This window comes from Dipteris shenzhenensis, chromosome 18 (genome assembly GCF_047967505.1).
Source record: "Dipteris shenzhenensis isolate YYH24624 ecotype China chromosome 18, Dip_SZ_1.0, whole genome shotgun sequence".
NCBI lineage: Eukaryota > Viridiplantae > Streptophyta > Polypodiopsida > Gleicheniales > Dipteridaceae > Dipteris > Dipteris shenzhenensis.
In genome coordinates this window covers 4,812,871-4,957,049 of record NC_141613.1, presented here as the reverse complement: position 1 = coordinate 4,957,049, position 144,179 = coordinate 4,812,871, and the positions used below count along the sequence as shown (strand labels likewise).

Here is a 144,179-nt window from a genome sequence, read left to right as displayed (position 1 = left end):
AAATTACCAAGTCCTAATTACCTAATCCAAATCCTTCTTACCATTGGCAAAAGTGATTTCCCTAGAGAGGTTGAGGAGAGGTCAAAATGGCTATGACAAATTACCAAGTCCTCATTACCCAATCCAAAGCCTTCTTACCATTGGCAAAAGCGATTGGCCTAGAGAGGTGGAGGAGAGGTCAAAATGGCAAATTATGACAATGGATAGTGTGGATACATGATGATGGTCAAACTGAAAAATTATTCCAATGGCCTCGTGGGCACATGGCATGATAGAGCATAAGATGCCAAGTACCTTAATCTTGTTCATCTTCTCTAACTGGGCCTTTTGACAATGTGGAATTTTATGCATCAAATGTTGCACCATACCCTCTTAACTAAACCTTAATATTCTATAAGTTTGTGATCTTATGGAGTGTATCAAGCTTAGTGTAGAGCTTTGTGAGCCTTCAAATGAACTTGTAATGCAAAAATTGAGCTAAATAAATCCATAGGCATGGATTCAATTCCATACTAACTAGGTTTTCCTTAACTAGATGTGCCACATGTATAACATTCTCACACTTCCCAAGCTTTTAATGTGTGCACAAATGCACTTTCCAAAGTAATGATACTTGTACAACTTGTTCACATAGTTGAAATCCAAATACATGGGAGACAATAACCTCTAACACTCCATTGACCCAATGTGTCCTATGCTCAGAAAATCCCACGAGATGCTTGTTTTGTCCTCAAGATAAAGCCTTGGTGAAAATCATGGTAAAATTTTCCTTCAATGGGAAATAGATCAACACGATTAGCCTATCCTTCATCATCTCCCTAATGAATATATAATGGAACTTGATGTGTTTTGTCCTCATATGGAATTATGGATTCTTTGGGATCACCATTCAACTTTGATTGTAGCAATATTCCTTTGACTTTACAAGTCCTTCAGATTATAGGTGAGGTATTAAGAGGATATGAAAACTCACAAGACACCATAAATAGTTATTAGTGCTCCACTTTCATCAATGATAGGGCCTTTTTGCATTGCTTCTTGCCAATCCATGAGATACATCTAGTTTCTATGTGACGTAGTACCAAAAATGGATCATAATGTCAAACCAATCCAAATCCCAATACCCATGGAAGTTTATTTTGCTTTGGTAGGTTACTGCATACCCTATGGTACCCTTCAGATACCAAAGCACACAAAGTCATGCCTTCTAGTCACCCTCGATCTAGGTGTAAATTGATAGAGGACTCTAGTAGTGAATGCAATATTGAGGGAAGCACAAGTATTTGCAAGATATAGTAGAGTCCAAAACATTTATCATAATAATGGGTTGACTCTATCAATTGACATAACGAGTTGAGTCAACTTGTTGTCATAACGTGTCGACTCTATCGATTGATCAACCTCTTTTAGTGCTTAGATTCACCTTGACCTTTAGTGAGCCTTTAGTGAGGGAGTATTACCAAAAAGCGAGCGAGGAAAAGTGAGCGAACCAAAAAAAGCGAGCAAGAAAAAGTGAGCAAGCCAAAAAAAACAATCCAAATAACATAATAATACATTGACAAATCCTTATTTTAGCAATTGTCCAAGTTCTTCAAAAGTCCATGAGAGAGTTGGACCTATGTCATTGCCAAGGCATCACTAGTAAAGGTGCACCCTATCTTTTCTCACTTTTACTCATTCAATTTTTTATAATCCTCCACAATCAAGTTCTCTCTCTCCACCACCAAGATAAGTGAGATCACGAATGACATCTTTCACACAAGTCAAAAGATTTGTAGAACTTCTTGAATGGAATAGTCCACATTACATGCATGTGCAAATTCTTGGTTTTTGAAACTCTATTCACTCTTGGAACAAAACACATGTTTTTCTGTTTGCAAAAAAAACCTCCCTAATGAATCACTCTTACATTCCACCAATCCAACAAAATCTAAAGTGAGTATATCCATTTCTTTAAAATAAATTAAATTTTAAAACAAATCTATCTTTGCTTATAGAAATCAATGGTAGAAGCCAAAATAGACAACATATTGACATGGTCCTTATTAGGTAAACTTTCCTCTAGATCCAATGTAAGAAAATGGCTAGTTGTTTATTGAATTCACATTTTGATGCATGAAGTTTTACTAAATGGTGCAAAAGGTCATGATAATCATCTAAATCATGCCTTGCCATTCGTTTTGATAAGTAACATGACCCCATTTGGATTTGTAAATCAAAAGATACAGCCAAAAGAGGGAGTGCGTTAATGCGCTCCCTGTTTTGGCCCAAAAGAGGAGAATTTAGGACGCTAAATTCTCCTCTTTTGGCTCAAAAGAGGAGAATTTCGACGTCCTGTATCTTTTGATTTACAAATCCAAATGGGGTCATGTTACATATCAAAACGAATGGCAAGGCATGATTTAGATGATTATCATGACCTTTTGCACCATTTAGTAAAACTTCATGCATCAAAATGTGAATTTAATAGAATTTTTGCCAGTTTCTTGCACTAGATTTAGAGCAAGGCCGCTTGTAATAACATGTTATGATCATGTTCGATGTTGAAGTTTTTATTGAATGATGCACTTAAAATATACACTACTTGTTGGTAGCCAAAGAATTTCTATGCAAGCTCATCTCATGAGAATAAATAACACTATCACTAATGTAGACTTACAAGCTTATGTTATATTCATCTTTAAAATTATGGTGATACTATAAAGCTTTATTACCATTTAATACATACATATAGTAAGGTTATGTTTTTCTCAAGTGATGCACTTCAACTATATAGTACCTGTTGTTGATAGCCAAAGTATTTCTATTTAAGCTCATCTCATAGAATATAGAACACTTTTACTAATATGCACTTGCAATATTATGTTATAACCATGTTCAATGTTGAGGAAGCACTATAAATCTTTATTAATGATGATGAGCACATAGATACAATGAGATTATGTGTTGGTAGCCTAACCATTTCTGCTTTGCTTGCTTTTTCTCACTCACTTATTTGGTCCTGCTCACTCAACATCGCTTGCTTGATCGACTGCCTCTTGAGGGAGGTCACTGTGGGCCCCATACAATCCTCCATTCAAAATCAATTTAGTATCTCTAGGAATTGTGTCTACTATGCGATAATCATGTTTTTCTCCTACGAGATCCTTACATGATGAGGAAGAAAAGAAGATTGTTCAGCTCATCTTAAAATCAGGCTACAACAGCAAACTCTTAACTTTTATAATCTTCAATTTGTGATCTCTCATTGAGCTCTCATTATGATTAGATTTAAATGTATAGGATCAATGTTTGAGGGATACTTAACCCCTCAAATAAGAAGAGATCAAGAGAAAGACATTCATTCAGCAAGAGGTACATAAGAGGTTGATCCAAATTGTATAATGGTGTATTTGTTTATTCTTTCTTCCTACCAAGATATGTGCAATATAAGAACCCTCTAAGATGGAAGATCAATGGGTACCTTTGGGAATTTAGAACAAAGAAGGCCCACACTCCTACACATCCCCAATGGTATAAATGTACCCTTATTATGAATACTCTCTAACCTTAGTAAAGGTTCCTATTTGAACTTTAACACATAGTATACCCGAAGGGTAGATTCAAAGAATTTGAATCTGAACCTACACAAGCTTTCAAAGTGCCAACATTATTACAGTGCAAGTACACAACTAAACTATAGTGGATAACATGATTGTGCTCAAGTACATTGTAATTGCATCTATGAATACAATACCACCATTTTATAGCAACATGCTAAGGCAAAAACCCATAAAAACCGTCATCCACACATGATCGCAGAGGATGAGAACATAGAACGATGAAATGAATAAGTATGTCAACTCCACACTCCAATGGCATGGAGTGGACACTACATAGGCATAGCTTTGCCTGTACAAGTTGAAAGATGCAAATAAAGCTCCAGTATCTGCTAAAACATGTATGAAATATGGCACATCACTAATAAAATATGCAAGGATTTAAAAGTACGTTTTTTAATATAAAAATATGTACTTTTCAACTAAAGATCGCGTCCTAACACCCTAAACACGAAAAAATGTGATTCTTTACATCGGTTGTCGACCGGAAGACCACCGCATGGTATACGATCTTACCACACGATACCATTACGCAAACACCGCATGATATCAAGCCATACCAAATGATATTAGTTGCCCCACACGGTCCGTGATCTATATCGGCGGTAATTATTAGGGCATCGGTAAACACCACCGGTAACCTTCCTGTACCACATGGTATCTGTCCAATCAACACGTGTGACAGCCTCGATCATCCGATTGGGAAGGATATGAAATCCTGTACGTTGAGATACCGTGCGGTACAGGAAGGGTACGAGTGGTGTCTATGATAAATCCTGCCAAACCTGTCGCTTTCCTGCTACAACTCCTGCTTTCTGCTTTTGGTGAGCTCCTAGAGCTTTTAGAGTCAGTCAATCGGGCTAGGTGATGACCCACGTCGTTCGGTCAGATTCACCTCCCCTAGTTGACTATCAGTAGGCTGTTTGAGAGAGGGATTGAAAAAGAGAGAGATGAAAGAGAGGGAGGGAGAGCAAAAGAGAGAGAGGAAAGAGAGGGAGGGAGAGTAAAAGAGAGAGAGGAAAGAGAGTAAAAGGGAGAGAGGAAAATAGAGAGAAGGAGAGTAAAAGAGAGAGAGGGAGAGTAAAAGAGAGAGAGGGAGAGATGTTTGTTTACGTCTTAGTTAGGCCAAGAGATGATCCCCTTCAGTCGATCGTACTCTCCTCACCTCGACTAATGTGTATAATAATAGTAAAGATCGAAGCCAGGTGATGATGCTATTGCTAGTGGTTTGAAAGCAGTTGACGAACAAAGATATGCGCACACTGATCTGCAAGCAACCAACTACATGTTGGACTTCACAACAGATGACAGGTCTGTCTGAGTGGGGATTATTGATTGGGGAAGAAGCCTCCACTGGACCAAAAGTCGATATCCACAAGACCCAAGTTTTGCTCCTCCTAGGGCATTTCCATGGTTAGCACTTGAATTATATGCCAGTACTACTACCCGGACAAATTCAAAGGGTGCATGGGCATCGGAGTTAGATTGCTTTGCCATTGGATGGCTATTTCGGCAAATTGCCAACTTTCTCATAGATGCTGTAGATGCTCTCAGTGACAGCTCCATGAAGGGTGACGTTGCAATGAAGCTCTTGGTTGATTGTGGGAACACACTTTGCAATATTGATCCAAAGGAGTGACCTTCCATGCGAGCAATTTTAACAAAACTGCATAGTTTCAATGTAAACGTGGATGTGGCAATGCGACCCATTGAGGAAATGAAGACATGTTGTTGAATAAAAGCACTATGATTGCCAAAGTTTAATGTCTTTATAAAATGTTTATATGGGTTAAAAAATGTGACAATTTATCAGAGTTTGACATTTTTATTCGGACAATTTAATCGATCGTGGTCAATCCTTAATTTTGTTAGATAAATTCTTATATGGTATGGTTGGCATAAGCATGTTATAATTAAATGTTTCAATAACAAGTCTCTCACTCAATCTCACATGGTGCTTAGATCTTCTCTTGCTCCCTCCCTCACGAGTCACCATGGCATCCGCATTGCAACGTGGAATGCAAGCTACATACGCATCTTAAGATCCAAGCATGAGGGGAAAGCAAGCCATGAAGCACATGATGGACATGGCTGATGCTACCCTCTTACTGACATGAAGAGATGAGGCACGTGCAATTACCAATGCAAGTGTATTTCACGATTTGAACGGTTGGAAATTCAGCCGCATCAACATAGTGGTGACCAACGATGACATTGCAGTGGTATGGGATTGCGACAATGCCTCACATGGATGGTGGCCCATCAAGAATTGCCGCCACCCCACTATGATGGATAATGCATACTATATATACTGCATGATCAAGTTTGACAAGCCCTATAGTAGGGCTGTGCCACTTTACTTTGCAAAGATGTTATATGCAAAGTTTGTGTTGGACGTGCCTGTAGATTTTGGTGACAAACCCAAGACATGGGGCAAAAGGCCAATGCAAACACAAGCCACTACTATTCCTATCATTGCAACACTGCCTGTGCTAAAGACTTGGTTGCAAAAGTTACACTTCCACTTTTGCCACCCTAGCATTGTAACAAAATCTTGTGGTTTTGAAACACTTTGGCCTTTTCCTTGAGATTGGTTTGGAGGTTGACGTTGGCCTACTCTAACTTCTGTGTCCGCCATGGTTGCTGTACATGTAAAAGAGAAAAAACATCTCAATTATTAATATGTTTTCTGCAACTCAAGACAATGTCACTAACATGTCATTGATAACAAATGTATGTTTGCTAGACCTCAGGAGAGAGCAACCATCCAATCGTCTTGCCCCCTCCTGATATAAATGGATGGTTATAGATGTGGTAATCTGCCTGTAGAAATAGGCATGGGATAACAAGTTGCCTTTTCCCATGTCCCGCTCTTTCTCAAGTAAGCATCTATCTGCACTATGATCCAAATTATCTTATTTTACATGTCAACCACCGTTAAGAACGTGTTTCGAAGGAGGCCAGTTGTGACGAATCAGTGCTGGCTGCATGACTCTGCTTCGAATGCTTGAGAAAGAGCTTCCTATAGGCTTGGTCGATTAGAAGTGATGAATCAAAATTTTCGACAAGCATCCCTAGGGCAAATTCTCATGACCCAAGGTCACCTTGTAGTGCATCTTTTCTCAATTAGGGAATGTGAGTATGCTCATTGCTTCATAATGGGCGTGAAGCGACAAAAGGATTGAGGCCTTGAGCCCTAAATCCCTCTCTTGTTGGCTTCATTCTCACGGAAACGCCTTTCACTTGCATTTCCATCACCTTCACCTGATCCATCATCAGCTCCCTCACCACCCCTTCTTCTCCGACCTCCCTCACCACCTCCCTCGCCACCCCTTCCTCTCTTATCTCCCTCAGTACGCAGCCATGCAGGCCGACGATCGCAGTAGCTCCCCCTTCTTCCCTTTCCCTCTTGAGCCACCTGCAGCCACCCTATTTGATCCCTTTCCCCTTCCAGCCGCCGCTGCCGCAGCCATGCAGCCGGACTACGTCGATGAGACCTTGTTCTCCTGCATCCTCGACACCCAAGTCCTCCCTGTCTCATCCGTCTCCTTGTTGCCTCCCCCACTCCTTGAGGCCCTCAAACGCTACTACCGTAGCCTCCATCCCTGCCCTGTCTGCCCCAGATGCCACGCAGGTCCCACCCGGTTTCACTATTTCAACAACGCCAATATCAGGCGCAAATCCTCCTCGCGCCTGCCCCCCCTCCAGCCCATGTTCGACTGCAAATCTTGCCGTAAGACGTTTCCTCTGCACGGCCACCTTCGACCTCCACGACATCCAAAGGCAACTGATCGACGACGTAGGCGTCCTTCTCTTGCTCTTGATCGGCATGGGCATGTCGCCAACTGCAGCACCAGCACCTCTACGACAAGCGGGGTTCAAGAAAACGATGGTCAATGGCTGGAGTTCTTGAGCGTTTTCTGCGATGACTCGGATCATGGAGACGTTTCCACTGCAGGACAGGATCAGGTAAATGCAGTGCCCCGAATCTCCGCTCAATTTGATGTGGAAGGAGCCCTAGTTGATCGGATGGACGATCAGATTCAGGCACGCCCCTTGGATTGGCTCCCACAGATACCACTCGACGAATGGACTCCGTGCTCCCCAGCTGATCAGGAGGAGGAGTTGCTAATTCCCTCACAAGGCCTACCGCAGCCTGTATGCATCCGCGATACCGCCCTCTCAGAGCAAGCTAGCTCCATGATCACGTCCGCACCTGCGCTGGACGCTAGAGCCTGGAATCATGCAGATACGCCATGCCCTGCACAGCCTGGATACGTTTCCAGTGCGGGACAAGATCAGGAAAATGCTGCGCCCCAAATTTCTGCTCCTTTTGATGTGGAAGGTGCCTTACGTGATCTGCACCATCTGCTGAACCACGGGATCGACGAAAAAATTCAGGCAAGCCCCATGGATTGGCTCCCACAGATACCACTCGACGAATCTACTCAGTGCTTCCCAGCTGACGACCAGGACGACGAGTTGTTTCCCTCACAAGGCCTACCGCACCCTGTATGCGTCCACGACACTGGCCTCTTAGACCAAGCTGGCTCCATAATCACGTGCCATCAAGCCGCACATCCACTGGACGCTGCTGAAAGAAGAGGCTGGCATGAACCTCGATGCAGCTTCCAAAACAATGGTCACGACCTACAAACAGCGTTCAGCCCAAGCGCACTCTGGTGCTTTTGATCGACAGAGCGCTGTCAATACAGCTTCATGCCCTCAGGATTGTTCTTTTGGGTGCTTTACATCAACATGCGGTGCTTTCGTGATCAACAGGATGTGATCCATGCCAAAATTGACATCCTCACATCCATTAAAAAAATTTATGATTATGATATCATTTAAAATTGAGCTTCATTCTGTTTCGCATCATCACTTAATGCTTTCTTTCAAATTTAGGTGGCCAAGCTCGAGGTACCCGAGACTTGAGGAGAGAAGAAGATTTTAGAAGGTCACTTTGTTTTGTAAAAGCTTCTTGATTCTATGAAAATTGCTCTTCAATCTAGACCAAGAATGTTTATAGCTAAGAGACCTTGAGTGCAGAGTGTTAGGAACGCTTATATAGCTAGAGGTCTTTAGAGTTAATTTAAAGGCGCCCTTAGGCATGGATTTTGCTAAGTTGTATGCCCTCCATTATGCCTACCCCCAATTGTTAGCATGATTTCCCAAGGATGACTCCTCTTGTGATACCCACATTGATTAATGTAGAATAGAGCTTTTTGATACCTAGATATATGGGATGTAAGCCTTGAAAGGATGTGTTCACCTCATCATACATGCCAACAAATTGTTTATTTGCCATGAATTCATGGTTGGTTGTGCTCAGTCCCACTTCCACTCTTCTATACTGCAAAGTCAAGAATAGGTAAATTTTTTGTGATTTATTGACTTGTCACTATTCTTTATTGCATTATACTTCAAACGAGATTTGCAATTTGGCAATGAATAGGCTAGCATGAATGAGAAACGTATAATAGGTGAGATATAGAATGAAATTTTGGGACGAGCTATTGTTGATAATCTTGACCAAGAAGGCTTATAGCTAAGAGACCTTGAGTAGGGAGAAAGAGATTGTGCAAGGAATGCTTATATAGCTAGAGGTCTTTACAGTTTTATAGGCCTTAGGGATAGATTTTGGTAAGTTATATGCCCTCGATTATGCCTACCCCTAATTATTAGCATGCTTCCCCAAGGATGACTCCTTGTGTGATACTCACATTGATTGATATATGAGAGCTTTTTGATACCCAGATGTATGGGGTGTAAGCCTTTGTAAGGATGTGTTCACCTCATCACACATGCTAAGAAATTAATTATTTGGCATGAATTAATGATTGGTATACTTCAAAGTAGATTAGTATTTTGTATGTAATTCCATTTTGTGGCCAGCATGTGGGATCGAAGCATAGACATTCCAATGTCAATCCATGTGCGTGATGAATGGTGCTTGCTGAGTCTACCCTCACACATTGCTGTCAGTTCTTTTGTGTTGGTGACACCCTTGTATGTCACAACCTACCGGATTACATCGCCATAGCTACATCGACTAGCTTCACATCCAGATGCCTCTTCTACATAGTAGCTGCACAGTCCATGGTGACTCATGACATGTTCAACTTTGACATGTTTAGCACGCAACCATACATACAGACCTTCATGCAGTCATCTTTTGATCAATCTTTGATCCAAGTGGACCTGAATTTCTGCACATTTCCTTCCTCTTCCTTTTGGCCTATGTTCTGGGTTTCATTCCCAAAGGCGAATGATGACCCAGAACTTAGGAGGGGGAAATCCACATTATGTACAGGATCGTAAGTTGTACTCATTGTACATGCTTCTACTACGTAGTCACTGTGCTCACATACACACATACTACTCTGATTTCTTTTCATTTTTCTTTTTAGTCTTGGATGCTATCATATGCACCAAACGAAATCCAGAAACAGGTCTTGTACATGCACCCTCTACTTACCCAGTGCAATTTAAGAGGGGGTGTTAAAGATAGTGTAAATTGCACTATCCACATATGGAATAGGGGCAAACCCTAACTCTAACCCTAAGGGGTTCACATGTATATCTTCATGTTCATTGTCAATACACTTAGTGTACATGTACTCTCTCTCTCCCTCTCTCACTTCCGCTATCACTTCCACCCTCTATGGCAATTAAGAAAGGACATGTTATGTTATCCCTTCTAATTCCAGGGAAACATAAAGTCAAAAATATTGATGTTTATTTGGAGCCTTTGATTGATGAGCTAGAGATACTTTGGAGAGGTATCGATGTAAGTGGGTCTCCCTCGCCACGAGACTTCAGCTTCAAAGCAGTCTTGATGTGGATGATGCATGACTTCCCAGGCTACGGCGAGTGTTCAGATATGCATTAAACTTTTAATTATGAGTAGGCAATACATGTGGCACCCTGAATAAACCTTGAACTCTTAATTGCATCTATTGTTTAGGTCTCACTACATCGGGTTACCATGCATGTCATGTTTGTGGTCCTTTGCTAGTTGCCTCACAGGTAGACACATTGAATAAGGTCATCTATGAGAATCACCATCGATTTCTCCCACCTCATCATCCTAGATATTTCACCCCTTCGAATGAAGTCCCCCCATAGTCACTCACTGTAGGAGATTGGATGAGAATTAGGGACGGTTCCATGACTCCTCCACCACTTGGCATAAAGATTGCATGCTAACACCAGCTTTTGTTTAGATACTCCATCTTTTATCGACTACCATATTGTTCCCACCTCAAGGTCAATCACCTGCTTGATCCCATGCATATCTCCAAGAATGTGGCGTCCACGATTTGGGAACATTTGAATGGGACATGAGATTCCGTAGGCATAAGGGAGGATCTATGCATCACAGGGGGGATGCATGAAGTTTGGCCACAAGAGAGGCCAAATGGGCCTGTCTTTTTACCTCATGCACTATGGAGGTTATCAAAGCTAGATATGGTGGCGGTGAAGCGAGCTATCACTACAATTCGTACTCCCACTAGATGCATGAGATGTTTGAAGGGGGCCTTCACAAAGAGCAAGAAAAGAGGTGTAGAGCAGTTATATGGCTTGAAATCTCATGATTGGCACAAGATGCTCCAAGTAAGTATTCTATGTGCATAATATATTTTTCCTTTTAAATTTGTGAGTGAATTAGAAGCAACTAATCAACCATTCCTCATGTGTTCAGTTTATACTACTTACTAGCATTTCTCGTAGTGCATCAAAGGACGTGAAGGATTGTATTTACAAGATGGGCCAGCTTGTGAGGTACTTTATAGGATACAAAATGTGAAGTGTATCAATGCTCCATGCAAGGTTTTCATATTGCTAACATGGTGTGCTTTTCCTTTCTAGGTATGTGAGCTGAAAGGAAATAGATCCCACCACACTTGAGAATGCTCAAGTTATGTCAGTGGAGGTGGTTTGTTTAGTGGAGGAGACCTTTCCACGTTCTATTCTCACAAGCCAACTACATCTCATAGTGCATTTGGTGGATGAGATTGCTATATGTGGCACTGTACATGCACGATGGTTGTTCTTCCTTAAGCGCTTCATGAAGACCTTGAAGGGTTTTGTGAGACAAAATGCAAGGCTCGAAGGTACCGCATGGCCGAGGGTTTGGTTGGTACAAGAGTCACTTATATATATTTTTGAGTTTCTTGTTGATATGGATAGCTCTCTCCCATGACTATGGAGAGATGATGGAGACCTAAGGATGACCTCTATTGTGCCTCAAGGGAAAGGACGGAGCAAAGTAATAGACACGGAGTTGCTTAATAATATCAACCTTTATTGCATGCTTAATAGTGATGTGATGAAAAGATGGGTGACAAGATACGAGGATGCAAAAGCAAGAAGACAAGGAGAAAGGGCCCTCTTTCATACACACCACGGATCTCGTGTGCCATACCCTCAGCATCTAAGAGCACTTCCAAAGGATATTCATGTGGATTGGCTACTTGATGAAATGGAGAGAGTAGAGAGAGACGAGGGGATGCATATCACAATGGAAGAATGGGAGTATGCTAGGGGATGCATGAGCAAGGTCGGTATATAGAATGTTATCCATAAGTTAGGAGCTTTCAATAATTTAGATTGCTTATTTAATTGATTTTATCTTGGTGTAGTGTACTATGTTCAATGCTATATGGTGTGAGGGTAAGCATTTTCAGACACGACGGATTGATGATAAGAGAAACACATAAGATTGCAGTGTCATTGCTAGCTTTGAGGGAGCCAATGGAGCCATGGATGATTATTGTGACATAATCTAAGATATTATTAAGCTTGACTTTCGATGCTTCTTTGTGTATATTTTGGATGTCAAGTGGTTTAAGGACATGGTGGAAAGAGGACCTAATGCAACAATCAAACTCCATGCAAGTGGCTTTGTAACTATTGACTCCACAAAGTTTTGGCAAAGTAAGAAGGACACACTCATACTACTGCAACAACGTGAACAGGTATTGTACACACATATAAAAATACTCACTTTTAAATATTTGATACCTTCAATGCAAGGAAAATAACACGATTGTATTTGTGTTTGAATTAGGTTGTCTACCAACCAATGGTGGATAATAATAGGTGGTGGCATGTCATACCTATTACGCCACGTTCCAAAGTGATGTATAGTACATTTACTAATATGGAGTGTATGGAAGATAATCATGGCAGCCATGGAGGTGATAATGATCATGATACGAGAGAGGAGGATGATCAAGAGATAGGAGATACAAATATTGAGGCCATTACCCATGAGGATGAGCCTACCATTGGTGATGCTGATTTCAATGAGCATAGCACAAGTAGTAGTGGGCTAAATGTATTTGTAGATTTGAACATTGGTTTGGATTTTGAAGTAGATAGTTTGGCAAGGGTTGATCTCATTGAGGATGAGATCGAATCGTAGCCCATCATTGGTATTGGCAAAACTATTTTACGTATTGTCTCATTCTCCTCACCTCACTTAATTTTTGTATATGTGGGTTTGCCAAAAAGCATTGATATTTTTATTAAAATTATGTGCTTTGGTAATATTACATGGGAATTGTTTGGAAAGTAGTGATGCACATTTATCAACCTACACCAAAATATCACTTTCTATATTCTCTATTTTGTGTTTATAAAGGGGTATAAATCCGTGTCTAATTCATAGTGCAGACACGCAAATAGACGTGCTTATAGATGCACTTATAGATGCACTCGTATTTTCACTATTCTAGTTGTGCCTATAAATGCATTCACTATTTTGCGCATCTATCAAGCGTGTCTATAGTTGCTTTGTCTTGTTGTGCAAGGTGTAGCTCGTACAAGTATCCAATTGTGATTACATTTAGGCCACCAAAAGGGAGGTTATGAACATGCTTGATGGCATACAAGAGTTCGTCACTAACAAACTAGAAAATCCTTTTTCCAATTAAAGAGACTTTGTCTAATATAATTATTTAATGAACATGCTTGATGGCATGCAAGAGTTGGTCAACAAACTAGAAAATCCTTTTTCCAATTAACGAGACTTTGTCTAATATAATTGTTTGTAGTTTCATATATTGTTTAATTAGGTTGTCTATCTGTCATGTAAAGTTTGGGCATATCCTTGCAATTTATTAGTGTGGCTAACATGGAATGGAGAGTTGTGCCATTAATGTTATTGTCTCTATAGATCTTAGCTAGCATTACTATGCTTTGGGGAAATTATGTGCCTAGAGGTTCTAATATACTTTGTTCTCTCCATTGGTGGTAATGGAAAGTGAAACCTACATATAGGCTTCTTTTTCTTTTGGCATGTGCATATTTGCTTATGGCACTAAGCAAGTTGTACTATATCATGAAGTAGTCTAGCATCAAGAGAGCTGTTGGCCAACAAAGTTTGCAATCCTTTTGGTTTGTTTACGCCCCAAAACTAGGAGCATCATTTACCCACAACAAACCATGGTCAAGTTCACTTCCATAGTTTGGGAATTCAATAGCAAAATAGAAATCGTGGAGATGTCCAAAGATAGCCTCATTAGATCTCAAGATTTGTCTCAAAGCTCTAATGCAGTGGTCATAGTAACATGCACATGTGACAAGATTGTCGTTTACTAGTTGGTGTGTTGGGATGTTGTCATTATTCTATTGAATGCTAGGTGAGTAAAACTCCTTTAATGCTAGCTAAGCATTTTGTCATTGTGTTGGGATGTTTTGTCATTTTTTTGTTGAATGCTAGGTAAGCATAACTCGTTTAATGCACTCAACAATCGTGTCCAACTGTTGTTTCCAATTGTAAATGTTACAAAGAATTTTGGGGGGCCTAGTTGGTCAATCATTGTGAATAAGTTTCTTTCCTTTGGCATTGCAAATAATGTGGAGATGTTCTAATCGATTCAAGTTCTTGTGAACCAATGTTTGAGTGTAGAAGTAACTCTAAGTTGGGCCTATTCTTGACATATCTTGCCATTATAACTCTATTACTTAGTTTTGCCTTGCATATATGTATCCATGCTACACTAGCAATGAAGTGTATCAATACCTTGATTGCTTTGAAGAAAATATTCTGAATATGTCTTGCAAAAAATTGATTCTTATGCAGGATCTCCCATTGGGCAACCTTCTGGGAGCTAAGTGTTTCAGGCATGTGTGGATACCATAGCTTGTCAAAACAAAGTATTGGATAATTTAGTTCTTCGACCATGAGCATTGCACCACTTACTTCCAAGAGGGTACCTATTGGTTGTCACAAGGATATACCATCAAGAAATCTTTGATCCCTAGGTTTGTATCCTAGAGTATTATGCCCATTTGATATGCTTTGCATGGTCTTAAACACCGTTTTTGCCTCAGTGTGATGCACATTTGTCAAAAAACACGCTCCTACATGTGTTATCCAAACAAATACTTGTCGTATGGGTATGCCACTTTGCACCCAAGTTAATAGAATCTAGGTTGAGATGTGGGCAAATTATTATGTCCATCGAATATGATTTTCATGGTCGATCATGCATTATACATCGTTTTCCTCCTAATGTTATGCAACACCGTCAAAAAACGCGCTCCCAAGTGTGTTATCCGAACAAATACTTATGGGATAGGCGTGCCACTTTGCGTGAAGGTCAATACCACCTAAATATAGGCCTATGAAAAGTTTTGTGCCCATCAGATATGATTTGCATGGTCGACCAAGCATTAAACACTGTTTTTGCCTTAGTGTGATTCACATCCGTAAAAAAATATGCTTCTAGGTGTGTTAATCCAACAAGTACTTATCGGATTGATGCCCCATATTGCAAGCAACTCAATAACTAGTTTGAGGTGTGTACAAAGTATTGTGTTCATCTGATATGCTTTGCATGGTCGATCACACATTATATATACTGTTTTCCCCCTAGTGTTATGCACAATCGTCAAAAAACACGTGCACAGGTGTGTTATCTAAACAAGTACTTATGGGATGGGTGTGCCACTTTGTATGAAAGTAAATACCACCTAGTTTGAGGCACGTGAAAATTATTGTGCCTATTTAATATGCTTTGCATGGTCGATTCTCAAATTAAACCCTGTTTTTGCCTCATTGTGATGCACATCCATCAAAAAATAAAAAAAGGAGCTCCTAGGTGTGTTATCCAAACAAGTACTTATGGGATGGGTATGAAACTTTTCATGCATGTCAATACCATCTGAATAGAGGCACGTGAAAAGTATTGTGCCCATCAGATATGATTTGCCTGGTCGACCAAGCATTAAACACCGTTTTTGCCTCACTCTGATTTGCATCCGTAAAAACACACGCTTCTAGATGTGTTATTCCAACAAGTACTTATTGGATTGATGCCCCAAATTGCATGCAACTCAATAACACCTAAGTTGAGGTGTGTTCAAAGTATTGTGCCTATCGAATATGCTTTGCATGCTCGATTACGCAATATGCTCCGTTTTTCCCCTAGTGTTATGCACAACCCTAAAAAAAACCGCTCCCAGGTGTGTTATGCAAACAAGAACTTATGAGATGGGCATGTCACTTTGCATGCAAGTAATTACTACATGTGAGTTCTACATGCAAGTTCTACATGTGGAGAGAGTGTGTGTTACACTTCCTATATGCAAAAAGAGAAGCTCTCCAACTTGTATATATACCCCATAATGGAATGAAGCCCACACTCTTTGGGGATTTGTGTTGAGTTCTACTTTGGTATTCCAAGCAATTGTCTCAAGTATCCATGCTTCCTTGCATTCCATGTCCAAAAGCATGTCCTAACCTTGCAACTCCTCCTCCCCTCTCCTCCAAACCTTGCGACCCATCCTCTCCCTCTCCTCTTCCCTCCTCCTCCCTCTTCCTCCTCCTCCTCCCTCCTCCTCCTCCTCCTCCTCCTCCTCTCTCCTCCTCCCATCTCCTCCTCCTCCTCTCTCCTCCTCCCTCCTCCTCCTCCTCCTCCCTCCTCTCTCTTCTTCCCCCATGCTCTTACACCTTCTTCCTCTCCCACTCCTATGCTTCCCCTAAACCCTTTGTTCCTCAACCGTTAGACTCCATGATCTATGAGGGAGATGAGTTCTCCACCATGTACTCTACCCTGAACCTTGGATCCTCCTTCTAACCTTGGAACCTCTTCTAAACTCCGAAATGTCCTTCTAAACCTTGGAACTCCTTCTAACCTTGGAACCTCTTCTAAACCCTGGAACCTCCTTCTAACCTTGGAACTTCTTCTAAAATCTGGAACCTCTTTCTAAACCTTAAAACTAGTTCTAATGCTGGAACCTCCTTCTAAACCTTGGAACTCCTCCTAAACCCTGCAACCCCCAATGAAGGGGAAAGCCTTCATTGCCTCAATCATGATGATACATATTCCTTTTACACATGCATGCACTTTGTTTGCTTACCACACTTAAGCCTACGTCTCTCATCGAAACACGACTCGAGGTCCTAAGCTACACATATACTACAAACGACAACCTCAATATATATGTAGGTGACAAAAAGCCTTGGAACCCTACATACACAGAATACCCAGCTCTTCCTATGAAAGCAGTAGGAAAGAGCCAACATTTGGTACCATTGTCGGGGAGACTAGCATCTCAAGTAATGAGTAAAACATACGCAGGTATGTGTAAAAAAAACAAACTACTTCAAACTTTCACGAACATAACACTCAAGGGCAAGAAGAGTGAATTTTTTTTCCATTTCTAGCCAAACATATCTACCCCAAGTGTCAACCTTGGGTTACTACCTTAAGACATTGTCTTTATTTCTTAAATAGAAGCCACTTGATAAGCTAGGTAGTGGACACGAATGCATAGAGCTTGCAATGTCCATCATTTCACCTTTTTGCAAAAGAGCAAACTGGCTATCCATAACAAGTTACGGCTTGAGAAGAGTTTAGGGTTAAACCCTAAACCTAAACTCATTTCCTGTAAAAACCCACTTCACCGGGCCTCATTCTTCATCTTTCATATTTTGCCTCCATACTCTTATTCATTCTAAGCCCTATGCAAGACACTCCTCCCTCTCCATCGACCACCACCTTACTCCCATCCTCATGTTGTAAGTGACTTTGAGCCTAGCCAGGCACCCACCGTCCATTGTTACTCAAAAATCCTGTTACATTGAGAAAGACTTGGAGAGCGTTCAAGTGACCACCTCTTCCTCCCTTTGGATTTTCGTCCATCAAGTTTTTTTTTCTTTTGTCTTTTTTTCCCCCTCCCATTTCCACCACCCCCCCCTCCCCCCTTCATCTCCACCAACCCCTCCCCCCCTTCATCTCCATCTCCATCTCCACCACCCCCTCCCCCCTTACATTGAGAAAGACTTGGAGAGCGTTCAAGTGACCACCTCTTCCTCCCTTTGGATTTTCGTCCATCAAGTTTTTTTTTTTTCTGTCTTTTTTCCCCCTCCCATTTCCACCAACCCCCCCCTCCCATTTTGTTCCTCAAAAATCCCGTTACATTTAGAAAGACTTGGAGTGCGTTCAAGTGACCACCTCTTCCTCCCTTTGGATTTTCGTCCATCAAGTTTTTTTTTCTTCTGTCTTTTTTTCCCCCTCCCATTTCCACCAACAGCCCCTCCCCCCTTCATCTCCACCACCCCTCCCCCCCTTCATCTCCATCTCCATCTCCACCCCCTCCCCCCTCCCCTTTCCCCCTCCATCTCCACCACCCCCTCCCCCTTCCCCCCTCCATCTCCCCACCCCCCTCCCCCCTTCCATCTCCACCCCCCCTCCATCTCCATCTGCACCACCCCCTTCCCCCTCCCCCCCCCCCCCCTCCCCCCTCCATCTCCACCACCTACTCCCCCCTTCCCCCCTCCATCTCCACCACCCCCCCCCCGCTTCCCCCCTCCATCTCCACCACCCCCTCCCCCTCCATCACCACCCCCTCCCCCCTCCCCCCCTCCATCTTCACCCACCCCTTCCCCCTCCCCGCCTCCCCCCTCCATCTCCACCACCCCTTCCCCCTTCCATTTGCACCACCCCCTCCCCCTCCATCTCCACCCCCCCTCCCCCCCTCCGTCTCCACCACCCCCTCCCCCCCTCCATCTTCACCACCCCCTTCCTCTCCCCCCCCTCCCCCCTCCCCCTCCATCTCTACCACCCCTGGCCCCCCCCCCCTCCCCCGTCCATCTCCACCACCCCCTCCCCCCCTCCATCTTCACCACCCCCTCTCCCCCTCCCCTCGCCCCTCCCCCCTCCATCTCCACCACCCCCGCCTCCCCTCTCCATCTCCACCACCCCCTCCCCCCTCCCTCCCCCTCCCCCTCCATCTCAACCACCCCCCTCCCCCCCTCCCCCTTCCCCCCTCCATCTCCACCACCCCCTCCTCCCTCCATCTCCACCTCCCCTCCCCTTTCCCCCCTCCATCTCCACCACTCCCTCCCCCCTCCATCTCCATGCCCCCTCCCCCCTTCCCCCTTTCCCCCCTCCAACTCCCCCTCCCCCCACCCCCCCCCCCTCTCTCTCTCTCTCTCTCTCTCTCTTTCTTTGTCTCTCTCTCTATCACTCTCTCTCTTTCTCTACTCTCTCTCTCACACTCTCTCTCTACCCCCATCCTGCCTCTCTCTCTCTCTCTCTTTTCCCCCAGCCCCTCTAGCTCTCTCTCTCTCTCTCTCTCTCTCTCTCTCTCTCTCTCTCTCTCTCTCTCTCTTTCTCTCTCTCTCTCTCTCTCTCTCTCTCTCTCTCTCTTTGTTTCTCTCACTCTCTCTCTACCCCCCACCCCCCTCTCTCTCTCTCTCTCTTCCCCCTGTACTCACTCTCTCTCACTCTTTCTCTCCCTTTTCCTCCCACCCTCTCTGTCTCTCTACCCCCCTCGTTGGCCGCTCCCTAACTAAATTAATCCCTACCTAAGCAAGGGCCTTCAGGCCCTTACTGCCACCGACTAGTGCCCTTAGCGACGCTCGACACCCACACGTAGCGTCGGCCATAGGGCGGTGCGATGCCTGCCTGCTTGCCCCAGCCTCCCCACCCCTTCCCATCGCTCCCCCGCCTTCCCACCACTCCTCTGCGCCCCCTTGTCGTCGCTCCCCTCCCCTCCCCTTCCCGTCACTCCCTCCCCCCCCCTTCCCACCGCTCCCCTGTGCCCCCCTTCCCATCGCTCCCCTCCCCTCCCCTTCCCACCACTCCCCTACGCCCCCCCTTCCCGTCGCTCCCCTCCCCTACATACCCTCCTTTCCGCCCCCCCTTTCCCCTTTCCCCCCCTGCGCCGCCGTTGGGAAAGCCCACCCCCTAAGTTCTTTTTTAAAAAAAGGAAAAAGAAACCCTAAGCTAACCTAACACTAACCCTAGGTTAGGTTAGCTAGGTTATGTTCACCTAGGTTAGGTTAGCTTAACATAGGTTAGCTTAACCTTGGTTAGTTTTAACTTAGGTCGGTTATCTTTAACTAGGTTAACTTAACTGTTAGTTAGTTACACTAATTGGACCATTAGGTTAGTTTAGTCTAACTAGGTTAGGTTCACCCTCGGTTAGTTACTGACCGTTAGGTTAGTCTAACTAACCTTCAATTAGTAACTAACTATAGTTAGTCAACTTAGTTACATTAACCTCCCAGTTATAATAACTGGGAGGATCTAGGTTAGTTAACCTAACTAGAGTCACTTGGTTCCAACCCCTTAGTTGGACTAAAGTCCATTCACACCACCCTTAGGACCCCCCCTCCATCAAAAGCAAATTTTACCCCTACTTTCACCCCTCATATCTCATCTGTTTGGGACCCAAACTGAACCCCGTTTGAACCTAGATTTCACACACGGAAACACCACATTACGGGGTATTTTTCCAGACCATTGCACACCAATTCAGCATCCCTAATAGTCGCTCATTCACGCCCCGGTTTGGGCCTCATTTCGCACAAATTCGCTCATATCTTCACACTGTGACGTCCGATTAACAATCCGTCTACATCGACACAATTCCCTACACACGTAGGACAATCTTAGGCACATTATTAACATGATGGTCCCTACACAAACTAACACCACTCTAACCCTCCGAACACAACTTCATCCACACCCGCACTTGTGGCAGAGACACCCTTGGCAAATCTCACCCAATCTACATGCAGCTATGTTCCAGCCAATGCCTCCGAGTCCAACGCTTGCCACATCCACATACAACTCCGCTACAACCACTACCCCCGCTAATCCTCTACCCTGAATCCACCCCTGCAATTCAATCACTCCCTTTAACTCCTCCACGCCCCAACATGGTTGGATGCCGTCACAACAATGATATCGACCTTGATGTAGAGGCTGACAATTTCTTTAATCAAAGAAATAATAACAATCAAGGCAGACGTCCCTTGGGAAAACTGGAACTTCCCAAATATAATGGTAGGGGAGATCCAGCCCGCTTCCTCCAGCATTTTGATGCCGCATGCCGAGCAATCCCATGAAACCAAGGTGGCTTGGTTTCCCATGGCCTTAACTAATGAAGCGTCTGAATGGTACCTAGACCTTCTAGTGGAAGAGCACACCACATGGGACCTCCTTTAGACAGAATTTAAAAGACGCTTTCAAATAGAGAGGCTACAAGATGATCCCGCTCTCCAACTCAACAAGCTCGAACAAGGCCATCGAGAAGATGAGGGTACGATGAAAAGATTAATTGCCAAATGTGACCCATGCCCAGATGTAAAGTACCTCATGACATGGTTCATTGCAAGACTACGAAAGAAAATCCGAAAGGATATGAAAAAGATAAGTAGCTATGAAACGTCAGTGCTGCTAATGTGGTAGCCATTAACATCGAGGATGGCATGACCGACTTAGACACTAGCAGTGATGATGGCAAATCTAGTACACGTGATAAGCACTCGAAAAAGGGCAAATCAAAGGCCATTTCCGAAACATCAAATGAAGATCGCCTAGAGGCCATGACCTTAAAACTGAAAGAAGACATGATGCAGGCCATGGAACAAAAACTTCAATTGTCTCAGCCGCAAACTCAGACATATCCACGATGAGAAAATGTATGGTGTCCACATTGCATGGCCAATCATACAACAAATGAGTGCCCGGTCCTAAGAGCCAGGATCACTCCACAAGCAAATCCACCGCCAAGGTTGTGGTGCCATATCTACATCATCGGTGGCCATGATGAGAACAGTTGCATCTTTAGCATGCGTAACAACCCCCCTTGACCTCAACAATACCAAGCAGCACCCATGCCAGTATACAGGCAACTGGCACTTACACAATCACCCCCAGCTTTGAGGCTAAATCTTGTTCTCATTTGGACAAAAGTCCCACAACTACTCAGGAATCCAAATCCATGACCATATCCAAGAGCACCAAATCCAGCTCCTCAGGCAGTTCCAATACATCAATTACAAGCTGAGGAAGTAGACTTGCCATTTGAATATGAAGGAGAGTACCCAATGTACTATGTAGAAGGTGCAAAGTATCTTATACCAGTTTATGCAAATCAAGTACATCCCAACACATATCATGCCCCATTCAAGTGCTACGGTTGTGGAGAAAATCACTGGATCGTAGAGTGCCCTCATCGTGGTAGCCCAGCTACTTTCCAACCACTCTACAGAGATTGTGGCATAGAACATGCCTGTATGGATTGTCCCATGAAAAATAAGGTCCCAGAACCAACAAAAATTAAGCCTAATATCCCCATCGGCATCATTGGGGTGGACCATCAAAGTATGGGTCCGGCAAGTATAAAATCACAACCTATAAATGTAATTACATGCCAATAGAAACAGACCACCAAGGACCCTAACATTCCAATCCAACCAAGGTGACTTTTGAAAACGAAAGCACAAGTGCCTCCACCTTCGCCAAGCAATGAGCAGCCGAGCTCATCCACATCACCTCCCGAAGAGCCATTCATGGTCCAGAGCGATAGCTTTGAAGAGGATTTAGTGCATGACCAAGAAGAAAAAATGCCACCCCAGTCACCAACGACCTACATAGCCATTGAAGGGGCATAGTCACTAGAACTTGTTTGGCCACCTACATCAACTTATGCTCTTTCCTAGGAAGCAACACCTTACTTAGAGCAAAGGGGTCTAGGCAGTTTACATGAGAGCCTAAAATCCTTGGAGGATAGTCCTACAATGACCACATACATCAAGGATTTTCTCCATTCTTACCACTCTAGCAATGCAAAGGTTGGCAAGTACGATACAATCAATAACATCAAGGGACTGAAATACCATTGGAATAACCTCCCCCAAGTACTACAGAATCATCGGGCTAGCTACATGGGCACCACTTGTATCAACAGAGCTCCTCACCGTCTATCATTCTCCAACATCAAGCTAGCCAAATGATCCAAATGTCAAAACTATTCACTAGCTTGGCCAAGGAAGAATATGCAAGGGAATTGGAAAGACAGACTGCAATAGAAATCGAAGACCAATTCCAGGCAATCACCATAGAGGTCAAGGCACTTCGGGCATAGATAGATGAAAAGGAGGTAGAAGAAGAAAGCATGAATCAAGCTCTTCAAGCTCAAGAAAAGGCAGTGAGGGATGTGACCTCCGACCTCCACCAAAGTCAAACACAGCTGACGAAAGCAATACAAGCAATGGCAATACTACAGACGTACTATAACTCCTTGACATCTGCACATGCTCAACATACGGAGGTAGTGGCACAAGCTCGACTCACTCGAATTCACAAAGAAGAAGAGCTCTCGGATTGCAAAGACAAGCTTGATGAAATGAAACAATCTTTGGCAGTGCATGCCTTTAGCATTGACGAGCTTACATGATAATCTTAAAGGATCAACTTGCTACCGCTCAAGAGGCCAGCACTTCACAAGCACAAGACTTGGACCAATGGTCCAATACCACTAAAGACATTCCTCAACAGGCAAAGGTCACCTTGAAAATGAGAAAGCTTACGGAGGCCTATACAACCATCTAGCATCAATACAAAGAAAAAATGAATGAGATGCACTCCCAAAAGATAATCATCTCCAAGCTTGAACTCCAATTTCTAGTGCACAACAATGAGGCATTGGAAGACAACACCAATGAAGCCCCAGGTCAATGCACAACAGTGGTGTACCAAGAGCTTGTGGTTGCTCTACAAGTGGAAGATCACCCCAATGCACGTGTGCTTATCCAATGGAAGCAACTCCAAATCAGGATCATATCTGCTCATCCAACAACCAATGGAAACGTTCCATTGGGACCAAAACCTTGTGCATAATTTGCCAAGACTTGTTCGAAGATGAGAAAAATATCTTTTGCTTGTCTACACATGCCAGGTTTATAACACTCAGGATGGATGCTTTCATTACATATGTCTGCCTCATGGGTAGTTCTCCCCTCAGGGTTATTGTAGGTTTGTTGCCATTGTTACAAAGGCCATCCCTATTATTTGCAAGGCATGACATAACCAACATCCCACCCATGCAGCTGATCATCCCATCACACTAGCAAAAAGAAGTGTCGGAAGATGATAGGGCCTATCTCACATCCAACTTCCCATATCTAACCACTCTTTCTGCCAACATCATAACCTCACTTACCCTTGCTGCTACCACCCTCTTAACCTTCCCTGAGCTGCATCCTAACATCTATTCCCTCCATCATCTCTTTGCTCATGCCTCTCACCATTTTCAACTAACCCAACAGTCACAAACTTATGAGCCCCTCACACCTAGCTTTTCCCCCTCCCTTGCTAATCCTACCCTTGAGGATCACCAAGTTGCTCAAACCATTTGCCCAGTTCTTCCCCCCCTCCCCTCTGCTCCCCCTTCCACAACTATCACTCTTCCATATTTCTCCCCCATGTCCCCACTGGATTCTCTCCTTGCCCCAGTCATCACCTCTAACACTTCTTGTGCTTCCATCAATAGAAAATGACATAGTATTTGATTTTGAATATTAGGATTCAGATAATCCAATTCATATGCCCATGCCAAGTTCCAATGATGGGTATGATTTTGATGAGATACCACTTCCTAGTAACCCCATCAAGGAATTTTGGAGCAAATATCCTGATATGAAAACTCGAGGTGGATGGCAACTTTCCTACCAACCTTTGTTAGCGACAAATTAGTGAAGGTTGGATTAGCAAGTTGGATCCACAACCTGATTGGCGCCGTCCCAAGCTCTTCGATGTAATCTTCTTAAAGAAGCACCTATGGGCACCTTCATGTCTTAGAACCCATCCCAAGTTCTATGCAGTTCCACGGCGTAAAAAATGGGAAGTCAACATACCCATCCCAAGTTCTATGCAGTTCCATGGTGTAAAAAATGGGAAGTCAACATACACACGAACCATTAATTGGCCAATGATCGAACCATACTCTCGTGTAGAATGGAATATCCAAGGCACAATGGTCCGAGCACTTCAGCAGCATGAGCAGATAATGCATGGCACCATTGATCGCTTCCTTTGCCTAAGTGCTATATTCTGTATAACATTGGAATTCATTCTGGAGGTCCCATGTTACCTTGATTCCCATTTGCCTCCACTCAGCTTTAATCCCAATGAAAGGGTTGATGCTCAGATTACAAGTCGACTCTATCAAAGAGTGATCTTCTTAGAAGCAGGGCACATATCTATGTTTGAGAAAATGGTGGATACAGGCTACCTGGAAGCTATGCTAAAATTGTATGGTGCTAAGGCTTTATAGCAGGATCGATTGGCATGACACAAGTTCCACAGCCATTGGACTAAAAGCATGGCAACCCAGGTACATGTTCACAATCAGCCATAACCTGAGGATGGGTAATAAAATGGATTCGGGAGTATGTTGTCTTTGTGCCAACATGGACTTAGGTAGAACACAATGTGTACGTAGAGTAGCAGCAAAGCTCCGCTTGTACTTGCATAAGGCTAGAAATAATCCCTCTTAGAAATCGAACTTGCATGTTTTACATGCAAGTTCTACATACAACTCCTACATGCAACTCCTACATGCGAGTTGTACATGTGAGTTGTACATGCAAGTTCTACATGCAAGTTGTACATACAACTTCTACATGCAACTCCTACATGTGACTTGTACATGCAAGTTCTACATGCGAGTTGTACATACGACTTCTACATGCAACTCCTACATGTGACTTGTACATGCAAGTTCTACATGCGAGCTGTACATACGACTTCTACATACAACTTCTTTATGCAACTCCTACATGCAACTTGTACATGCAAGTTCTACATACAACTTGTACATGCGCGTACTACATGCGAGTTCTACATGCAAGTTCTACATGTAGAGAGAGAATGTGTTACACTTCCTACATGCAGAGAGAGAAGCTCTCCAACTTGTATATATATCCCATAATGGAATGAAGCTAACACTCTTTGGGGCATTGTGTTGAGTTCTACTTTGGTATTCCAAGCAATTGTCTCAAGTGTCCATGCTTCCTTGCACTCCACGTCCAAAAGCATGTCCTAACCTTGCAACTCCTCCTCCCCTCTCCTCCAAATGCAATCCATCCTCTCCCTCTCCTCCTCCCTCGTCCTCCTCCCTTCTCCTCCTCCCTCTTCCTCCCCCTCCTCCCTCCTCCTCCTCCTCCTCTCTCCTCCTCCCATCTCCTCCTCCTCCTCTCTCCTCCTCCCACCTCTTCCTCGTCCTCCTCCTCCTCCTCCTCCTCTTCTTCTGCCATGCTCTTACACCTTCTTTTTCTCCCACTCCTATGCTCCGCTTAAACCTTTGTTCGTCAACCCTTAAACTCCATGATCTACGAGGGAGACGAGTTCACCATGTACTCTGCCCTGAACCTTGAATCCTCCTTCTGACCCTGGAACCTCTTCTAAACTCTGGAACCTCCTTCTAAACCTTGGAACTCCTAACCTTGAAACCTCTTCTAAAACCTGGAACCTCCTTCTAACCTCGGAACCTCTTCTAAATTCTAGAACCTCTTTCTAAACCTTAGAACTCCTTCTAACCCTGGAACCTCCTTCTAAACCTTGGAACTCCTCCTAAACCTTGCAACCCCCAATGAAGGCGAAAGCCTTCATTACCTCAATCATGATGATACATATTCCTTTTACACATGCATGTACTTTGTTTGCTTACCACACTTAAGCCTACGTCTCACATCGGAACATGACTCGAGGTCCTAAGCTACACATATACTACAAATGACAACCCCAATATTTCTATAGGTGACAAAAAGCCTCAGAACCCTGTATACATAGAATACCCAGCTCTTTCTATGAAAGCAGTAGGAAAGAGCCAACAATGATGGTGAAACCCAATCAATGTGCTCTATCTCATAAATGAATCATGCATCTAAGAGTTTTCTAGCTCATCATAGGCCATTGTGCCATATTTTGGATTTGTTCGATAAGGTCCACATGCCTTAGGGTGGGGACCTTCCCTAATAGGTATCATGTGTACTACCACTTCTAGTGAAATTCCCTTCATTTCCTTATATGACCATGCTAGGTAGTCTCAATATTCAATTAGGAGTGCTTTTAGCTTTGTTTCCTCTTCTTGTGTGAGTTGTTTCCCAATGAATACCAATTTCTCTTCCTCCCCTTCAAGGGAAAGGTTTATTGTGCGAGTTTAGGCTAGTCCCTCATAGATTGGAGTCTCTCCAATCTTATTAGTTTCTTGCGCTTCACATTCTCTTACTGGTCTTGGAATTGTTATGGGGACACTACCACTGGTGCAGTTCTTGAAGTTCTCTGGCACTTCTCGAAGATCATCCTCTGATGGTGTTGAGGTAGTTTGACATGGGATATGGTCAATCAGTGGCATAGTATCATTAACCAATTTTTAAGGATTTTGTAAACTTTATTTTTTTTAAGTCTCATTATCTAGCTTCTGCACATGTGGCTTAAACTTTCAAAACTTTTTACATTGGGAACTATGGGGTAACTTTTCCACTAGCAAAGTATTCCCAAGTAATGGTTCATTTGCTATGCATACTCCTTCCAATCCATTAGGGGACCATTCAAGATGAAGTGCCTTAGATTTTGAGAGAGTTGGTTTGGTAAGATACAACTCTACAATCCTATAGCTTGGACTCGTTTGAACTCATTGAAGTGGTCTACTTTGGCTTTGCGGCGATGTCCTCTTGTTTTCTTATGGGATCTTCTACTATTATTCAGCTTTGGAGTTTCAACCTTGGGAAGTTCGATAGCCATTAGGGCATGGATAATGGATAAATCATTGTCAAAGACATGGTCCTCTAGTTGCGTATTTTCAGCATGTTTCAAGGTCCTAAGGAAAATCCAAGTCCTTATTATCATGGATAGCTTCTTTAGGTTCACCATTCCATTCAAGGTCAACCATAAAGAATGGCACTTCTAGATCAATTGGTTCTTCCTGTGTGAGTGGAGGTTTTACCTGCATGACCTTAGCATCAATTTGTGAGAAGATGGGATTTAGTGTATGGCAATTGTCAATGGTCTCCAATGCTTGTATCCAATTGTTGACATTGCTTTGTGTATCTCTTGCTAAGGCATATTGTTTTGTAGGGGGGCTGATTCTCTTGATATCATTGTTGTAAAGGTTTCATACAATGCTCTAGGCACAATTGTTTTTATTGCTCCTATCCCCACATTGACTCTTATCGTGGTGTAGCAGCTTTGGATTGTCAAACTATCAGTTCCCCAATCATGGAGGACTGATGTTTCACACAACCAAGGAAGTCCAAGAAAGATTTGACAAGAATTTTTGGAAAGATCCAAGATTGTGAATTAAAGAGTAAAGCAGACTCCTATGACTTTTGTTGACACTCTATTCGCTATTCCCAACGTGAATGATTTGCAAGGCATGTCTTGAAATTATCCTTTTGCATTAGTGGGAGACCCCATTCATCATCATAGAGATCCTTGAATAGTACATTCACACCTACTCCACCATCCACTATGGCTTGGACTTCATCATATGCTTTATGGATCAAAGGCACAGTCATGTTGCATATGTCATCTCGCTCACCCATCTGCACAGGGATATCTTCCATGTCTTCCATATGTGGAGGGGGATAAGCTAGTTCAATCCATCATTTGAAACTTTCCTAGAGATTGGGAAAATTCTATAAGAGGATTCCAATGGGAATTGACACATGGCATACAAAAGTGCAATAGTAATGTATTCCTCTTAAGCTTTATAGTAGAGAGTATGAACTGCATGTTGAGATATCGAGCTCCACTTGTGATAAGCCACGGTGACCATTGTGCATTTATGTCACTGACTTGTTAGCTACAGATGTGGTTGGTACACCGCCCATGAATAATAGCTGGGTGATAGCTATCTTTACGTACTCTAGTTAGTGGCTCAGTTAGTATGCCACCTAGGTTAGCTGAGTTTGGTTTGAGACCCACATATAGGGTTCATCTATTCCTTTTGTACTAAGAGAGATTTCCTTTTGGCTTTCACAACTAAGAAGAGGAAAATTGTTTTCAGACTCCCACCTATGTGTGTATTTCCCCATTGTGTATGTGAGAAAGCTGCAAGTAAGACTCCTTACTTCTTTCCCACTCTCTTCACATGGTATTAGAGCTCGGTTCGTGTTAAGGAGCTCAAGGAAGCAAACCAAGTTCGTGGTGTCTTGGTAAAGGTTCAGTGATGCTTTCCTTTTTCAAGTTTGGGAGCAAATCTCTGCAGGTAGCACAGCTGGAAAGTGCAAGAGTGCACTGTCTTAGATTGGGACGCCCATCACGGTGCAGTGAGAGGGCAATATATGCTGCAGGGGAGGTGTAGCCCCTGGTGACATTATTTTTTTAATTCGAGGCCATTTCGGGGCCCATTTTGGTGGCGGAAGTTTTTCGCATGCACTCAGAAAGGTGCCCTATTTTTGTTGTGCGACCACTGTTCTACAAGTTGGTGAAAAGTTACCATAGAAATTGCATCGTATGCCTATGCGCAGAGATATTGGAAGTGACAGAATCATTCTTATTGCCTATTGATGCAAAATCATCACTAGGAAGTGACTGTGTGGTCAAATACCACTTTCGTCAGTTTTGCAGATTTGCCCTTGTGAGGTGTTTTTTACAGTGACATAATATTTTGCAGTGTTCTGTAATGGTGTCTGATGCTCTTTCATAGATTGTCCTTGAAAAGCTTGACAAGAACAACTTCCAAGCATGGAAGTTTAGAATGACGAATTTCCTTAAGGGAAAAGGCTATTGGGAGTTCATTACTGGAGCTGAACAAGAACCAGTTATTCCTAATGTTCCCAATCAACAGGAGTTGTAGGCATTTAAAGGATGGCATGAGAGAGCCAGAAAAGTTATGTACTGGCTGTCTATCAGTATTTCAGATTCTATGATTGTGCATATTCAGGATGCAAGTATGCCGAAGGAGGCGTGGGATGCTTTGACAAAAATGTATAGCACAAATACGCAAGCCAGGAAAATGCAGCTCAAGCAGGAGTTGCATAATGTGTAGAGAGAAAATATGAGCATCAATGACTACCACATGAAGGTGAAGAAGATTGCAGATGCACTTGCTTCTATTGGGTCACCAGTACAAGATGATGATTTAGTTTCTGTGACCTAGAATGGTCTAGGAAAGGATTATGCACAGTTCTGAATATCCATTGCCGTCCGTGAGAATTTTCCTGATTTTGGGGAGTTGATTACTCTTCTAATTTATGAAGAGCAAAGAAATGGTGGTGCATCTTCTTCAGGAGGAACTTCAAAAGAAGCTATCTTCTACTCAAATGTTGAAAGAGGTAGAGGTAGAGGTAGAGCAGAACAATTTGGAGGCTGTGGCAAAAATCAAAATATGCAGCAAATTCAAGACCAGTCCTATAGAGGAGGACATGGTAATCTTAGAGGCAAGGGGAGCCAAAGAGGTCATGGTGGATGGTAGAGAGGCCAAAATGCAACTAGCAATGTTGAATGCTACTACTGTGGTAAAATGGGTCATATGGTTAAAGACTGCTATAAAAATCAGAATGACATCATGATTGGAAAATTGCAGCAAGGCAATTATGCATCCTCTAGTAGACAGGGTGATGACAGAAATGAGCATTTGTTTATGGTACAGCACATGACCAATTCTGTGACAAGTGTAGAAGAAAGCAATGGTGTGGTATGTTGACTCAGGTTCATATGACAAGTCATGTAGAATGCATGCAGGATGCAAGGAAAATGGAAAGACTAGGATTTGTGGAGACTGCTGGTGATGATATTGCACATCCTATTGTGTAGATTGGTAAAATTCCTTTGTCTATGCAGGATGGGAAAAAGAAATACTTGTCTGATGTATTTCATGTCTCGAATATCACCAAGAACCTGGTTGATGATGTAGATGTAGATCCCGATGTAGATCCCGTTGCTGGTGCTGTGACAACAGATGGAGTAGAGCTACTAGTGGCTGGATCGGCCAATGGTCTAGGTATAGATCCATCGACATACTCCCATTTGTCCTGAACCACAAGAATGGTCTCCATTCGGTATTTCCATGTACTGTAATTGGAGTTGTCTAACTTAGCAGATGCCTCCAGATTGAGGTTGCTAGTCGACATGGTGCAAACAATGTACTCAAAAAATGTCCTGGAAAACTCTGTATGAATCAACTGCAAATACACTGAAGATGCCAAGTGAAATCTCTGTACCGTGGGTGAAGATAGAACTGCAGTAAATAAGATCTGACCTGTGTTACAAGGCTTGTGGCAATGATGCCGGGAATAGCCAAGAGGCTTTACAAGGCTGAAAAATGATGTGCACGATGCCGTGAGATAGCCAAATAGGCTTTACAATGGTGGCATGTGTGTGTGAAATCAAGTGCTATCTACCCATTGAACCAATCTGCAATGCCTCTGTACTCTGAAGTCTGCTCACTGAACTGATGAACGTAAGGTTTCAGGTAATGTAATGATGTGAAATCGGATGTGAGCGTATGGACTGACTCCGAGTAGGTACTAGTCGGGAATTTCGAGCATGGCTTAGATTGGCAACTTGGGGAATTCAAAGCGTCCCCTCTATGCCGATCTAGTCTACTCTGATCTAGATCTAAACCAACCGTCGATCGATGAAAGAGCAGCAAATAATTCCTTTTCTTTTGTTCTTTTTATGTGCTGGGTCAGATGCGTCGATGTAGAGGCAAATGTGCGTGAAGGAAGTGGTTTTGTCGGCGAGGCTCAAATGTGAGTGTAACTTGCGCCGAAATGTGCGTATGATGTAATGAGCACGTAGAGCACGAAAAAACGAGCGACTTTCCTTTTTGGAGCACCCTCAAATTCTTCCTGGATCAAGGGATACGACTTGATCTAGGTGGAGGGGCAAAAGGAGTGCAAATGGTGCTCAATGATGATGTGTCACTGTGAGTCACATGCAGTGATGATGTGGCACTGTGCCTAGCAAGAGGTGTGCCTGTGAAGTAGTGATGAGGTGGCAGGAGTGGTCACATGAAGTGTCTGTGGAGCACTGTGTGTGCCTGCAGAGGTCAGTGTTGACTGGACTGCTGAGGTGGCACTGATGACGTGGTCTGATGACATAGCACTGATGACATGGCACAGGTGATGTGGCTGATGACATGGCACAGATGACGTGGCTGATGATGTGGCACAGGTGACGTGGCTGATGACATGGCAGTCGGTGACGTGGCTGATAAGATGACACGTGGCTGGCCCCCCAAGCCCTGTGGTGTGGTTGAGTAAACTCCTTGAAGATAAGAAGAAGGCCACGTGTCCAATGGTGACCACTCTTATCCAGTATTGACCTAGGGTTAACAGTACCTAGGTCAAGTTAACCACTCTCAAATTCACAGTTAACTAACCCAATCTTGATTAGATCTTATCTTCCACCTGTCATCTCCTAAGGTCTGAGAACCTTGGAGATGAGTTGTAAAAAAGTGATGGCGGAGATGGTCGGCGATGAAGAAAAAATTTGAGAAGAAAAAAGTCGGTTGCCCCGAAGGCTTGTGGTCGCGACTTTCTCCACTCTTGAAGTTCTCAAGCCCGGCATTCGAAGTGTTGCTGGGCGCTGCTTTGTTGGTGAAGGTCGGTCAGGGCGCCATTGACGATGGCGAAGAAGCTGTCGATGGGCTACACAGATGAGACAGAGCTGTCGCTGGAGCCGTCGAAGATGCAAGGTAGTCGCTGGCGGGAGGTTGCATGGGCTGGAGCTCGTTGGAGTCGGCTCGTTGTTGCTGCAGGTCTACGTAGCCGGTTCTCCTACGGTTCAGCGCCTTGTTCGCAGAGCTAACCGATAAGATCGTGCCGGTGGCAGTCTTGCCAAAGATGGGAATGTTCTTCGGTAACACGGTGAGAGGATTGAAGGCCCGTATGACGGTCTACGTCCGATTCTGAGAGGTGGAGATGTTATGTTGGAGCGGCGTTCGACTCTTGAAGTGAGGGAGCTCTGAAGGTGGTCGTTCAATGGACACCCGCTATTTATCTGTGTCGATGAAGCTTTGGAGAGTGGTAGAGCCGTCGCTGGAGTAGCACTTGTTGTCAACCGTTGTGAGCACCGTATGAAGGCTGAGGGAAGCTTGTAGGTGCACTGTGAGGTCGAATGCGCTAGATATTCTTCGTTGCCGCTCGGGAGTCCATGGAAGGTGTTGCTTGGGCTGCGCCTCAGGAACTGCGAGCCACGATTGTTTGAAGACTCAGGAGTATGTCGCAACTATCAAGGAGTATCGAGCCTTGACGTAGGAGCTTGGAGGTCCGCCAGTTGACACAGCACTATAGCTTGGAAGGCCTTGCAAAGGCTTTCAGTTTCCAAGCTAAGATCATATGAGCTTTAGGAGGCCGTGAGTTGCCAAGCTAAGATCATTGGAGCTTGAAGGTGCGCCTTGAAGAAGAACTAAGACCGTAGAAGCTTGCTGTTGAGGTCTCCTTGGAAGCTTGATCTCTCTGGCTGGAGTTCTTCCACAAGCTTGTTGTAGAACAGTTGGAGGACTCTCTTTTTCTCTCAACTCAAGAAACACTCAAATAAACTCTCTCAAATGACAGAAATCTCTCAAGAACAATGACGGAAATTTCTTTCAATGGACGGAAATTCTCTCAACGAAAGTGAAGGGAAGGATCTCACAATCACTCAAGAGAACTCTCAATCTCACAATCTCTCTCACACTCTCAAGAAACTCAATGTCTCAGCGGAAGACAAGGAAGCTCTGATACCATGACAAAATATGAAGAGGGGAGAGGAGAAGAGTGGAGATGAGGAGAGAGGGCACAGCTAGAGAGCACACCACAAATGACTCACTGTACACTAGAATTAGTTGAAAAAATAGAATATATACAAACCCTTTTAGGATTAGGGTTAGGGGATCTAACCCTTTCCTTTATAGCACTCTATAAGGTTAGTGCTATGCACATATGATCACGTGATGGTGCTATGCACACATGATCACATGATGTTGAGCGTGAACTCTCAACAGATGATTCTGGGGAATCAAAGAAGGACTGAGCATTACATTCCATCACACCCCTTTAATGGGAATGTCCTTCCTCTGCATCAAACCAAGAGCTAGTCGGTGTTTCTCGAAGAGCTCTTTACCGAGTGGTTTGGTAAAGATGTCTGCAACATTTTCTTTGCTATCACAATGCTGCAGTGTGATGTCACCAAGTAACACTCTTTCTCTGATGAAGTGCTCTCTGACATCAATGTGCTTTGTCCTGGAGTGATATACTCGATTTTTGGCCAATGACTGATTCTCACAGTATATTGTTGTTGGCTTTGACTCATCAAAGTAATCTGTTTCTGACAATAGTCTTCTGAGCCATATAGCCTCACATGCACCTGTAGTGAGTGCTCTATATTCTGCTTCAGTCGAAGACAAAGAAACAGTTGGTTGTTTGTTTGACAACCATGATATAGCTCCTTGACCAAGGAAAAATGCATATCCCTGTGTCAATCTCCTGGTCTCATGATCTCCAGCATAGTCACTCTCACAGTATCCATGCAACCGTGGATGACTTCCTTTGTATTCTATCCCAAACTATCTTGTACCTCTGATGTATCTCAAGACTCTTTTGGCTGCATTCCAGTGAGACTGTTTTGGATTTGCCATAAACTGTGCTAGTGAGCTTACTGCATAACAAATATCTGGCCGTGTGATTGTCAGATATATAAGAGATCCAATGAGTTGCCTGTAGTATCTGTCATTGACTGTAGGCTTTTCTGAATCTTTAGTAAGTTTCAAACTCTGTTCCATGGGAGTGGCTGCAATCTTGCAATCTGCCATATGAAACTTCTTCAGGAGACTGTCAACATACTTGAGCTGACTCATGAATGTGCTATCTGAATCTCTCCAGAACTCAATTCCAAGACAATAGTGCATAAGTCCAAGATCTTTCATGTCGAACTCTGCAGATAAGTCTTGTTTTAGTTTGCTAATGAAGCTATCCTTGCTTCCTGTCACAATCAGATCATCTACGTACAAAAGTGCAATAGTAATATCTTCCCCTTGAACTTTGTAGTAGAGAGTATGATCTGCATTGGACTTCATGTATCCCAGATCAGCAAAATACTTGTCAATTCTGCTGTACCAACTTTTGGGTGCTTGTTTTAAGCCATAGAGACTTTTCTTGAGATGGCAAACCTTGTTCTCCTTTCCTAGTTCAACATAACCAGCTGGTTGTTGCATGTAGACTTCCTCGTCTAGATAACCATTGAGAAATGCATTCTTGACATCGAGCTGATACACATTCCATTTACTGAGTGTCGCTAGTGATATCAAGAACCGTATGGAATCCATCTTTGCTACTGGAGCATAAGTCTCATCATAATCTTGACCATATTGTTGTGCAAATCCTTTTGCAACTAATCTGGCTTTGTATCTCTGAATACTGCCATATGGATTGTACTTCACTTTGTATACCCATTTGTTGGCTATGGCCTTCTTTCCTGGTGGAAGGTCGCATAATTCCCAAGTGTTATTTTTATACAAAGCATCCATTTCTTCATTCATAGCAGTTTGCCATTCGGGCTTGTCTACTGCGTCTTCGAAGTACACTGGCTCTTCCGTAGCCATGATGGTAGTCATAAGAGCATAGTTGGTGGTTTCCACCTGAATTGCTTTGCCTTTCTGAGCATATGTCAATCTGGCTGGTGGTCTGCTTTCCCTAGTAGACCTTCTGAGCTGCTGTGGCACTGCTTGGGGTGTTGCTGGCAATTCTTGCTCTTCTTCATCAACCTATTCTGTAGATGATTGTGAAGTCGATGCTTCTATCTCCTGTGTAAGTGAGGTTTTCCATTCTGATTCCTCATCAAAGATTACATCTCTGGAGATAATGACTTTGCGGTTGATGGGATCATACAATTTGTATGCTTTGCTTTCTTCACTGTAGCCAACCATGATGCATTTGCATGACTTTGCATCCAATTTCCTGCGATGATCATCATGTATGTGGGCATATGCTATGCAACCAAATATGCGGAGATGCCCAATGCGTGGCTTGTGTCCAGTGAATGCTTCATAAGGAGTCATACCTTGTATCGGTTTGGTAGGAAGCCGATTAAGCAAGTAGTTAGCTGTAGCTATTGCTTCTGCCCAATACTGATTCGGAAGATGCTTTTCACTAAGCATTGCTCTAGCACTGTCTGCTAAAGTCCCATTCTTCCTTTCAGCTCTTGCATTTTGCTGAGGAGTATCTGCACATGTGAATTGTCTTCAAATGCCGTGATTTTTGCAAAAGTTCATGAATGCTGAAGACATGTATTCACCTCCTCTGTCTGATCTCATAACCTTGATCTTTCTGCCTGTTTGGTTTTTTACCATGGCTTTGAATTCTTGAAATCTGGCAAACACTTCAGATTTCTCTTTCAGAAAGTAGACCCAACAATATCTGCTGCAGTCATCGATGAAGGTCAAGTAATAAAGTGAACCATTGATGCTGCGGGTCTGGGCATAACCCCATACATCTATATGAATCAAATCAAGAATACCTCGTGCACAAGAGGTACTTCTGACAAAGTTGGTTCGCTTTTGTTTGCCGAAGTAGCATGCTTCACAAACCTTTCCAAGAAACTGTAGCTTCGAAATCCCAATTGCCATATTCTGATTCCTTAGATCTAACAAGTACTTGAAGTTGACATGATCATATCTCTTGTGCCATTTTGCAGATAGTGGCATTTGTTGCATTTGAGCTGACATGGCATGCTTATCTGGTACTGTAGCTAGCATCCTGTATAAGCGTCCTTCCTTGACACCTTTTGCTACTAGCTGACCTCTTTTGGATTTGTCTCTGATAGTGCATTCATCACCGTCGAAGATGACTTTGTAGTTGTGTTCCGTCATTTGACCTACTGACAAAAGGTTCTTGCTGAGCTTCGGAACATAGAGCACATCTTTGACTAATCCTTTTGTACCAGTGAAATTGTTCCGTCATTCGGTGTATTGTCTGCTGTGTAGATGACATTCTTTTGACCTTCTAATGGCTTCATTTTTGTGAATCATTCCTGGTGATTTGTCATATGAGATGATGCACTGCTATCGATGTACCAAGGATCCTGTTCCACTTGGTCGACTTGATAGCTAAAATCCTCTTTGGGATTGAAATCAATGTCTAGGTGCATTGTATCAGTCTGATGCAATTGCTCACTTGCAAGAAACATATTTCCATGTTCATTTGCAAAATGACTATGACTAGAATGTCCACCACGATGATTTCCTCTTCCTCGGGAATTCCCTCGATTACTGCTGGATTGACTGCCTTGGTCATGCTGCTTCTTGCAGCAATCTCTTTCATAGTGTCCAAACTTGTGACAGTAGTTGCATTGGATGTTTGACACATTGGTGGATGCATTCCCTCGTCCTTGGAATCTTCCTCGGTTGGAATGATTTCCTCTTTGCTGATTTTGATGTTGCTGAGGATGATGCTGATGCTGATGCTGATTCTGACTTTGATTTTGTTGATGATGACCACTTTTCTGATATGATCTACCTCTGTTTCTGCCTTTGCCTCTGCTTCTATCTGAAGCTGTGAATGCCTGATCATTAGAATGACCTTTACGTGCTTGAATGGCCTAAGTCTTGAGTTCTTCACCAAGTAGAACTGACTGAAGTTCTTCTAGTGTTGGAATTTGTCGTTGGATGGCAATACTCTGGACTAGATTCTCATATCCTTCTCCTAGTCCATTCAGGATTACTTGAACCATTTCTGCGGGATTCATAGTCTCTCCTGCTGCTGCAAGTTGATTGTTGTAGTCTTTGATGCGGAGTACATAAGCATGACCGGTTTCACTGCTATTGCGGAAACTCTGGTTGATCTGGTTTCTCAGGGTGAGAATCCTGGATGTGTTCTTGGACTCGTAGAGAGCTGCGAACATATCCCATGCTTCTTTTGATGTCTTAACTATGTTGAGCTGTCCTAGCATGACATCTTGCACATTCTGCTTGATCAGGTGATAGGCATACTTGTCTTTCTTATCCCATTCTGCTTGAGCTCGGGCAATGGCAGGATCTGCTACTGGTGCGGAAACTGTTTGTGTAGATATAGATCCCATTGTAGATTCCGTTGCTGGTGCTATGACAACAGATGGAGTAGAGCTACTGGTGGCTGGATCGGCTAATGGTCTAGGTATAGATCCATCGACATACTCCCATTTGTCTTGAAGCACAAGAATGGTCTCCATTCGGTATTTCCATGTACCGTAATTGGAGTTGTCTAACTTAGCAGATGCCTCCAGATTGAGGTTGCTAGTCGACATGGTGCAAACAATGTACTCAAAAAGTGTCCTGGAAAACTCTGTATGAATCAACTGCAAATACACTGAAGATGCCAAGTGAAATCTCTGTACCGTCGGTGAAGATAGAACTGCAGTATATAAGATCTGATCTGTGTTACAAGGCTTGTGGCAATGATGCCGGGAATAGCCAAGAGGCTTTACAAGGCTAAAAAAATGATGTGCACGATGCCGTGGGATAGCAAAATAGGCTTTACAATGGTGGCATGTGTGTGTGAAATCAAATGATATCTGCCCACTGAATCAATCTGCAATGCCTCTGAACTCTGAAGTCTACTCACTGAACTGATGAACGTAAGGTTTCAGGTAATGTAATGATGTGAATCGGATGTGAGCGTATGGACTGACTCCGAGTAGGTACTAGTCAGGAATTTCGGGCATGGCTTAGATTGGCAACTTGGGGAATTCAAAGCGTCCCCTCTATGGCGATCTAGTCTACTCTGATCTAGATCTAAACCAACCATCGATCGATGAAAGAGCAGCAAATAATTCCTTTTCTTTTGTTCTTTTTATGTGCTGGGTCAGATGCGTCGATGTAGAGGCAAATGTGCGTGAAGGAAGTGGTTTTGTCGGCCAGGCTCAAATGTGAGTGTAACTTGCACTGAAGTGTGCGCATGATGTGACGAGCGCGGAGAGCACGAAAAAACGAGCGACTTTCCTTTTTGGAGCACCCTCAAATTCTTCCTGGATCAAGAGATATGACTTGATCTAGGTGGAGGGGCAAAAGGAGTGCAAATGGTGCTCAATGATGATGTGTCACTGTGAGTCACATGCAGTGATGATGTGGCACTGTGCTTAGCAAGAGGTGTGCCAGTGAAGCTCTGTGCTCAGGTGGCAAGAGTGTGCACATGCAGTGTGTGCACAGTGTGCCTGGCAAGAGACTGTGCCTGCAGAAGGTCAGTGCTGAGGTGGCACTGCTGATGTGGCAGAGGTGACGTGGCAGTGATGATGTGGCTTGGTAACGTGGCTTGGTGATGTGGCCTGATGACGTGGCTATCGATGCTGACGTGGGATGATGTGGCAATGGTGACGTGTCAGCTGACGTGGTGCGAGTGACGTGGCACTGTGGATAAGGTTGCCACGTGTCAGATTTATGAGGCGCTTATCTGCCATGTGGCAGATAAGACGACGTGGCAGACTGATGACGTGGTAGTTGTGGCTAAGGCTATCTGCCACGTGTCGCTATGTCTCTTCACGGAATCTTTTGAAGATTCTGACAGAATCTTCAGGATTCTGTCGTCTTCTCCGTCGATGGAGGTGGCCGTCGAGCCCGTTGGCTATGTGCTACGTTGAAGCGAATTGGAGGAGCTGCCATCGAGGGAGCTCCGCCTATGGACCGCTCTGCAGTTGGTTATGGAGCTGGCTCATGAGGCGTGGGCGCTCTTGGAGATCCGATCGATGGAGGCGGCCGCTTAGGGTTGTTGCGAGAGCTTGGAGGTCGCCGTTGATGGAGAGGCTTCAGTAGTTAGCCGTTTGGACTTTGGAGCGTGCTGCCATGCATCGGTGGTGGAGTTAGCTTTGAAGCTACTCAGGTCGTGGGAGTTGCTCAGCTCCTGGGCATTGGAGGCTGTGGAGAGTCGTTGAGTATAGCCGGTCGGCGGTCTGGAGTAGCTGAAGCGCTAGAGATGGTGGCCTTAGGAGTAGTCGATGGAGCAGGGACCTCCGATTGCTTTGGCCGTTGGTGAAGCTTCCGTTGATGGCTGCTGGAGCTTCGGTTAGAGAAAACTGAAGAAGGTCGACTGGCTGTAGAAGGAGCCGCTACTCGGTTGAGAGGCTTGGAGAGGCTTTGGTGCAATGAGCTATTTGTTGGAGCCGCCTTAACTGTGCTTGCAAGGATGGAGCAGCCCGTCGCTACTGCTGAAGTTGATGGAGAGCGCTAGATGGAGGCAGCCGCTGCTTCTACGATTATATGTTGGTCGTTGTGGCCAGTGGAGTTGCCAAGAGCTGAGTCACTTGCTGGAGTGTAGGCTTGTTGTAGAGGCATCGTAGGATATCTTTAGAGTCACCATAGGACTAGAAGAAGTGTTGCCTCGGCTAGCTGTAGATAGAGTAGGCTATAGAGATGCAGGCGGTTGAGGTCTTAAGCCTAGCTTTGTGCTTGCGGAGCACTCAGGTAGAATAGAGTAGAATACGAACTCAATCTCGCTCTCAATACTAGCAGATATCTTTGAGATGAAAGCTCTTCACCCTTGCAATGAAACTCTTTCAAAAAACTCTCAACGAAACCTCTTCTCTCACAAGAAGCAATGAACCACATGAATAGTTCAGAGAATCTCTCTCAATGAAGAACTCTCAAAATGGAGTTGAATGGATGGAAATTTTCTTTCAAAGAATGGATGAAGATCTCTCACCACCGGAAGTGGACTCTCACAGAGAACACTCAAGAACTCTCAATCTCACAATCTCTCTCTCACACTCTCAAGAATCACAATGCCTCAACGGAAGGCAAGGAAGCTCTAATACCATGACAAAATATGAAGAGGGGAGAGGAGAAGAGTGGAGATGAGGAGAGAGGGCACAGCTAGAGAGCACACCACAAATGACTAACTGTACACTAGAATTAGTTGAAAGAATAGAATATATACAAACCCTTTTAGGGTTAGGGTTAGGGGATCTAACCCTTTCCTTTATAGCACTCTATAAGGTTAGTGCTATGCACATATGATCACGTGATGGTGCTATGCACACATGATCACATGATGTTGAGCGTGAACTCTCAACACCTTCCCTCAAGATCAACATCATGAAGTAGGCCTTCCCTCAAGATGATGATTTTGGGGAATCGAAGAAGGACTGAGCATTACATTCCATCATAGTATCCATTTATCCATCTTATCTTTTAGTCTCAAAGCCAGAGCTTTGGCAAAAAAAATTATAACTTCGATTAAGCATTATCAATGGCCTCTAATTTCTTAGTTCATTCCTCTCTCCTTCTTTTGGAATGAGTTTGAACACTCCTACATTCAAGTGCTCTAAAGATTTCCCACAGCCATACATTCCCACCACAGCTTAATCAAGTATGGTCCAACAGTGTCCCAGAAAACTTTATAGAACTCTATGGGCAGACTATCTTCCCCAAGTGTTTAACCATCAGCCCTAGCTAAAAATGCCTCCTTAAGTTGCTGCAGTGAAAAATCAGTGTCAAGTTGGAATTTTTCTAGGTTTGAAACCATTTTTTTCCTTGTTTGTTGTCGGCACCTATAGTGAGCTATATGAGGAAGATCCATAGTATGAAGCATCCCTTAAAAGTGTTTAAGGATTATGTTCACACCATCTAAAGGGGCACAAGAGAATTCATCCTTCTTGAGGAAAGGGATTTCTTCCAATGATCTCTTTTTTCTGATGAGCTTGAAATTCTCCCTTGTAGGCCTATCTATTTTGCCAACCCAGCATTCTCGAAAATATACCTTGGCATTCTATAATCTAAGTTGTTCCTAGTATCTGATTTCCTTCCTTTTAGTGAGTAGTTGATGCTGACTTGAGTGTCTAGCCTTCTTGCTTTTTCTTCCAAATACTCCAATTCCTCTCTCAACCTATCCATTCATTTGGCTCTGATAATTGCTCTTTTTTCCTTGCCTTCTTAAGAATTCTTTGTGTATTTATCACTACATCCTGCCACCCTTGGGAGCACATCCAGGTAAAGAGAAAACTAAATTCCACATTCTAATAATTTCTTACTGCACAAATTGTAGATTGAAGAGAGAAGGGTCAGCTTTAAACCAAGAGCTTCCCTTCTGGCCAGCCCCAAATCCTATCAAACTGATAGGTTTGTGGTTTGAAGGCACCAACAAAGAAAAAACTTTGACCTTAATCTCCAAGGATCGGTTTGAGATAAATGAATTCTATCAAGCTTGGCTTCTCTTCTAAGTTCCCAATTTGCCTATTGCACCAAGTGGAAATACCAGTTCCCCATGTTTCTACTAATTGTAGATTTTCTTTAAGATCCTCCCATATCTGATATTCAAAACCTCAACATAGATCCTTTCTTCAACCATCTATCCCCTGCAAATTCAACCATGTTGAAATCCCCTAGCATCACACAGTTATTGCCTAAATCATTAAGGGATTCCCAAGTTAACCTTCTTGCCTTACACTACTAGGAACATAAATTAGTGCTATAAAGAGAGAAACATTTCTTATCCTGCATTTTATAGACACCCATATATAATTTCTATCCTATTGGAAATTTAAAATCCCTTCTTTATAGTGAGAGAGCACCCCTACAGCACCTCTTATGCTAGTTCTAGTCTTGTTTTGCTGTGTATAGGCATTGGCTCTATGGCTATGACCATTTGTAATTTGACAAGTCTTATCAATTGATACAGGTATGGTTGACTTGTTGAGTTGTGACTTCTTGTCTTCCTAAGCCGTACTTGTATTTCAATTGAGTGCTTAATCACCCATCTTCATACAACTTTGGCCACACATCACAAACCCTAATTGTTAGTGTTTTTTAATTGACTTCTATTTTTGCATCTCAAGTGATTTAGGAAGCCTAGCAGAGCAATGTCAAGATTGCAAGAGATGGCATCTTCCTATTTAGTCGAGCACTCAGATTGAGGTTATCAATCAAACTAAGGGGTGATAAAAAGATCATCAACAATGACCTCCAAGCCTTTGGCTTGTCGACATTCACTTTCTTTGGAAATGGTGGCCATTCATCCTCTTTTATGCCTTTTTGCTTCATTGGGTTGGAGGCCATTTGATTTGGTACTTGGGGGCTTTGGAATTTAGGTGATGAGATTTGTGGAGGTGAGACCATGTCTTGTGATAAGAGAAAACTTGGCCCAAATTTTTTGAAAGGCCTATATACTAGGGCATTTAGGGTTTCTCCCCATGTTTTCATGTTTTTTGTTAGCTCACCATCATCTTCATGCCCATCCATTCTATCATTATATTCCCCCTTGTCATGGAATCACAACCATTTAATGATGCATACTCCTAGAATTTTGTGAACTGATTTGGAATTGTGACCATTATAATGCATGCTTCTAGAAATATATGGACCAATTTGGTGGTATTAGTGCCCATTAGGGGACTCTTTGTGGGTACCTTGAAAATTCTATTCTAATGAATTCATCTAGGACAAAACAATTTGACCTTCATCCTGTTGATTCATTTTGGCAATTTGTTTCCTTGTAGCTCTTCTAAGGCGATAGTACCATTGTCAAAGTACTTCTTGATTCAATATGGTCTAACAAACACTTGATGAAGATACATCTTCATTGCTCCTATAAGTGGGGCACTATATTACAATCCATCCCATCTTTGAATGCTCTCTTTTTTATGTGACAATCATGCCTAACCTTCTCCACTACTACTGAATTATGCTTTGCATCTAGGTTACCCTTAGTCACGATTCATCTATCTTGGATAATCTATGTGGCCACATTTAAAGTTGGCACAAGGAATTCCACTAGTAGCACTACTTTTAGACTAAACATTAGCTAGAAGGTAGTGTGCTTCATTGTTTGACTAGAAGTGTTGTTCAATAGACCCATAGGGCAGTTTGAGCTTGTGGTCCCAATAATTTGGATGTTCATTCATCATTTTGTGAAAAATCATCTTGAGCCCTTTGTTTATTACTTTGGTTTAAGGCCGATCCACTTGTGGGTAGTATGTTGATTTCTTGTGATGAATCAAGAATTCCTTCATGGTGAACACAATTACCAAACTGATGAAAGGAATGAAGGGACCGATAAAATCCAATCCCACTTATAGAATATTTCCCATAACCATAGAGGAATTTGATATTGGAAGGTAGACCTCCCTACATGTTTGCATGCATAATTCTTGTAGTGTTTTACAACATTTGTGTAGATGGTATGCCGCGAGAACCTTGCACTTAGGATTTTTTCGACTATGACTTTGGTGGATAATGACCACCAGCCACACCCTGATGTGTTTTGTCCATGATCTTGTTTTGTTTTGAGCATCCATTCGGACAATGTGTCTTTTATGTGGAAAGACACCTTAAAGGTCCATGTCTGTCCCTTTTGATATAAGTGGCTACCTATCAATGTGTACTTCTAAGCTTTGAGTGAAATCCTTTGCCTCCTTCATATGTGATTGCATCTTTGGGAATTTTTTCCAATAGAGAGATGTTCTATGCTTTCTTTATGCTTATCATTGTACATCAATACTATCCCAATATTATGAATAGTCTAGTAGCAAAAAGTCCATCATCTATCCCTTCGTTGGGTTTCTTGTCTTTGATGCAACACAAGTAGTCATGCAACAATGAGATGAACCAAATTTGTAGATTATTTTGAAGTTGAATTTCTACAATCATCACTTCATTATTGGTTTGATAATCTGGTAGAGAAACGCTTGGTGGCCCAAATAGAAAACAAATAGGTTGCCCAAAAGATAGTGCCAAAAACATAGTTCCAAAAAATTTAAACACTATACACCATTCCAAGATCTTCCCTTTTGGTTGTTGAATAGTTTATCTCCATTGTTAAGAACATTCAACTCATGTAGTAGATTAGTAAATCTAAGTTCCCATTTGATGGGCCCAAAAATGGACCCAAATTTCCATCTTGGTGATGTTTATAGATGCAGATGAAAGATAAGGTTCCATTATGGTTTCTTAAGGATGATGATTTTATGGACATCTCTCACAAGAGTTGGAATGCTTCAGCTTGTTCTTTGTTCCACTTGAACTTTGTATCCAACCTTGTGAGCTGATGAAGAGGTCCAGCTATATATAGTGAAGAATCATTTGCAGAAGATGAGGAAACCATGAATAGTCACACTTGATATCCTTGGAGCCTTTTAAAAAATGGAGGTATATTTCATTATCCCATTCAAAATCCCAACACATCTAGGGGACAACAAGTACATAGTGGTGGTGACCAATTATATACCAAATGGGATGAAACAAAAGCCTTGTAGGACAACATAGCAGAAGCACAACAAGTTTTTTTATTAGAATATCATCTGTAGATTTAGATCTCGTCGATGATTCTTCGGCCGGAACGGCTGCCGATTTCCTATCGTCCTGCGTTCATTTGGTTCTGTACATTCCACCGATCCATCAAAGCTCTTGCATTGAAGGCTCCTTCAATGCCTTAGCAACTAACACACCGAGCAGCGGCTCCTACTACAACGACCGCAGACAACAAGCTCCTACGCTGCCTCTCAACGGACTCCTAGCCTCCACAAACTCTGCAAGGCTCCAAACGACCTCGGCTCCATCAGCCCGCATGCTCGGCTTCCTCCATGAAAGAGCGGTCTCCAATGCCACAGCCTATAGCGGCTCTGCACTGCAACCTCCAGGCGATAAGCGACGCATAGCCAGTAGCGGCCAACTCACAACAAACAAGCCAAAGCATCGGCTCCTGCAACTCCCTGCGCATGCTCCAACGACTTCTGTAGCCACCTACAACAAGCGTACAATGGCCAGCCACTTGCTGCAAACGAGGCAAGCAATAGCAATGACAGGCTCCCACAAGACAACGTGAAGACCAGCGAATAGTGACGACCTACAAGATCACCAAGCTAGCCGACGGGCTTCAGCCTCAGCAAAATGACCTGCTTCAACGAGCTCTGAAGATTCCGGCTACCAATCATTCAGACCATGGGATCACTTGATTAATTCATTGAATCAAATTCAATGAATTTTTGATCCATAACAAGAAAACAAAAACCTACTACCATGCGAAAATGATCAAGTTGAAGCCACAAATAAGGTGCTCGAAATGATTCTTTACAAAACTATAACTAAAACCAAGTTGATTGGGCCACAAACTCCACATGGCACTTTGAGGCCATCGAATGAGCTTCAAGGTCACAATGATGCACACTGCCTTCTATTTGGCAATCTCCCTTAAAGTAGTGGCACTGATGGAATTTCTTCTACCTAGTCTAAGGGTCGCCATCCAAGATCATGATGATGCACACTGCCTTCTATTTGGCAATTTGCCTTGAAGCATTGGCACTAATGGAATTTCTTCTACCTAGTCTAAGGGTCGCCATCCAAGGTCATGATGTCATGATGATGCACGTTGCCTTCTATTTGGCAATCTGCCTTGAAGTAGTGGTACTAATGGAATTTCTTCTACCTCGTCTAAGGGTTGCCATCCAACAGACAAATGGCCAAGAAGAAACCCTATAGAAAATATTGGATGAATTATCCAAGATTGACAAATTGTAGCTAAGGGTAGCTTGCTCGCAAAGCATAATATAGAGAAGATAAAGGTATGGCATGATTTTTGAATCAATAAAATAGTATTTAAAGACGGCACACTTGGCTACCATACAACGCTCCATTGCATAGCCTCCATGAGCCACAGAATGGAAATAGTTTTGAAGGGGATTTTCCTAATCATAGGCCTTCTTTTTCACATTTAAGCATATTTACTCACTCAAGCTCTCTTGCATCCACCATGCCCAAGCTTACTGCCTCACTACTCTCACTTGTAACCTACACCCCAAGAAGGATGAATGGAAAACATCCATTCTAAATGAAAGGGGTATGTGAACAAAAAAGGACCAACAATGAATAAGGCACATGTCAACAAGTTAAAATGAATTGACATCTAGTCAATGTCATAATGAAGCTGACCATTGATGGGACTCAACTGGCTTTATCTTATGAAGAGCTTGCATTGAGCCTAGCATTCAATCACATAGTGGCAATTGAAGTGATCAACATCTATGCACAAGAACCAACACATTCTAGCCAAAGACAAGTGGATCACCATCAATGAGGCACAAGTGGCCTTGACATTCAAACTAGTCATGAATGATGACAAGTCATAGGAGACAATGGACACCAAATGTGAGGAGGTTATTATAAATAGAGCATGGCTACAAGGCCAAAGGTATGTCACTAGCAAGGCCAAGGATCCAAAAGCCAATAATTCTTTTTGCTTCCTGCCCAAAAGGATCTAGTTTGATGATTTTTATTTTTGTGCAAAAAATTGATTTGTATTTATATTAACATGGGATTCGTGCAATGAAGTTCCATATAGCCTTTATATCCCATGGGATTCTTAGTAGGAGAGATCTTTTGACCAAAAAACTATAACAGAGAAGGCATCTGTCCATGACAGAGTGAAAAGTAAACTGGAGGTAGATGAACTTTCAAAGAGCCTCTTCTTTGACTAGGAACACAATTTGGAAGAACCTTGACAACATCATGCCCAGTAGTTGGTTGAGGTGGGTGCACACATAAAGTTGCCTCCTTGCACGAAGAGGCAAAGAATTGCCATGTCGGCAACATATCAAATCAACCAACCTATTGGATGAAATATTTGCTAATCCATCCTCAAAAAGTAAGAGAAAAAAAAGATACAACAAGCTAAATAGTTGGAAAAATAGCCACAATAGGAGGAACAACTAGCACAAGTTGATGAGCTAAGGCAAAAAAGAAAAACACCCAAAGAAAACAAGGACAAAAACCTCGTGGTGAAAGAGCAAGGTGACGGAAGCGGCAAATGCCCCAGTACTTATAGATCAACAAGTGGAAGCCATTAACTAAGTCCCTGCCTACAATCCCTTGCATTGACATTGTGACTTCCATTGAGATGATGTTAAGGTATATTACTATGAATATGTCCAAGTCATGATGTAGGCCGTCAATATATTGGCCCATATCCAAGAAAACTTTCAACATCTTTGTGTGGTAGAATTTTGGGATCAACAAGACAATGTGGGAAGGGAAAGCTTCAAGGCAACATGCACATTCTAAAGAGGCCATTGAACAACACACACATGACAATGGCTTGAAGCCAACCAAAGCACTAATGAATGAATGCACCGCAACAAAGCACTAGTTGGGAGAAGCACAAAGCAACTTACTCACTCAAGTCACGACTCACTATTTTATGGATTGAACCCAAATAATATCGTTGCTAGAATGCATCACTTTGAGTGATGGGGGCCAAGATATTAGAAGTGATTTTGACCCTAGTCTTATAGGAACTTATCTTACTAATGGATAGGTGGAAGAACATGCAAATGTGAGTAGATGGTTACTTTATACAACCTATTAGTGGGAGCTTTATAAAAGGAAGTGGATGAGAAATAGGCAGGGTCCTCCATTTGCTTTTGTGAGTAGAGGGTGTGCTGAGTTTGGCTAGTTGTACTTACCTTTGTGCATAATATTTTCTACGTAATACAAAGAAGCTTTCTGTCATTCTATTTTTCTTGAGAAATCATCTCTCTCATTCCATTCATCTTGTGCACTTGTTTCCTTTCCATTATACATGTAGTCCTCTATTTATTAAAACCGACCATTGGCACATGCTATCCATTGAGTGATTGCTTCATTTAGCAGTCTAGGAATGGCACTCTAACTCACAATTCCCATAACAAAGGTGAATGATGAACACATGAATAGGAAAATTAATTAGGATGCTGACCACCATTTGTAGTTAACAGAGAGAGGGAGCATTTTCTACAAAATGAAGGGCACACAATTTACAACAAATGAAGGGAGCATTTTATTAGCCTACAAAATTTCTCATATGAAAAGCTCCAATCTTCAAGGAGATTATTAAAGCTACCTATGTGATGGAAAGATAAGCTTGTGGCTCATTCCAATCGATTGTAGTTTCATTTCTACCTTAGTGATGGATAACAAATCTCCAACATATGAATGCATCCAAAGTTAAGTCAATGGCTACTAATCCATGGTATAAAGATATGGAAATCTGATGCAGATGATAAGCCAATGGTCCATACAAGACAACTAAAAGCTATTCTATTACATGAGTAGTTAAATGAAAAAGATTTAGTATTCTATGGATTGAGGAAGCATGCAGAGTATTGGAGGCCTTGGCTTGAAAAGGATAATGGTGAAAGAGTAAACATGCATCTCTCTAATAATTGATTATGGGGACAAAGTGATCGAATCCTAAAATGAGTCAAGAAGACCATTTTGGAGAGAGAGCAAGCTAAAATAATGCAAATCAGGTAAGGGAAGACCTTGAGCTATTGGACCTTGATAGCCTTGAAGATCATTATGTTGGGCTAGCTTGTGACAATCCAAGGGATGAAGATGTGAAAATGAATGATTTTGCCTTAGTAAGGCCATGTGATGACACACACCATTTGTATGAGTATTGCACTCGCAAATGTAGAGTTAAAGTACATTATCAACAAACTACAGAAAAGTGAGCATACAATGTTGGGCTCCTATGGGTAGAATGGAATGCATTTTCATGAACAAGTATTATCATATCACTTTTAGTTCAAATCAATGAAATTTATGCCAAATAACATCAATTTCAATAGCTTATATGGCTCCATGATCTTTTGATAATCAAGTGACAATAACTCATGACAAGTCCTCGTTTACAACATGGTGGCACATTCTACGAAGGGCATGTAACAACAAGAGGGCTCTATAACCATACACGTATTTATTGTTGATAAAGTGCAAGTGGTCAACTCATTAATGGATAAACATTACTACAACCCAAGGTCTTTTAAAGAACATTTCTTATCATAAAAATTTGTTTTACAAAATTTAAATGTTAAAAAACCCATTTCTCTCAAATGGGTGAAGCCATCTGGTTCACCAGGTAAATACTTTGTGTATATAAAAAATATCTGGTATGTCTAGAAATTATTGCATAGTTTTCCAGGGAGGTGCTTGAGGGGGTCAATCACAAATATGTAAGCATAGCACGTGGTTCAACAAAAGGGATTAAATTTATTTTTTTTGCACCATTCAAAACAAAAACATATAGAAGGGTACCATTTGAAGGGAGTATTCATAGTTTTAATAGAGAAAGGGTGTGTTCTATTCATGAAAAATCCATAGACAAGAGACATTTAAGTTAATCTCCTTAAATGCATATGATACATAGGATTTACATATAGTGAATTCACCTTGAGATCGTTTTTTGGGTTTACTGCATGGTAAACGTATCCAAGACCATGCAGACATGTGGTTTATTGTTACCACATGGCAACATGCAATTATAGCATGATAAACCTAAAATACTAGCAGTAAGTTCAGGCATGTATGAAATGGATGCCCATCCCATTCAATGCATAATGCTTGTGATCCTATGCAATTGCCAGCCTGATCACCCTGTCTTAACTAACATAAGTCCATTTTGCTTGGGGACCCTCTAAAGGTTAAATAGGCTGTTAGGTCATCGTTAGAGCACATGCCTTGTGGATCATTTGGAGTTTTAGACATGAGTTTATATTCAATCAAGTGGATGCTAATGCTGAATTTAGAAACAAAACCTGCTTGCTCATGCTATGAGAATCTTCAACCAAGAGCATGATCAACTCTTCAAGGACATGGTGTTGCTAATTTTCTGAGAACAACTGCTAATGAATGCCATTGTAGGGGCATGGTGCAGACTGTGCGAGACTCAAAATGATTGTCTAAGTTTATGTTTTAGCAATTTTTCTAGTGTAAAAGCTCAATGCGTGGCTTTTTCTATGTTTCAACTCTTTGGAGGGACATGAACTCTAGAATTGCAATGATGTAATCTTATTACAACATATTTTTTGCTTCTAAAAAAACAGAGATAGAGGAGATGGGCCTTGCATGTACGCAATCTTGTTAATCACAACATACTAATTATTAATTAAAAGCTAAACTTGAGCAATGTGAATATTCCTTTTCAACAATTCATTTAGATCTAGCGGTTTTCTAGAGTGCTGCTTTGCGGTGAAGCAGAAATGGCGAAGGGCTTAACCGATTTGCTAGCCTCTCTGAGGCCTCTCTCTATATGCATGGGCAGGGCGGTGCATAAATTTCTAGAGGGGGGCATGTGGCAACTCGTCCTTCCCCTTAATTGAAGTAATTTATCCCCTCCTCCCCCCCCCCCTTCTCCCTTTTCACTCTCCCTCCATGGACTATTGGGCTAGTCGATTTTTTTTTCTCATAGCCCGGGCCCCTATTGGATTGGATAGGATACCTCCCTCCTATCGACCCTTGCTTGCCTGTGTAGTCCGTGTGCATCTCCGGCAGACATCCGATGGCCGTCCTTGTGTGGACATTGCCAAAAGATCTCCATGTGCCCAGGGTGAGAGCGGTGGCGGTGAATCCTCCATTGTGGCGGTCTGGTCTGAAGCCAACCTGAGTTGAATGAGGGTGTAGGGATTAACCAAGGGGTTAGGGTTTATAAGAGCCGCCATTAACGGCTGAGTTTCCTGCCTAAAACCCTAGATCCCCTCTGCTCTTTTTTCATCAAACTTCTGCTTTCTGGGTTTTCTGATGCCATTCAATCCTCCTTTCCCTTCCGTTTCGTTGCTGCTGCCGGTTCTTCGTCTTGCTCCCCTCGGAACCTCCGCAGCAGCGCCCTTTATCAATTGCAAGATCTGGCTTTTCTTCAAGCCTGAGTAAGTGATTGCTTTCTGCATCGGTTTTCATCTCCCAATTCTTCCACCAACTCGTCGTTTGGAAGCAGCATGGTAAACGGAGCAGCCGGCTCTGGCCCTCGATATGCCCCCGTCGATCCCACGCTTCCCCCTCCATGGAGAGCGTTGGTCGACGGGAACACCGGCTATTTGTATTACTGGAATACCGAGACCAATATCACTCAGTACGAGAAGCCTGCGCCCCCACAGGCCCCTCCTCTACCTGCAGGGCCTCCCCCTGCTGCTGCTGCATCTGGGGGAAACTCTTCAGGGACTACCGACGTCCAGAGCGGGAGATTTGCAGAGGCTAGAGGCTCTACCAATGCAAGCACATCGGGAAGCGCGACGGCGAGCGTCTACGGGGGTGGGGGAAATGCGCATGGTGGGAGCGTGCAGGCAGGTGGAGGAGGAAATAGTTTTCCGAATAGCTTTGCCAGCGTTCCGAATAACTCAGGAGGTAATCTATCGAGTAATATGTATGGCAAGAACAGCAACGATGCGTCTGGACATCCTGGTGGACAGATGGGTGCTGGTCCAAGGTCTGGACATCCGGGTGGGCATATGTCGGGCTCTGGTCCCAGGTTGGGACCTATGTCCAGCAGTGGCTCCAGGTCTGCGCCTGGAATGTCTGGCGGACCTCTCCACATGGGTGATAATGCATTCGGTAGCAGTGGCAGGAATACTCATGGTAGCTCTGGAGGAACAGTTCGAGGAGCTTCTGGAGGTAATGTGCACGCGAGTGCTCCGAGAAACCTGCACCGTGGTGCTGGGGTGAATGTACCTGTCCAGCCAAAACTAGCTACCCTTCCCGTCCCACAAAGGCAACAGGTGGTGTTTTGCCCTGTCTCTTTGTTTTGCAAGTAGGCTTCTTTTCTCCTTAGAACAACAAAACTCTAAATTTGTATGATTGGACTTATTCTAGTCTTACAAAGGTATATTCTTTTCTCAAAAGATCTCAAAGGCTTTGAGTCCACAACAAATATGCTTTATCGATCTTTCTGATTCTTACCTCAGCATTTGTAAAATTTGCTCTCACGTCATGACATTGCGTTATATCCCTTCTAGAGTGCGCTTATTCTTGCTTTGTGATACACCGCTGCCTTTATTGGACGTGTATCAAGTAGTTGGTCTGATAGAGCATTGTTGTGCTGAATTTGGCCTGGAAAATGTTTATGGATTCCCTTTGAAGCGGCTAGAAATCTTGCTATGTATCAAGTAGTTGGTCTGATTAAGCATTGTTGTGCTGAATTTGTCCTGGGAAATGTTTATGGATTCCCTTTGAAGCGGTGAGAAATCTTGCTTCATGCATTTGCTATATTTATGGATAACTTGTTCTCGCTTGTTATATTTATGGATCGTGTAAATAACTCGTTTCATTATGACATGGTATTTTTGAACGGAACAAGTTTTTATGCATTGCCCCATACTCCTTATAAGTCATTTGCATTGCTTCATTATTCTTTTTGGATCTCTTTCACAAAAGATCTGGGAGGTGTGATCCGAATGAAAATCTGAGTTACTTTAAATGAAGGAAACTCCTAGTTTGATTAAGACTGGATGGGATAGAAAAGCAACTCTTTCTAGGATATACCACGTATTCAACAATTCTTGTTAGACTTAACGATTTCCTCCGGAGAAACATTCTATAGCTGTAGCTGTTATATACGCATGTCATTCTTGACGAGTAATTAGTCAAGCTACTCGTTTGCCTTGGGAATTCAATCCTGATTCGGTGAGAGAGCTAACCAAGCGCATGGCGTTGGCCATGACGGGGAGCAATTTCCTTTCCAAGATATTCCTTATACCTCTAGCTACGCTCCGGTTGGCGGGAAGGGTCGGAGAGGATCCATGAACCTTTTGAATTTGATCAATCGGTACCAGATGATTTAAAAGACTAGTAAGCTTGCGTTGCAGCATGTGGGTCAACGTTTGCTTGGGTGTAGCCAATCGCGGAACTATTTTTGGAGCCATTTTGGGCCGCGATGCGATGTGCTCCTAGGGGAATATTTGAATTTTGCACGGACTCGCGCTCTCGCTGAAAATTTTCCCGACGTCATGAAGGCACATTGGTGTAATAATGAACACTGCCGCAGCACAGTCTCTGGCCTGACCACTTGTCATCGTGCAGCCTTTTGCCGCATCTTTGCCCGCAGCCCATGCAAATCATAGGTTGGCTTGGAGAGACCACCGCACTAATGACGAGTCTCGACTTTTTCCTCTCGCTCATTTAAATATTTGCAAATCAGAATGTACATGTAAGCAAACCAATGTCACATGGCCTAAGTAGCTTAAGAGGGATAGGCTTTGGAAAGAGAGTAGCATCTCTTTTCGTTACAAATCGATAACTTTTTGCTTTTACCAACATGCCCTAATTCATGGGCGTTGATGACGTCAGTGGGGATGTCATCGTAGCTAGTCCCTGCTATGCGTGATGGAGTTTATGGTTTTCAATCTTATGAGTGACTATCGTGAGATTGAAACTGCACTATGTTGTGTTTTTAGAGGATGAGTTTGGGAATGTTTCTGGATTCATTTAGGTATATGCTTCTGCCGTATTAGCGGACATGCAAGTTTCACCTTGTGAAGTTTTCGTCCAAGTTGCGGCCTGTTGGTATTGTGATAATTCTTTCTATTTTAAATGGTGCATTGCCCTATCAGCTAGATTTAGATGCTCGTTTGGGAGAGACTAGAATGAAATCGTTTAGACTTCACAAGCAGTTGTAGCTTGAATGAAGAGATTTTGGACTACTTTTTGATTAGCTTTCTTCTTTAGTGCTAGCCTTCATCATGGCTGAGTTTGCCCTTCACCTTTAGAGTGCCAATTGAAACTCAGTACGAAGACTTTGTATAAAAGGATGCTCAAGTATGTGTGGGTGTGTGGATTTGTATGTGTGAGAGCATATTTTTATACTATGGTCTACACCCACCGTTGGGCGCTGATGACGTCAGTGGGGATGTGATAGTAGCTAGTCCTTGCTATGTGTGATGGAGTTTATGGTTTTCAATCTTATGAGTGACTATCGTGAGATTGAAACTGCACTATGTTGTGTTTTTAGAGAATGAGCTTGGGAATGCTCATGGATTCATCTAGGTATATGCTTTTGCCGTATTAGTGGACATGCAGATTTCACCTCGTGAAGTTTTCGTCCAAGTTGTGGCCTGCTGGTATTGTGATAATTCTTTCTATCTTAAATGGTGCGCTGCCCTATCAGCTAGATTTAGATGCTCGTTTGGGAGAGACTAAAATGAAATCGTTTAGACTTCACAAGCAGTTGTAGCTTGAATGAAGAGATTTTGGACTACTTTTTGATTAGCCTTCTCCTTTAGTGCTAGCCTTGGTCATGGCTGAGTTTGCCCTTCACCTCCGGAGTGCCGATTGAAACTCAGTACGAAGACTTTGCATAAAAGGATGCTCAAGTATGTGTGGGTGTGTGGATTTGTATGTGTGAGAGCATATTTTTAGACTATGGTCTACACCCACTGTCGGGCATTGATGACGTCAGTGGGGATGTCATAGTAGCTAGTCCCTGCTATGCGTGATGGAGTTTATGGTTTTCAATCTTATGAGTGACTATTGTGAGATTGAAACTGCACTATGTTGTGTTTCTAGAGGATGAGTTTGGAAATGTTCTTGGATTCATCTAAGTATATGCCCTAATTCATTTCATTTTCCCAATACCTTGAACTAAATGAATGAGTGAAGAAGTTACTCAAAACAACTGTTAGCCAGGTGTGTTTTTTTTGGAGTCTATAATGTCTTTTCAATGCATCATTTAAGCTTCCTTGACATTTAAGACCCTCGAGCATCCAAAGAAAAGGAAAGAACATAGAGAGGGGGCTGCCATATGGGTAGTACCTCACAGAAAAACAAAAAGAAAGAAAGAAATAAAATTTATTAGAGTCTTCGGAAGACCGATGGGTCTATGAGATTGAAAGAAAACCTGATACAAATCACGGTAAGGGTGGAGCTACTGAAACGAGCATCATCACCCGTGCTGAATCCTAAGTCTGATCATACATAATCAAATACATCTGGATGTAACAATGAAAAGAAAAAGACTGGAGCAGAGCGGAATCCTCCGTATGTCATGTTGCCCTAGCTGGTGCATAGCCGATGATGGGACGTTGACGCCCGTCAAGGGGTGCCGTGCATCTCGGTCCCTTGGACGAGGCTCGACGCAAGACCAGAGCCATCGTGACTCCTGTGGGACGTATCCCGAGTCTAAACAATGGCGTGATGTCTCCCAGAGTGATCTGTGTGTCCCCTCGATGTCGTGTGTCGTGCTTCGATCGTCGGGTCGGGGTCTCTGTCACGTCTATGGCTAGTGACTGGACGATCAATGTCACTCAATGGGAAGAACTCCGTGATCTTGCTTTGAGAGGTGTTTGATGATGTGGCCAAGCCCCGTCGCCTGAGTAAGTACTCCTTGTTTCGGATCCCCCTCCTGAATGAAGGTTGCGAGGCATCTCTAATCTGGGTAGGTGAGGAATTTGGAAAGGAGCTCGGAGCAGTCTCTGAAGAGGTAGTGGTAGCGACCTTAGATCTCGTAGTACACTGGGCACCTAAAAATATAATGCTCCTCCGACTCAACCTCCTGACAGTCGCACAATATGCATAAGTGATGTTCCTTAGGAATCCCCCCTGCTCTGTTGCTCTCTATGTGGAGGCGGTATGATGATACCCGAAACTGTCCGATGGAGATCGGTAGTGAGTGAGGCATATGAAGCTCAGTGTACCCCGGTGGTGTGATGAATCCCTCCTCCGAAATACGAAGACAGTAATCTGTGTAGAAACTTAGCTTCACTGGAAGCTCCCTCGGTCTTAAAGGTGTATAGCTGTAGGAGATCCTCTCGAATGACCTGGTTGGTGTGTGGCCTGATCGGGTTGGTGGGTGGCCCTGGATCATTCGTGAGATCATGAGGATCTGCAGGTGCTCCACCCGTGTCCACTCTATCTCTGACATGTCAGGTCCCCAACGAGGGCTGCCATACATACTGGTTGGTCGGACCAAGGAGTTGAAGAGAAGAGCCTTGGTCCGAGGGTCCTGGAAGTGGGAGTGGAAGCATTGTCTTTGTAGCCGAGCCAGTGAGGCGTATCCCCTACTCAGTTTGGCCTACATCGCTGGTCTCATCGTGAAGATCGGGCTGGAGAAGTTGACCCCCAAGTAAGTGTATGAGGATACGATCTCAACTGGTGACCCACCGAAAGTGAACTGCTTTTTGCATGTTTGCTCGAGAGGTGTTAAAGATCTTGACCTTGGTGTTGCCAAGGTTGACCTCTAAATCATGGGATAAACAAAAAGCCTACAGTGCATCCAGGTGTCGGAGTCCCTCGGGTGTGGACGACAAGAGTGCCACGTCATCTGCATAAAGAAGAATCTTGATGATGATCCCGGCAAGTGAGCGACCGGTCCCTCCGAACGCCTCCATGAAAGTCTCAAGCTCATCGATGTAGAGGCCAAACAGGGTTGGTGATAAGGGACAACCCTGTTTGACCTCTATGGTACTCAAGATCTCATCTGTCCAACCTGCATCTGTCCGAACTCGGCCTGAGACTCTCATAAAGTGCCATGATTGCCCAGATGATCTCCTAATCAAATCAAGTGTGCCCAAATAGTAGCCCCCACATTCTTGAAGATATGCATGGGATCCAAGAGATGATTGATTTGTAACTGACCCCAATAAGGAAGCTTGTGAAAGATCGATAGCCTCTTCATACCAGGAGGAGGTTCCTCTCCATTCGCCCTCCAAGCCTGAATCCAGTCACTTGCCTTCAAATATGATGGTGGTGGATCAAGTTGACCTCCACGCGTGAGATGGTCTAGCAGAAGGTATTTTTCCCCGCTCCATAAGATCTATAACTCGTCTATCAAAGGTGTCATGTACACATCCATATTTCTAGCCTTGTACTTCCGTGGCACAAGTAGTGCAAGCATGAGGTCTCCCTTCTTAGCACACTCACATCCCTACAGGTCTCCACTTGGTCTTGAGACCTAGTATGAGTCAGGTCCCTGGCCTCTCGTACTCCCACTGCTACTCCTCGCTCCGGAAGGACTCGCACAAATACCACTCACTCTGACTCTACCACTACTACCATGAGTCCTTATCCAGTTAAGGACCTTCCTTATCAAATCACGGCTGCCGGAGAGATAATAAAAGATAAAAAGGGCAAAGCAGTGATGGCCACCATGAGGCGGTTGATGAGCCACCGCTTCAAGAGTGGCATTGATATTGATTGGTGGTATCAAGATGATCAAAAGAAGTAGGTGGTCATCGATGAATTCAAAGAAAAATACCCTAACCCCCAAATTGGAAGTTCAATGAGAATAGTGTCTGTAGGCGTGTGATGAGACGAGCTCGAGGTACTGTGTCAAAGGCTTTGCGGAAATCCACGAAGTAGCAATATACCCTCTCCTTTCGTGATCTGGGATCCTCAATGACACTTCTGAGTGTGAGTATGTGATCCATAGTCCCATGGTCTCGCTTGAAACCGGCCTGACCCTTTGCTCTGAGCCCTCTCATCTCTGCGAACAGGTTGACCGACGCATCCAATACAGCTGCATAGATCTTGGACATCACATGTCCAATCATGATAGTGTTGTAGTTTCTCGAGTCCATGGGTTCCCCTGCCTTGTGGATGGGGGTGATAGTGTTGAGTGTCCAAGTGCGGGGGAAGCGGAGGCAAACAGCGTCATTGAATAGCTTTGCTAGGATCAGAGCTAACGTGTCGATCCCATATGCGATAAACCTAGTGCATAGCCCCTTGTGATCCTTCGCTCGGCCATTGTGCAATTTCAATGTCACGTCCTTGACTCCCCCTCTGGTGAACAACGTGCAAGTGGTGGGCTAAGGTGTGTGAGATCTAGAGCGGGCTGGTGTGGGACATCATAAAGATGGTGTGCATACGTGTGCCAGACTCTCGTGTCGGTGAGGGGTGATGGAGACCTACGCTCAAGGAATCTCTACAAAAAATCCTTAGAGTTGTTGTTGTACAAGATGTTCAGCAGCTCCTCATTTCGACGAAGAAATGTTTGCTTCTTCCAACATACGAGACGTCGGTACTTGTGTACCGTGTCTGGTGTGTCCGGGAGGTGACATCTGGTTTCAAGTCGGAGTTGTCGGCGATAAGCCTTGTACTCCGCATCGTACCAGTTGTTGCAGGGTACATAACCAAGAGGTGGTGGTCTAGTGGATTGTGTGGTGTGGAGAAAGATTTGGAGGACAGTCTCGTAGAGTGTGCGACTAATCAGGGCAGCACGGTCCTTTATGAGTGGCATGTGATCGATGTAGGTTAGGAGTTTGTTTAGGCATCCAAAGCAGGCCGGTGAGAGGTTGTGATCAAAGTGTATCTTGTGGTAGGTGTCGTGCTTCCTATGTGCTGTGTGTGGTGTGGCTAAGCGTGGGGTGGCGATAGTGAAGAATAGGTATGTGTGATCAACTCCTGGAGAAGTGGTGCTACGGTGAAGTCGGTGATACATGAAGTGAAGGTAGGGGATCCCATGATGTAATCTACTACACTAGTGCCCCCCCGTGTGGGAAGCAAGTAAAACCACCTGAGGAGGGCCATAGGTCAAGCCCGTTGTAGATGATGAGATCATGCATCTTGCCCAGATCAAGGAGCGCGTGTCCATATGGTGTATCAGGCCCGTGTCAGTCCGATGAGGTCCTGGTCATACCTGCTCCGTCTAGGTCCATGTCTGGTAGCATGATAGAGTCTTCTCGGAAGTACCGGAGTGGTGCCTGGTGCGTGCTCATCTTGGCGTTGAAGTCCCCAACAAGGAGAACTTGCCCACGGGCTGAAAGGTTTGGGATATCCTGATGTAAGGGTGCATATGGCGATGTCTCACCCTCCTCTCGTGCCACTCTGCCGAAGTGGGATGTGTCTGGTGCGAAGTAGCATATTGCTATGAAAAGGTCACGGGTGTCTATGCGTCGGATCCGGATCCACATGAATTGGGAGTGTGCGTCCTTTCTCTCAATGGAGATGGCTCGAGCGAGGGAAGATCTGTGCAATACTGCGACCCCGCTTGATCCTCAGACGACTCCTGTATTTCTCGTCTCATCCCTGAAGGTTGACTCCCATGTGTAGCCACTGACTATCGGTAGTGGACGCTCTGGGCTCCGTGTAGAATCCCGTAGGATAGAATAGATGCATCTTGCAAGATGTGTGAGAGCACAATGAAAGAAAGATGGTAGTTCTCTATTATGGATTGTGAGAGAGATGACTCTCTCTTATAGAAAGGGGGAGAAGGTAATACCTTCCCTACATAAGTGGCAATCAGCCCCTACATCAGTGGGAATCAATCCCTACATCAGTGGGATTGCCTTTGTCTTACATCATCACTTAGGTCACACACTAGACACATCAAAGCACTTGATGTGCCTTTACAACACACACAAACACACATGTGACTCCCCTAGATGCACACATGCACCATAGAGCAAGCCCTTGATCATACTTATCCCAACATACCCTTCCTCAAGGGTTTGCCTCTTGCAGTGTCAAGCATACATCTAGTCTCATAGTTTCTCATGCCATCTCATGGTGGTCAAGGATATATCTATGGGTAGGATCTCATGCTAGCAAGGGTTCCCAAGGGTGTGAGGTTCACAGAAATGGGATAGACAAAACACATATCACATGATCTACATCATATGGTGACCAGAGGTGATTTACATAACATATTCTTTTTGGAGTACTACTCCAGGCAGAGAACCTCAAAATTTGACCAAGTGATGATAAACAAAAAAGTGCTTAAAAAGCATAGTCTTCATTTTCTTCATTTGCTGATGGAGTTCTTCCTTCAGGCATATTTGCTTTGTTGTTGAAGTAGTCCTTCTTGTCTTTGATCAACCAATTAGCTTTTTCTTCTTTCCATTCACAACATTCCATATCTTCTTTGTCATAAGCATAAACTTGGCTTTTGTTTGCCAAGTATGGAAACTAGTCCCATTAAACTTATCAGAAAAGGTCTTAGCTTCCATGGCAAGGTCTTACCCGAGGGTAGTGTCTAGTGCCGTACAAATGAAAATATGAGCAATAAAAAATAATCCTTCAAAGCATTTAGAGTAGCAAAGACTTGTAACCAAATTCCATACTACAAATCATAATGGAAATGATGCTTTCACTTGCATGCTTCATAGAGGTGGCTAAATGAAAGTATTCCAAGCAAATCCAGGTATAGCAGCTTAAAGTAAAGCTGTAGCCACAGTTGTACTGATGCTATTCAACACTTTAAAACATTAGAAATGCTAAAGTAGCATTTAATGTAGCATCAAACTCACAACATTGTCAAAACTGTCCAAAACAGAGACCATAACTTGGAGGGTGCAATTCTCACAGCTCATAGCTTTATTCAAGGGGATTTTTATGCAGGAAGAAGGGCCTTATACCAGAGAAGGGCTACCAGCAAGGAGGGGCGAAATGTTGCGCCAGGTCGCCATAGCCAGGCTTGAGAAGACAGACTGGTTTTTCATCGTTTTCTCCTCCATCTCTTGTCCAAATGAGCTCAGATTTCAGCAGCAGCTTGCCCTCAGTGTCGTTTAGCACGGGCTCAGAGGAATTTTCAGATAGGTAAGTACAGAGGCGGCATTGCACGAAATTTCGTCAGAGAGTGAGTGTTGGCGTTGCGTGTACAGTCGAAATTTCTCTGAATGCTTGCAGCTGGAAGTTCGCCCATACGTGAGGAGTTTGCAGCTCAAAGGGTTTGGGCAAAGGTCGCTTGAAGGCAAAGAACAGAGCTCTCAAAGATTTTGGGAAGGAGGAGGAAAAATGGAGAAGATGAAGAAGCTTGTAGTTTATGCTAGAGATAGCATCTAATGCTAGGCTAGGCTAGATCTAGAACCTAATGCTCTGATACTCTGTGTAGAATCCCGTAGGATAGAATAGATGCATCTTGCAAGAGGTGTGAGAGCACAATGAAAGAAAGATTGTAGTTCTCTATTATGGATTGTGAGAGAGATGACTCTCTCTTATAGAAAGGGGGAGAAGGTAATACCTTCCCTACATAAGTGGCAATCAGCCCCTACATCAGTGGGAATCAATCACTACATCAGTGGGATTGCCTTTGTCTTACATCATCACTTAGGTCACACACTAGACACATCATAGCACTTGATGTGCCTTTACAACACACACAAACACACATGTGACTCCCCTAGATGCACACATGCACCATAGAGCAAGCCCTTGATCATACTTATCCTAACACTCTGGTGTGTCTCCGTGTAAAAGACTATGTCTCGTCCTGTATAAGACTCCGAGAAGTTCCTTGGGTCTGACCATAAGGTACCATTAAAGTTCCAAATGGTGCAGGCTAGGGTCTTGGAAACCTGAGTCTTATAGGCCCCGTCCCCTTAGGGGGTACGGGTGGGAGCCCGACAGGTGTCGGTCAACAACCTACCATCTCGGACCACAGCCCACTTCCCCTCCTTGCGGGCAACATCCCGCTGCTGCAAAAGAACTCGTCGCTCCTCAATCTGTAGTGGTGTCAAATCTACAGGGTGGGATGCTCTCGTAGAGCGGCTCGGCATCGGAGTGTCGCTAGTCGAGCATGTGAATCTCTGAAGCGAATGACTAGGGGCTGCTCTCGGTTGGGGTCTCTCCCAACACGCCATGCTCCCTTTATGCCATGGTCGGGGACCCCCATGGTGGTGGTCACAAAGGACAGCAATGGGGCTGCCACATGGACATCAATGAACAGCATCATGGCTGTCATATGGGCAGCACATCTAGAGAAGTACCTGGAGCCATGTGGGAGTATGGATCAGCACCACATGAGCTGAGGTGGATACAGGAGCTGATGTAGAGGTTTTGGAGTAGCAGTCCCTCTCCCGGTGATTATCACGGCCACAAATGGTGCATGGATGAGCCTTGAAACAGTCCTTCTCCACATGATTAGTTTTGCCACAATGGGTGCAAGGCTTTCTTACCTTAGAACTTCCTTTCTTTGCTAAAAATGCAGTGTCAGTTACCTTTCGTTGTTGAGTTCTTTCTTCCTCTTGGAGAGCATTGATGATACCCTCAAGAGAAGGATTATTATGATACTTGAAGGTAGTGACAAGAGTAGCATAGGAGTCAGGTAAGCTTTTGAGAAGCACAGCAATAGCAATATCTTCGGAGATGGGAGACTTGACTGACGCAAGCTGAACCATAAGACTGCGAAGATAATTGACATGAGAGGCTATAGTAGCTCCTTCCTGCATATGTAGATCAAAGAATGAGATCATAAGTGCAATCTTAGAGTTTTTAGATCGGGCTCCAAAAAGAGTGTCCAAAGTGATCCATGCTTGAGGAGCAGACTGTATGTCGGAGATGTGATGAATGTAATCATCTCCAAGGCCGAGCAATATGATAGCATAGGCTTTGTCGTTCTTGGCAGCAACAACTTGCTCAGATGGACCTTCGGGAGCATCACGGTGAACAATGTCCCAAAGGCCTTCTTTCATAAGATGGCACTTGATTTTGATCTGCCAAGTATGAAAGTTGGACCCATTGAATTTGTCGATAGATATGAGAGAATGAGAGGAAGATGCCATGTGGGAAGGTCTTACCTCTTGCTAGGATGCAAGGGCAGTGTCTATTCCCTTACAATATTGCAGAAAATAAATGAGAGGAAGAGATCCCAGAGGCCGGTTCTCTCACCACTTTGTCAGGGCCATAGCATATGACAGCCCATCGAAGTAGGAGGAACCAGCAGTTTGCAGATATGAGGATTAAAAAGGACTACTCAGCAAACTGAAAGAGACAATGTACAGTACCTTAGCAAGAACTGAATGCAGAACTGAATGCAGGTTGGGCAGAGATAAAAAAGCTTCAGCTCCTCCTTTATTTCGAACAGAAAAGGTACGGGCAGCAGCTTCAGAAAGTCGTGGGCAGCTTCTTCAGCTCACGAAATCAGGACAGAAATGGCAGGCAGATCTGCAGCAGTAGAGGCCACCTGAACTGGTACAACGGGTGCAGGTACGTACGGACGACGTCGAAGTACAGACGGCGTACGGTCACAGCGGAGTACGGATGCCTGTACGGACGGCGCTGATCTGTCAGGAGCGACAGCAGGAGCGGGAGCTACAGCAGCGCCAGATCTGCGCAGATCTGACGTGCAGATCTGGTAGAGAGTGGAACTGCGCAGCAGATCTGGCAGCGCAATGGCGTGCAGATCTGGCGCGCAGATCTGGAAGAGAGATGGCGGGCAGATCTACAGCGGCAGCAGGAACGGCAGCAGCGTGGAGAAGACGGGCAGAAGATGAAGATGGCGACCAGCTGAGCGGGGGAGAAATCTGAGAAGAGGCAGCTATGGCTACAGCAGACTGAGGAGAGAGAAGAGGGATCAATCTAGCTCTGATACCATGTTGGAATATGAAATCAAGAACTAGAACTAGAAACTGGAAATGAAATAACAAGACTGAAAGACTAGAAATACCTTGAGAAGAGTGTAGACAAGACACAAGCTAGACTGATAGATTAGAATGATGTGACCCATTGAATATATGGGCCAAAGTACAAGACATAAAGCAAGAGTGCTTATGGGATAATTGTAGAAGTGCCACATGGCACACACTCAAGACATAAAGACTAGACTTAGACTTAGACAAATGTAGACTAGGAAATAGTACACTTAGTGTGCACTTATCTCCAACAAAGGCGACTGGCAGAAGCAGGTCCAGGAGAAGATCAGTGGCTTTGAGACAGAGGCGAGCACTGGCTGTATGATGGCCGCACATGGCAGAATGAACCTGGGACAGATGCGCCTGGGATGGACAGGCTTCTAGGCAGGCTCAGGGCCTGCATCGGGCCTGACAGAAGGCACAAAGGCAGCATCAGCCCAAAAGGGCCTGTCAAAGGCCCTTCTATAGGGCTGGTTGGACCAGCCAACCCAGTCGGTTTTTGACAGATCAGGTCGGCCAGTCTAGTCGGCCAGATTAGGTCTGGCTGGTCGGTTTAATTAAAGCCCCTTGAAGGGCCTATAAAAGGAGGGCCTCCAAGCCCTCATTACTCATCTTCTGGAGCAGGAAGGAGCAGCAGAGCAGCACGAGTTGGGCCTATGACTAGGCTTGAGGAGCTGCATACTTAGCTCATAGAGGGCTGCCTACCTAGGCTGACACAGGGCAGCAAGGTTGAGAAGATCATTCTGAACAAAAAGTCTACAGATGCTCGAGGTGGAGCACCTAGGCTCAAGCCGGCAGATCCTTGTGGTAAGATCAGAGGACCATACCATTGGTGGGACTTTGGATCTATCTCTTTTGTATTGTGTCCATAGCTTTGCACGGAAACATTATTTTGTGGTGTCTATATCTGGCTGGTTTATTGTCTATTGATGAGTGTGCAATCTATTTGATGCACATCAAGTTAAGAAGTTTGTGATTCCTTACCCCACACCACACTGTGTGAGCTCCTGGGCTATTCTATCAGTCTTCCGCTGTGCTTACCATCTGTTGTTCGACTTCTAACATGGTAGCAGAGCCCAAGTAGGAGGCTCATAGGTGTGAGAGCCTGAAGGCAGGGACCTTGCTGAAGGACGACCCTGATTCATAAGCTCTTGGGAATCGACTTCCACGAGTGAGGACAGTGCCCTTGCAAAGGAGGGTGACTTAGGTTCATTCAGGTGTGTTCAGAGTTCTGGTCTACTGAAGGTTGAGTTTGTTCGACTTTGGTGTGTGGCTTAGCAGCAGAGATGTTGATCTCTTCAGCCTCTTTGGCCCTTGCTCTCCCTTCCTCCTCCCCTAGATTTCTTTCTTTCATCATCCCTAACTTTAGAGAGTCTGGGAAACTGGATGGGTCAAATTACCCGATTTGGAATGTGAAGATCCGGAGTCATATAATGGCTTGGAAGCTGTGGAAATTGACAATGGGAATGGAGGTGAAGCCAGAGGATATGATGGGCAAACATGGGAAGATACTCATGCCTGTAGATGGAGACGAGCTTGAAGCTTGGGAAGATAGAGATGCCCGTGCCTTGCATTGATCATAGGGACTACGGCACTCTGTGCTTCCTCACATCCAGATGGTTGACACGTTGTCAACGATCTGTGACGTATTCCTTTCTCTATATCTAGACTTATGGGTGGTTTGATGAATGGACACTTGTGGAAGGGTATGCCCTTTCGACGGGACACTTCCTATGAGGCACAACCCTTCACAAGAGACATTCTATGGAAGAGACACTTCTATTGTAATGTACCCTCTCATCAAGGGTCACACCCTTCACAAGGGGTACACACCAATTCATGCACATACACTTTGGAGTACACACCTTTTCATGTGTGACTCTTTACTCTCTATATAAGAGAGGCCCAATTGTATGGATGAGACACTACAAATACTACAGACACTCAAGCAATACAATTATTCCTTGTTCTCTGCTATTTCAGTCTCCTTTTTGTTCCTTAGCACATTTCCAAATATAATAAATCTAGGATTTCTTACAGTGGTATGAGAGCAAATTTCGCTCCTGCTTGTAGGAAATGCCCCCCACCTCCTAGCACCTATCTGATACATCTCTTTCTGCTAGAAGGATATGCGTGCACATTGTGCATGGAAGAGATGGAGAGAATGAGCGTAAAAATTTTTAGCGCCAACCCTGCCTAAAGTCATCAATGGCCTCTCCATCTCCCACACATCACGAGTTGATGTGAATGGACACGACAAAAATCGTGTCTTTTCATGTGCTTGGGCTGTCCCAAAACCAAGGGACGCACCTTTTCCACCATCGGACACACCTTTTGATGAAGAGTTTTGACTCCTCACCCAAGGGACACACCCCATCGTGGAAAAAAGGACACACCTCTTCATGTGGGGACACCCCTTTTAAAAACAGGGTCACACCCCTTCATGAAAAGGTACACCTATTCCAAGGGTCACACCCCTTCGAATAGGCACACCTTTTGGAACCAAGCACCTTATAAAAAAAAAGGGTACCTAGAGGGGCTAAAAAAGGAAAAACCCAGCCCCATACCTTAGGTCTAACCCTAGACTACCCAAGGGTTAAATAAACCCACCCTTTAATTTTTTGGGCAACCACCTACCATAGGCAGCCACAAACGAAAAACAAAAGGGACGCTCCATTTTCAACGCCCGTACAAATTTCGTTAAGGAGGTCTGCCTCCCTACGCAGCCCCTGCCCTCGCCGTTTTGCTGCCCTACCCCTTGCCTGCAGCCCCTTCCCGTTGACGGTTTGCTGCCCTGCCCTCGCCAGTTTTCGGCCCTAGTTCACTGCCAGCCTGCAGCGCCAGATCAGCGCCAGTCCCTGCCATTGCTGCCGCAAATCATCCTTGGAAGCCTGCAGCCTGGTTTCGCCAGCCTCTATTGTGATACAGCCCTTGGAAACCTGCAACCTGTTTCGTCAGTCTTTATCACGATACAGCATTGGAAGCTGCAGCCTGTTTCGCCATAGACAGCCTGCCCCCCTTTGTTTCGCCACCTTACCTCCCAGATCAGCAGCGGTTCAGCCTCCTATCGCGATGAAGACAGCCTGTTAAATGCGTCCTGTTCTTGTTTTCCAATCCGGACCAGCCAGGCCCAGATCTGCTCCTCGCCAACCACTGCAACATGGACCTCCGGATAGAAATCTGCAGGCCTTTTCTACGCAACAAATTGGCAGATTAAATCAATGCTAGGTGGATTCTGTCCGGTCTACTTCTAAGGATTCTCTTGTCATTATCAAATTACAGCAAATGAAAGACGCTTCCTTAAAGCATGGAAACCCCTAGTAATTCACCCGTCCCTTCAAGGACACCTCAGGCATCATCTACCACACAACATCGTGTTCAGATTGCACAACCAGCCTATTTCGAAGCTATTGCATTGTGGGTCTTCTGTGTCACGTGCCCTCCTAGTGATTTGGACCACATCCTATACCTTTTGTGGAAGGCACCTCAGTTACATTACTTCCTCATTACAGTCTAGGTTGTGTTCCACGAGACACGAAGATACCTAGAACCCGATATTCCTCACGAGTTTGCTGTCCATCTTTGGAGAGAATTTTACCCCTCAGCTTCAGCATCTCCAGGGTACTCTCCACTTCCTTCAGCTCCCCGATATCCTCCTATACAGGTTGTACCTTCCCTAAGACAGTATTTACACTCTGAAGGCACTCCTTCTCCTGGATATCCCCTTTTTCCGACAGCAGCTCCTTATCCCTTCTCAGATTCGTGGACTCTGCAACCTACCCCTGTACTCTCACGAGCAGTAACACCCATTTTGGCATCACCAGTGTTACCTCAGACAGGACCTCCTTTACCAGATTTCCACGGGTGGTTCCATCCTGCCTCGCTTGCCTCCTCCAACATGAGCAACCTCAGGGAGCAGCCTGAATCTTCTTCTAGGAATGGTACAAACTAGAGCGCACTGAACTCCGTGCCGTCTACCGTTTACTCCAAGCTTCCAAAACTAAAAGACTTGACATCAAACTTTCGGAAGCCTACTCTGGTCAACGAAATCGTCGAACAGTTGACCAATGGCTCGTAAAACTGCGCATGTACTTTGATAGTGTCGACCTCTCTGAAGGCAAAAAGATTGCCTTGGCAGCCTCCCTCCTTAAGGATACAACTTTTCTATGGTGGCAAAGACGCTTAAAGGACGGCATAAGTGTGTTAACATGGGAACGTTTTGAACACGTGCTCCGTAAGCAGTTCATACCTGCCAATGCGGACTTCCAGACACGTTCAAAACTCCTACAGTTGGAGCAAACAGGCTCCCTGTCTTCCTACATCTCTCAGTTCACCACATTGGTGCTGGAGATTGATGGGTTAACTGATGATGATCGCCTTCATGCTTTCATCTCAGGCCTAAATCCCTCTTTACGCATTGATGTCCTTAAAGCAAACATCACCACCACAGCTGGCGCTATTGCGTACGCAGAGCGCATAACAGATTCTCAAAACACAGGAAAGCAGAGTGCTAATCGAACACAGAACTCTACTATGGCCAAAGGTGCTCGCCCTCAAGATAACCCCAGGTTTAGAAAAAACTCGGGTAATCAAGGTCAACGACAGTCTCAAGATCCCCACAAGTCTCAGAAATCATATGTTACCGTCATCCCCAACATAAAGGTGCGGCCACTAAATAGAAGAACAACTCCAGCACAAAAGGACTTTGTATCATCTGTACAGGCGACCATAGGTGGTTCGATTGTCCCAAGAGACCAAAGCAAAATTCCAATATAGAACCTAGCACTTCCCAAACAGAAGTTGCTACTTCAGCACAAGACAAGAAAGGCAAAGCTGTTCGAATGGCAAATACCATCCACCTGAGCCTTGGCAGCAATCCCGGATCTTCCTTGGCCACTCAAGTACTTTTTGTTCAAGGATCGATTCGTGGAACAACGGTCACTATCCTCATCGACAGTGGCTGCTCTCATAACTTCCTAGCTAGTGCTATGGTCGACAAACTTCGGTTAACCACCAGTCCTAGTCTCATCGACTATCAGATTGAACTCGTAAATGGAACTACCTTCTTGTGCAACACCAGGATTAAAAACTTGTCTTTTCGCATCTAACGCTATACGGACAAGTTGAACTTCGACATCATGCCTCTTTCTCGGTACGATGTCATACTTGGACAACAGTGGCTCTACGACTATGATCCATCAATCAGTTTTCGCAGCCATACTATCCAGTTTGTCTACCAGGGAAAACTTATTGAGCTTACTGGTTCTAGGGACTCTCCTTCAACCCAATTGCCTCTACCCTACAAGTAAAGAAGTGGGTTCGTAAATGCTAAGTAAAGACTTCACTTCTGTTGGTTACGGCAGTAGAGGAGACACCAACAAAGGATCCTCTTGAATACTTCAAACAACCTTTTTTCCAGCCCTACCTGGATATTTTTCCATAGAAATTGCCAAAGCAGTTACCACCTGGACGACAAGTGGATCACCCAATCGAACTTATTCCCCTCAGTAATCTACCGTCGAAACCTCCTTATCGGGTTTCTTACACTCAAAATGAAGAAATTCAAAGACAGGTGACCGAACTACTCGACAAAGGTCACATTCGGCCCAGTCGTAGCCCTTTCGGATCTCCTCTACTACTAGTGGAAAAAAAGAATAAGTCAATGCGCCTCTGCATCGACCACCGAGCCCTCAACAAGCTCACATTAAAAAACAAGTATCCATTGCCTCGCATCGATGATCTCTTCGATCAACTTCTACACGTAACATAATTCTCAAAGATTGATCTTCGTTCAAGTTATCATCAAATTCGCATACTCTCAAGGCGATGAGTACAAGACAGCTTTTCGAACAAAGTAATGACAATATGAATGTTTGGTCATGCCTTTTGAGTTAAACAATGCCCCGACCACATTCATGACACTAATGAACGACATCTTCAGGCCCTTCCTCGATAAGTTAGTCATCGTTTATCTCGATGACATCCTCGTTTTCAGCACATCCCTACATGAGCACAAACAACATCTTCACCAAGTTTTTGAAGTTCTCCGCGCAAATTCTCTCTACATCAACATTGAGAAGAGTGAGTTCTTCAAGACCCAACTCAAATATTTAGGACATGTTATTTCAGCTCAAGGCATCTCTGTGGATTCCAAGAAGGTCGAGGTAATCCGAAATTGGCCTACTCGTAAGACTGTTCATGATGTCCGCTCTTTTCTCGGATTGGCAAACTTCTACCATACAAAGGTCTATCAGTTTTCCGAAATCGCAGCTCCTATGTCCGAATTATTGAAAAGCACATCAATTTTTCAATGGCGTCCCGAAACAGAGTATAGTTTCCATCAACTCAAGCAAGCACTCACTATCACACCAGTTATGGCTATTGCTGACCCAAACTTTCCATTTGAGGTCATGACTAACGCTTCCGACATCGCTACAGGAGCAGTCTTGATGCAAGAAGGCGGAGTCATTGCTTTTGATAGCCATAAACATTCTGATATCCAAACCCGATATCTGGTTTATGATAAGGAGTTTCTTGCCGTTGTATATGGTTATCGCTCTTGGAAACATTATCTCATGGGAGCCGACTCGGTGGTCAAGACAGACCATCACTCTTTAAAGTATATCTTTACTCAGCCAGTCATGAACGCTCGACAAGCACGCTGGGTTGAGTTTCTGGCCAACTTTCACATGACCATTGAGTACATTCCAGGACTACGCAATGTAGTTGCAAATGCTCTCAGCAGGTTAACTCTAGCATCAACTATGATAATCTCTACATTATCTGTGGATGTTCCGAATTCATTCAAAGGGAAGTATTTCAATGATAAAGACTTCGGCACAGCAATAGAAGTTCTTTCAAAAGATCAACCTTCGACTTCTGAACAGAAGATTTTCTCATCCTATTCTTATACAGATCACCTTCTGTATTATCAAGATCGCGTCTGTGTGCCACATGACAAGGATGTTCGACGTCTTTTGCTAAAAGAGCATCATGTAGTTCCTTATGCTGCCCATCCAGGCATCAACAAGACTTATCGGTTACTGAGTGCAACATACTACTGGCCTCAGATGAAAAGTGACATCATCAAAATGATTACATCTTGCTTATCTTGTCAACAAATGAAAGCAAGCCAACGACTTTTAACAGGGCTTCTTCAACCTCTTCCAGTTTCAACCGAAAGGTGGGAAAGTATTTCCATGGATTTCATTGTAACACTACCACGATCCTCCTGAGGTAATACTCAGAGTATGGTAATTGTTGATCGATTGTCCAAAATGCCACACTTTGTTGCTTGCAAAAGTAGTGCACAGGCTCTAGACATAGCCAAACTCTTCATACAACACATCTTCCGACACCATGGATTGCCCAAGAATATCATATCCGACAGAGATCTAAGTTTACCGGATTTCACTGTTCGAATCTTTGGGAACTACTCTACTGTTCAGTTCAGCCTACCATCCAGAATCAGATGGCCAGACTGAAAGAGAGCCAAGTTCTGGAAGAAATGCTTCGACATTATATTCAGTCACGCCTAGCAGTTTGGGAAGAGTATCTACCACTCCTTGAGTTTGCTTATAATAACTCTTTCCATAGTGCCATCAGCATGACTCCATTCCAAGCAGCTAATGGACACACTCCGATTGTAGCAACGAATTTTGTTCAACATCGAGTGGCCCTAGCTGATCAACTAGTTCAAGAAAAAGCAAGACATTCTACTTTAAGTCAGGGATCATATGCGAAAAGCGCAAGAGCGTATCAACGTCAACAAACATTGGCGTCACCTAGAATTTAACACTGGTAACATGGTGCTATTATTTGTAGCCCCACATTGCTATAAGACGGTTAAGTCTGTGTTTCCTAAGTTGCGACCAAGATACTATGGACCTTTCCAGATCGTCAAGAAAAATTCATCTTTAAGTTACAAATTGGAATTACCACCATCATGGGGTAAAATCCATTCGACATCATTTCATATTTCTTGGCTAAAGACGTACATTCCAAGCGATGAAGCAGTTCCTCATGTAGATGATTATGTCCCAAAAATCGAAGACGATTGTGTTCTCCTTATTCCGGAGCGTATTTTGGACCATCGACATCGAGAGACTTGACATCGACTTATCACGGAATTCCTTGTTCTTTGGCGAGATCTGGATGACTCCGACGCTACTTGGCAATTTGATGAAGACTTACAGCAGTACCCTGACATTTTACAGCAGTATTTTTAAAATTTACCGTGATATTTTCTACATCAGTTCATTATCTCCACCAAGGTCTTATTTTGAGTGGGAGGGGATGTCACGATCTGTGACGCATTCCTTTCTCTATATCTAGACTTATGGATGGTTTGATGAATGGACACTTGTGGAAGGGTATGCCCTTTCGACGGGACATTTCCTATGAGGCACAACCCTTCACAAGAGACATTCTATGGAAGAGACACTTCTATTGTAATGTACCCTCTCATCAAGGGTCACACCCTTCACAAGGGGTACACACCTCTTCATGCACATACACTTTGGAGTACACACCTTTTCATGTGTGACTCTTCACTCTCTATATAAGAGAGGCCCAATTGTATGGATGAGACACTACAGATACTACAGACACTCAAGCAATACAATTATTCCTTGTTTTCTGCTATTTTAGTCTCCTTTCTGTTCCTTAGCACATTTCTAAATATAATAAATCTAGGATTTTTTACACACGTTTGTAGAGATGTGGACCATTCCGAAGGATCTGTATGAGACTGACAAGACATCCCGGATCTTGCTTCTTCAGCATCAGCTCTACAACCTAGATATGGATGAGGGAGATTTGGTACATGACCACTTGACGAAGGTCAAAGTGGTGAGGAATCAACTGGCATCAATTGATCAGAAGGTGGACTCCTGCCATTTGGCCTTGATTGTACTGAGAAGGCTACCTCGGAGTTTCAAAAGCTTTGTTACGTCTGTGACAAGTTAGAGGACCAAACCTTTGACTTTTGAGGAGTTGGGTCCCTTATTGCTACAGGAAGAATCTAGGGAGAAGTCCTAATCCAATGACAAAGATAACAAGGCATTGTTGGCAAAGGATTACGCTGGCAAAGGGAAGGGCAAGCCTAACGGTGGCAAGTCCAAGAAGGATGACTCTGATGATGAGGACACTTCCAAGAGGAAGCAGAAGAAGTGTTGCTATTGTGCGACGCTAGGTCGTTTTGCGAAGGATTGCATAAAGAAGAAGGCGGATTAGAAAAACAAAAGAAAGGAGTCCGACTTAGATTCAGAGGGTGACACAAAAGCCAAAGCTAATGTGGTAATCGAGAGTTGTTCTTGGTGACATCTCCGTGTGTTACTGAGGTCAGATATGTCGACCTAGAAGTCATAGTGATGATGTTTGACATTGAGATGTTTGTCGACGAGGAGTCAGAAACCATTGCGGAGGTGAAGGACAACATGGAGTGCTTGGTATTTTCTAGGTGCATGGTTGTTGATACGAGGGTCGATTCCATGGAGTGCCTTTTCATGTTCAGATGGATGTTCTACTTCAGAAGGGGACATTATAGGAAATAACAGGCCATTGGTATGTGCCACGTTGAGATGCATGGTTTGCTTTCAGAGCAAGCACACAGGTAGTACGATGATCCGGTATGTACTTGATGTTCTTAATTTGAGCCTTTATAGCATGTTGTGGAGAGAATTTGCTCTTCATCTATCTCAAGTAATGGAAGGAATTGACCTTCTTCGAAGGCAGAAGGAAAAGTGTGGGTGCTTTTTCCAATTGGATGGTGTACAGAAGCCAGAAGAGTGCGCTTGAGAGCTCAGTGAGAGTTCGTGGTCCAGGTTATTTGGAGATATCCATCTGTTGCAGACCTTGCCAAAGGAAGGACGGCTCGAGAGCTCAGTGAGAGTTCGTGGTCCAGGTTATCTGGAGATATCCATTTGTTGCAGACCTTGCCAAAGGAAGGACGGGTTGAAACAGATTCTCAGAGCATGGTGCCTGGAAGACTCCAGGTTGTTCACTCATTATGAGGGGGACAACTGGAAGATCGTGGCGGCTGGATTGCTCGAGTTTGAAGGCGGGAATGTGACTGAAGGTGGTAGTGCCAGAGGGTGCTACCATGGATGGACTTCTGTACGAGGATGGCGTGCGGAAGCAGAACGAGGCGGTGGAGCAAGAGCGATTGGATGAAAAGCCAGGAAAAGATTTCAACAACAAAAGGTTCCAGAGGACTCCAACCAGGGAGTTATTGTGGGCCGAGATGTCGGTGAGAGGGGGTGTTGGAAAGGTCACCTTCTGTCTGTAAGCTTCCATTATCCATATGAGGAGAGCATGGGGGAGGGAGACCTAGGGCAAGAGCCACCACATGGGCATCTGTTTGGATGCCATGTGGGCAGCATGCTCTGAGGAAAGAACATAGAGGGGGGGCTGCCACATGGGAAGTACCTCACAGGAAAAGAGAGAAAGGGGAGTTATTGTGGGCCGAGATGTCGGTGAGAGGGGGTGTTGGAAAGGTCACCTTCTGTCTGTAAGCTTCCATTATCCATATGAGGAGAGCATGGGGGAGGGAGACCTAGGGCAAGAGCCACCACATGGGCATCTGTTTGGATGCCATGTGGGCAGCATGCTCTGAGGAAAGAACATAGAGGGGGGGCTGCCACATGGGAAGTACCTCACAGGAAAAGAGAGAAAGGGGCTACCACATGGACAGCATCATGGCTGTCATGTGGGCAGCACATCTAGAAAAGTACTTGGAGCCATGTGGGAGTATAAATCAGCACCATGGATAAGGCGGCTGGCAGAAGCAGGTCCAGGAGCAGATTAGTGGTGTCTAGATAGAGGCAAGGACTGGCTGTATGATGGCTGCACATGGCAGGATGAACCTGTGACAGATGCGCCTGGGATGGACAGGCTTCTAGGCAGGCTCAGGGCCTGCATCAGGCCTGACAGAAGGTAGCAGCCCAAAAGGGCCTTTGGACCAGCCAACCCAGTCGGTTTTTGACAGACCAGGTCGGCCAGTCTAATCGGCCAGATTAGGTCTGGCTGGTCGGTTTGATTACAGCCCCTTGAAGGGCCTTTAAAAGGAGGGCCTCTAGGCCCTCATTATTCATCTTCTGGAGCAGCACTTCAGGGAGCAGGAAGGAGCAGCAGAGCAGCACCAGTTGGGCCTATGACCAGGAGGTGAACTTGGCTTGAGGAGCTGTAGACTTAGCTCATAGAGGGTTGCCTACCTAGGCTGACACACATGGCAGCAAGGTTGAGAAGATCATTCTGAACAAAAAGTCTACAGACGCTCGAGGTGGAGCGCGCAGGCTCAAGCCGGCAGATCCTTGTGGTAAGAAGAGGACCACGCCATTGGTGGGACTTTGGATCTATCTCTTTTGTATTGTGTCCATAGCTTTGCACGGAAACATATTATTTTGGTGGCTTCTATATCTGGCTGGTTCATTAATGGTCTATAAATGAGTCTGCAATCTATCTGATGTTGAAGAAGTGAAAGGAAAGCATGAAGCTGAACATGAAACAAGAGAATGCTTGCTTGCTTTTTGGAATGAAGAAAGGTGAGGTCCATATGTAGGCACCTCTACATGAGCCACCAAGCTCCACAATCATCTCCTCAATCATCTCCTCAATCAGCTCCTAGAATCTCTCAATCATCCTATGTGGCATCTAATCACCACCTAATAGTGCTTATGGGCACCTAACTGTGCCTCTAGCAACACACATAGAACCTAAGGTGTGCCTGGGGCATACACCTTGAGATATCCCATCAAACCCCCCCTCAAGGGAATGCCTCAGGCTATGTCAAGGATACATCTAGTCTCATAGTTTCTCATGCCATCTCATGGTGGTCAAGGATAAATCTATGGCTAGGATCTCATGCTAGCAAGGGTTCCCAAGGGTGTGAAGTCAACAAAGGATACATAAGACCTTCCAATGGTTATCTCCCCTGCATGTACATGCACACAATGTCTGCAGGAGGTACCATGGAGCAAAACACATACACATGGCCTACATCATATGGTGACCAGAGGTGTTTACAAAGAACACAATAGTTTATTCCATTCATTTTGGAGGACTATCCAGGCAGAGTACCTTGACTTAACATAAAAGAGAGATCTGGAGCATATATGGAGATGGTTCAAAAAGCATAATCTTCATAGGAGGCCTCATCTTGTGGAGGCACATCAACTGAAAGTAAATTGGCAGTTTCTGGTTTTGTAGTTGCTTCCTTTTTGGCCTTACAAAACTTTTCATGGTGATTGTTTTTGCCATAATATTTGCAAGGATTGATCTTGAAGCAATCTTTTGAGAGGTGATTAGCAATCTTTTGAGAGGTGATTAGCAATCTTTTGAGAGGTGATTAGTCTTCCCACAATGTTTGCAAGGTTGAAACTTGCCCATTTGAGTTTTTATGGCATAGGCAGTGTCATTGCCTCTTCGGAGTCCCTTGTGCCTTTCTTCTTCTTGAAGGGCAGTAATAAGACCTTCAAGCGTAGGATTAGGAAGATTTTTCAATGTGGTAACAACATGATCATAATCTTCAGGCATACTTTTGAGCAATACTGCCATTGCATCATCTGTAGTGATTGGAGAGTTGATAGAAGCAAGTTGAGTCATGAGACTCCGCATGTGATTGAATGGACAGCCAAGGGAGTGTCACTAGCCATCTCCAATTCAAAGAAAGTAATCTTAAGTGACAATTTTGAGATGTGAGAGCTAGCACCAAAAATAATATCAAGCTTTTGCCAAGCTTCAGAAGGAGACTTCAAATCAGAAATGTGATGAATATAGTCGTCTCCTAAGCCAAGAGTAATAATGCCATAGGCGTTCTCCTCTCTAGCAGGATCTCGTGCCGGGCGTGTAGGAGCTGAGGATTCTTCGGCATTAGAGGCTGTTGAAGAAGAAGTTGAAGCAGGTTTGACAAGCCCTCAGAGGTTTTCCCTCATCAATGCAAACTTAACTTTCATCTGCCATGTGTGAAAGCCTTTACCATTGAACTTATTCATATTCAAGAAGGTAGCCATGAGAGGGTCTAACCCAAAATGGGCAGTGTCTACTCTCTTACAAGGCTAGAAAGAGTTGAAAAGCTTCAAAGTACAAGCATTTAGTGTAGCAAAGACTTGTAACCAAATTCCATCCTAAAAATCATAATGGAAATGATACTTCAACTTGCATGCTTCATAGAGGTGGCTAAATGAAAGTATTTTAAGCAAATTCAGGTATAGCAACCTAAAGGAAAGTTGTAGCCACAATTGTACTGATGCTATTCAACACTTTAAAACATCAGAAATGCTAAAGTAGCATCTAATGTAGCACCAAACTCACAACATTGTCAAAACTGTCCAAAACAGAGGCTTGATCTTGGAGGGCTTGTATCTCACTCTTCAAAGCAAAGAAAAGAGGGCTTTCTAGGTAGAAATAAAGCTGGTATACGAGAGAAGAGCCACTGAAGAAGAGGCAAAATGCCGCATCACGTCGCCATAGCCAGGAGCTTGAATGTCGACTGGTTTTTCGTCTGTTTCTCCCTCCCTGGTGGACCATTTCACTTCAAATCTAAACAGGGGCTAGTTCATGCTGTTGTGCAAGCGTGGCTCAGAGGAATTTCGGAATGGCTGAGTAAGTCGTATTGCACGAAATAGCGTCAGGAAGAAGGCGGCTGTTGCGCGGTTTTGTGGGCACCATTATCTAATTTCTTTGACGTGGAAGGTCGCCCATATGAAGGGTCTCTCGAGCCAGAAGGACCCTGGGAATGGTTGCTTGTAGGTAGAGAACTCAACCCTCCAAGTGGTTCGACAGAAAGAGGCAAAATGGAGAGGAAGGTGAAGAAGAAGAAGAAGAAGAAGAAGATGATGACATGGCATAAATGGGCTCAAGGAGGATCATAGTGCTCTGATACCATGTTGAAGAAGTGAAAGGAAAGCATAAAGCTGAACATGAAACAAGAGAATGCTTGCTTGCTTTTTGGAATGAAGAAAGGTGAGGTCCATATGAAGGCACCTCTACATGAGCCACCAAGCTCCACAATCATCTCCTCAATTAGCTCCTAGAATCTCTCATTGATAGGTTCAGTAGTTCGAAGGGAGCTTGGTTGACACTTGGATCCCTCTCTCGTTGTATGCAGCTGATGTAGTGCTTATCTCAGAGTCAGTCGAGGGTTTGGAGAGGAGTTTTACACATAGGAAGACCTTATGGTCAATGTGGCTAGATCAAGGTCATGATCTTTCATATCACAGGCTCTGAAATTTCTTGTTAAGATTGCCCCAACTTCGTCATAGTTGGGGGGGCTTGGATGATGAGGATGACCTTGTGGATGCACCAACATTAGTGATGCCCCACTGAGACGCACATGAGGCTCACAATGAATTGGGCCTCGGTCATCAAGCATGCTATGTGATTTCAGGACACATGATGGAGGACCCCCTCTGGACAACACATTCAAATGTAAGACATGCCACAATGGCATTAGACTACTTTCTTAAAGATGGCTGCTGCCTTGGACTGACCATGGCTGACATTCTACATTCGGCATACCCATTGACTCTTGATGATACACTCTAGTAGCTCTCTACTTACATTGAGTGTGTTTTGGGATTACTTATTAGCTTCAGCTCCTACTTTTACTTGAATTTTGGTCGAATGAGAGAGAGAGAGAGAGAGAGAGAGAGAGAGAGAGAGAGAGATTTTATTCGTGTTTTTTGGAAGATTTTGTTCTTGATTTGCTGGTTTATTTTCTTCTTTATTTCTTGAGTTCTTTCTCTTTTGTTTATTTGACGTATTTTATTTAGCGTTGGTTGCCAAGAGACTTCGCGGGTCTTTAGAAACCCAGTATAGCTGCTTATGCTTGGGCACGGATGACGACATAGGTGTTGCTTTGCTCTTGGGATGACGACATAGGCGATCTCCTGGGATGTCATCTGGCTCCTGTGACATTCCCTTGTAGTAGTAAGGGAGGAGTTACCTTGGGACGAGTAACGACTGTGCAAGCAAGCCCCCCCCTAAATACTAGTCTCGCTCCTGCTAGAGTTAGGGGATATAGCAAGGGAGAAACTGCCTTGGGATGGGCAGGGAGAGTGCAAGCAAGTTCCCCAATGTTGGATTGTTTGACCTCACCGAACAACATTGGAAATTCTAGTGATGGTCTTGTCTCTTTGGTAGGTGATTTAGTTGGGTCTAGCACTGTAAATGAAAACAAAAAAGTTAGAAGAAACATATATAGAGAAAGGTATAACTTTTTAGCTAGGTCAAACATGAATAATCTTCATGATTTTGGGGAAGGTAACATTAATTGGTCTAACTTTAAGGCTTTATTAGTTAGCACTCATTATACTAATAATAACATAAGAATTCTTAATAAACTAAGACGTCTTAGAAACAAGCATCTCAAGACTTCTATTTCATTAGTCCTATTCATGCCACGCAAGTAATTTATGTTGTCTATAACATACATAGTAGTAATATGCTTTATGTAGGACAAACCTATAGGACAGCTTTTATTCGTTTTCAAGAACATGTTAGGGAAGCTAGAAAAATTCATAGGAAGAATTCCTTAATTGAGAATTCAAAACCCTTATATGCAGCAATGGCAAAGTCTGGTTTTGAATCTTTTCGTTGCTTTCCCATTGAGCATATAGAGGGCCATTTTAATAATGCCAAGGACTTTTACAAGGCTGCTCGTCCTCGTGAATTGTTTTGGATGAGAACTTTACACACTTTCTTCCCAAGAGGTTTTAATTTAGAAGGAAAATCAACTCTTCGTAAAAATAAAAGAACCTCTAAAAAGAACCCTTTGATGTGGAGAACTCATATCAAGCCCTTTAACATTCATCATTACCAACATAGTCATACACCTAACATCGTATGGAAACCTAAAGTTATGTTACGAGGTTGTCCTAGCTCTCCTGCAATCTCACATGTAGTTCGTGAGTTGCCTCCCTCACTTCCTCTTCCTCCACTTCCTCCTCCTTTAGTTCCTTTAACTTCCTCAGTTCCTAGAGTTTTTGCTTCTCGAGACTATAAAAGAAGACTACTCTACCTAGATAGATTAATGTCACTGGGTCTTTTTTCAATAAAAGTTTTTGAAAAATATAATGTTAAAGTTCTTTTTAAACTTCAATACACCTTGGAAAACTTCTCTTTTGAGGATTTGAATCTAAATAAGCTCCATTATATACAACTTAAAACTTCGTTGGATCGCTTCTTAAAAGTAAAAGCTTCATTTCAAAGCAAAGAAGTCTATCTAAATAAGGAACTCTTGATTTGTATTTTTACTTCTCCCTCACTTGACAAGATAGGCTTAAACTCCATTTTGAAGTCTCTCGAAGTAATGGATTCTCTCCCTCATTTTGTGAGAAGAATTTGGAAGCATCCAGTAGTAGCTTGGAAGTATGTAAAAACTTTAGGACAAAAGGCTTTCAACTATGGAGAGATAGGTAAAAGGCTTTCAGAGCATTCAAAATCTTCTATCCTTAAAGAACCTTGTTGTTGTAAAAGTAAGAGATTCCAAAGCTTTATTGATGCTGATTTAGGACATGTAGTCACAACTGATACCTCAATTTTGCTTTCTAGTAACCTAAGAGACCTTTTCATGAAAGGCACAAAATTTCGATTGTACTCTTTTAAAGAGTCTTGCCTTTTAAAAGCTATCGATAAGGGAATCTCAAAGTTTGTTTTGCAATTAGAAGAATGTTTAGGAGTTAAAAATATCTTATCAGAATGGAAAGGGAAGATTTTGAAGAAAGTTGCTTTGAAACTAGAAGAAGTCCCTTCGGTTATTTGCTCAAAGAAAAGTAACCATCTTTCGAAAGAAGATGAAACTCTTCTTCGAAAATTCCATAGGAATTTTGTCATTTCTTATGTGGACAAATGTTCCAATAACTTTGTTTTTATTTGCAAAAAGTTTTACTTAGAATGTCTTTTGAGAGAAGTGAACTCGTCTGCCAAAACTTACGCCCCCGCCTTAGTTTCTCAAAAGGATTTGATCTCAAAACATCAGAGTTTTTGCAAGTCTTCTGGGTTTGTTTGCAATCCAAGCATACCTTTTCTTTGTGCTGCTTGGAAGTTTCACAAAACTCCAAAAAAGCCAAGATTTATTGCAGCTGCTTGTGAGACTACTTTGACGAATATCTCTAAATGGCTAAGCTACTGCTTCAAAGCCATGTTGCCTAGTGTCCATGAACTTTGGAGGGACTTATTAAAAGAGGCAGATGTCCCGTCGAACTCAAGCTGGATTTTAAATGACTCTGTAGGAGTGATTCCTGTTGTAAAATTTTTTAATTCCTCTCGAAGCATTCAGGAAAAAGAGTCTCCTATTCTCCTTCAAACCTATGATTTTACGACGCTTTACACAAAGATTGAGCTGGAAGACCTGAAGTTTAGAATTAAAAAGCTAGTGGCTGAAGTTTTCAAGCTGAGATTTGACAAAGATAGATGCAAAGTGCTAAAAGTTGAGAAAACAGCCTTATGCTTTGACTTTTTGTGGCTAAAAAATAAAGATCATGACATAGGTTCTAAAAAGAAAAGATACACAAAGGTAGTAAGTGTAGAAGATGTTTGCTCTTGGATAGATTTTCTTTTAGATAATCTTTACATCACAATAGGTGATTCTTTGTTTCAACAAGTTATAGGGATCCCCATGGGCACTAATTGTGCCGTCTTTTTAGCAAACTTTTATCTTTTCACTTATGAATTTGAGTTTATGCAACGTCTTATTTCTATCAATACCTGCCCTATCATTTTACATAAGCTTAGTCAAGTTAGGCGTTTTATAGATGATTTATTTGTACCAGATGTTCCTAACTTTCAAGACTTTATGTACAAAGACGCTAAAGCTTTTGGAGAAGGAATCTATCCTCGTGACTCTTGTGAACTGAACTGCACTTCAAAAGGGGATTCTTGTGTTTTCTTAGATCTTAGACTTTCTCAATCTACCATAGGATTAGAGGTTGATATATACGATAAACGTGAACAACCTGAATATAGTGGTTTACGCATTATAAAAATGCCTCTCATTGACTCAAACATTTTTGATTTGGCAAAATATGGAGTCATTTCTTCCCAATTCCATAGATTTTCCCGCCTTTGTACAACTAAGGAGTCTTTTATCACTCATTGTAGTAATTTGATCACTTTACTATTACACAAGAGGTATAATCCAAGGAAAATAATGAAAAAAGTTCGCACATTCTTAGATATGAAGTCTTTTATCTATGGTGTTTCGGCCTTAGGTTTGTTTAGAATGATTGAACTTAAGCTGAAAACAAAAAGCGGGGAGCTGAATAGCCCGTTTTTCTTTTAGTTTCAAAAGAGAGTTTGTTTGAGTATACTTATGCTTTCTAAGTTAGAAATGTATTTTTGCCTCTTTGCAGAAACGAGACATAAGTGTAAAGTGCCTTTTAACTTTTTATGTTTTAAATAAGAGAGAGAGAGAGAGAGAGAGAGAGAGAGAGAGATTCTAGTTTTTTGGAAGTTTTTGTTTCTTGACTTGCTTGTTTATTTTTGCTTAAGTCACCTGCTTCGTTTCTTCTTTATTTCTTGTTTTCATTTTCTTTTGTTTATTTGACGTATTTTAGCAAGCACTGGGTTTGCCCAAGAGACTCCGCGGGTCTTTAGAAACCCAGTATAGCTGCTTATGCTTGGGCACTGATGACGACATAAGTGTTGCTTTGCTTGCTAAGTATGTCTTCCTTTTGCTTTTCATAAAAGTTTTTGTTTACCTCTTTTTTCTTCTCTTTCATTTTTTCTCTTTTATTTTCTTTGTAGATTTTTGATCTTTAGAACAACAAAAAATTCTAAATTTGTATGATTGGACTTATTCTAGTCTTACAAGGTATGTTGCTTTGCTTGCTATGTATGTCTTCCTTCTTAAAAAAAATTTGTCATTTTTTTTTCTTCTCTCTCTTTTTCTCTTTTATCTTCTGTGTATATTTTTGGACTAAAGAATCTAAATTTGTACGATTGGATATATTCAAGTCTTACAAAGGTATATTTGGTCTCTTGGGCTAATTTGGCCTCTTGTAGACATTTTAATCTCTCTTTCTTTTCTTTCCCTCTCTCTCATCCCTCTTTCGTCTCTCTCTTCTCCCCTTTCCTCTCTCTCCTCCTTTCTACCAAATTTCTCTTTCTAACGTGCTTTGTCCCCTTCACGACAATGCTTTTACTTCATTCAGCACGTAACATGCTAGTGAAAGATTAAGTAGCTTTCTTGTCTGTAACATTGTTATTACATCTTAGACAATTATTTCTTGAGCTTATGAGGTTTGATTGTGAGGGTTTTCAATGCATGGTAGTGCAGCCCATGTGATCCCAATTCCTGTATTGACCTCTGGGGTGTTTCCACTGATTCTTTTGGCAAATCTACCATGAGTCATCTGATCCCATCAGTTCTAGTGTGGAGATAGAGTCCACTCTTGTGGAAGCACCACTTATACTATCCACAGTGGTGGCGACAATGCAAGCCATGATGCATATGTAGGTAGGTAGCCCACAAAGCTTGTCATGAAGCTAAAGAGGAGTGGATGCAGAAGCGAAGGAAGAATGGGATTAAGCTCTATTCCTATTTTTGGCTTGCCTGAAAGGTAGCCTTAGTAATGAAACTCATCTTTCCAAAAATTCTTTCTCATATTTGGACATATTCCACATGCAACTAGAGTTTAACTTCCACATAATCCCCAGACTCTCTCTCTTTCCCCTAAAAATCCTCCTTTACTCTCTCTCTCTCTCTTTCTCTCTCTCTCACGCCCCCTCCCTCTCTCTCTCTCTCTCTTTCTCTCTCTCAACTCTCCATCCTTTTCCATGCTCCACATCTAAGGCAGGCCTAATGAATGATTATGAGCATTCAACTTGTTGATTTAGGCAAAGACATTTAAGAAATTGTAGCCCGTTCGATAGCATGCTAAATCTTCTTTCCTAGTAAGGTCTTTTAACCCCCATTTCATGGCTCAATCAGTTTGAGTGTTATTTTTAAAATTTTCACAAAGGATTTGCGCTTCAAGCGAGCAAAGGGAGTAGGTGAGAGGACCCTCTCCACACCACCCTACAAAAGGCGTTGCCTCTATCAATGTAAACCGCATTGGCTAACACTAATACAAAGGGATTTCTACCCATCATTGTCTACAGCACACACATACAATACAAAGCATATGCGTGTCCTATTTCTTCATCATATTTGGTTGCCTCAGTCAGCAGTTGACACACTAGTGAGAGATTAGCTAGCTAGCTTGTTCTCAATTCCATGCATCTCCCAGCCTTACCACATCTTCAGTCTCTACAGCAGTCCTCTAGCCCCCTTTGTATCAGTTAGGCAGTAGGGGAGACGAGCAGATCTTCCCCTTTCAACTCCACTCTACAGGAAAGCTTTGCCTTGCCATATACCCCCCAAAGTTTAAAAAGATAAAGGATTGAAAATAAAAAATTAAAAACACATATTTCCTTGTGTTTGCTGTTGGGGTAAAGGCACATTGCCACCCTTTTATTAAAGATAAGACATCTATGACTGTCTTAAGACAGTCATAGGGTAAAACCTAATCCTAATAAAACTAATGAGTTTGTGGTGTGGCTCATCACTTCACACCCGCACACTTGAGTCTTCTCTCTCTCACACTCTCCTCCCTCTTGCTCTTCTTCCCCCTTCAGGCCCTTCAACTGGCATCAGAGCCACTTCTCCCTCTACCCTTGCCTACCCACCCCCCTCGACCTCTACCTAGCCTCTTCACGGGCCAACGGGCCAGCAGGTCAGACAGCGCCGTACGGACGTACGTCGTCCGTACATCCGTACGAACGGGCGTCGTAGGCATCGCAGCGACGGCATTGCATCGTGGGCGCAAGCGTGGGCTCGGGCGCGGGCACGGATCACGATGCAGGCGCGGGCGTAGAGCAGGGCACGACGCGGGCGCGGGCGTAGAGCAGGGCAGCAGCTGCTAGCTGCTAGCCTGCGCAGGGGCAGCCTGTGCACAGCACCAGGCTGCGCGGAACCAGAGGGCGCAGCGCGCGCTCAGGTACGGACATCCGTACCTGCTGTACGGACTCCGTACAGGAGCCGTACATCCGTACGGATCTACACTCCGCAGGTACAGGGAGCTGCATCAGGGAGACCGTCGAAATTTTTTTGTCTTCTCTCTTCTGGGATTCTGCACACGTGCGAAGGTACATCAAGTACAGCAGGCAGATTTTTTTTTTTTTTTTTGTGGGAAGAAAAGAAGGAGAAAGAGCTATCTGCTCTTGATTCAGGATCATCTTTCAGTTCACAGAACTGTGTTTTCTTGAAAGTACAGCAAGTACCTTCATTTACCTCGTGCTTGAGGTGAAGAGAACCACAGTGTGTGGTTGATTGCACAGTTGTCTGTTTTCGTGAAGGAAATGCCTTGATTTTGCAGAGGACTTTTATGCTTTTACTGGACTTGAATCTCAGTTTCCGGGTGAGCAGATCATAGGGCTTTTGCCCGGCAGTTGATGCTTTGTATGCCTTGAGGCAGTGTGGTGCCAGAGAGCACACATTTGCCTCGATTTCCGCAGTGTTGAGGTGACATTTTCTTGTAGGTCACATTTCTTGTGCAACACTCAGAGAACCTCAGTTGAGCCACGCTTGGCCAGGGCGCATCGAGTTTACTCGGTCCCTAACTGTCCATCGTTGACAGTGCTCAAAAGGTTCATCATTGAGTGTTCGTACGTTGGGATCTGTGTTATCATTTCTACACAGGACAGTATATGCATTACACTGTTGGTTGATTTTGTCAGAGAGATTTTCACATTGCATGCTACCTCAGTGTTGAGGTGTTCTTCACTTGGTTCAGGTGTCAGATCAAGGGGCTTTTGCCCAGATTTTGTTTGATAGCACTTGGGTTACCGACAGAGATCTTCAGATGCATTTTATCCCCTTGACAGAAGGGTGATTGCTTGGGATTTATCCCATTTTCTGTTGCAGGTTTTGTGACAGGCTGAAGTGTCATATTTTTTTTTTGGGTGTTTGCCAAGTGATTTATGCATATTAACTCAGTGCAATACCTCATCTGAGGTGGGAGAAGTGATCAGTACAGCCAGTACATCAGTGTTTACAGTAGTGTTTGTGCTTTGTCAGCTGATTATGCACTGTTAAGCACTTGTTGAGCAGCTGCAGCAGTCTGAAATTACTGTTTTTATGCCTATTTGAGCACGGTACAGTGTTTCAGAAGGTACAGTAACTGGGAGAATTTTCTGTTTTGCTGCAGATTTCCTGACAGTAAAAAACAGCACTATTGTGAGTGCTCCTGGCTCTTGATAGAGCAGGTTTTTTCTGAGAAATCAGAATTTTTTATTCAGTCCTTTTTACTTCCAGGAAATCAGATACTTTCCTTATCTGATATGGCATCAGGGGGAAGTGAATCTTCAATTCTGAACATAAAGAAACTGGAAGGAGCACACAATTATGCATTATGGGCAGAACAGTGCAATTATGCATTATGGGCAGAACAGTGCTTGAATGTACTTCTGTTAAAGAAGATTTCTAAGCCCATAAGGGTGAAGGGTGTCAAGCCATCTGACATGGCAGCTGATGACTGGGAAGAGCTTGATTTGTCCGCAAGGGCAGCTATCATGCTCACTATTTCTGACACTCTTGTGTTCAATGTTCAGGCTGAAAAGACCTCTTATGGTCTATGGCAAAGACTAGAAGAATTGTATGCCCAAAAGAGCTCAGCCAGTAAGGTTTATTGGTTGAAGAAGCTGGTTGATCTTCGCATGAAGGAAGGTACAGTTATGACCTCACACTTGAGTGAGTTCAATGCTATCTTTACACAGCTGATTGCATAGGGATTGAATCTTGATGAGGAGTTCAAGGCTACTTTCTTGTTGTGTACCCTCCCTGAGAGTTGGGACACTTTTAAGACCACCCTGTCAAATTCGAATGTCACTCTTATTTATGCTGATGTAGAGAGCTCTCTCCTTATGGAGGAGATGAGCAGGAAGAATAATGCGAGCAGCAAATCTTCAAATGCCTTGCAGGTACAGGATAGAGGAAGGACTCAGCAGAAGGGGAGATCTGCTAGTAAGTCCAAATCCCGCAGTCAGTCCCGTGGCAAAAAGGATATTGAATGCTTTTATTGTGGCAAGAAGGGACATGTGAAGTCTAAGTGCTTCAAGTTTATACGGGATCAGAAAGCCAAGAAGGTTGAAACAAAGGATGCAGGCAATGGAAGCAAAGGCAAAGGCAAGGCCAAGGCAGATGACTTGGATGCAGTGAATGTTGCAGCAGAGGACAGTGACAGTGACATACATGATGTTTTATGCTCTTCTGCTGTAATAGCACATGCTTTGGTTATTGATGGCCATGACATGCACACCTGGCTCTTGGATTCAGGTGCTTCTTTTCATGTTACTCCTCATAGGGAGTGATTTACTTCCTACACAGGTACTCATGGAGTTGTTCATCTTGGGAACAACTATGCATGTCAGATTGCAGGGATTGGCAGTATACAGATAGTATTTCTTGATGGACGCATATTCATGCTTGATGGTGTCCGCCATGTGCCGCAAATCAAGAAAAATCTGATTAGCACTGGCTTATTGGATGACAGTGGTTACCACACCACATTTGGGGATTTCAAATGGGTGATTACTGATGGCCAGGCTGTAGTGGCTGAGGGTTTTAAGAGTGATACCTTGTACCCTCTTTATGTTTCCAGTGTGGGTAATCATGTTGTTGCCATAACCGAGCTGCCAAAGGTTTCATTGTGGCATAGCCGGTTGGGACACATGTCTGTTAAAGGAATGCAAGAACTGTCACGTTTGGGTTATCTGCCGTCTCTTTCTTTTTCAGATTTGCCTACTTGTGATCATTGTATATTTGGCAAGCATTCTGTGACTCCTCATAAGAGGAGAACTCCCCAGAATAGAGCACCACTTGATCTAGTGCACACTGATTTGTGTGAGATGCCACAGTTATCACTAGGGGGTGCAAAATATTTTATTACTTTCATTGATGATGCTACACGCAAAGTGTGGGTCTATTTCTTGAAGCATAAGGGCGATGCCTTAGATGCTTTCAAGAAGTTTGTCGCTCAGGTTGAGAATCGGACAGGTCGCAGGCTGAAATGCCTCAGATCCTTTAATGGGGGTGAGTATGTGTCACATGCTTTTGTGCAGTTTTGCCAAGCTAAGGACATCAAACAGGAACTCACAGCCCCTCATAATGCATCTCAAAATGGTGCAAGTGAGCGGATGAATCGAACTATTCAGGAGAAGGTTCGATGTATGTTGTCTTATGTTGCATTACCCCATGGCTTTTGGGCAGAAGCCGTGCAAACAGCAGTTCACATTATTAACAAGTCGCCAAACAAGGCTTTGGAGTTGAAAGTGCCAGAGGAGGTGTGGTCTGGCAAGCCACCTTCATATAAGCACTTACGTGTATTTGGCTGCGAGTGCTTTGCTCATGTACACAAAGAACTGCGCACCAAACTGGAGCCAAATTCTATCAGATGCATCTTTATGGGTTATGGTGACGAAGGTGAAATGGGGTACAGGTTATGGGATCCCGTTAAACGGAAGATTATACGCAGCAATGATGTCATCTTTAAAGAGGATAGTGTACACAAGGAACCCGTGCAACCTGTGGAATACAGGAGGGTTATTTATGATGATGTTGGACAGCAAAGAATGCCCATTTATATGCAGCAACAGGCTGCTGCAGATAACCCTGTTCAAGAGGGTATACAGGCTGAAAATCAGCCAGATAATTTTGCCAATGATGCACCACTGGATATGCCAGCAGATGTGGCTGTAGAACAGCCAGATATGGTGGTACAGCCACCTGTCATGCATGACGAACAGGCTGGACAGCAGCCTAATCCGGAACATTTTGTTAGGAGGAGCACCCGTGTACAACGGCCTCATGCCAGGTTTGTTCCAGGAGCCAATAATGTGGCTGATTTTATCATGCTGACAGATTGTGGTGAACCTTCCAGCTTCAAGGAAGCTATGGGAAGAACAGAGAAAAAGAAGTGGGAGAAAGCCATGCAGTCAGAGATGGACTCCCTACTTCAAAATGATACATGGGACTTGGTGCAGCTACCTGCAGGCAGAAAGGTTTTGCCATGCAAGTGGGTTTACAAAGTCAAAGTGGATTCAAATGCTTTACCAAGGTATAAGGCCAGATTGGTTGCCAAGGGATTTAAGAGAAAGGCATTGACTTTGATGAGATCTTTTCCCCTGTAGTCAAGATGACTACTTTGAGAGCAGTGTTAGCTCTTGTTGCTCATGACGACATGGATTTATGTCAGATGGATGTGAAGACAGCTTTTCTTCACGGAGATCTCCATGATGAGATCTATATGAGTCAGCCAGAGGGATATGCTGTTAAAGGGAAAGAGCAGCTTGTGTGTAAGATTAAGAGGAGCTTGTATGGACTCAAGCAGGCGCCAAGAGAATGGTACAAGAAGTTTGATGCCTTCATGCAGTCCCAAGGGTATCATAGGTGTGAGACCGATGATTGCTTGTACACCAAACGGGCAAAGGATGGCAGTTTGATGCTACTCATTCTATATGTGGATGACATGCTTATTGCCAGTAAATCTCAGCATGAGATTAGTGCTTTGAAGCAACAACTGCATAAGTCTTTTGACATGAAAGACTTGGGTGATGCAAATCATATTCTTGGCATGCGGATTACTCGTGACAGGTCCAAGGGACTTTTGTTTCTGTCACAGAAAGAGTACATTGACAAAGTACTGCAGCGCTTTAAAATGGAGGGGGGGAAGTCTATTAGTACCCCGTTGCCTCCACATTTAAAACTCAGCAGTAAGGACAGCCCCAGATCAGATGATGATAAGGCTGAAATGGCCAAGGTTCCGTATGCATCTGCAGTTGGATCTTTGATGTATGCCATGGTTGCCACTCGTCCGGATATTGCTTTTGCGGTGGGAGTCATCAGCAGGTATATGGCAAATCCAGGCAAGCGGCACTGGGAAGCAGTGAAATGTGTCTTGAGGTATCTCAAGGGTACCAAAGACTTGTGCATATGCTATGGTAGGTAGGATGCATTGGTGCATGGTTTTACAGATTCAAACTATGCAGGGAATGCAGATAACCGGAAGTCTACTACCGGTTATATTTTCACATTTGCAGGAGGTGCTATATCATGGGTGTCTCGGTTGCAGAAATGCATTGCACTGTCAACTACTGAAGCTGAATATGTTGCAGCCACTGAGGCTTGCAAGGAAGCAATATGGCTTACTCGGCTGGTGGGAGACTTGGGCATTACAGGAGATATGCCAGTTTTGCATTGTGATAGTCAGAGTGCTATCATGTTGGCAAAGAATCCGGTCTTTCATCAGAAGACCAAGCACATAGATGTGAAATATCATTTCATCAGGGAGGTACTAGAAGACAAGCGACTTGAGCTTGTGAAGGTGCATACTGATGATAATCGTGCAGATTTGCTCACTAAGAGCTTGCCTACAGAGCGGTTTGCACATTGCCGCCACATCATGGGATTAGGATGAGACTATTCTTATTTTATGGTCTTGCATACAGTAACTGTATATTGCTGTAATTTTTATTCTTTTCTCCCCTTAAGGCACATTGGCCTTTAGGTGGGAGGTTGTTGGGGTAAAGGCACATTGCCACCCTTTTATTAAAGATAAGACATCTATGACTGTCTTAAGACAGTCATAGGGTAAAACCTAATCCTAATAAAACTAATGAGTTTGTGGTGTGGCTCATCACTTCACACCCGCACACTTGAGTCTTCTCTCTCTCACACTCTCCTCCCTCTTGCTCTTCTTCCCCCTTCATTTGCATGGTGTCTCTTTTGTTTAAAATAACTTAACACATCTCTCTCTCTCTCTCTCTGTCTCTCTCTCTCTCTCTCTCACACACACACACACACACACACACACACACACATTCGTCTTCTCCTCTTTTCTTTGTTGTTTGGGAAGGCTCCTGGATTCATCTAGGTATATGCTTTTGTCGTATTAGCGGACATGCAAATTTCACCTTGTGAAGTTTTCGTCCAAGTTGCGGCGTGTTGGTATTGCGATAATTCTTTCTATCTGAAATGGTGCGTTGCTCTATCAGCTAGATTTAGATTTAGATGCTCGTTTGGGAGAGACTTAAATGAAATTGTTTAGACTTCACAAGCAGTTGTAGCTTGAATGAAGAGATTTGGACTACTTTTTGATTAACCTTCTCCTTTAGTGCTAGCCTTCGTCATGGCTGAGTTTGCCCTTCACCTCCGGAGTGTCGACATAAACTTAGTACGAAGACTTTCTATAAATGGATGCTCAAGTATGTGTGGGTGTGTGGATTTGTATGTGTGAGAGCATACTTTTATACTATGGTATATCCCCACTGTTGGGCGCTAATGACGTCAGTGGGGATGTCATAGTAGCTAGTCCTTGCTATGCGTGATGGAGTTTATGGTTTTCAATCTTATGAGTGACTATTGTGAGATTGAAATTGCACTATGTTGTGTTTTTAGAGGATGAGTTTGGGAATGTTCTTAGATTCATCTAGGTATATGCTTCTGCCGTATTAGCGGACATGCAAATTTCACCTTGTGAAGTTTTCGTCCAAGTTGCGGCCTGTTGGTATTGTGATAATTCTTTCTATCTTAAATGGTGTGTTGCCCTATTAGTTAGATTTAGATTTAGATGCTCGTTTGCGAGAGACTAAAATGAAATCGTTTAGACCTCACAAGCAGTTGTAGCTTGAATGAAGAGATTTGGACTACTTTTTGATTAGCCTTCTCCTTTAGTGCTAGCCTTCGTCATGGCTGAGTTTGCCCTTCACCTCGGTAGTGCCGACAGAAACTCAGTACGAAGACTTTGTATAAATGGATGCTCAAGTATGTGTGGGTGTGTGGACTTGTATGTGTGAGAGCATACTTTTATACTATGGTCTACCCCCACTGTTGGGCACTGATGACGTCAGTGGGGATGTCATAGTAGCTAGTCCCTGCTATGCATGATGGAGTTTATGGTTTTCAATCTTATGAGTGACTATCGTGAAGATTGAAACTGCACTATGTTGTGTTTTTAGAGGATGAGTTTGGGAATGTTCCTGGATTCATCTAGGTATATATTTTCTTTGTTGTTGTCTTTCTTTTTGCTAGTTGTAGTTTTTGTTGTTTGAGCTGGGGTTTTATAGCTTAGTAAGCATTGGGTTTACCCATGAGATTCTTTGGAATCTTTTGAAACCCAAAGGGCATCTTGTACTTGCTGATGAGATTCGTTTATTCAATGTTTCTCCCCCCTTGTTTTCTTTGCTCATGTCACCAAAAAATATGTGAGGTTTGGCTGAATGCTGGGTGGAAAGAAGTACTTATAGTCTCGTCATGTATCTACATAATATTCAATGGTTGAACTTGGATAAGTCTTTTGAGTTTTGCACTTGTATTAAGTAGGTGCTGTCATATAATTTTAACAATTGTGATTGTTTGATGTACACGTGGTCTTTTTTTAATGCGCTCGAGATTTATGCGGGAACACTGCTTGTTTTTAAAATTATGATCCTGACATGCATATTCCTTACTTGATTTGTAAATGGATTGATAGTACTGCAGCAAACCATGAAGCCTGAAGTTCGGGATTAGATTTTAAATGGCTTCTCCTTGATTTATTTTATGATATCTTTTTTTGGCCTTTCTTGTTGCAGGGATTGGGAGGGGTACATATGCCTGTCCAACCAAGGCAAGTGGGACATGGGAATTCTTCTGTGTATCGATCTTCTGCAGCTCCTGGAACCAGTGCTCCTGCTCCATACAAGCGAACCGCTAGTGACTACAGTGGCAATGATTTTGATCCTCACAAAAGGCCGCAAAATTTCTCTGAGCCTTTGGATGTGGATGCTTACATGAGACAGCATGAAGTCACTGTTGTGGTATTATATGTTTGCTTGTCTGTTTTATATGCTTCATCATCTGTCATAACGTGGTCAGGATTTTGTTTGACTTTGAAGTGGTGCATATCTAGGGTGATAATGTGCCACCTCCATTCATGACATTTGATGCAGCCAATTTTCCGCCTGAAATTTCAAGAGAGGTATGTGATCTATAAATTTGCATGGCTGGTTAGAAGAACACCTGTGCCTCAAACATCAGTGTTGTTAAAACAGTCAATAGCGCATGTATGCCTTTGTAGACCTTTTTAAAGATGGCATGACAAGGTTCACCCTTAAGAAAAGTGTCTTTCTTGTGTGTGGTTCAAGTCACATTCCTTGCTTTGTATCTATCACCTTTGTTTGGAGGTTCAAACTTACACACCACTTATATTGGAACTTGTCGCAGATGCGATATTTGCTCCAGCCAGGAGCATATGTCGTACGCTGTGCTGCCACACGACAGAACTGTAGCACACCGCTGTCATTTTGTGGGGGCTGCATCTGTGGCCTATCCGCTGGGGACATTGCTGTCCGTAAATGGCAATACAGTTGCATGATTGGGGCTGGGGCTGCCACTGACTCGGTCACTCCTGGCGTCCCGTGTGCCTGAGAAGCCCTGTTTCCGGCTTCATGCTGCTGCCAGCAGGCAACCATGCACCACCCTACCACTCTGGGGATGATTCATGGGTTTGCTTTGTTTGGCTTTGCAAGGCTTTATCTTGTCTTTAAAGATTTAGGGTAGACCCCTTTAGAGATTGCTATTGGTTAGATTCTTTGTCGCTTTTTGACCATGATACTACGTAGATGCCACATTACAGTACGAATTAATTTGCCAGAGGGTAATAATGCTTGTTTTCTTTTCACTGAAATTATTTTGTATGTGCACGCAGCTTCATGCAGCTGGTTTTTCTGCGCCAACTCCAATTCAGGCTCAGTCCTGGCCAATTACCCTTCAAAGCCGTGATATTGTTGCCATTGCTAAAACAGGATCTGGGAAGACATTGGGGTACCTTCTTCCTGCATTTCTTCATTTAGCACAAATCCGAGCAAACGCTCAACTTGGCCCCACCGTTCTTGTATTGGCTCCTACACGTGAATTGGCAACACAAATACAAGATGAGGCTATCAAATTTGGCAGGTCTTCAAGAATCTCTTGCAGTGTAAGTCGTATACAAATTGGAGTTTTCAACAGCGGAAGCAAATGGAAGATTTTTTTTGTTTTTGTACGGACTCAATATGGAAGTATACCCCTTCTTTTCTTTAACATTGTCTGCACCCTACAGTGTGTTTATGGAGGTGCCCCCAAAGGGCCACAACTGCGGGAGTTAGAACGGGGTGCTGATGTTGTCATTGCAACACCCGGACGACTGAACGATTTTTTGGAAATGAAAAGAGTGAGCTTGCGGCAGGTCTCTTACCTTGTTCTTGATGAGGCCGACAGAATGCTAGACATGGGCTTTGAACCACAGATCAGAAAGATTGTGAGAGAAATACCCCCTCGAAGACAGACCTTGATGTTCACAGCCACTTGGCCAAAAGAAGTCAGAAAAATTGCTGCTGATCTTCTCGTAAATGCTGTGCAAGTAAACATTGGAAATTCAGATGAGCTTACTGCCAACAAAGCTATTACTCAGGTGACCAAGTTCTTTCAGCTCAAGATGTTTTTGGTTAGAATGATTATATTTTTTCCTTCTTCAATATCACGGTTTTGAATGTGTGTGGTATTTGATAGAATGTGGAGATTGTTTCTCCTTACGAAAAACAGAGGAGGCTAGAGCAGATTCTTCGAAGTCAAGCACCGGGTTCAAAAATCATTATTTTCTGTTCTACAAAGAAAATGTGCGACCAGCTTGCTCGAAGTCTTGCAAGGGGATTTGGAGCTGCTGCCATTCACGGTGACAAATCCCAAAGTGAGAGGGACTTTGTTCTTGCACAGTTCAAGGCTGGGAGGTCTCCAATATTAGTTGCCACAGATGTTGCCGCTCGGGGGCTTGACATTAAGGATATAAGGTGAGTTAGGCTTCATCTGGATTCTTTTTGTTTCTCTGTCGCTCGATGAGGTGCTGATTATTATATTTATGGTTTTTAGGATTGTGATCAACTTCGACTTTCCAACAGGAGTTGAGGATTATGTTCATCGAATAGGTCGTACGGGACGGGCTGGAGCAACAGGTGTTGCTATCACTTTCTTTTCAGAACAAGATTCCAAATATGCAAAGGAGCTTATAGGGGTATTGGAAGGTGCAAATCAGAAGGTACCTTTAGAACTTCGAGATTTAGCAGCCAAGTCGTTTCACTCGAAAGGTCGGGGACGTTGGGATGCTGGAGGTATGGGTGGTAGAGATGGTGGTTATGGTAGTTTTGGAGGGGGGCGCTTTGATGGACGTGGTGGACGTGGTGATGGTCGAGGCAATGCGTTTGGTGGCAGGGGTCCATGGGGTCCTCAAGGGGGACAGGTGGATCGACGAGAAAGGAGCTATGATCGTTTTGGTGAGCGAGAAAGGTTTGCTGACAGAAGTGGTGGTTATGATAGATTTGCTGCTGATGATAGAAGTCGTGGCAAAGATGTGGGGAGGAGATTTGGTTCAAGAGAGAGAGGCCGCAGCTACAGCCGCAGCTACAGTCGCAGCTACAGCCGCAGCCCTAGTAGAAGTGGGGGGAGGAGCCGCAGTCGCAGTTACGATAGGTATAGCGATGATCATTATCGACGGTCACCGTACAGAGGGAGGGTGTCGCATAGAAGTGCATCTCCAAAGTCACCCTATCAAAGCCGTTCACCTTATAAGCATGCCAAGGCTTCCAAGTTCTCCAATGAACCGCCTGGGCCAGGTCCTTCCACTCTACCAGCTGTAGATAATAAGGTTCATGTTGCTTCTAGGGATGCCCATCTTGTAGACCAGTTTGCTGAGCACTGCTCACCAGAACATCAAATTGCGATGGCAGATAGCAAGGCCGATATTGCATCAAATGATTCATATCTACAAGAGCAAGCAAATGTGCAGGAGATGGAGGAACCGAACCAGCTTCTTCCAAAACAAGAGACCTTGGCTGAGTGTGTTAACAAAGGTGATGTTGATGCTGATGCTCATAATAATCCTCAAGAAGGGGATAGGGTTGTGTGAAAAGGAGTGAAGCTTATGGGTCTGGGGATGTCTAGTGTGTAAACAATTCCTATCTCTCCAACCTCTCCCACTTGGGTTACAAGCTGAGACAGATGTCCAAAAGGGCTTGTGCGCACGCATGTACCACTTGCAGGTCTATTCTTTTTAATGTTATGGATATATGTTCCATCTGATGTTACCACTTTGTAGAATGTATAGAATTCATCAAAGGATTTGATCGGATATTCTCATTTGCAGTCACTTTACTTTATGTAACTGCACTTAGCTATAAATACATGGTGTCCTGATGTTTCTTTTAGTAGTTTGTGACTCCAGAATTTCTGTCGCAGTTGTTATCTAATATTCAAAGTGACAACATTCTGAAAGGACATTTGTTGAGTGTTGTCCCTTCCATTATTATCAACGTCTTTATGCTCCAAGTTTTGAGGCTTGGGACACATGCAGGATCTGAAAACTAGCAAACATTGTTTTATGTCCATGTATTTTTGGAAGATAAATTCATAGAATGGTTGTGGAATTCATGTGCATGCATGTACCACTTGCAGGTCTATTCTTTTAACTGTTAGAAAATGCACATGGATACATCTTTGTAGAATGTATAGAAATCATCGAATTATGTCCATGATAAATTCATAGGCACAAGTTCCAAGGCATAAAGTGTACCTTTCACCGTGCCAAATTTCAAACTCCAAGAGAAATGGTTGTGGAATTCATGTGCACGCATGTACCACTTGCAGGTCTATTCTTTTAACTGTTAGAAAATGCACATGGATACATCTTTGTAGAATGTATAGAAATCATCGAAGTTTTGATACTATATTCTCATGCATTTGATGTCACTTTACTTTCTGGAACTGCACATAGCTGTAAATATATGGTGTCCTGATGTTTCTTTTGGTAGTTTGTGACTTCAGAATTTCTGTTGCAGTTGTTATCTAAGATTCATAGTGCAACATTCTGAAAGGACATTTGTTGAGTGTTGTCCCTTCCATTATTATCAATTTCTTAAAGCTCCAAGGTTTGAGGCTTGGGACTCATGCAGGATCTGAATAGCTAGCAAACATTGATTAATGTGCATATATTTTGGAAAGATAAATTTATAGAATGGTTGTGGAATTCATCAAAGAGCATAATCTTATGATTTTGAACTTACATGTCTACTGTATTTTTTGAAGAGAGATTCATGGAATGGTTTGGAATTCATCGGAGGATTTGATGGCGTATTCTGATGCATTTGATGTGACTTTATTTTTATTCAGTGCACTTAGCTGTAAATATATGGATGTTTCTTTCAGTGGTTATGAGTCGCAGAATTACTGATGCATTTGTGTTCTCTAAGCTTCATAGTACAACATTCCGAAGGGAGATCTGTCAAATGTTGTCCCTTGGATTATTATCAGGTTTTGCTGCTCCAAGGGTTAAGGTTTGGACTCCGAGCTAGCACACATGGTTATAATTAAATGTCTTTTGTGTTGTCCCGAATTGAAAAGTTATCTAGTTCGATAGGTAAAGACAATCATAGGATTGTACCATTTTCTTTGAACTCCCGATCTGGATCTTGAGGTCTTAATTTGCATTGCTATCTGGGTCTTGAGTTCTTAGTTTTGCATTGCTGCTCTTGTTCATTCTTGGGGGTCGGGTGATCTAGCTTCCAAAGGCTTAACCTGTTCTAAGCCTAGTGATCAAGAAAAGGACATGGCTTGAGGTCATAGGATTTGACTATTTTCATTGGAAACTCCAGAATTGAAAGGTTAACCTGTACAAAGCTTAGTGACCAAGGAAAAGAACATGGCTTGAACTATTCATGGCACTTTATATATCTGAGTTTTCAGTCAATGCAAATCGATGATATTCGGATATCCACATAATAGCAAGTGTTAACTTCTGATTTTCCAAGAGTTTTAGACTTTAACATGGGCTGTGTGAATTTTCCAAGATCACTATATGAAACTCAAAACTTTATAATAAGAGGCGTTGGAGCTTTGTGGTAGAGTGTTCATTGTGAGATTTTTTGGTTTCATTCAATAGCTTGTCGCATGCAAATGCAGCTTAGTGTTGCTCTAGGTTGCTACATTATTCATTTCATTTGTGAGATGCTCCAAACCTTGAATTCAAGATTGATTCTATAGAGAGAATGAGAAAACCGAAATACAATAGAAGGAGATTTTCTTTTGAATCAAAGTCGTTTACAATCAATCTTGGAGTCACAATACTCCATGTACGAAGTTGGAGTCACAATATTGAAATACAATAGGAGACTTTCTGTTGAATCAAAATCGTTTACAATCAATCCTGGAGTCACAATACTCCATGTATGGAGCTTGAACCGCCCGACCACCCTTGAGCTATTCTCACTCTCACTCTCACTTTCACTCGCATAAGATTTCTTACTCACTCACACTAAGGTGTTGCAATGAATCTCACTCTGACTTAAGATGATACAATCATAGATGGACTAAGAATCTCACTCTCACTCGCACTCACTTTCAATATGTTGCCTTGTTGCCTTTGCATATTCTAAGTTCTCGACTTAATAGATCATTGAATTTGATATCAACCTCTTCTGTAAAGTTGTAGATCACAATCTCAGCTTTCCAACTACTGAAAGAGCTCCTCAATCCGAGTTCGGAATCAAAAGTTATGGTTGAAATAGCGACTGCTGTTTTTATCCAAGAAAGGTGTGACCTGCTTTTTTTCATTTTTAGCTGGCTTTTTCACTTTATCTTGCTTTTCTTGCCCTTCATGACCAATTTTCTCCATTCTTGGACCATTCTAGCAATAACTTTAGTTCTATTTAAATCAATCACTCCTTTCTAAGTTCTCCTTTAGAATCCGTAAAGCTGGACCCTCCTTTAAACTTGCAAACTCTCGATACATCTCCCATGGATATATCTATATTTTTTGGATTTGTTAAATCTCAAATCACTTAGTAGTATTTTCAAAACTCAACATTAACATGAAAATAAATTTCACAAATAACTACTACTAATAAAACTAAAAAGAAATTTATACACAAAATATGGAGCGTCACACAAAAATGTGGAGCGTCACACTCTGGCAGTTGGCTTGTTGATGTGGTGTCAGCTCACGTTAGAGCTTCTTCTTTTTGGGCTTTTTTTGTTAGCTAGATTTGTTTCTTGAGAAAGGCAAGAGAGCTATAGTTGTGTTTGCATCCAATAGTTCACTTTGGCTTCTTGTGTTAGAACAATAATGGAGTCCAAAACTAGTATTATCCAATGAAACAACCATTTAGAGTTAGACCAATGTAAAGATTGTGGCTAGGGTTCAAGCGGAGCCTAACCCAAAGTTGGTAAGAAGTGGTGGGTTTAAAACTGTCTTCATATGCTCTTAGATAGTCGAGTTGAGAGATTGTTGGAATTGAGGTGGCTACCTAGCCTAAAGCTGGCTGAAAATTATTGAATTCATTCAAGTGAGAAGCAATGGAGACCCCTTCCTTCATCTACATGTCAAGAAGTGACAACAAGTGTAGTCTATACTTACTCTAACACAGTGCCATGGACGGATGTCATTGAGTTGGCAAAGAAGAACTTCTTAGCAAAGATGTCCACGACTACCAAACTCCAATGTGAGATGCATTATCAATAAAGAATAATTACTATGTTTGAGACAATTCTAGCAACGCAATAGAAAAAACAAGTAGGGTTTCGTGCTTACTTCTCATAATATGCTGTAAAGATAACTCGTGCCTCATTCATAGGAACATGCTTCAACCACTTGCAAACATCCTCTATGGTTTCTTTTTTGTTGCTAAGCACTTCCAAAATAAGAGGTATCAAGCATATATGAAACTCTTTGTATATTTTGAGGAAAATCTGCTATAACATTACTATATTTAAAAAAAAGTATTAGCTTCTTGGGTTTAATCAAAATAAGCAAAGTATAAAGCCAAGGAAAAGGATGCATTAAACTTGAGGATGGTTGTAATGACTTTGACATTAACCTCTTTCTTAGGATTCAAGAGGATTAACATCTCTTCTTCACCAAATTCAAAAAAATGAGGTTGTTGTCGAATTAACAACATAGCGGTGAATGAACTTCCAATCTGCTACAATAGAGTCATATTTTCATGACTCATCTTATTGAGAGAGTAGTCTACATCATATTCTTCTTCACTTGCTATGTCTTCTACATCCTCCTTCTGCTATAAAAATATAAAAAAGTTATGAGATGTACACATCCCAGTACACATCCCAAATAAAGGCTTAAACAAGCATAGAAATATAAAGATAAGATTTCATACATGCTGCAATGTAGTCATATTTTTAGGTTGTTCCCCAACATTAATAATGGTTTTTTCATTAGACTACATAGAAGTATACAGATAAGGTTTCATACATGCTTTCATTAGAGTGAGTCTCTCCTCCTCTTGGAGCAAAAATTTAAAAAGTAAGGTTTCAGGATATCCCCGACCTTTTAGCCCGCGGGGAAGTTCTCCTTGTTGGGGACTTCAATGCCAGGACGAACGCGCCAGGCACACTCCTGGACTTCCGAGGCGACTCTATCATGCTAGCAGACATGGACCTAGGAGCAGGTATGACCAGGATCTTATCGGACCGACCACACGGGCAGAAGTATAATCAAGAAAAGTAGGAGGCGGTTTCAAGGTAGAGTAAAGTGGGCCAATTCCATTGGGGCTTGGGTAGCAAGGCCCAATACTATAATTTTTTGTAAGTACCTATTGCTTCACTTCTCTTAGTATGTACTTTTGGAATACAACATGTGGCCTTCATTCACGAGGGGATCCGCCGACACAGAGAGTACTTACTCAGGCGAGGGGCTTGGCCACATCATTAGACACCTCTCACAGCAGGATCACAAAGTTCTTCCCATTGAGTGACATTGATCATCCAGTCTCTAGCCGCAGACGTGACAGGGACCTCGACCCGCCGCATAGACCCATCGGTCTTCCGAAGACACAAATAAAATTTCTTTCTTTCTTGCAATAGCTGGTATGATGACGAGTGTAAAGCATTACGCCGCACACTCCGACTCACGACCCAGCGAAACGCTAGGGCCAACCCACATCTCACCAGGGATTATCGTCGACTAGTCCATCGCAAGAAGCTAGCCTTCCTGCGCCAGAATGAGGATACGCTACTGAACATTCTGTTTAGTAGCAACTCCAAGGATTTCTGGAGGAAATTCCTAGAACGCCGATCCCCCTCCCCCCTCACAGACACTTCCCTCTGGCACTCCTACGCACGTACACTCTATGATATCCCTGATCAGCCTCCTCCGACCTCTCAGCCACCCCCTGTGCCCCACTTCTTGCACCCTCTTCACAACCCAGGGAGTCACCCAGGTCCCACGCAGCGCTTAAGCTTCACAACGACCGAGCTAAGGATCATGAGGGCCTATGCACAGAGTTTGTTGCCTATGGCATCAAAACTCTAGCCCCCATCCTGGCAACGTTGTTCAATGAAGCTATTTGCCACGGGTTCCCCAGAGCCTAGACCCTGAACACTATCACACCCATCCACAAAGCAGGAGATCCCATGGATCCAGGGAATTACAGGACCATCATGATTGGACATGTTATGTCCAAGATCTATGCATCAATGTTAGATGGCGAGGTCAGTGCTCGCGCAGAGGTACAGGGGCTCAGGGCATCCGGACAGGGCCGGGATCACTCGACTTACGATCACATTTTTACACTTAGAGGGATCATTGAGAAGGCCAGACACAGGAGACAAAGAGTATATTGTTGCTTTGTGGATTTTCGCAAGGCATTCGACACCGTTCCCCGCGCCCGACTCGTCAGACGCCTGCAGGAGTTAGGCTACGACTCGGAGGTTATCTGGGCAGTAGTAGCTCTCTATGAGCAGGTGACGGGCCAGCTGGACCCCAGAGATCACGAGCACTATCGGAGTCAAACAAGGATGTCCCTTGTCACTGACTCTATTTGGCCTCTACATCGATGAGCTCGAGACCAAGCTCGAGACCACCATCAGGACACTCGAAGGTGCAGGCTGCTCTCTTGCGGAGGCTATCATCCAGATTCTCCTATACGCAGACGATGTAGTACTACTATCCTCTTCTGCTACTGGTCTTCAGCGACACCTGGATGGTGGACTTCACGTCTTCTGTGATACACATGACTTGAAGGTCAACACGAGGCATCTCTAATCTGGGTAGGCGAGGAATCTGGAAAGGAGCCCGCAGCCGCCGTCTCTGAAGAGAGAGTGGCAGCGACCTCGGATCTCGTAGTACACTGGGCACCTGAAAATAAAATGCTCCTCCGACTCTCAATCTCTGACAATCGCACAATATGCATATGCGACGCTCCCTGGGGATCCCCTCTGCTCTGCCGCTCTTATGCGGAGGCGGTGTGATGATACCCGAAACTGTCCGATAAAGATCCGTAGTGAGTGAGGCATATATAACACCCAGGAGCACCCAGGAGCAGAGGCACACATTATACACGAACATGGCACCCTTATCCAGGGGCTCAGACATGACATCACATGGCTTCGAGAGGAGCTCGGGACCCTGAGAGCAGCGCCTGGTTGACCCCAGTCATAGAGATGGAGGCACACATAGCTACGACACAGTCGGCTATAGGAGAGACAACTAGGTGGGTGGACGTGGTGAAACGGGAGCCCGCAAAGGCAACCGTTTCAGCCGCCATACACGAGTAGCAACAGAGGGCTTCGAAGGCCCTCAACATTCGGATACGAGGGATCACGCGAGATAGTACCAACACCACTACGACGCCCATGGAGGAGGCGATCACCTTTGTGACCACCACCATGGGGGTCCCCGACCATGGCATAGAGGGAGCATGGCGTGTTGGGAGAGACCCCAACTGAGAGCAGCCCCTAGTCATTCACTTCAGAGATTCACATGCTAGACTAGCGACACTTCGACGACAAGCCGCTCTACGAGAGCATCCCACCCTATCCATGGACGAGGATTTGACACCACTACAGTATGAGGAGCGACGAGCTCTTCTGCAACAGCGAGATGTTGCCCGCAAGGAGGGAAAATGGGCCGTGGTCCCGAGATGGTAGGTTGTTGACCCCGGCACTCGTCGGGCCATTCCCCCTAGGGGGACGGGGGCTATGAGACTCAGGTTTCCAAGACCCTAGCCTCCACCATTTGGAACTGTAATGGTACCTTATGGTGAGGCAGTCCCAGGGAACTTCTCGGAGTCTTATACAAGACGAGACATAGTCTTTTACATGGAGCCACACCACAAAGTGTCCACTACTGATAGTCAGTGGCTACACATGGGAGTCAGCCTTCAGGGATGAGACGAGGGATACGAGAGGTGTTCGAGGATCAGGCAGGGTCGCAGTATTGTACAGGTCTTCCCTCGAAAGGACGCACACTTCCAATTCATGTGAATCTGGCGGATCTTACGCACAGAACTCGTGACCTTTTCATAGCAATATGCTACTTCCCGCCAGACACATCCCACTTCGCCAGAGTTGCACGAGAGGAGGGTGAGACATCGCCATATGCACCCTTATATAGGTAATACCATAATACAATCAACTGTGGTCCTCGCAACATAGAGAAGAGTTGATTCATAGCAATAGCAGTTCAAGCATCAAGAGAGAATAAATTACAACTCATAATGTATTCCTTTATTGATTGCATGCTTTTGTGAACATTGTGTGCAAGAAATCTAACATTCACACTAGATTAATTTGTCTGAACAAAATGGATTGTGGTACTTGGGAGAAGACATGCTTAGAAATTAGGTTATGAAGGACCATGCATCATACTCTCCATTTCTCAAAAGAAGAGATAGATATATTGGGCTGCAATTCACATGGACTCAATTATGATATACATAATGATTTGTTTTTTACTTACAACAAGCTTAGAAAATAGGTCATGAAGGACCATGCATCATACTACCCATTTCTTAAAAGAAGATAGACATATTGGGTTGCAATTTAGATGGACTTATCTATTATATATAGAATGATTGGTTTTTACTTGTAATAATTATTTACGTCTCCACTTTACCTCAATTATACTTTGTATACCTTGATCATAGGTAAGTTTTAGAATTGAGACCTCAGGATATTACAATTACGATACACTAAATGAAAGTTACTTTCTTATTGTGAGAGTAGATGGCTTGAGGTCAAACTATTATTCATGACGAGGAAAATTTAGAAGTATTTTTTCAACAACATGAAACATAGGTTTCATTTAGAGGATGATCATATTTACCCCTTTGGAAAGACCACTAAATCATAAAGACTTCCTTCTTGAAGCTTCTTTTCCATTTCATTGCCATTATGAATCTTTCATACATGAAATACCCTAAAGAAGGGATGGAGTCATGCTTACTACTACCAAATAAGTGACAAAATGATGTACATGCATTTAAAAGTAAGAAGATGTGCAAATTAAAGAGTGCAATATCATCAAGAGATTTAAAAAAGTGAAAGGAGTGTTGTAGATGATGGGCAGGCAAAATGGTTAGAAGATTTTTTTGAAGCTCTTATTAATAACGTCCAAATTTGAGAACCCAAAGACGCACATGACATTTATAGAAAAGAGGGCACCATAAAGGTGCCTCTAGAAGCTTGAACTTTTACAATTACATTCTTTTGCTATGAACATTTTCATGGGATACTTTGAAGGTAGATAACTACCTCATGTGAATACAAAACAACAAGATTCATTGTGGTCTATCAACTGCTTTAATTTTAAGCACCTCGATAGAAGAAAAATGATTGATAACATGAAAATAAATATTAAAATACAACCATCATATGAACATAATGACCATCCAAAGTACTCAATAGACATTGAACTGAAGGTGAAAAGCATACAAATTTATCACTTTTGAGAGAGCTTACACTTGTAATAAGGTGCTATAGTATTTAGCTATTTAGACGAGCGCCTCTGCTGCCCCAAGATTTGTCTTCTTCATTTTATGCATGCCTATTCTTGTATGTTTCAACAACTTCTAGTGGGATTCTCTTGAATTTATCTAAGTTTTCTTGCTGAGAGACAAGGCTATAGGCCCCCTATTCCTACATATGGTTAAGGTCTAGTTAACTAGATTTGATGGACCACATATTGTAGATGATTCTATAGGGTCCATGTGACTTGATCATACATTCACTTGCCCCTTTGTTTGGCTCACAATAATTTTGATTATGCATTCCACCTCTGATAGCTATCCATAGCAACCTATATGGATGAGCATCATCCCCATACTTTCGCCTTTTATGCTGCCCTTATGCCTGCTCTCTACGTCACCCACGTGGTAGCTCGTTTAGCTTTTTTATGGATAGCAACCTACATGGATGATCATCATCCTCATACTCTAGCCTTTTATGCTGCCCTTATGCTAGCTCTACATGTCGCCCACGTGGTATCTCGTTTAACTTTTTCATGTGCCCGTGTGGCATCTTCAACACATGCCCACATAACACCTCTCTCTCACACACACACATCTACCATAGGTGTCAATGTTATACATTTACCAGTGGGACATTAACCCTTCTACCCCCAACTCCCCTTCTCAAGGTTATACTATGGGCCACAAACTCGCACTATATCAAATATATGCTCGATTAGCTACCATTAAGAAGCTCTCAAAAACATGCCAAAGCCTAGTTGCCTTCCATTTTGGACTTCCTCTTTTATTTTTGACGCTTCCTTCTTGAACTTCCTCTTTTGTTTTTGGATCTGCCTTCTTCTCCTTGCAGTCCCGCACTATGGGTTGATCACATTGGGATCATTTATTATTATTGTTCTCTTTCATGTACTTGTCAAAATTATCCCTATCCTCAAACGATCACTTTCTTTGCCTTACCCTACTTCCTATACGAGTAGTAATCTCAACTCCTCCAGTGTAATTGGCTTCAACTGATCTAACACCATGATTGTCATCAAAAAGTTCTTAACACATATTCAATCAAGCATGGTTCTTAGGGACATATTCAATACAACCATGGCCAACAAATACAATCCACTTACAACCAATAGATGGTCGTTCACCTTCATCCTTATCAAGTGCTCAAAAACAAGATCTCCTTCACTACCATGGTGAATAATTGGATCTGGGCCTCACTAGATTGTTCTATTCATATGGCATATCTTGGATAATTATCCATGTTTAAAGGTAGGGTTAATCACACTATCATCACAATTTCCCAATTATTACAGAAAACATGTCAAGTTGTTTCCTCCCAATCTTCCATTGCAGTCAAGTCTAAGGCTGAGTCATCTTACCCATGGTACCCACAATGTCCTCAAGCTAGTTCTATACTAGTGGTCGCCTTCCAAACCTTCCTAGTATGGCTTTGTATCATCACGTGCTAGATAGGGGAGTCCCACCCAATTTGCTATTCTACTCTGACTAAGAACAGGACTTCGTGAATCCATCCATTTGGTGGAAAGTTTGTCCAATAGCAAATGATATCCAAGCACTGCCATGAAACATGTTTCCTCTACTACTAAAGTATACCCTTCATTGTGTCATTAGGTGACATGCACCCATGGGTGTTGGCTTGGGTTCACACCAGTTTGTCAACCATCCCCCAAAAGAGGGTTATCATCCTAGTTGGCCCAATAGGAGCGATCGGCCTGGACATCGACACAAAAGATTTGTGTTCGGCACATGAAGGCTGCCCACTCCATGGCCAACTAAAAAATTCTCCCGTGAGGTGCCCTCATGGTGATCGATCATTGAACGCGGTCCATTCCATCTTTTTGCAACTACTACACGTTGGTGATACAAACTAGGATTTTGCTTTATAAAACACGATCGAGCGAGTGGTTCGAATCCACCCATAGGTTCTTGTTGTGTTTTGTGCATGGTATTGAAATCGAAAGTGCCAACATGGCCTGTGCCATAAGGGGTGACTGGCAGATATTCACCGACGCCAGTGGGGGTGTAGTAGCTGAGGGAACCAATCCCAGAAACCAGAGAGGGGAGTGGGTAGAATTCGACGTGGAAGGATTCCCGGCCAGTGAATTGGGAGGGGGGGGGGGGGGGATGGCACAAAGGGTTGTGCTGGTCGTCTCTTGTCCTTCAATCAAAACCAGCGCTTTACTATCTACTTATCTACTCCCTTCAGATTCTCGCGGGATCTTCTTCCGCCATAGCTCTGCTCATGGCGAGCTCTCAAAGCCTTCCATGGCTTCTTTCCCTTTTCCCTCCTCCCTCCCCTCAACCTCACTCATTACAGTTTTCTCTCCCATCCCTCAATCAATGAGTTAGCTTTCCCTTCCCCGGAGCTCGCCTCTTTCCCCAGCGCTTCGACGCAATCGTTTTCTATCTGCGCAGCCCCCCTCTTAGACCCCCTGCATCTCTTCCTTTCCCGAATTCCTAATCCTCCATGGCTAGCCAGGCTTTTTTGACCGCTGAAGCAGCAGCGACCTCCTCCGTTACCGTCGCTGGCAGCAGTTCCGGACACAGCCCTTTCTCTGTCCGCAGTAATTCGGCCAGTACCACCACCTCTACCTCCTCCTCCTCTCGAGCCTCCCGCAGAGGAGGGCGCTTCGGCTCCACAGCCAGGCCCTCCCCGGATACTCAGGAACAATGGGGAGGCGCCGCTCAGAGAGTGAATGTCGGAAGATGCGGAGACGCCAGAGCAGGAGCAGGCAGAGGAGGCCTCTCCATCGGTCATGAACAGGTTTATGGCTCGGGGGTTCTTACCAATGAATTCTGTGGACGTAGGTCCACTCGTCAAGTTTCGAAGTTACATTTTGGCAGGTTGAAAATACACAACGGCAAGCATAGCCCAGATGCCAAATTGGCGTTCCAGGAAGTATTGCGAGCGTCTTCTTGTGCCAATGTTCCAGGTGTATTGGATGTTTGGTCTGAGAAGCTTTATCTGCCCGAGGACTTTGTCTACATCCTTCGTGAGCTGGGTAACGCCGGGGAGGGGGATAAAGCACTCGCAAGTTATGAGTGGGCGATAACCCAGGAATCTCTGAAGAGTGAATGGTGCAAGCTGCTAAGCATTACTATAAGCGCTCTAGGGCGGCTGGGGAAGGTTGGCCTTGCCCAGGAGACATTCGACAAGGCCCTATTGGCAGGTTTTGGAAGGAACGTGTATGCATATTCTGCTCTGGTAAGTGCCTATGGTAGAAGTGGTCAATGTAGCAAAGCTCTGGAGGTCTTTGAGTCAATGAAAAAATGCGGCTGCAAACCCAATTTAGTAACGTACAACACCGTGATTGATGCTTGCGGAAAGGGTGGCGTGGACTTTAAAAAGGCTCTGGAATTTTTTGAAGAGATGCACAGAGAGGCAGTGGAACCAGATAGGATCACTTTCAATTCCCTGATTGCCGTCTGTAGCAGGGGAAATCTGTGGGAGGAGGCTCAGAAAATGTTTGAGGAGATGCAGCGAAGAGGCATTGATCAGGACATATTCACCTATAACACTGTGGTGGATGCAGTGTGTAAGGCAGGTAAAATGGATCAGGCCGCTTCTATTGTTGCAAGCATGCGTCAGAATGCCATAAAACCTAATGTTGTTACGTACAGCACCTTGCTCGATGGTTTTGGGAAAGCGGGTCGTTTTGCTGAGGCCATTTCCATATACGAGGAGATGAAGGCTGCGGACATTGTGCCTGACAGGGTCTCTTACAACACGTTAGTTTATATATATGCCAAGCTAGGGAAGTTTGATGATGCCCTCCTCGTATGCAATCAAATGGAAAGAGCTGGTTGGAGAAAAGATGCTGTTACATACAATGCCCTTTTGGATGCGTATGGGAAACATGGGAAATACCTTGAGGCCTTGCATTTGTTTGAAAAAATGAAAGCTGAGGGTGTTGTCCCGAGCGTATTAACTTACTCAACGTTGATTGATGCATATGCAAAAGGAGGATATCATAGGGAAGCTTTGCTGGTTTTCAGAGAATTCAAAGCGGCTGGTTTAAAGCCCGACGTTGTGCTCTACAGCTCCTTGATTGACGCCCTATGTAAAAGTGGGCTTGTGGATGAGGCAACATCTCTGCTCGATGAGATGATACGAGAGGGCATCCGCCCTAATGTTGTGACCTACAACTCTATCATAGATGCTTATGGCAGAAAGGGACAGGTGAAGCATTTGTTGATGTTTTTGGGTCTGTGTGATTGCTTGATCTGTTACAGAAGTTGTGTTTTTTGGAAGCGTACTGACTCTCAATTGTACTATTTATGTTTGTTCTTGTCCAGGCGGATGTGCCTCAGCATCTGCTGAGTGCTGCTGGAACTGTTGTGGTGCCTTCCTCTGTTTTGTCTCAAAAGGTTGTCATTCCTCCTCGGGAAGTACATGGCAGGTCTCATGATGTCTCTGAGTTGAAATTGAAATTGAAAGAGACGTCAACAGAGGAACCTCTTCTTTTGTCAAACTTCAATGTCAGAGGACCGCACAAGGACATCCTTGCTGCTGTAAGGGTGTTTCAGGAGATGAGGGAGCTGGGGGTGAAGCCTAATGTGGTGACATTTTCAGCCATTCTTCATGCCTGCAGGTTAGCAGCTTTTACTGATAAAGTCTTCAGTCGAATTGCTACTCCTGCCTGTTACAGAGACTTTGAGCTTAGATGTAACTGCAATCTTATATAGTGCTCTTGAAGGTGTAGCTAATGAATGCTGTCTAAAGCAAGGCTCATGCTGGTGGCGTGAATTCTAACACACTTTTCTTATATTCAGAGAGTACAAAGAATCTGAAGTGCAAGGGAAAATTAGTTCATTGCTTATTTTGTTGGTCCCATTAACGAACTATGTCATGCTCTTATTTGTAAATTTTGCTCCTAGCCCTTTGGCAACACGAACCGTGACAGTGTGGAATAAGGTCGATTTGTCCATGATGCTCATTCTCCTCAGACTGACTCCATCATGGTCATGTGATGCCTCCTTACATGCATCCAATGTAAAAAAAAGCTTCTGTTTGGAAGCCGGACAGCTGCTTGTGCTTGGGTACTGATGAGACCATGAATGTAGTCTGTGTTTCTTTCCTTCTCATCCTCCCCCTTGCCCTTTTTTAGAGGCCCTTTGTCCTGTAGTTTCTCTTCCTTGCTCGGTCTATGCTTTTCCTCCTTCACCCCTCTGTGTGTGTGTGTGTGTATGTGTGTGTGCGTCTATCTATCTACATGTACGCACGCAAGCATGCACATGCACTTGTATGTGTGTGTGTTTGTGTGTATCTATCTATCTACATGCATGCACATGCACTTGTGTGTGTATGAATGCATGTATACATGCATATTTCTTGGCAATCAGACCTCATTGGGTGTATTGTTGTTTTATGGAGTTTTTATGTCAGAAATTTATCCCGACTGATTGAGGGTGGCACCGAAAGCTAATATTTGCATAATATGAGGTCATAAGTTGCAGACATAATTCTTTCGGATATATTCTAGTCTTACAAAGGTATATATTCTTTCTAGTTTTTTATCTGAAATGCTGCTAAAACATCTATGGAGTTAATTCTCCAAATTGTCTGTCTTAATGTGTGATGATTATATTATAATCGACTTAAAAGTGCTCGTTTGGGAGAGACTAAAATGAAATCGTTTAGACTTCACAAGCAGTTGTAGCTTGAATGAAGAGATTTTGGACTACTTTTTGATTAGCCTTCTCCTTTAGTGCTAGCCTTCATCATGGCCGAGTTTGCCCTTCACCTCCGGAGTGGCGATAGAAACTCAGCACGAAGACTTTGTATAAATGGATGCTCAAGAATGTGTGGGTGTGTGGATTTGTATGTGAGAGCATATTTTTATACTATGGTCTACCCCCACTGTTGGGCATTGATGACGTCAATGGGGATGTCATAGTAGCTACATAGTAGCTAGTCCCAGCCATGCGTGATGGAGAGTTTATGGATTTCAACCTTATGAGTGACTATCATGAGATTGAAACTGCACTATGTTGTGTTTTTAGAGGATGAGTTTGGGAATGTTCCTGGATTCTGTAAGAAATCAAACCATCTATAAGTCTAAGGTATAGAGAAAGGAATACGTCACAGATCGTGACATCCCCTCCCACTCAAAATAAGACCCTGGTGGAGATAATGAACTGACGTAGAAAATATCACGGTAAATTCTGAAAATACTGCTGTAAAATGTCAGGGTACTGCTTTAAGTCTTCATCAGATTGCCAAGTAGCGTCGGAGTCCTCGAGATCGTGCCAAAGAACAAGGAATTCCGTGATAAGTCGATGTCGAGTCTCTCGCTGTCAATGGTCCATTATACGCTCAGGAATAAGGAGAACATAATCGTCTTCGATTTCTGGGACATAATCACCTATTGGAGGAATTGCTTCATCGCCCGGAATGTACGTCTTTAACAAAGAAATATGAAATGTCGAATGGATTTTACCCCAGGATGGTGGTAATTCCAATTTGTAACTTAAAGGTGAATTTTTCTTGACGATCTGGAAAGGTCCTTAGTATCTTGGTCGCAACTTAGGAAACACAGGCTTAACCGTTTTATAGCGAAGTGGGGCTACAAATAATAGCACCATGTCACCAGTGTCAAATTCCAGGTGACGTCTATGTTTGTTGATAGACCGTTGATACCGCTCTTGCGCTTTTCGCGTTTGGAGTGTGAAGATCCACACTTTTCGAAAATGCAAATGTGTGCAATGCATGCAGAATTTGAATGCCGATTGGCCCTCCAATGGGGAAGAGCGCCCTCGTGTGAGTACTTGTTTCTTTTTCGACCTACATGCAAGGTGGGAGAGAGATGACGGATGAATGCAATGTGATAGAAAGAATGCAACGTGAGATTCACAATGAAAGGGTGATACCCTTTCATTAATGTCCCTTGAGATCACTCAAGTTCCATCTTCCCATTTACACCTACCCTTAGCCTATGACCCATGCACCTACCATTCAATGCACTCTAATGCACCCTTTCCCTTTCCTATTGCCCCTAGGACCTAGACACGTGTGTGCACATCTTTATTACTAATCATTGGCCAATGTTACATAGTTTTGGTGGTACTATTTACACCGCTTGATCGATCATAAATACAAACATATAACCGCACCATCAAATTGGCGCCTAACAATAATAAAGTTCTAATGACTATTAATTAACTAAATAATCATTTCTCTTGTCATGACACTCCCTCCTGCTTGAATGAGCAGAAGTCCTCTTCTGGATTATTGCTTGTCTCTTCCTCTTATGTGCACTTTCTCTTGTTACTTCTGCCATTGCATCGCCTCTTTGTAATCTGCGAGTATCTGTGGAAAATCTGTAAAGAACTCTTCTTCCATCCATTGTGCATCACTAGCTGGCTGGTTTTTAAACTAAAGTAAATACATATATCTCTTCTTTCCACGAGTACTCTTCTCTTTATGGTACACGATCTGTTCCGGAGTAAGAACTTCAGTCCCATCTTCAAGTTCAGGTTCTTCTTGATGCTGAGTATCCAAAAACGCAGAAGTATCGCCATGGTATCTCTTCAAATTGCTCACATGAAAGATGTTCTTCATACGCCAGTGGGCTGGTAACTTCAGCTCATACGCTCTGGATCCTTCTTCTGGATATAAAGCTGCTGAAATCTGAAATGGACCATAAAACTTCGGTGCTAGCTTGACATGTTTGGTACTTCCTCTCACTAACTTGATTCTTCTTTTATCAATCTTCAATAAAACCCAATCATCCTCCTTGTAGTAAACTTCTTTTCTTTTTTTATTGGCTGCCTTGGATTGTTGAACCTGGGCCTTCTTAATATGTTCTTTTACCTGCTCAATAACCTGTGACATATCCTCAGCAAACTGGTCAGCAGCAAAAATTCGCTCCCCCAAGTGTGTTACTGGAGTGGGTAAACATTGCCCATAAATGATTTCAAATGGGGCTTTCTTGGTGGAAGTATGCACAGTGTTATTACAAGCAAACTCTAACATGGGTAAGAACTTTGGCCACCTTCTAGGTTGGTCATGGACATAAGCCCGAAGTAAAGTAATTATGGTTTGATTGGCATTCTCACTTTGTCCATCTCCTTGAGGATAGAAGGCTGTAGTAATTTTCAGTTTGGTTCTGAGATTCTCTAATAGAGCTGTCCAAAAGTTGCTAATGAAACGGCCATCATTATCGGATACAATGGATTTTGGTAACCCATGTAACCTGAAGATTTCCGTAATGAATAACCTTGCTGTTTCAAGAGCAGACAACTCTTTTTTACAGGGAATAAAATGAGCTTGTTTACTCAGCCTATCTATAACAGTGAAAATCTGCTCAAACTGACCAACCTTGGGGAAACCAGACACAAAATCCATTGTAATGTGCTCCCACCTTTCCGAAGGAATAGGCAAAGGCTGCAAAAGACCAGCTGTCTTACTTGTGTCAGATTTAATGCGCTGACATACGTCACATTGTTGAACAAAGGTTGAAACTTCTTTGCGAAGTTTAGGCCAATGGAAGTATCTCTCAATATTGTCAATGGTCCCTCTAATGCCTCTATGTCCAGAATATGGACTCGCATGTAACTCACTCATGACTAGATACCGAAATGTTTTGGGTACACATATGGCACGTCCCAAAAATAAGTATCCATCCACGATGGAATAAGCCTCTAAATCCCCGACCTCATTACGCTGAATCTTCCCATAAATGTTAGCGAAGTCCTCATCTAAAGGATAAGCTTCAACCATTGCTCCTAATGATTTCTCCTTAATCACAGAAACGTGATTAACTTGGGGCCGTCTACTCAAAGCATCAGCTACTAAATTCTCCTTTCCTGGTTGATATTCGATATTTGGTTGCCCAAAGGATTGAATATATTCAGCCCATTTGATTTGCCTTGAAGAGACAATGGGTTGAGAAAACAAGTGCTTGATACTTTGATGGTCAGTCTTAATCTTGAAAGCAGAACCATATAAGTAATGCTCCCATAACTTTAGAGTATGAATGACTGCCAATAACTCCTTCTCATACGTGATATATTTCAATTCAGCCCCTTGAAGTTTTCTACTCTCATAAGCAATGGAATGCCCTCCTTGCATCAACACTGCCCCAATCGAGGTACCACTTGCATCCGTACATACAACAAAGAACTCTTTGTCCATGTCCGGAAGTGTTAACATTGGTGCAGTCACTAATGTTCTCTTAAGCTGCTCAAAAGCTACTTGGTGAACCTCTCCCCACTCATACAAGGAATGCTTCTTCAACAAATCTGTTAGTGGGGAAGCAAGACGTGCAAAATTCTTAATGAATCTGCGATAATAACTACACATCCCTAGGAAGGATCTCAGCTCATGTAAGTTTTTGGGTATTGGCCATTCAGTTATGACCTTGACCTTTTTAGGGTCAACCCGAATTCCCTCGGCAGACACAATGTGTCCCAAATACTCTATTTCTGTCTTGAAGAACTCACTCTTCTTGATATTTAGGAACAATCAATCCTTCCTTAGGAGCTCCATCACCTTAGCAAGGTGATCCTTATGCTCTTCCTCATTCTGGCTGAACACTAAAATGTCATTAAAAAAAACTATGACAAATTTTCCCAAGTAGGGTCGCAAAACCCTTCTCATCAGCCTACTAAAAGTGGCTGGAGCATTAGTCAGGCCAAAAGGCATGACCAAAAACTCATAATGTCCAGTGAGAGTGCGAAAAGCAGTCTTATGTTCATCCCCAGCTTTCATACAAAGTTGATGATAACCAGATTTCAAATCCAATTTGCTAAAAACTTTAGCACCTTTAAGCATATCCAATAAATCATCCACTCTTGGAATCGGATACCGGTTCTTAATCGTAAGTTTATTCAAAGCACGGTAATCTATACACATACGATATGATTCATCCTTCTTCTTAACCAATAATATAGGTGCTCCAAATGGAGAACTGCTTGGTCGAATCATGCCTTTTTGCAACAGATCTTCAATTTGTTTTTCTACCTCCTCCATTTCTATCCTGTTCATCCTATATGGGGTTGTACATGGAGGAGAAGCTCCTGGCTCTAAGTCTATGGCATGATCATCTTCTCTCTCCATAGGCAATTCGAATGAGTCATCTCTTGAAAATCGATCCTCATAAGCTCTAAGGAACTCATTTCTCTTCCGATCTTCTTTTGAGATATGAAGATCTCGTGAATCCCGTATATACACAAGATTACAATCTACCCCTCTTTTTACCAATCTTTTCGCTTGGGTAGGAGTAATCAATGGAATTGTATACACGTCCCGATCCCCTACGATCCCTATGTTTTCATCCTTATGTACAAAGCAACAATGATGAGTATGAGGATGAATAGCAGGGTTAAAATCATACCGCCATGGTTTACCTAGAATCATGTCAACGTCTTGTAAAGGGGCTACTAGAAAATCCCTTCGATCTCTATATTTTTTTATACGAAAAGGAATATTTCGTATTATGGATGTGTCTTCTTCATTGTGTCCCCTTAAAGCTCCTGAGAGCGACATTTTTTTATAGGTTCTGGTTTAAGATGGAGTAATTTTGCCAATCTATGACTTACTAAGTCATAATTACATCCATCATCTAGGAGAACCACTATTCTCTGTCCATTCACGAATCCATACACCTTAAAAAGATCATGAGGCCCAAAGGTATTGGCTGAATGGACAGCATTCACTATTGGCTCAATAGTCACAATAGATTTCGAGGGTGACAAGGTAGAAGCCTCACCCTCCTGCTTGGATGCCTTGGCTTGCCCTTTTATTGAATTCGTCTTGGCAATCTTAGCCAAGAGAACGGGACACTTATGCCAACCGAAACATTTTCCTTCCTTAATCAACTTCCTCTTCTCTTCGTCAGTCATAGAAGGAAATGGCACCCATCCAGGACATGATTGGCTGTTCACATTCCTTACAAGAGCTTTACCCTTCCCTTTATTATTCTTAAACCGGCTTGGTTTCCTAAAAGTGGGTATATTATTGGTCTTAGATGATGACCCATACTCCTTATTGAAGGGTTTACGAGGATTCAATTTTCTCTCGGCTATTTCAGCCAGCTTAGTGAGGTCCTTAAGCGTGGTCGGGTTAAACATTTCAACCTCGTACCTTACTTTTGGGCTTAAAGCTGCTAAATACTTCTTTCTCCTATCTTCCTCACTCTTTTCGGGTAACTCTAGAGAGAGTTTCCAAAATCTGGCTGTAAAATCTGCATTACTCTCATTATCGAACTGCCTAAACCTCTCCCAACGAAAGGTTAGGTTCTCTTTATGCCTCGGTGGCATGAAAGTGGTTTTCAGTTGCTCCACAAATTTAGCCCATTCATGAATAGGCTCTTTTCCTGTTTGTGACAAGGACCACCACATTAGAGCATCCTTCTGCAGATGCAATGTGGCAAGAGCAAGCTTCTCTTGCTCGGTCTTGTCTTGATGGGCAAAGTATAGCTCAAAATGACGAATCCAATTGAGGATTTTGTCAGCCTCCCTTGCCCCATCATATTTGGGGAACTCAATTCTCTCTCGCGGTTGGAATTTGGACCTCTCAGAAGGGTTACTCAACTCTTCATCCCCGAAGTTTAAAGTCCTCTTAGTCCCTAATCTTGTCATAATGGACTCCTCAATCATATTGCTAAGCTGGAAAACCAGCTTATCAACAGGAGTCTCCTCTCTTCCTCTTGCACTTGGATTAGAATCCATGTGTATTGGGTTTTGAGTTGAAGGCGTGAACTCATCACCTTGTTCTTGGTTGGTCTCATTTCTTCTTTCATTACGAAAGGAGAACTCCCTATCAGTAGGTTCTTGAAGGAGAGACTTCTGTAAATCTATTTGTGGGTTATCATACTCAAGATGTGTATAACTCTCACCTAATCCATCCTCTTCAAGAGGGGGTGAAGGTGTTCTTTCTCTCTCTCCTTGGGGTAATGGAGGAAAAGGAATAAGTTCATTGTTATATGTCCCTTTTCCTTCCATTCTTTCCTTTTATTAATACAAGAGAGAAAATGTCTTGCGCAAACTTCAAGTGTTGTAGAGGTGGTGGTACTTATCCGACTCCCGCTTCGTTTGTGTTGAGAAGACACTTAAAATGACCTCCTTTCCCTTCTTTTTCAAGCTTTTCTTCTCCGTTTGGGCTACATGTTTTGAGTGGATTGGAGCTCTAGATACCGTTATAGGGGGTACTTGATGGGTGGATCACTCCCTCAAAATCTTATTCCGATCCTACTTCCGGTTGGGTAGAATGGGAATCCCTTTTTCCCACGGTTTAAGGGTACATTCACATTTGGGGGGGGGGGGGCAAAGAGAACACCCCGTTCGCCGTTGAAGGCCAAAATTAAAAAAAAAAAAAAACCCTTGTCTCAGAACCTCGAGATCGGACAGTCGTGATCCTTTTCTGCCAACCTCTCTTGCGATGTCCGTCGTTCGCAACTGTCGCGCTCTTCTCGTCCCGCTCATGGATCGTCGCCGCTCTGAAGATCCACACTTTTCGAAAATGCAAATGTGTGCAATGCATGGAGAATTTGAATGCTGATTGGCCCTCCAATGGGGAAGAGCGCCCTCGTGTGAGTACTTGTTTCTTTTTCGACCTACATGCAAGGTGGGAGAGAGATGACGGATGAATGCAATGTGATAGAAAGAATGCAACGTGAGATTCACAATGAAAGGGTGATACTTTCATTAATGTCCCTTGAGATCACTCAAGTTCCATCTTCCCATTTACACCTACCCTTAGCCTATGACCCATGCACCTACCATTCAATGCACTCTAATGCACCCTTTCCCTTTCCTATTGCCCCTAGGACCTAGACACGTGTGTGCACATCTTTATTACTAATCATTGGCCAATGTTACATAGTTTTGGCGGTACTATCTACACCGCTTGATCGATCATAAATACAAAGATATAACCGCACCATCAAATTGGCGCCTAACAATAATAAAGTTCTAATGACTATTAATTAACTAAATAATCATTTCTCTTGTCATGACATGGAGTAGAATGTCTTGCATTTCTTGAACCAGTTGATCAGCTAGGGCCACTTGATGTTGAAGTACAAAATTCGTTGGTACAATCGGAGTGTGTCCATAAGCTGCTTGGAATGGAGTCATGCTAATGGCGCTATGGAAAGAGTTATTATAAGCAAACTTAAGGAGTGGTAGATACTCTTCCCAAGCTGCTAGGCATGACTAATTATAATGTTAAAGCATTTCTTCCTGAACTTGGTTGACTCTTTCAGTCTGGCCATCTGATTCTGGTTGGTAGGCTGAACTGAACAGTAGAGTTGTACCCAAAGATTCGAATAGTGAAATCTAAAAGTGACTGGTAAACTTAGGATCTCTGTCGGACACGATATTCTTGGGCAATCCATGGTGTCGGAAGCTGTGTTGTATGAAGAGTTTGGCGATGTCCAGAGCCTGTGCACTTCTTTTGCAAGCAACAAAGTGTGCCATTTTGGACAATCGATCAACAATTACCATAATCTGAGTGTTACCTCTGGAGGATTGTGGTAGTGTTGTAATGAAATGCATGGAAATACTTTCCCACCTTTCAGTTGGAACTGAAAGAGGCTGAAGAAGTCCTACTGGAAGTCGTCAGCTTGCTTTCATTTGTTGACAAGATAAGCAAGATATAACCATTTTGATGACGTCGCTTTTCATCTGAGGCCAGTAGTATGTTGCACTGAGTAACCTATAAGTCTTGTTGATGCCTGGATGGGTAGCATAAGGAACTACATGATGCTCTTTTAACAAAAGACGCCGAACATCCTTGTCATGTGGTACACAGATGCGATCTTGATAATATAGAAGGTCGTCCGTATAAGAATAAGATGAGAAAATCTTGTGTTCGGAAGTCGAAGGTTGATCTTTTGAAAGAACTTGTACTGTAGTGCCAAAGTCTTTATCATTGAAATACTTCCCTTTGAATGAATTCGGAACATCCACAGATAATGTAGAGATTACCATAGTTGATGCTAGAGTTAACCTGCTGAGAGCATCTGCAACTACATTGCGTAGTCTTGGAATGTACCCAATGGTCATGTGAAAGTTGGCCAGAAACTCAACCTAGCGTGTTTGTCGAGTGTTCATGATTGGCTGAGTAAAGATATACTTTAGAGAGTGATGGTCTATCTTGACCACCGAGTTTGCTCCCATGAGATAATGTTTCCAAGAGCGATAACCATGTACAACGGTAAGAAACTCCTTATCATGAACCGGGTATCGGGTTTGGATATTGGAATGTTTATGGCTGTCAAAAGCAATAACTCTGCCTTCTTGCATCAAGACTGCTCCTGTAGCGATGTCGAAAGTGTCGGTCATGACCTCAAATCGAAGGTTTGGGTCAGCAATAGCCATAATTGGTGTGGTAGTGAGTGCTTGCTTGAGGTGTTGGAAACTATACTTTGGGAAGCCACTGAAAAACTATTGTACTTTTCAATAATTCGGACATAGGAGCTGCGATTTCGGAAAACTGATAGACCTGTGTATGGTAGAAGTTTGCCAATCCGAGAAAAGAGCGGACATCATGAACATTCTGTTTCGGATTACCTCGACCTTCTTGGGATCCACAGAGATGCCTTGAGCTGAAATAACATGTCCCACATGTTCGAGTTGGGTCTTGAAGAACTCACTCTTCTCAACGTTGATGTAGAGAGAATTTGCGTAGAGAACTTCAAAAACTTGGTGAAGATGTTGTCTATGTTCATGTAGGGACCTGCTGAAAACGAGGATGTCATCGAGGTAAACGATGACGAACTTATCGAGGAAAGGCTTGAAGATGTCGTTCATTAGTGTCATGAATGTGATCGGGGCATTGTTTAACTCAAAAGGCATGACCAAACATTCATATTGTTCATACTTTGTTCGAAAAGCTATCTTGTACTCATCGCCTTGAGAGTATGCGAATTTTATGATAACGTGAACGAAGATCAATTGTTGAGAATTGTGTTGCATGTAGAAGTTGATCGAAGAGATGATCGATGCGAGGCAATGGATACTTGTTTTTGATAGTGAGCTTGTTGAGGGCTCGGTAGTCGATGCAGAGGCGCATTGACTTATTCTTTGTTTCCACAAGTAGTACAAGAGATCCGAAAGGGCTGCGACTGGGCCGAATGTGACCTTTGTCGAGTAGTTCGGTCACCTGTCTTTGGATTTCTTCATTTTGAGTATAAGAAACCCGATGAGGAGGTTTCGATGGTGGGTTACTGCCGGGAATAAGTCCGATTGGGTGATCCACTGGTCGTCGAGGTGGTAATTGCTTTGGCAATTCCTATGGAAAAATATCCAGGTAGGGCTCGAAAAAAGGTTAGTTGAGGTATTCAGGAAGATCCTTTGTTGGTGTGTCCAGTACTGCTGTAACCAACAGAAGTGAAGTCTTTACTTGACGTTTACGAATCCACTTCTTTACTTGTAGGGCAGAGGCAACTAGGGTTGAAGGAGAGTCCCTAGAACCAGTTAGCTTAATAAGTTTTCCCTGATGGACAAATTGGATAGTATGGCTGCGAAAACTGATCGATGGATCATAGTCGTAGAGCCACCGTTGTCCGAATATGACATCGAACCGAGAAAGAGGCATGATGTCGAAGTTCAACTTGTCCGTATAATGTTGGATGCGAAAAGACAAGTTTTTGATCCTGGTGTTGCACAGAAAGTAGTTTTATTTGCGAGTTCAATCTGATAGTCCATGGGACTAGGGCTGGTGGTCAACCGAAGTTTGTCGATTATAGAACTAGCTAGGAAGTTATGAGAGCAGCCACTGTGGATGAGGATAGTGACTGTTGTTCCACGAATCGATCCTTGAACACAAAATACTTGAGTGGCTAGGGAAGGTTCGGGGTTGCTGGCAAGGCTCAGGTGGATGGTATTTGCCATTTGAACAGCTTTGTCTTTCTTGTCTTGTGCTGAAGTAGCATCTTCTGTTTGGGAAGTGCTAGGTTTCATATTGGAATTTTGCTTTGGTCGCTTGGGACAATCGAACCATCTATGGTCGCCTGTACAGATGGTACAAAGTCCTTTTGTGCTGGAGTTGTTCTTCTATTCAGTGGCCGCACCTTTATGTTGGGGATGACGGTAATCACTTTGTGAAGAAGAAGAGACGCGATCCTTGGAGGGGTGCTTCTGTTGGAATCCAACATATGATTTCTGAGACTTGTGGGGATCTTGAGACTGTCGTTGACCTTGATTACCTGAGTTTTTTTTAAACCTGGGGTTATCTTGAGGGCGAGCATCTTTGGCCATAGTAGAGTTATGTGTTCGATTAGCACTCTGATTCCCTGTGTTTTGAAAATCTGTTATGCGCTCTGCGTAAGCAATAGCGCCAGCTGTGGTGGTGATGTTTGCTTTAAGAACATCAATGCGTAACGAGGGATTTGGGCCTGAGATGGAAGCATGAAGGCGATCATCATCAGTTAACCCATCAATCTCCAGCACCAATGTGGTGAGCTGAGAGATGTAGGAAGATAGGGAGCCTGTTTGCTCCAACTGTCGGAGTTTTGAACGTGCTTGGAAGTCCGCATTGGCAGGTATGAACTGCTTACGGAGCACGTGTTCAAAACGTTCCCATGTTAACTCACTTATGCCGTCCTTTAAGCGTCTTTGCCACCATAGAAAAGCTGTATCCTTGAGGAGGGAGGCTGCCAAGGCGATCTTTTTGCCTTCAGTGAGGTCAACAGTATCAAAATACATGCGCATTATTGCGAGCCATTGTTCAACTGTTCGGCGATTGCGTTGACTAGTGTAGGCTTCCAGAAGTTTGATGTCAAGTCTTTTAGTTTTGGAAGCTTGAAGTAAACGGTAGAGGGCATGTAATTGAGTGTTTTCTACCTCTGGTGGGAACGAATCCGCATAGTCGTCTGGTTGCGTCACGTCATCCTCTGCATGTGTGGTACTGCGAGAATCTTGAAGTTGTTGGACTTTCTGGACCAAGTCGGAGATGCTGTCCTGAAGTTGGGAAATTTGAAGTTGCAGTAGTGTTTCGCCTTGTATGTTGACTTCAGGGGTCTTTTTTGGACTTGAGTCTTTGATCTCTGGAGAGGCTTCACGCGATCGTTGCGACGTATCGGAGATCTCTGTGAGAAAAGCCCGAACTTGCGCTCTAGTTTGTACCATTCCTGGAAAAAGATTCGGGCTGCTCCTTGAGGTTGCTCATGTTGGAGGGGGCAGGCGAGGCAGGATGGAACCACCCGTGGAAGTCTGGTTAAGGAGGTCTTGTCTGAGGTAACACTGGTGATGCCGAAAGTGCTGTTACTGCTGGTGAGAGTACAGGAGTAGGTTGCAGAGTCCACGGATCTGAGAAGGGATAAGGAGCTGCTGTCGGAAGTGGAGGATATCCAGGAGGAGTACCTTCAGAGTGTAAAGACTGTCTTGGAGAAGGTACAACCTGTATAGGAGGATATCTGGGAGCTGAAGGAGGTGGAGAGTACCCTGGAGATGCCGAAGGTGAGGGGTAAAATTCTCTCCAAAGATGGATAACAAACTCTTGAGGAATATCGGGTTTTGGGTATCTTCGTGTCTCGTGGAACACAACCTGGACTGTGTTGAGGAAGTAATGTAACTGAGGTGCCTCACGCAGAAGATATAGGATGTGGTCCAAATGACTAGGAGGGCACGTGACACAGAAGACCCAAGATGCAAAAGCTTCGAAATGGGCTGGTTGTGCAATCTGAACACGATATTGTGTGGTAGATGATGCCTGAGGTGTCCTTGAAATGCCGGGTGAATGACCAGAGGTTTCCATGCTTTAAGGACGCACCTTTCATTTGCTGTAATTTGATAATTACAAGAGAATCCTTAAAAGCAGAATGGAAAGACTCCACCTGGCAATGATTTAATCTGCCAAATTGTTGCGTAGAAAAGGCCTGCAGATTTCTGTCCAGAGGTCCTTGTTGCAATGGGTGGCGAGGAGCAGATCTGGGCTTGGCATTTAATAGGCTGTCTTCATCGCGATAGAAGGCTGAAACTGCTGCTGATCTGGCAGGAAAAAGGTGGCGAACCAAGGAGAGCAGGCTGTCAACGGCGCATTAGGCTGCAGGTACTCAATTCTGGATCGCAAGAGGGGCTGGTGCACCAGGCTGCTGCTGTCATGGGAGACTGGCGAAACAGAAAAGGGGAGGCGGGCTGTCAATGGCGAAAATCTGGTTGCAGGCTGTTTTGCGACTGAATGGCTGGCTGGCGCTGTGCTCACGTTGCAGGCTGGAAAGGAACAGGGTTGCAAAACCAGCGGGGCTGCAAATGGCAAGGTAACTGGCAGCGAAAAAGGCGAGGGGCTGGCAGCGAAAATGGCAAGGCAAGGCTGGCAGCGAGATGGCGCGTGAAGGCTGGCAGCGAGATGGCGCGGGCTGGCAGCGAAATGGCGAGGGGAGAGGGCAGATCCTGCGTGCAAATCCGTACGGACGTCAAGGGGTGCGTCCCTTTTTCGTTTGTGGCTGCCTAGGTCGGGTGGTTGCCCAAAAATTAAAAGGTGGGTTTATTTAACTCTAGGGTAGCTAGGGTAAACCTAAGGTTTGGGGCTGGGTTTTCCATTTTAACCCCTCTAGGTACCCTTTTTATAAGTGCTTGGTGCCTAAAAGGTGTGCCTATTCGAAGGGGTGTGACCCTTGGAATAGGTGCACCTTTTCATGAAGGGGTGTTACCCTGTTTTTAAAAGGGGTATCCCTACATGAATAGGCGTGTCCTTTTATCCACGATGGGGTGTGTCCCTTGGGTGAGGAGTCGAGACTCTTCATCACAAGGTGTGTCCGATGGTGGAAAAGGTGCGTCCCTTGGTTTTGGGACAGCCTAAGCACCTGAAAAGACACGATTTTTGTCGTGTCCATTCACATCAACTCGTGATGTGGGAGATGGAGAGGCCATAGATGACTTTAGGCAGGATTGGCGAGAAAAATTTTTACGCTCATTCTCTCCATCTCTTCCATGCACAATGTGCACGGATATCCTTCTAGCGGAAAAGATGTATCAGATTGGTGCTAGATGTATTAGATCGGTACTAGAAGGTGGGGGGCATTTCCTACAGGTAGGAGCGAATTTTGCTCTGATACCACTGTAAGAAATCCTAGATTTACTATATTTAGAAATGTGCTAAGGAATAGAAAGGAGACTGAAATAGCAGAGAACAAGGAATAATTGTATTGCTTGAATGTCTGTAGGATATCTGTAGTGTGTCATCCATACAATTGGGCCTCTCTTATATAGAGAGTGAAGAGTCACACATGAAAAGGTGTGTACTCCAAAGTGTGTGTGCATGTAGAGGTGTGTACCCCTTGTGAAGGGTGTGACCCTTGATGAGAGGATACATTACAATAGAAATGTCTCTTCAATAGAGTGTCTCTTGTGAAGGGTTGTGCCTCATAGGAAGTGTCCCGTCGAAAGGGCATACCCTTCCACAAGTGTCCATTCATCAAACCATCCATAAGTCTAGAAATAGAGAAAGGAATACGTCACAGATTGTGACATGAAGGCAATCATCATTAGTTAAATCATCAATCTCCAGCACCAATGTGGTGAACTGAGAGATGTAGGAAGACAGGGAGCCTGTTTGCTCCAACTGTCTGAGTGTTGAACGTGCTTAGAAGTCCGCATTGGCAAGTATGAACTTCTTACGGAGCACATGTTCAAAACGTTCCCATGTTAACAAGCTTTTGCCGTCCTTTAAGCATCGTTGCCCACATAGGAAAGCTGTATCCTTGAGGAGGGAGGCTGCCAAGGCAATCTTTTTGCCTTCAGTGAGGTCAACAGTATCAAAGTACATGCGCAGTTTTGTGAGCCATTGGTTAATTGTTCGGCGATTTCGTTGACCAGTGTAGGCTTCCGGAAGTTTAATGTAAAGTCTTTTAGTTTTGGAAGCTTGGAGTAAGCGGTAGAGGGCATGGAGTACAGTGTTTTCTACCTCAGGTGGGAACGAGTCCACATAGTGGTCCGGTGGCGTCACGTCATCCTCTGTATGTGTGGTATTGCGAGAATCTTGGAGATGTTGGACTTTCTGGACTAAGTCGGAGATGCTGTCTTGAAGCTGAGAAATTTGAAGTTGAAGTAGTGCTTCGCCTTGTAAGTTGACTTTAGGGGTCTTTTTGGGACTTGAGTCGCTTATCTCCGTGGAGGCTGCACGCGAGGGTTGCGACATAGCAGAGGTCCGTGTGAGAAGAGCATGAACCTGCGCTCTAGTTTGTACCATTCCTAAAAGAAGATTCGGGCTGCTCCCTGAGGTTGCTCATGTTGGAGGGGACAAGAGAGGTAGGATGGAACCACCCGTGGAAATCTGGTAAAGGAGGTCATGTCTGAGGTAACACTGGTGATGCCGAAGTGGGTGTTACTGCTCGTGAGAGTACAGGGGTAGGTTGCAGAGTCCACAGACCTGAGAAGGGATAAGGAGCTGCTGCCGAGAGTGGAGGATATCCAGGAGAAGGAGTGCCTTCAGAGTGTAAATACTGTCTTGGGGAAGATACAACCTGTGCAGGAGGATATTTGGGAGCTGAAAGAGGTGGAGAGTACCCTGGAGATGCTGAAGCAGAGGGGTAAAAGTCTCTCCAAAGATGGACATCAAACTTGTGAGGAATATCGGGTTTTGGGTATCTACGTGTCTCGTGGATCACAACCTGGGTTGTGCTGAGGAAGTAATGTAATTGAGGTGCCTCACGCTGAAGGTATAGGATGTGGTCCAAGTCACTGGAAGGGCACGTGACACAGAAGACCCACGATGCAAAAGCTCCGAAATGGGCTGGTTGTGCAATCTGAACACGATATTGTGTGGCGGATGATGCCTGAGGTGTCCTTGAAAGGAATGGGGAATTACCAGGGGTTTCCATGCTTTAAGGAGGAGGATTTCATTTGCTGTAATTTGATAATGAGCTTCAAATAACAATATGAAAGAGAATCCTTAGAAATAGAATGGAAAGAATCCATCTCGCATAGATTAGATCTGCCAATTAGCTGCATAGAAAAGGCCTGCAGATCTTTGTCCGGAGGTCCATGTTGCTGTTCTTGCAAGTCCACGTGGATGTGTGAACAAGAAATAGGTACATTGCGAGACTTTCGAGCCAGATGGACGTTGGCAGAGGCGTTTTTCAGATTGCGTGAGATCTGGCGCACTTCTCCTGCGTGGAAGTTTGTAGCCTGGCAAAGATGGCCTGCGTTGAAACTTGTGGGGTACTAGAAGAGGACCAGGCCTGGCTAGTTGGAAATAGAGGGCAGCAAAGAGCCGCTGTTCACAGGCCGTGATGAGCAGCAGGGGCCAGGCTAGTTTGAGTCGAGATCAAAAGGGCAGCAAGGGCTGCTGGTCACAGATAATCATGGCGATGAACCAACAAGAACTGGCTGCTGCAGAACGATCTAGCATATGCCAGATGGAAGCCTGAACGAAAGTGCAGCCTGCTCGAAAAGGAGAAGGCGGAAATCACGTACGGCTGTTTTGGAGTAGAATAGGCTGACGTGAAATCGCGATTGAATTTCACCCTTTTTCCTTGCTGGTTGGTAGTTGCCAAAAAATTAAAACATGGGTTTAATGAACCCTTGGGTAGTCTAGGGTTTGGCCTTGGGTGTAGGGCTGGTTGCCCTTTTTAGGTCCTCTCGGTACCCTTTTGTAAGTTGCTTGGTGCCAAAGGGTGTGCCTATTCTAAGGGTTGTGACCCTTGGAATAGGTGTACCCTTTCATGAAGGGCTGTAACCCTATTTTAAAGAGGGGTGTCCCTACACGAAAAGCTGTGCCTTTTTTTCCACGATGGGGTGTGTCCCTTGGGTAAGGAGTCAAAACTCTTCATCAAAAGGTACGTCCGATGGTGAAAAAGGTGCGTCCCTTGGTTTTGGGACAGCCCAAGCACATCAAAAGACACGATTTTTGTCATGTCCATTCACATCAACTCGTGATGTGAGGGAGATGGAGAGGCCATTGATGACTTTAGGTGGGGTTGGCGCTAAAAATTTTTACGCTCATTCTCTCCATCTCTTCCATGCACAATGTGCGCGGATATCCTTCTAGCGGAAAGAGATGTATCACATAGGCGCTAGAAGGTGGGGGGCATTTCCTACAGGCATGAGCGAAATTTGCTCTGATACCACTGTAAGAAATCCTAGATTTACTATATTTAGAAATGTGCTAAGGAACAGAAAGGAGACTGAAATAGCAGAGAACAAGGAATTTTTGTATTGCTTGAGTGTATGTAGTGTCATCCATACAATTGGGACTCTCTTATATAGAGAGTGAAGAGTCACACATGAAAAGGTGTGTACTCCAAAGTGTGTGCATGAAGAGGTGTGTACCCCTTGTGAAGGGTGTGGCCCTTGATGAGAGGGTACATTACAATGGGAGTGTCCCTTCAATAGAATGTCTCTTGTGAAGGGTTGTGCCTCATAGGAAGTGTCCCGTTGAAAGGGCATACCCTTCCACAAGTGTCCATTCATCAAACCATCCATAAGTCTAAGGTATAGAGAAAGGAATACGTCACAGATCGTGACAGATTCATCTAGGTATACAAATAAGGCAATACATTTGACGTTCTCACAGCCAGGTCTAATGCCAGTATTCTTGCAGTGGGATGTGGCCTTCAATGTCTCGGTCCTTATTAGAATCTGTCTTAAATAAGTCCCTTTGATCTTAGCTTTTCTTCACACATGCTTGACTTCAAGGGCAGTAGAACTTCAAGCCTTTCAATCAGCTCAAAGTGACATCCTTGCTGCGCTCAAAATTCAGACATTGCCCTGATTTGTCTCCTTGCTTTCTTCTGATTTTGGATTGTTTTCTCTATCAAATAGGAGCACATAGTTTTAAATTGTTCTCTGCTGACCTCCTTTACTCAATCATGGGCTCAAGAGTGGCTTTTATTCAAGAATTTATGCGCTTGATGTTTAACATCTCAAAATGAGCAAGGAAAATAAAAGCTGTGTTGTTCAAGAGCATGTGTCTATAAAAGCACGTGGGTGAGCATCTAGGGCTGACTGTATGCCCAGTTCTAGGGCTGGCTGTGTGGCTGAATAGGCCCAACCATAGGCGCTGGTATAGGATAGAAGGGATGGGAATTACCAATCAAAGAGGCACCTGAAGGAAGGGCCTTATATAAGCCTAGACTGCAGTCTGCACTATGTTGTGTTTTTAGAGGATGAGTTTGGGAATGTTCCTGGATTCATCTAGGTATATGGACTGCAGTCTGCAGTTGGCAGCATGTTGCCAGGCGGGCTGGTTCAGGGAATGCTAGTCGGCAAAGGGCTGGCCGGTCAGATCTGGAAGAAGCGGCGGGTCTGAGAGAGAGCTTTACATCACTTAGTGCAGAAAGGAGTGCCAAATAAGTTGTGGCATACTGCTGGGCAAGTTTTTGTATTTCATATTCTCTATATACATGAGTAGTGGCTGTACTTCTATGTGGTATATTTTCAGATCTGAAGTGTTCTTTATTAATTTTAATCACACGTATTGAACTGAGAGTGTGGGGTGTAGTATTTTTAGGATATCTTCCGCATCAGATGTGTAGAGGAGGGGGAACGGGGAAGGAGAAGAAGGCCACGGAGGGCAGGGTGAGAATGAGTGGAAAGGGGGGGGAGAGGGTAGAGTGAACTAGGTAGGGGAAGTGCATTGGAGAGGAGGAGCAGAAGTGATGTAGATTCGATGTCAAATCAATACGTACCTTACAAATCTTTTGGGGTTGACTTATATAGTCCCCCTCATTCCCCACAATTCCCTTCCTATTTTCCCACCTATTTCCCACATAAAACCCGTCCTTTTCCCACCTTCATTACAGCCATCCCTTCCCAAAGAATTTTGCCCTCAAAATTTCCATGAGGCTGCCTAAAATGGAAAAATACAGCAGAACCCGATCAGCTTTGTAGGAGATAGGGGTAGTCCTGCACAATGCTCTCGGGTTGCCAAGAATTCTCATCTTCAGATAAACCTTTCCATTTGATGAGGTATTCTATGTAAGCCTTGTTCCTGAGCACATGATCTCTGAAGCCTTTGATTTGCTGTGGCACATAAATGATGTGGCCCTCTTCATCCATAGGCGGCAACTGAGGAAGAACCTGGACATGCTGTCCTACATGTGGTTTCAGCAAGGATACATGGAAAACATTATGGATCCTGGAGGTACTGGGTAGTTCCAACTGATATGCTACCTTCCCAACTCTGCGGATGATTTTGTAGGGACCATAATACCTGTGGGCAAGCTTTGTGTTGGTATTACCTTTCAGCGAGGCATATCGATTCTTATGGAGACGTAAATGCACATAATCCCCTTCTTCAAAAGATAAGTACCTCCTTTGTTCATCCGCATACTTCTTCTGCTTGGCTTGGGCATCCTGCATATTCTTCTTAGCCAATTGCAGAAGGGCATCCATTCTTAGCCAATTGCAGAAGGGCATCCATACTCTCCAAGTCATTTCTTGCTTGCTGATTTTTCATAGCCAAGTCTGCAACCCTAGAAGGCATTCCCACTTTGCATCCATACATTGCCTCGAATGGACTCATGCCAATAGAGAGGTGTTTGGTGCTATTGTAACAAAATTCAGCCAATGCTAACCATTTGTCCCAAGACTTCTGTGTGTCATGACAGTAATGCCTTAAATATTCCTCCAGCCATTTGTTCACCCTCTCTGATTGTCCATCCGTTTGGGGATGATAAGCAGTACTAGGCGCAAGGGAAGTACCAACTGCAGTGAATAACTCCTGCCAAAAGTGACCCATAAACTTAGCATCCCTGTCACTGACAATCTCTTGAGGAAAACCATGGTGCTTGAACACATTCTCAATGAATTGCCAGGCAACCTGTGAAGCGGAGTACCGAGTCCTAGTCGGTATGAAATGGGCCTGCTTGGTCATCCTGTCAACCACTACGAATATGCTATCCCAACCCTTATCTGTAGAAGGCAAGCCTGTAATGAAATCCATGGCAATGTGAGTCCATTTGCCTTCAGGAATGGGTAGCGGTTGCAGAAGGCCTGCGGGTAACCGGCTGTCCACTTTATTTTGTTGGCAGGGCAAACATTCACTGACATACTTAACCACATCTCGCCACAAGCCATCCCACATAAAGCTTTCTTTGACCTTCTCATATGTTTTGGTGATACCCGTATGCCCTGACATAGGAGATGAGTGCATTTCCTGTAAGACCAACAACCTGTACTTGGAGTCTGGTACAAGATAAATTCTATCCTTGCACCACAACAGTCCATTGCGGAGCTGAAATCGAACATGTTCTTGGCTGGACGGACTCTGTAACTCCACAAAGATAGGGGCTGCATCAGAATTTTGCATGTATTCCTCCCGAATCCCAAGTATCCACTCCTGATGAAGCGTGGAAATGGCAGACAGTTTGCATGACCACATCCTGGACAAGGCATCAGCAACCACATTCTCTTTCCCTTTTCTATACTCAATGTCGAAGTCATAGGACTGAACTGCAGCCAACCATCTCTTCTGCTTCATGGATAAATTAGGCTGCGTTAAAAAGTACTTGAGTGTCCTGTGATCCATTTTGACCTTAATCTTGCTACCGTACAGGTAGTGGTGCCATTTTGCAAAAGCATGCAAGATTGCCAGCATCTCCTGATCGTACACATGATAAGTCATCTCCCTGGCATTAAACTTCCTGCTCTCAAAAGCAATCACCCCATGTTCCTGTCTTAGGACAGCCCCTAAACCTTTGCCACTGATATCTGTCTCAACAATGAAAGACTGTGAGAAATCAGGGCACACCAATACAGGTGCATTACTAAGGGCATCCTTGAGATTCTCAAAACTGAGTTGTGCTGCTTCTGACCATTGGAAGGCATCCTTTTTCAGCAAATCAGTGAGAGGGGCAGCCCTTTTGGCAAAGTGTCTGATGAACCTCCTGTAAAAAGAAGCAAGACCCAAAAAACCCCTGAGCTGCGTGGTATTATGTGGTTGCGGCCACTCCTTAATGCATTTCACCTTAGTTGGGTCTACCTTGATTCCATGCCTGCTTACAACATGTCCAAGATATTCAACCTCATCTGCCATAAATGTGCACTTGCTGGCCTTGGCATAAAGCTGATGCATCCTCAAGATTTCTAGCACTTGTCGGACATGGCCTATGTGTTCCTGTGCATCCTTACTGTAAATGAGAATGTCATCAAAAAATACCAGCACACATTTGAAAAGAAGGGGGTGTAAAATCTTGTTCATGAGTGCCTGGAAGGTGGCTGGTACATTAGTCAAACCAAAAGGCATCACCTTGAACTCATATAATCCTCTTTTTGTACGAAAGGCAGTCTTATGCTCATCACCCTCTTTCATCCTGATCTGATGGTAACCTGACCTCAAATCAATCTTCGTGAAATACTGAGCACCCTTGAGCTCATCCAGCAGGTCATCAATCCTGGGAATAGGAAACCTGTTATTAATGGTGGTCTTATTCAAATCCCTGTAATCAATGCACATGTGGAAAGAGCCATCCTTCTTCTTCACCAGGAGTACTGGAGATGCAAATGGCGAGGTGCTATGAGCAATGAAGTTTTACTCAAGCAAATCTCGCACCTGTGTTGCCACTTCTTCCCGTCCAACCTTAGAGAGTCGGTACGGAGCCTTGTTTATTGGTTTACTACCATGTTCCAGGACTATGGCATGATCAACATCTCTTTTTGGGGGCAACTGAGATGGCATATCAGCAAACACATCCCCGAATTCTAAGAGCAATTTCTGCATTTCACAATTATCCACATGGGGAATGCCACCTTCCTGAGGTACAGAGACATTCAATGCATATATGGTACTTTCTTTCTTGAGCTCCCTAGCTAGCTGCCTTGCTGAAATGACCTGCAATTTCCGAGTTACCATGCCCTGCAATGTAACCGATCTACCCTTGTGGCAAAATTCAAGAGATAAGGCATTCAAATCTATGCTGATTTTCCCCAATGATTGCAGCCAATCACACCCCAGGACAGCATCTATTGGCCCCATATCCAATGCCAGAAGATCACCTGCAAAGTCTTCAGAGAACTTGATCCTGGCATCCTGGCAACAATGTCTGCTGATCATATGCTGTCCATTAGCTATCTCCACTTTCAGGCCATGGTCTATCTTAGTAGCAATCAATCCCACTCTTTGCAATGTCCTGCAATTAATGAAATTGTGAGTGCTACCACTGTCTACCAATACATGAACAGATCTGCCATTAATCATTCCTTTCAACCCGATTGTGTCAGCACTTTTGGCACCCATCAAGGCATGAAGTGAGATGGTATACAGCTTAGACTGGGCATCCCAATAAATCTGCTCATCATCCACAGGAACATTACCATTAGCATCACCTCTGACATGAAAAGGCATTGTAAGTTGATGCTCCACCCGAGAGAATGTTGGCTTACAGCCTTTCCTGCCACATGTAGGCTGAATATCAATCTCATGCAACACATGAGTGGCTTGCTCAGTAGCCCCACCCGGGTCAAAGGGAAATGCAGTCCCCTTTGTGGCTGCTGTGTCAGGAGCTTCATCTGCATCATGAGCTCCTGTCAATTCCTCATGAGGGACATCATGGGGGTCTGCAACATCAGTGACTTCCTCATCATCTGAGAATTCAATTATCATGCTGAGTTTGGCTGAGCTGACATTCTTCATCTTGCACACATCTCGACGCTCAGGTGTCCATTTCTCTCCACATCTAAAGCATAGATTAGCCTTTTTCCTACTTTCCATTATGGCCCTGGAGTGTTGTTTAACATCTGATTTGTCAGAACTTGCACTGGGTTTGACACCCGGCATTGCGTCCGTGGGCCGGTATGGCTTGGCATATAGCATTTTACTCCCTGTAACCGTTGGATATCGTGGAAAGGGGGCAACTGCTGATTTCCTATCAGCCCAATCAGCAAACTTTGACTTCCTGTCAGCCTCATAAACAGCGCCATAAGAGCTACCTGACACAAGCTTGTACTTGCCTGCATATTTTGGCTCAAACACCTGAGCTAGCTGGGCTGCCCGCTCAATGGTTTGGGGATTATGAGCTCTCACATCAGCAGCCAGAGGGGAATTTAAGCCTTGAATAAAACGCAGCAGCTTCCCCTTCTCAGAAATGTCTTGTACAAACAAGGGAAGTCTCCAAAAACGCTGCAAGTACTCCTGGACTGTACCCGTCTGAGATAGTGCATAAAACTCAGCAAGGTATTGCTCGAGGATTAGGGCCGAGACGAAAGTCGTGACCATAAGCTCCTTGAACTGTTTCCATGTGGTCGGCTTCTGAGGTGACTCTCTCATGTACCGCCACAATGTATGTGCATAATCCTGTAAATGCATACTAGCAAAAATGATCCTGTCCTCATTGTTCTTAGGGTAGAAGCGGAAATAATCTTCCAGCTTCGTGAGCCACTCCTCCAACTCATTGGGAGTGCGAGTGTCCCCTTTAAACTTGTGCACAGAGAGTTTGTCTTTCACATCTTTGGCTGCATTATTCCTGAAGTGACCAACAGCATATCTAGCATCCTCACGCTTAAAGCTCACATATTGTGAAAAGGGCATTTCATCACGTACATCCTCAGGAAAGGCCCTGTATGAACGTAAGGATCTGAGAACATATCATCCATGTTTGCATGGTGCCCAATTCCAGCATCCTGCTGGATAGGAGAACCACTCCCCTGATGCACAAAATGGGTCTGGCTGAAAGCATTACCTCCCTGATACACAAGCTGAGTTTGACTGAATGTGTTCACAGGAGGTGTCATCGAAGCATGCAATCCCTGCTGAGTCTGTCTACCAAAAACATCACGGTGAGTGGGTGGCATAGAGAAAGGCTGAGAAGAGGACTGGCCTCTGTCCCAACTGCCTCGAAAACCAACACCCAATCCAGGCATGCTCGCCATGGGCGGAAATGTGCCAGTATGCCGGCCCAAAATGGATGGCTCAGCCAATGAAATCTGTGAGCCAAATGGCGGCCTGGCCTCAAACAATGAAGTGCTCGGCGGCACGGGCAAGGCATCACCCATATCAACATAATCCCCATGCTGGGGTGCATGCATAGAACCAGAATCATAAGTGCGACGGGCATCAGCCATAAACCCCCTGCGCGGGTCAGAAAAATCACCCTGGCTATCCGACTGATCCCCGTGCTGGGGTGCGGGCTGCTTGCCCTTATCATGCATAGTGATGGCAGTAGTGATCTGCTGCCCAATGTGCTGACCCATCTGGGTGATAGCTGTATCGTGCATAGCCATAGCAGTGGTGAGCTGCTGCCCCAACTGCTGACCCATTTGTTGAAAAGCCCCCTGAAGCATCGAGGCCAATGCATCTAGAAACTGTGTGTCGGTAGGCATAGCAGAAACTGGCTGTGAAGGAGATACACGCTCTGTAACTGGCATCTGCTCCTGCTGAGCAACATCATCGCCATGTTGAGATGTCTCATCTGATCGGGGTGCACGCTTGGGGGCCATGAGTGCGCGATGTAGTCGATGAAGAGGCTTGAAGAAAACTTGGTGAAGACGATGGAGAGAATGCTCGAAATGAGCCAAAAAAAGTGGCTGAGAAGGGCCCAGAACGGGGCTGTAGAAGTGCCCTAAAAGAGGTTTTTTTTTTTTTTTTGGGGGGGGGGAAGCCCTAGGACTGTCCTAGCCTAGCTAGGACTGCTAAGACTGTCCTAGCCTATCTAGGACCGTTAGGACTGTCCTAGCCTAACTAGGACTGTTAGGACTAGACTAACTAAACTAACCCACAACTAACGAGTTAACTACCCCCAGGTTAACTAACCTTACTAACTTTAGGAAATAGATTAGAAAATTATTCTAAGGTATGAAAGCGGTGGTGGAAGCGGTGGCCAGCGAGAGGCGCGGGTGGGTGACGGAAATGGTGGCGACGGAAGGGGGAACAAAAACGGGACGACGGAAGGCGGTGGCTGTGGCGGAGGACTGGACGCACGACGGAGACGAAAACGGTGGGCACGACGGAGGCTGTGTGGCTGTGGCGGGGACGGAAAGCGATGGTGATAGCTGTGGTGGAGATGTGGAAATTGTCGTGGTTGTCTGCTGGCCTGTGTCAGCTTCTACGACGAAGCTATGCAATCGAGCCTATGTATGGAGCAGTGGCGAGGAGAAAAGAAAAACGAGCTTGAGCTGGAGCGACGGACGGCAGAGTTGGAGGCGCGACGGATGGCAGAGTTGCCTCTTCCCTTTTCTGCTTCAGCTTATCTCCTTCATGTTCATCCGCACCACGATAACCTGCATCTCTTCCCGCAAAGGAGAACTAGAAAGAAGACGGACGTCGATTGGGTTACGGTGTGACCCTGGCAGTATAAATGAAAATGACATCGAAGTATGCAGCACTTGAGATGTCTTCTCCCACAATAGGCCCGAGAACTGCTCTGATACCAATGTAGAGGAGGGGGAACGGGGAAGGAGAAGAAGGCCACGGAGGGCACGGTGAGAATGAGTGGAAAGGGGGGGGAGAGGGTAGAGTGAACTAGGTAGGGGAAGTGCACAGGAGAGGAGGAGCAGAAGTGATGTAGATTCGATGTCAAATCAATACGTACCTTACAAATCTTTTGGGGTTGACTTATATAGTCCCCCTCATTCCCCACAATTCCCTTCCTATTTTCCCACCTATTTCCCACATAAAACCCGTCCTTTTCCCACCTTCATTACAAGATGACTTGTGTTCGTAGCTGGTACTTGATGCAAAGTCATTGGTCTTCTATGCTGCTGAGTGCCTCTAAATAGAGAGGAGCCCAAAAATATGTGCAGGTATTTAGCTTTGGTGCTCATCTAGTAAGGTCAAGAGGTGCTGCACTGCTGAAGCTCTCCTAGATCGGGCCAACTTGAGCCTTAACTAACTGACAAGGGCAGACCAAGCTTGCTGCTGGCCGACCTGCCAGCCCTTGGGGATTATAAAACCCCATGCCCCATAATCCTGTTAAAAAATAAACAAACACAATATAATAATGAATAATATATTGCGTATGTGAAGTTTTCGTCTAAGTTGCGACCTGTTGGTATTTTGATAATTCTTTCTATCTTAAATGGTGCGTTGCCCTATCAGCTAGATTTAGATTTAGACGCTCGTTTGGTACTTGAGCATCCATTTATACAAAGTTTTCGTACTGAGTTTCTGTCGGCACTCCGGAGGTGAAGGGCAAACTCAGCCATGACGAAGGCTAGCACTAAAGGAGAAGGCTAATCAAAAAGTAGTCCAAATCTCTTCATTCAAGCTACAAATGCTTGTGTGGGTGTGTGGATTTGTATGTGTGAGAGCTTACTTTTATACTATGGTCTACACCCACTGTTGGGCGTTGATGACGTCAGTGGGGATGTCATAGTAGCTAGTCCCTGTTATGCGTGATGGAGTTTATGGTTTTCAATCTTATGAGTGACTATCGTGAGATTGAAACTGCACTATGTTGTGTTTTTAGAGGATGAGCTTGGGAATGTTCTTGGATTCATCTAGGTATATTGTGTATGGAAAGAAGCGTTTTGAAGGGGGCAACATGTTTTTAGGCATTGCATTGCTACAATGTGATAGATTGGAGTTACTAGAATAGGCTTTGAAGCATTTGCAGCCACGTCTTTATTTATGTAATTTTTCTTTGCTTAATTATTGCACTGTGCAGCCGGTGTGCATCATTTGGAGAGGCTACCTTACTCTTGGAGGAACTCCGCAAGTTTGATAGTAAGGTCTACGGGGTGGCCCATGGCTTATTGATGGGATTGAAGCAGCAGGTTTGGGGATACGCAGAAGTGTTATTTGACGAGGTCGCTCGAATGGATCTCTCTACTGCTGCAGCATTTTACAATGCCCTTGCTGATGTTTTGTGGCATTTTGGTCAGGTGTGCAAACCCCTTTCAATTATTCAAGTTGTAATGTCTTTTACTTTGTTTTGAATAATTTACATACTACAAATGTTCGACCACATTTACATGTGATTCTTGTACTCTTTCAGGTGTGTGAATCTAATTGTACGTGTTTTAATATTGTTTCAATAGTTTAGTTTTAGGTGCATGTTTGGAAGAAGCTGTTTATTGACAGTTATTGCTGATAAGTATTCATCATTTTAATAAATGTTGTCATATTTTTTAATATTTCTGTGAAAGTTAGTCTTAGGCAAAAAATTTAAGGACAAGATTGTGGAAGGACTTTTCTTCACAAGTATTGTTCACAAACTGGTATGTAAAACTTGTTAAATGCTTAGTTCATAGTGTTGTGGAGGGACTTGTCTTCACAGGTATTGTTCACAAAGGTGTGTAAAACTTGTTAAATGCTTGTTAAATGCTTAGTTAGGCACTTGTCTTCCTACATCTAACAAGGGCAATTTTGATGTGTGTCGGTCACGCTCCCACTCTGAACATGGAGGGAATGCCCCCAAGTGTAATATGTGCATCAACCCTCTGCCTAAGCTGCCATGTCATTGGCTCTGGGTCCTGGGACTTGATCACCCCTAGGTAGGGGGGAGTTTGTGTGGTCCGGCTGGAAGAACTCCGTGATCATGCTTTGAGAAGAGCCTACCAAGGTACGCTCCTTTTGATCTTTGAGATTTGAGTAGGCGCGATGTCTGATTGCCTCGTGAATGAATGCGGCCAGGCATCTCTGATTTGGAAAAGAGAGAAATTGGAATAACAACTCGGAGCTATCTCTGAAGACGAGAGAATCTCTCTCTAATCTCATAGTATACTGGGCATCTGAAGATGAAATGCTCCTTCGACTCGATCTCCTATAGGCCACACAAAGTGCGTATGCATCTCTCCCCGGGTAGACCCTTTGCTCAACCACTCTCAATAAGGAGTCTATGTGAAGAGACTTGAAACTGCCCAATGTGAGTGGGGTAAATGAATCTGTGTATATCTTGGTGGCTCAATAAGCCTCTCATCTGATATTTGTAGGCAATGATATCTGTAGAAGCTGAGCTTCCTGGAAGCTCATTCGGTTCCAACCAGGTCCGGAATGTGTGTAGTTGCACAAGATCCTCACATATGACCTGGTTGGCCTCATGACAAAACAGTTGGAGTGGGCTTCTCAAATATCCATATTTTCGTGCCCTTCAGCTTGTGTGTTTGTTGGAGAATCTTGATCCTTACTGCCTTGTCACTGAGAGAGATTTCTATTTGTGTTCCCTTTTGCTAGATATTTCAAATCCCATTCCACTTGTGGTATCTTCTCCTTGAGGCAGTTGATTTTATCTTCTGTGTATTCCCCTGTGCCAAGACAGCCAGACACAATTGATTTTATCTTTTGTGTATTCCCCTGTGCCAAGATGGCCATCTGGTATATAAATCAGCGTGTTAGTTTCTCTGGCTTCTTGCTCTTTCACTTCATGTATAGATTGTCTTTGTTCAATTTGCTGTGTACATCAGCTTCTCTTGTTTTGTTGATTTCACCTAACCTCATGGATGAATTCACGCTTTCCATATCACGAACTTTCCTCTCAAGAGCTGCAAGCTGGAGCTTGACTTCTTGATCTTCAAGCTCTAGTATTAAACATGTTCCTGTGGATCTGAAATACGCTTCTTCCTTTGATATATCTTTGCATATGGAGTTGGAATCCGGGAAAAAGTTGAGTAAGAGAACCCACTAGCCAGGGTCGAGGGAACAAATAATATCACCTTGGGAGTCTCCATATGGCTTGTATAAGCTGGAAAACCCTCAATCACGAACTCAAATAGCATTGACTTACCGATGATCCATCATCAGGTGGACGACCAACGGTCGGTATTGGTGCGGGCTCGTGTGTCCCGTGACCTGCTTCCTAGATGGAGTCGCCTGGAGCTGCAACTAGTGTATGCAAAGAACAACGTGTCAGAAACTTTAAATTTTCAACTCCATCACCTCTGTGTGTGTGTGTGTGTGAGAGAGAGAGAGAGAGAGAGAGAGAGAGAGATGTCTTCAGAAGCCCTCACATGACTATGAGACAGTGCACACTTCAAAAGGCTAAATACCAAACATCAGTTATAGACTGAGGGTCTATTGGGAGTGCATACACCACTTCCAAAGTTATTATAGATAAGCTACATGGTACTAGGTGAGATAGTCAGCTGTTTTAAGACTAAGAGTCCTGGGGTATGGATTTAAAATCTTTGATAAATGCTTCTCCATCTCTCTAGACAGTCCATTTCCCCTTCTTTGCGAGCGTCCTTCACTTTGTTCATTTCTGTGGACTTCATCTTTAGCTGAATCAGGGCGAGCTCCTCTGATATCCATACGTTGGTGCCTTTCAACTTATTTGTTTGCATGAGAATCTTGATTCTTGCTTTCTTGTCATTTAGTACCACTTGAGCTAGAGCCACAATGGTTATATCCTTTAAGTCCCACTCAATCTGAGGGGTTGCTGCTATGATATTATCATTTTTTTCTGGCAGGCTCCCCTCATACCAATCTTTAGGTAATCATCCAATGCGTAGACATAGAGCATTAGCTACCCTCTTTTCCTATTCTTGTACCTCCCCATATATTTCACTTTTGTTGATTTTGTTGTTCATCGTTGCGGAGATTTCCTCTTTGATCGATTTGACCTTATTGGTAACCGTGTTATGGACTTTGGTTACCAAGTGCGGTGCAGGTGCTGCTTTCCTGTGTATCTGTAGTACTTCCTGTATGATGTCTTTTTGCCAGTGGAGATTTGGCTTCTTTCAACCCACCAAGGTCTAAGTAGATTTGGTTGTGTGGATAAATCTTGATGGTTTCTTGGTGTATGGGCCGGGTGTTGCTGCAGGAGGGTTTGCTAATAGGGGTTGTAACAAAGGTCTTCACCTTTGGGAACTCCATGATGGCCTGTGAATAACTAGGGTCCCTTTGTGCTGTCTCTAACACCCCAGATTAAGTCCAGGGCTTCTGGCAGGCTCCCCTCATGCCAATCTTCAGGTAATCATCCTATGCATAGACATAGAGCATTAGCCACCCTTTTTTCCTGTTCTTGTACCTCCCCATATATTTCACTTTTGCTGATTTTGTTGTTCATCGTTGCGGAGATTTCCTCTTTGATCGATTTGACCTTATTGGTAACCGTGTTATGGACTTTGGTTACCAAGTGCGGTGCAGGTGCTGCTTTCCTGTGTATCCGTAGTACTTCCTGTATGACGCAGGAGGGTTTGCTGATAGGGGTTTAACAAAGGTCTTCACCTTTGGGAACTCCATGATGGCTTGTGAATAACTAGGGTCCCTTTGTGCTGTCTCTAACACCCCAGACTAAGCCCAGGGCTAGGCTCAGCCTGGGGGCTGAAGATAGGTTGCTCTTGTACCTCTCTTAGGCTGATGATCTGTGAAAAGAGGGCTGCCCCCTCCTGTCCGACCTGGATTCGAAGCGGGCTGCTGCTTCTGACGCTGCCGCCGCTGCGAACTAGTTCTGGGGGCCGCCCCTTGCTGGTGTACTGCTGCTGTAACTACAGCCGCCCGGAGGAGCCGGAGCGGGAAAATATACGGGAGGAGCTCGGTGCTAGGCGGGAAGAGCAGCTGGAGAAAGGGAGCGGGAAAGGACGGACTGAGTGAGATGTATTAACGTCTGCGGGAGGCCTGGCGGGCATATGGGACAGAGAGAGAGAGAGAGAGAACTGGGGATGTTCCCAAATAATATATGCCAAACAACAGAGGTATTTTGCCTGTTGATGTTTTCATGGATTTAAACCAAAATTATAAATGCCAAACATTAGGTGTGTTTTTCCTGTTGAGACTTTCAGGGATTAAACCTAATCAATCGTTTATTTCGTTCATGTTCGCAGAGGGAAGGTGCACAGAAAGTTGTTCTTGCAGCAAGGAGGCGACATGTTTGGGATCATGCTTGGCAAACATCGCCACACCAATTCTGTCTGGACCTGCACTTGATGTCGGTTGGCGCTGCTCAAGCCATGGTCCATGCATGGTTGTTGAATATCCGATCCATTGTATTTGAGGGATATGAGCTACCCAAGCTTTTGAGGTAATTGCCTGTCCTGCGTTGTAATTCTTTTGTGCTGAATGGCAATGCATTGTTTCTAGTTTTTGGCTTGCTTAAAATATGATGAGGATAATGTATTACGGCTGATCATTGATCAATTCATATTGCTTGGCAGTATATTGACTGGTTGGGGTAGGCACAGCAAGGTAGCTGGAGAGAGCATTGTGAAGCAAGCAGTGGAAGCTCATCTTCTAAAGATTGGTGCTCCTTTTCGAGTTGCTAAATATAATGAGGGCAGGCTCATTTCTACTGGATCTGTCGTTGGAGGGTGGCTTCAAGAAGCTAGCACCCTTGAGTTACTTGTTCTGCATGATGTAAGAGTGCATCCTTTAGAATCAAAAAATCAAAGTACTACAAAAAGAATTCTACGAGTTTAGGATTGTTTTGTCTTTTGTTGGAAATCTGCCCTATGCCCTATTGTGTCCAGGTGAGGATTCTGATTAGAGTGTACAGAGTCTCCTGCCCTCATTGCAAATCATGTTGCTGTCGTATTTATCGCAAAATATTATCAGGTAGCATGCATAACAAGTGTGTCGTACCTGGTAATATCAGATTTTGGGAAGCTCTAGCTCGAGGTGCAACATTGCAACCTCAGAATACTATTTATTTATTAATGTAATCTCAAGCCTTATGAATCCTTTTGCTCGTCTAGTGTTGTACCACTGTCATGTGGCTGGTGGCGCCTCTTCGACAGAATGCTGCATTGGGGAAGAAGCCGTACTAACTTCTGAGGGATTGGTTAAAGTGATAAACCCCCTTGTGAAAGATAACACCTGTTCAGTGTCCTTACAATTTAACTCATAGTTCAAAGGTCGTGTTTTTCTGGTAAAGAAGTTTCACGTTTTTTAATTATAAAAAAGTAATGAGCTTTTGACTGTGAATAAAAGTTTCTATGCTTGTTGATTATTAATTGGCTGCTGTTAATATCCACGATTGGAGCATGAATTGGCCTTCCTTTTGTCCATCTGGCTTAAGGACTCCAAAGTGAAGACCTATGCAGAACATGGGAGTCCAAAGAGACTCCTGACTTTTTCTCTCTGAACAGGTCAAATTTGGAGTCTTTCAACGGTTTTGTCAAAACTGTCAGATTTCTACAGTTCAGTTGAATGCCTTTATGTTAGCATTGCTTTGGAAGGGTGATTTTCATGTAGGTTAGGGTCAGGAACTTGAATCCTTGAAGATTTTACTGCTGAGTTATGCATAATGTGATATTTCACTTCAACCCTAAGCACATCTGTCTGTCAAAGTTTCATGGTGTTCTGGAATCGCATTCTGTAGGAGTCGTTTAGTCTTTGTTTTTTGGGGGCTTATTGTACCTGCTCCACTTGATTGCTGAATGTCATCGGTCAAGAGCAGGTCTATTACCATCAACTTTGGGAAATCTTTAATTGAAGAGCACCAGAGAGAAGTATTCTGTGCCTCGTTAGGATTGAATCCTTTCTCTGTCAGCTGCCAGCTGGTTTTGACCTAATTTGCTGGATATATATACCGAGAGAGAGAGAGAGAGAGAGAGAGAGAGAGAGCTTACTAATGAATTGCAATATTTTCTGGTGTCATCTAAGGAAGCATGTCTAATGTGTGTTATGGCATATAATGACTTCCAAGTTAACACGTTTGTGAATATGGCTAACTGCTACAAAGACCACTGTTTAACCTCTGGAGTCCATGTGAGACTGGACAGATATTTCTTTTAGAAAGTCTCATTGTAACCTCTCAGACTCGGGGGCCAATGCTCTTGTCCGATCTTTTTATGAGCTGTTAGATGGGCCGTTTTTGTTAACATGTAATTCTCTAGCAATTAGCTGAAATTTAATGCCCTTTAAGCAAAAGGGAAAGGACTGATTATTGGATTTTGGTACTCTGCACATGCATTGACGAATTCTCACACACAGTCACAGTACGTGTAGAGTCTTATGGTAGAATCAGGGTCAAAATTTTCGTGCTCAAGACTGATCCTAACTGTTCCCAAGGCAATGGATTTTATTACATAATACTACACAGCGAGAGACTTACATAGTCTAGCCGCATCACTATATCACGGATGAATCTGTACTTAAAGAGTATACCAAAGGATCCACAGCTGTGTTAGACATCTGCGTATTTACTCTTCCAGCTCCCTCCAGCTCTTAGCAGCCTCCCTTAGCTTTCCCTCTATATCCCCTTCCATCCTTTCATGATTACAGTATAGACTAGTCTGAGCTTACAAATCTATCTCTTCCCACAGAATCGATATAAGTCCCTAGAGACGGGTTAGGATGTCTTGGACATCATTTGTTAGCACTGCCTCGAGGAGGGCAGGTTTTTCAAGATACGACTCTGAATTTTCACATATTTTTGGCCTTTTCCACGTCTTTTTTGCCTTAATCACCTGTCCATTTCTCGCAAGAATATTTCCATCTGCGCCACGGAGTCCAGTGGCAACTCCCAATTCTCTGGGAGCCTACATGAGAAGGGTTACCCTCTTCTACTCCGTGTATGCATTCCCTATTCTCGGCTCAGTGAATGCTAGTGCTGTTGGGCGTGGTGCGCCTCTTGCATGCAGATAATAGTTGCATGTAGTCGCATGCGACCTCCGGGAGCCATTTCTTGGGAGGAAACCGAGGCCTCTTGTCGGTTGGGAGCTGGTTGCGGCCTCTTGTCGGTTGGGAGCTGGTTGCCCCGGTTTTGTTTCGGGATTGGTGACCAGGCGGCGGCAATCATACACGCGTCAGAATTTAATTTGCGGTGATTGGTGAGTAGCATTGCACATGGTGTCAATGTGGCACACGCGTGGTGATTGTGGTGGGGGCAGATCGAACGGCTATTGTTAATCGTTGCCATCATTTGTGAGCCGGTTGGTTTGATTCGGGTGATCACGGCAGGTATTAAAAATTATTTGGAGAATTTCCATTAGATTTGTACAAATTAATAGGCAAATGATTGATTTGCTATGACATTGATGTATTAAGGTACCATTTGGTAATCATAGAATTGTAAGTTAGATGTTGGTTACTTTTGACATAGCTATTCTTTGTGCCTTGGGGTACTTCCAACTGGATTTGACCATAAGGTGTACTGAATAGTTTTGTTACTAATTATTAGTTGCAGTCTCTTGTTAGTTGCTCCTTGTTTATAATTGAAATAGCAATTCCTTGTACCTTATAGTATCTTTAGTAATATTTGCTTGTAGGGTATCCTATGTTGGCAAATGAAGAAGCATGTAAAAATGGAATATGATTTCATATAGTAAAGAAATTAGAAATTGGCTTTGTACTTTATGGAACAATATGGAATCGTCATGTATATTGTTATTGTAGGAATTTTAATGAAGATAATGTGCATGTTATTGTAAGTATGGTGTTATTCACAAATGTGGCTACTTACTAAATGTAAAGATATTTGGAGAGCTTTCATTAAATTTGGACATAGCTTTTGTTTGCAGTTGTTTACAAGATCATTATTCCAAGTGGGTTTTTTTTGGAAGGAACCAAGTTAGATTTATTTGTAAGGTATTATTGAAAAGTATATGCTACTATAAGACAAAGGAATCGTAGCTAGTTCAACTAAACAATAGTTGTTGTTTTAAGTTTGCATGAATGACATTGTTGATATAACGTTATTGTTTATTTCAAGTTACGTCGCATGTCGAAGTATATGCTATTGCCCAAAACATGCAAGTGTATATTTGAAGTTGTTCG

The 144,179-nt window shown here is 43.7% G+C and overlaps 2 protein-coding genes and 1 pseudogene across 3 annotated transcripts; 2 read left to right on the top strand and 1 right to left on the bottom strand.

The window, feature by feature from the left end:
- Positions 1–51,308: 51,308 nt before the first annotated feature.
- On the top strand, positions 51,309–96,133 carry LOC147890728 (DEAD-box ATP-dependent RNA helicase 14-like). Of its 2 annotated transcripts, XM_087389560.1 has the most exons (8): positions 51,309–52,321; positions 92,489–92,713; positions 92,806–92,874; positions 93,604–93,873; positions 93,997–94,347; positions 94,446–94,723; positions 94,803–95,542; positions 95,657–96,133. In XM_087389560.1, the coding sequence occupies exons 1-8, from the start codon at positions 51,545–51,547 to the stop codon at positions 95,833–95,835; spliced, it is 2,889 nt and encodes a 962-aa protein (XP_087245686.1). In that variant the 5' UTR covers positions 51,309–51,544; the 3' UTR covers positions 95,836–96,133. The 2 variants fall into 2 exon arrangements, with proteins under 2 accessions (XP_087245686.1, XP_087245685.1); XM_087389559.1 differs by having other exon boundaries at positions 94,803–96,133.
- A 10,680-nt stretch (positions 96,134–106,813) lies between these two features.
- Positions 106,814–141,313, top strand: LOC147890726 (uncharacterized). Its single transcript, XM_087389228.1, has 5 exons — positions 106,814–108,884; positions 109,001–109,296; positions 136,192–136,408; positions 140,288–140,484; positions 140,618–141,313. Exons 1-5 carry the CDS (start codon positions 107,172–107,174, stop codon positions 140,877–140,879), a joined length of 2,685 nt encoding a protein of 894 aa, XP_087245354.1. The 5' UTR covers positions 106,814–107,171; the 3' UTR covers positions 140,880–141,313.
- LOC147890727 (uncharacterized) lies at positions 132,052–133,651 on the bottom strand (annotated as a pseudogene).
- Positions 141,314–144,179: the final 2,866 nt, after the last annotated feature.

Bases quoted from the DNA above. Each gene is read 5' to 3' on its own strand.
- LOC147890726 (XM_087389228.1), top strand. From the start codon at position 107,172: ATGGCTAGCCAGGCTTTTTTGACCGCTGAAGCAGCAGCGACCTCCTCC. The intron at 109,297-136,191 runs GTTAGCAGCTTT...TGCACTGTGCAG, and splicing joins GCCATTCTTCATGCCTGCAG to CCGGTGTGCATCATTTGGAG. The intron at 136,409-140,287 runs GTGTGCAAACCC...TCATGTTCGCAG, and splicing joins TTTTGTGGCATTTTGGTCAG to AGGGAAGGTGCACAGAAAGT.
- LOC147890728 (XM_087389559.1), top strand. From the start codon at position 51,545: ATGGTAAACGGAGCAGCCGGCTCTGGCCCTCGATATGCCCCCGTCGAT. The intron at 93,874-93,996 runs GTAAGTCGTATA...TGCACCCTACAG, and splicing joins CTTCAAGAATCTCTTGCAGT to TGTGTTTATGGAGGTGCCCC. The intron at 94,724-94,802 runs GTGAGTTAGGCT...TATGGTTTTTAG, and splicing joins CTTGACATTAAGGATATAAG to GATTGTGATCAACTTCGACT.